Below are 137,151 nucleotides of genomic sequence, written 5' to 3' on the forward strand. Positions count from 1 at the left end.
CCTCTTGATAATTAACGCTTTGGTCTCAGGGTGGATCTTAGGCATGTTGTCAGAGGTCAAGTTGCAGTTGATGTGAAGGTCTGGTGTGCTGGGCTTCTTTTTATACACACCCACTAACTGATTGATCAGTAACTGATCACAGGTGAGGCTGTAATCTAGGATTGGGTGCATCATATGACAAGGCCACAAGACTTTTGTCTTGCCAAAATCTGACCTTTCTGTGTTCATTAAATGATCAATCTTTCTTCAGTGAAGCAAATTTATTTTAGTATATTGAGCATAATTTGGGAGGGTTTTAGCTTCATATGAGACATTTCTAAAACCAATCGATTAATTTAAAGTCAGATTATAAGCTTTTGTTTCTACAAAATGGATAAGCGACAAGACTTTTGTCAGGGACTGTAAGGGTGAGTTGTACAGTTGTAGGGAGTATTATCTGTTCCATAAGGGTGAGTTGTTGTACAGTTGTAGGGAGCATTATCTGTTACATAAGAGTGACTTGTTGTACAGTTGTAGGGAGTATTATCTGTTCCATAAGGGTGAGTTGTTATACAGTTGTAGGGAGTATTATCTGTTACATAAGAGTGAGTTGTTGTACAGTTGTAGGGAGTATTATCTGTTACATAAGAGTGACTTGTTTGTACAGTTGTAGGGAGTATTATCTGTCCCTGTTACAGTGTCTGTAGTCCTCCTGTCCTGTGTGTATTGTCTCCGTCTGTAGTCCTCCTGTCCCTCAGTGTGACAAATGTCTCCAGTTCACAGTTGATCATGTGACTTTACAGCTTTATGGATCAGTTTGTCAATCAGCCCCTTATCTCTTTTACATGACTGAAGAAAACTAACCACTCCTAAATGAGCGCTCACTCTGTCTTCTGTCATGTACATAAAAGGTAAAAGAGACAGTCTTTTGAACGATCACGTGCCTTTACACCTTAATGGATCAGTTTGTCGCTCCGCCCAATGTCTCTTTCACACAAAAACAAATACTACTACTATTAAATGAGCACTCACTCTGTCTCCTGTCATGTACATAAAAGGTAAAAGAGACAGTCTTTTGAACGTCTCTTTGAAATGGACCAATGGTTAAGCTGTAACTCCTTTACCTGGGAGGTGCCGCCAAGTCAAAAAGCCTGTGCCTAGTTTTTAAACCGTGAGTCATGTGTATGTGTTCATTTGCATTTGAGCCCCGCCCCCTTGGCCCTATCCACCTTTGTGATCCTGCACTGCCGCACACAAATATGAGCTTCTGTGCTTAGCTGGCTCTCTTGATTGTGCAATCTACTGTCAAGGATAATGCCAGCGAGTTATGTTCCCATGACAGAAATGGCATCCCTGTCAGTTTCTCTATTCCATAATGTCTTTTAAGCCCTATTTGCATTTGGATAAGTACAACCTGGGGACATGTGGTAATTTGTAAATTACCGCCCCACATCTGTGTTACTTGCAGCGCATTTACACGGGATAAACGAAGTCCGTAAATTACTCTGTTTTACTGATATTACGACCGGATATGTCCTAACATCAGCTCTAAAAATAGGAAGGGCAGTTAGTATAAAGACGACTGGACCAGGACTAGACCAGGACTGGACCAGGACTAGACCACCAGGACTGGATCAGGACTAGACCAGTACTAGGCCAAGACAGAACCAGGATTAAACCAGGTCTAAACCAGGACTGGATCAGGACTGGACCAGGACTTGACCAGGACTGGATCAGGACTGGACCAAGACTAGACCAAGACTGGATCAGGACTGGACCAGTACTAGACCAGGACTGAACCAGGACTAAACCAGGACCGGATCAGGACTGGACCAGAACTAGACCAGGACCGGAGCAGGACTGGACCAGGACTAGACCAGGACTAGATCATGACTGGACCAGGACTAGACCAGGACTGGATCAGGACTGGACCAGTACTAGACCAGGACTGAACCAGGACTAAACCAGGACTGGATCAGGACTGGACCAGAACTAGACCAGGATTGGTACAGGACTGGACCAGGACTAATCCAGGACTGGTATGGAACTGAATCGAGACTAAACCAGGACTTAACCAGAACTAAACCAGTGTCGATCTAGTGGCCAAGTTGCGTGGATCGTCCCCGCCCCTCAATATGGAGGATACAGTCCAGATAGTTCTATTATTTCAAATGTTCCTTACCGCTTGCTGCTCCACATGTCATCCAGACCATCATCCTTCGAGAACTGGCTCTCTTCTTGGACCTCTTCCCGTTTCTGCAGATCGGTTTACATATAGTGCGATACGAGGCCTTATTAGAATTTGCCCCTAAAAAGCTCAAAACTACTAATCAAAATTTCTACCGCACCCTCCTTATTCAAGCCGGAAAGAGATAGAAAAGTCGCAATTACCACAAGAAACACGGAGATGTAGATTCGCACGAGACTAGAATTATCACCGGACGTCTGTGTTTGGTGAAATATAGTCAGTCATTTGCGGCGTAATTTTTTTCACAAATTACAGACATGGACCATTCTCGGAAATCCTCTGCAATTATTACAATTCACCAAAGGTCCACGGGTTATACTAATCCCGTGCGAATAGGGCTTTAGTCACATTTTCTTCCCCAGTTATCAGCATTTACAATCCCGCTGGACTGTTGTGGTGAAGAGGGAGCTGAACCGAAAGGCAAAGCTCTCAATTTATCTTCAATCTACGCTCCTCCCCTCACCTATGGTCATGAGCTTTGAGTAATGATTGAAAGGACGAGATCACAGATACAAGCGGTCGAAATGAGGGTGGCTGGGCGCTCCCTTAGAGATAGGGTGAGGAGCTCATTCACACTGGAGGAGCTCGGAGTAGAGTCGCTGCTCCTTTACGTGGAGAGGAGCCAGTTGTCGCTGGTGCCTCCTCGGCGACTCCCTGGGCATGTCCCACTAGAAAGGAGGCCCCAGGGGAGACCCAGGACACGCTGGAGGGACTATGGCTACGTTCAGACTGCAGGGCTTAATGCTCAATTCCAATTTTTTGTGAAACTTGTGAAAGTTTTTGCAAGGCCGTTCACATTTCCAATTAAATGCAACTTGTATGTGATCTCCAGTGTGAACATTAAACGGCCCGAAAGTGTCCCGCATGTGCACTGGAGACACGATGACGTCAACCGCAGTGAGCGTGCTCTGTGTTTACAGAAGTTGTCCCAACATGGACGCGAGCATTGAGCACCTGGAGATTTTAAAGTTCCTCTCGTACCGGAGCCAGAACATGAACAACTTACTTGTTTTAAAGAGGAGAATAAGAAGGAGAAGGGCGAGGTTTTTGGTCGTGGTGTTTTGTGGAGCAGTGGCAGCGACGTCCGTTGAAAGGAACGTGCGGATGCAGAGACGGAGCCAAGAGTGGTGAGTGGTGATGTGCTTCACTTCAGTGACACAGAGTTCATTAACAATTTTCGCCTACTTCAGTGCAGAATAGTGACGTTTGTGGCTGGTTGATAACGTGTAGGTCGGATGAATGCACTTTGGCCGTTCACACTGAAGTCACATGTCAAAAGATCAGATATGTATCGGTTTCAGGACCACATATCCAAGTGTCCTGGGTCACATTTGAAAAAATCTGATCTGTTTTATTCAGACTGACATTAAAAGATCAGATACAGGTCACATAGAAGCCAAAAAATTGGATTTGGGTCACTTCAGGCTGCAGTGTGAACGTAGCCTATGTCTCTGGGCTGGCCTGGGAACACCTCGGGGTCCCCCTGGAGGAGCTGGAGGACGTGTCCGGGGTGAAGGAAGTCTGGAAGTCCCTGCTTAGACTACTGCCCCGGATAAACGGAAGAAAATGGATGGAGCGGACAAAATACATAAAATCGAATGCAATGTGTATGTATGAAAAAGAAAACTAGGTTGTTGTGTATAAAAGTGAAGATTTCTGTTTGCAGTTGATTAATAATTGAGCCTAAGCTGATTTGAAATGTTTAGTAACTATCAGCGTTGATGTTTTGTCTTGAAAAGGGAAAGGGGGGCAGATAACATAAGATTTCTCTTCTTTCTGCTCCTTTTCATTCATTTCTTGTGTGTCTAATGTTGTGACACGATGTCTTTTTACAATTTATGAATGAAATAAATAAACAAATACAAAAAATAATAATAAATGGATGGGTTATCAGCATTTACAATACATTATTTAAAGGGCATGTTTGTTAACCAGAAGAAATTACAATCTGGTGCAGTCCATTTAAACTTATCTCCATGGAGACATGCAGGGGGCGCTCTCAGAGGAAACCCCGCTCACACTTAATAAATGCAAAATAGACGATTTAAATGTCAGATCGTGGAACATTCCAGGCATAAGCAACAGTGACTAACATGTTTATGGAGCGAGAGGCCAACCCCCACCATAAAAGTTACACAATGCATCTGTAAAAGCCCTTTATATTGCACTAGCTCTGTCGTTTCCTCATCACAAACGTACATGGAGTTGTGTTTTCTTCAGTCACACATGTTCAACACACACACACTCTGTCATGTGGTGATACAGGAAGTGCTCCATTGTGTCTTTTAAACTACGTACACCTTCACTAGAATCATCTGGATAAATTCAACCCTGGAATGTCTGTAATACAGGACCTTTAATAATAACCTTGCATATGTTTCTCTGCTTATATCAACATTCAGTGGTAGAAGAACCACTTGAAGTATCACATGAGAAAATCTACTTAAGTAAAAGTATTAAAGTACCTGAAGAGTCAAAAGTAAACTTAGTTAGTAGGGATGTAACAATATCTAGTTTTAACAAAATTGTGAATATGCTACTTTTCTCTCGTCATAATCCAAATAATTAAGATGCTTAATAATCATTATTTCAACATGTAGATTGGACTGAAACAGCGCAAAGGATCATGGTCTATGTAGTTTCCTCAGTTTTTTTTTGCTATTGCTGCACCATAACAATGAATTTAAGCAAATAAACTTGTGATTCGAGATATTGTGATGGCCCACGATATTCCTGTGAGACTTTTGATGATACAATATCATGATATTTCGGTTACTGTTACTGCCCTAGTACTTAGGTCAGACGTTGAGGTCTAATAAAGCTTTGTCCTAGTTTGTCTTTGTGTAAATGAATGTGACCAGACCGGTTTTTAACAAGTGTAAACATGTGCGGCGCTCATACAACTCTCAGGAAACTGTGTTATGCCTTGGCTGTCCTTGAATTGGAAGTTAGTTGGAAGTTGAAAAGTACAAGTCTGTGAAACAAAAGTCACTCAGCTTTGATATGTTTTTAACTTGTATTTGTGTATAAATACTCAGAGCTCAGATGCTCTGAGGGGATGCTCTGGGGGAGATGCTCTAGGGCAGGGGTCACCAAACTTTTTTCTCTGGAGGCCACATTATGGCTCTTGACTGTGATGGGGTCGGGGTCAGGTCGGCCGTATAACAGAACTGTATGACCCTGACGACACAGATAATATTCTTAGAAAACCGCCACATTTTCTTTACACATCAGACAAACTGCACGCTCCTCACACTGAACAAAAACATAATCGATCGTCCACTGTTCTTTGAAAACTCGACACTGTCAACTTTTACTACTTTAACACGAGACATTTTGTTATCCTTAACTGCACTACAGTACTCTGCACTACAGTACTCTGTACTACAGTACTCTGCACTACAGTACTCTGCACTACAGTACTCTGTACTACAGTACTCTGCACTACAGTACTCTGCACTACAGTACTCTGTACTACAGTACTCTGTACTACAGTACTTTGCACCACAATACACTACACTACAGTACACTGCACTACAGTACACTGCACTACAGTACACTGTACTACAGTACTTTTTTTTTTTTACCATACTTTTGCAGTACAGTACTTTGCACTACAGTACTTTGCTTTGTCAGGTGATGAAAAGTTAGTGGCAAATGTAAATACATCATATAATGATTTAAATATAAATATAAATACTTGATATAAATATATATTTTAAATTGAAAAAAATCAACAAAATACCAGATGCAGACATGTTATTATTTACCAAAAAGTAACTTGAAAAAATAGGTCATGACAACTTTTGAGGATTGAGGATGGAGTGTCCAGCAGCAGCACAGTGTCTAGACTTCAACCCCATGGAGCTGGTTTGGGATGAACTGGACAGAAGAGTGAAGCAACCTACAAGTGCCACACATTTATGGAAACTTCTGCAACAGACTTGGGAAGAACTTTCTGAACAATATTTGTTATATTTGCCAAAGGTGGACACTTTAGAGTTTAGAATACGTTTTGGTCAACAGTAAACAGTAAACAGCAAAAAACTGGAAAAAGTGTGGTGTTCTAAAACTTTGGACCGGTAGTGTATAGTATCCCTTTACGTACAGTACTTTACTACTATTACTTAGTTACCTTCCACCGCTGTCGGCATTGCACAATCAAAAAACAGGTTTGATAATAATGCTCTTCTCTTTGTGACTCATCCTCTTTGCAGTTTCACACTGTCAACTGCATTACCATATATGGGTATACTTTTCTAAGCCCACGCCTTATCAGGTGAGAGGAGGTAACCTGCACCGGCACTCCCCTATGCAAACCACCACACCTACCAGCGCACCAAGGAGATTTACCGAAGCACTGTGAACGCACCGTGAATGCACTGTGAACGCACCGCCACAGCCAATTTCTTTAAGTACTTTGCATACAAGGAGCGTGTGAATGGACTCCTGGCGACTTTAAAGCTCCTATATTACACAAAACTGACTCTTTTGAGCTTTAAAACATGTTATAATGTTGTTACCTCATCAAAAACAGACCTGGAGTTGTGTTTAGTTTCATTCACACATATTTGAGTAAGCCTTTATTATTAGTCTGAGTACATCTCCAAAGCTCAGAATGCTCTCTTGCACCTTATGATGTCACAAAGCTGTAGTTTTGCTCCAGCTCCTTTTACCTTCAGTTCAGTAGAGATTGGAAATTGCGGGGCTGAAATAATCCAAATTATTCTAGTGAGAAGTTTGTGAGAAGAATACAGCCTTAAAACGCAGGGTTTGTGTGTGAAAAAAGACGTAATTTTCTTCACTGTAAATTCAAAACACCATCTCCCATTTCAGTATTAAAACTAAAACTACAAATTGCAGTGTGGGATTCATTTTATTTTTATAGAACCAACAAAGAGGCACCTTCAAGGCACTCGAAGCACTTTAAATCAAGGAACCGCTCGTGTATTCTCTTTCACACACACTCACAGACAGTATGCAGACACGGGGGCGAGGTGGGTGAAGTGTCTTGCCCAAGGACGCAACGACAGCATTCATTCATCCTCAGCGCTGACTGAGAGAATATTAAAACAATCATTCTTGAAAAAATCATTCCGCACTGCAAGATGTCTGTTTTATACTGATACAAGAGACGACTTAGTTACATCAAAATCACTTTTCCAGCAACTTGAGTGATGTTTTCTTCAAAGTAACAGTACTTCTACTTGAGTAAAAGCTTCCTCGTCCCACTGTGAGTAAGTTTAGGTTAGGTTTGGTTGGTTTATTTGTACCCGTAGGTAAATTTGCTCCACATTTCACATTTCATTCATCCACAAAACACGTATAAAAACACAATTACAAAATAAAGTGTTACAGTGCTCCCGTGCAGAATGGTTTGTTCCATAAACAATTAGTTAAATTCATCCATCATGCTTGGCTCAAATCACAATAAATATTAAATACAGATAGATAGATATAGATAAATAGATTATAATTTATTCATAAGTATGATAGCAGCCGTAACAAAGCTAATTTTAAAACAATTTGTTCTAGATCTTGGGACTAAAAGCCAAGTAATGACAGTTTTATGTTGACAAAATGACAAAATTAAAAGATTCTGTGCTCTATTTTATGTTGTGTACTTCAAATAACATTCTGTAGTAGTTTTCACACACCCTTTTTACTTTTACTTGAGTCATTTCTTCAACAATTACTTTGTACTTCTACTTGAGTAATATTATTTTGTCCAAGTGATTCAATTAATGGATCAATATTGTTTGTCTGAGTCTAAGTTGAAGTAATTTTACTCTTATTTGAGTACAGTTTTTGGCTACTCTACCACCTCTGACTGTTACGTTTGCACATCTAGTTGTGACATTAAAGGTGCATTGTGTAACTTTTCTGGTAGAGGGCCCGTCACTTGCTTGTATGTTTCTATGGAGATGTCATTGGAAAGTTCCACAGTGTGACATTAAACAGCTCTACTTTACATTTACTCAGTCACAAGTGGTTTTATAGCTCAAAAATACCAAAAACACATGCGTTCTGACTGTGAGCGGGGTCGCCTCTCCGCAGATCTGACCCCTAACTTGATTTGGACCCTTCACTAGAAAAGTTACACCGTGGAACTTTCCATTGACATCTCCATAGAAACAAACAAGCAAGTGATGGGCCCTCTACCAGAAAAGTTACACAATGCACCTTTAATGTCACAACAAGATGTGCAAACGTAACAGTCAGAGGTGGTAGAGTAGCCAAAAACTGTACTCAAATAAGAGTAAAATTACTTCAACTTTGACAAACTTTATTGATCCATTAATTGAATCACTTGCTTGTTTGTTTCTATGGAGATGTCATTGGAAAGTTCCACAGTGTGACATTAAACAGCTCTACTTTACATTTACTCAGTCACAAGTGGTTTTATAGCTCAAAAATACCAAAAACACATGCGTTCTGACTGTGAGCGGGGTCGCCTCTCCGCAGATCTGACCTCTAACTTGATTTGGACCCTTCACCAGAAAAGTTACGCAATGCACCTTTAAACTAGAGACTAAAGACTTTGCAGCCAATAGGGTTCACTTTGCGTCCAGTTTGTCCAAAAATAAGCACCTAGAAACGGTTGGTGAAGGAGAGGGCGTGGTCATGCACTCGCACTCCCACACAAGTCTCACCATGTCTGGGCATTTTTCGTAAGAACCTGGTTACCCAAGAGCAGCAGTGATATGCGTCATCCATTTACATCACATTTGAATGGGACGGGCCTGAGGCATCTCCTCTGCAGAGCGCCCAGAACAAAAAAATAATAATAATAATTATAGAATCAAGAGAGTAATGTTACTTCAAAATACTTTCACTCAAGTACAAGTAGTAGTAATATGAATCAGAAAATAGCCTAATATGGGCCTTTTAAATATGCATTGTGTAATTTTTCTGGTGGAGGCTCCGTCACCTGCTTGTTTCCTTGGAGATGTCATTGCTCTGTCTGAAATGTTCCACAGTGTGACATTAAACAGCTATACTTTACGTTTATTCAATCACAGGTGGTTTTATAGCTCAAAAATACCAAAAAAACAAAAAAAAACAACAACAAAACAGTGGCCTCCCCACAGATCTGACCTGTATCTTGGTCAGGTTTGGTCTCCGTGGAGATAGACAGGTTTAAAGCCACACTGTGAAACATTCAACACGTTTGACAGATCCTCCACAATGCACCTTTAAGTTAAGGGACGCTGGAAATATTGAAATGATTTTAAAAGCATGCTAGAAAAGTGCTTTGGTATTAAAGCCACAGTATGGAACATTTTAGCCAAAGAAAATTTGTCAAATCAAAGTATGTATTTTTCAATTTTAGTTTTTTCAACAGGTACACTGCAAAAAACTAAATCTAAATCAAGTCAAATCATCTCCCAGTGGATCAAATTTTTTGTACTTAAAATATGAAAATGCTACTTTTTACAATTAAAATAAGAAAAACAACAAGGGCCCTTTAAATATGCATTGTGTAACTTTTTTCTGGTGGAGGCACCGTCACCTGCATGTTTCCGTGGAGATGTCATTGCTCTGCCTGGAATGTTCCACAGTGTGACATTAAACAGCTCTACTTTACATTTGTTCAATCACAGGTGGTTTTATAACTCAAAATACCAAAAAAAAAAACAGTCGCCTCCCCACAGATCTGACCTGTAACTTGGTCTGGTTTGGTCTCCATGACGTTAGAAAGGTTTAAAGCCATACTGTGAAACATTCCAGAGGAAGCAATAACATCTCCACATTTGACAGATCCTCCACAATGCACCTTTAAGTTAACGGGGTGCTGGAAATATTGAAATTGAAATGAAATGATTTTAAAAGTGTGTTAGAAAAGTGCTTTGGTATTAAAGCTGCAGTACGGAACATTTTAGCCAAAGAAAATTAGTCAAATCAAAGCATGTTTTTTTAATTTGGTTGTGTTTTTAAACAGGTACACTGCAAGAAACAAAGTTGACTTGAATTAAGAAAGTTTGGATCAAACTTTTTGTATTTAATATATGAAAATACAACTTGCTACACTTAAAATAAGACAAACAACAACTTTTTGCACTTAAAATAAGAAACAAAAACGAATGTTACTTGATTTAAGATAAACACACTTATTCCATCGGTAGATACTTGGACTTGTCAACTTGAATCTTAGATAAATATTGTTTATTTTCCATTTTAACATGACTTAAAGCTCATAAGAGTCAATTTTGCATAACCAGTGCTGGAGAATAACAGATTTACCGGCGTGACGTAATCAGAGTACAAATTATGAGTAACTGTATTCGGTTACACCCCATTCCCTATTGTGCTACATCCCTTTTTTTTTTTTTTTTTTTTTTTTTTTTTAAATTTGGGTAATTCCATTCATTGCCCTAAACCCACACAGAACGTGCACAGTAAGAGCGACGTAAACATCTTGTTAAAGTTGGTGGCATCAGTCACACAACGGACGAGGTCAAGGAGCAGTGCACGGGCAAAAACGCAGTCGTGTCTTGGAAATTCTTCTCCCGACGTGAGATATAAATGAAAATAACAAATATAAAATCGCCTACAATTTAAATGTCAAACTGGAGCTACTGGCACTGGTGAAAACAACCTGCATAAGCTCATATCTGCAGTACTGTATCTATAGTGACCTGCCACATGAGGGAACGCGCACACAAACACACACAAACACACACACAAACACACAAACACAAACACACAAACACACACAAACACACAAACACACACAAACACCCACAAACACACACAAGCACACATCTTCATCATCGTCATCAACCTGAGAACGTGTGGACCATGTCTCCTCCCGTTCACCGTGTGTGGACTGTGTTTTCTTGCGTACGCTGCTTAAACCGCGCTTCCTCCTGTGAGCCTCTAAACAAGAACTAACACCAAGACTAAAACCAGGACTAAACTAGGACTAAACCAGGACTAAACCAGGACTAAACCAGGTCCAAACCAGGACTAAACCAGGACTAAAACCAGGACTAAACCAGGTCTAAACCAGGACTAAAACCAGGACTAAAACCAGGACTAAACTAGGACTAAACCAGGTCTAAACCAGGACTAAACCAGGACTAAACCAGGTCTAAACCAGGACTAAAACCAGGACTAAAACCAGGACTAAACCAGGACTAAACCAGGTCTAAACCAGGACTAAACCAGGACTAAAACCAGGACTAAAACCAGGACTAAAACCAGGACTAAAACCAGGTCTAAACCAGATCTAAACCAGGACTAAACAAGGACTAAACCAGGACTAAAACCAGGACTAAACTAGGACTAAACCAGGTCTAAACCAGGATTAAACCAAGACTAAACAAGGTCTAAACCAGGTCTAAACCAGGACTAAACCAGGACTAAAACCAGGACTAAAACAAGGTCTAAACCAGATCTAAACCAAGACTAAACAAGGTCTAAACCAGGTCTAAACCAGGACTAAAACCAGGACTAAAACCAGGTCTAAACCAGGTCTAAACCAGGTCTAAACCAGGTCTAAACCAGGTCTAAACCAGGACTAAACAAGGTTTAAACAGGTCTAAACCAGGACTGAACCAGGACTAAAACTAGGACTAAACCAGGTCTAAACCAGGACTAAACCAGGATTAAACCAAGATTGAACCAGGACTAAACCAGGTCTAAACAATATGACACTAATAGTAGGTGGACATAATTTAAGGCAGCAGTTACCTCATATAAAAAGCATTTCTTTATCAATAATATTTTTAATATGGTTAAGGAAAGAATGGACTTTTTATTTTCTTTAAGCAGATAAAACTTCTTATGTTCACATTTCCTCGTCTTTGTTTCTCTACAGTAAAACAAAAGTCTGTTCATGGAGACTTGGGCTCAACAGACAATTTGAAGAAAACAAACAAGAATTTTCAGGATGTGGTTGTTACATTCATGTCGTTTTAAAAAGCATGACAATATCAAGTAATCCAAGTAATTTAATGGATTCCGTTACAAACTACATTTTGGGTATGTAATCTGTAATCTGTAGGGGATTACATTTTAAAAGTCACCTTCCCAACACTGTGTAAGACTTTAAAATGAAATAAACGCACCACTGGAGCTGTACAGAACTGCACAGGGTGTGACAGGAGCCATCCGGGCAGTCTGACAAGCAAATCATTTCCGCTAATCTCCTGCCACGTTGAATTGTTTCAGAATTGACTGTCAGCGCTTTGAAAAAAAAAAAAAAAAAAACAGTGTGAATTTTTACTTTAATCATGTCAAGCTCTGGCTGTTCTTTATTGTTATTCTCATATTGCGTTTGTAATTTCTTAGCACTGACCCTTAATTATTAGTAAAACATTATTACTATTAGTCTGTCTCCAAAGTGTAAAATGTTCCACCTGACTCCACCTTGTGATGTCACGAAGTGGTAGTTTTCAAGTGAACGGCTACCGTTTCATTTTAGTTCAGTACAGACGGCCAGTTCCAGGGTTGAAAGTATGCAGATGATTCTAGTGAAGGATAATGGTGCACTTCCTATATTACCCCATTCTGTTTGAGAAAAGAACTCAGCCTAAATGTGCAGGGTTTGTATGAATGAACCAAAACACAAATTCAGGTCTTGATACGTCAGACGAAGAAAAAGAGGTAGAGCACTTTACTGGGTCATAAAAGAGTAAAAAATAAATAAATAAATAAAATTAGTACAGGTGCTCCACGAGGGTTGAAACAGTAGTCTTTAAACAGAAAGTTACTCTTACTGGAAAATGTAAAAGTGGGCAAGGTACAAACCCGAGGCACTCTGACTGAATATATTAAAGGTCCTTTATTGCATGAGGGGACGCCAATGCGTTTCGATCAGCAAGATTGTCTTCGTCAGGGCAAAGTGGTAAAAACAAGACACGCCAGTGTTTCTTGTTTTTACTACTTTGCCTTGATGAACTTAGGGTAACTTTTTGTTTAAAGACAACTCCAGGTCTGTTTGGGATGAGGAAACTACAGAATAGACAAACATAGATCTAAAAATAGAGGACATGTATTCACACAGGCACAATAAAATATAACTAAAAAAACATAAAATAAAATATATACATGCCACATTGGTCAGTACTAAAGACTTGAAATGTGTCGAAAATCAAATACTAATCAATACTAAAACAAGCATCAAAACTAGACTCATTTGAGCAGATATCGATACTAATAAAAGTCACATTCACAGGACAGAAATAAACCTTTCCTGAACAGTTTTAGAATGATCTTGAGCTGTATCAGAACAAGTATAAAAGCACATACACTAAAATACACTACAGATGTAACAATAACCGAAATATCATGATATCGTATCGTCAAAGTTCTCACAATAATATCGTTGACCATTACAATATATTGAATTACAAGTCTCAAGAGTTCTGGTGCAGCAATAGCTAAAAAAAAGACAGAGGAACTACATAGACCATGATCCTTTGCTCCATTTCAGTGCAGACTACAAGAAGAAATAAGAGTTCTAAGCGATTTCAAGTCTTAGTTCTTTGGTTTAAGTCTTGACAAGGTGTTTTAAGAGGAGAAAGTAGCATGTTAACAGTTTTTCTGTCACGCTCCTGCCTGAGACCTGAGTCTTAGGCTACGTTCAGACTGCAGGGCTTAATGCTCAATTCCGATTTTTTTGTGAAACTTGTGAAAGTTTTTGCAAGGCCGTTCACATTTCCAATTAAATGTGACTTGTCTGTGATCTCCAGTGTGAACATTAAACGGTCCAAAAGTGTCCCACATGTGACACTGGAGACACGATGTCGTCAACCGCAGTGAGCGTGCTCTGTGTTTACGGAAGGTGTCCAAACATGGACGCAGCATCGAGCACCTGGAGATTTTAAAGTTCCTCTCGTACCGGAGCCAGAACATGAACAACTTACTTGTTTTAAAGAGGAGAATAAGAAGGAGAAGGACGAGGTTTTTGGTCGTGGTGTTTTGTGGGACAGCGGCAGCGACGTCCATTGAAATGAACATGTGGATGTGGAGACGTAGCCAAGAGTGGTGAGTGGTGATGTGCTTCGCTTCAGTGACACTGAGTTCATTAACAACTTTCACCTACTTCAGCGCAGAACAGTGACGTTTGTGTCTTGTTGATAACGTGTAGGTGGATGAATGCACTTTGGCCGTTCAGACTGAAGTCACATGTCAAAAGATCAGATATGTATTGGTTTTAGGAGCACATATCCAAGTGGTCTGGGTCACATTTGAAAAAATCGGATCTGTGTTGTTCAGACTGTCATTAAAAGATCAGATACAGGAACATAGGGGCCAAAAAATTGGATTTGGGTCACTTCAGGCTGCAGTCTGAACGTAGCCTTAGTTCTGTGTGTGGATGTGGGCGGAGTCTGTTGGGAGCACCTGCACCCCATCTACAATTAAGCCTGCTACAAAGGCCCGGCTCTCCTGCCAGACTCTGACAGACTGTTTCGTCTGCCTGACGGTGATTTCTCAGTCGGCTCAGCTTTTGATTCTACTTCGCTTTCAGTATACTTACCTGCATTTTTGTATTCCTAATTCCCGCTGTTGAAGACTCCTGCATTCCGGCTGCTGGCTCCTCATTCCTCCACCGCCTATCCTCCCTGGTCAATAAACAGTGTTGGGGAGTAACAGATTACATGTACCGCTGTTACGTAATCAGAGTACAAATTATGAGTAACTGTATTCAGTTACAGTTACTGTTTGAATGAGTGGTAATTGGATTATAGTTACTTTGCTGAAATAATTGGATTACAAGGTGGTATTTTCCTGTTTTCACATTTTGTGCTACCTCCCATTTACAGAACGCGCGCAGTAAGAGCGATGTAAACGTCATGTTAACGTTGGCGGCGTCAGTCACACAACGGATGAGGTCAAAGTGCCAGTAGAACAGAGCCAGCAGCGCTCAGGTAAAAACACATTCGTGTCTTGGAAATTCTTCTCCCAACGTGAGATATAAAAGAAAATAACAAATATATTTACAAGTTAAATGTCAAACTGGAGCTACTGGCACTGGTGAAAACAACCTGCATAGACTCATATCTGCAGTACTGTATCTATAGTGACCTGAGACATGAGGGAACGCGCACACAAACACACACAAACACACAAACACACACAAACACACACAAACACACACACAAAAACACACACAAACACACACAAACACACACAAACACACACACAAACACACAAACACACACAAACAAACACACACCTTCATCATCGTCATCAACCTGAGAATGTGACCACGTCTCCTTCTGTAGTTACTGAGCGGACACCGACGTGCTCCCGTGCACTGCGTGTGGGCCGTGTTTTCTGGCGTACGCTGTGTAAACCACGCTTCCTCCTGTGAGCCTCTAAACCAGAACTAACACCAAGACTAAAACCAGGACTAAACTAGGACTGAACCAGGACTGAACCAGGACTAAAACCAAGACTAAACCAGGACTAAAACCAGGTCTAAACAATATGACACCTATCAGTAGGTTGGACATAATTTAAGGTGATCTCATATAAAAATAATTTCTATATCAATGATTTTAATATGGTTAAGGAAAGAGTGATCTTGTTATTGCCTTTTAGCAAACAAAACACCTCATGTTAAGATCCTGGTCTTTGTTTCTCTACAGTAAACAGTTGCTTATTCATGGAGACTTGGGCTCAACAGACAATTTGAAGAGAACAAACAAGAATTTTCAGGATGTGGTTGGTACATTCATGTAGTTTTAAAAAACATGACAATATCAAGTAATCTAAAGTATTCAGATTACGTTACTCACTTTAAGTAATTTAATGGATTATGTTACAAACTACATTTTGGGGTATGTAATCTGTAATCTGTAGGGGAATATATTTTAAAAGTAACCTTCCCAACACTGCCAATAAACCTTTTGTTACTTTTGCATTTTTTGTCCTCGTTTTGAGTCTTTTTTGGGGTCCACTCCTTTGGTGCGTAACATTTTATTCCACAAAATATCGCAATAAATATCATATCGTGAGATGAATGTTGTGAAAATATTGTACAGAGAGATTTGGGTATTGTTACATCCTTAATCGTGAGCCTCCCCATCATATCGTGCGCTTTCCCATGATATCACAATAAATATCGTACCGTGAGGTTCATACTGTGATGATATCGTATCGTGAGACTTGGATATCTTTACACCCCTCATATATGCCCATGGATCACTGTGGAACTTACCTGGACTAGAGGTCTGCGCGGGACAGATTTTTCAGTCCCGCTCCCGCACTGTGCAGTCCCACTCTCGCAAAGAATTGTAATTTTCAGTCCCGCTCCCGCACTGTGCAGTCCCACTCTCGCAAAGAATTGTAATTTTCAGTCCCGCTCCCTCCCGCATCTGCGATATTTTGTCCCGCGTTCGCCCTCAAGTCCCCCAGGATGAGAACCTTTGCTTTCTTAAGCTCTATCAAACACGGAGAAGCGAAAGGAATTGGGCTGTGTATGGGATGAGGCGCGGTGGGCGGTCCAGCGGCATGGTCCTGTCCTGTTTTAGTCCTGTTTTAGTCTTGGTTTTAGTCCTGTTTTTGGACCTGGTTTAATCCTGGTTTTAGACCTGGTTTAGTCCTGATTTTAGGCCTGGTTTAGACCTGGTTTAGTTCTGGTTTAGTCTTGGTTTAGTGGCACAGCCCGCTTGACATACAGGACATGGGACGGTCTGCTGCTTAAAATGTTTTTGTTAATGCCAAATAAAATATCCAGCACAAATGATGCATGATATGTTTACATTCATCATTTGTATATTTTACTTTACACTCATATTTAGTTTGTGGGACTGAAGTTTATCATCCCACCCGCCTGCTCCCGTGTTGTGCAATCTCGCTTCTATGGCAAGCCAAACTGTTCATTTACGCATATATTTAACTCCTTTAACACCTTATTTGACGCGTATTACAAGCTTATTTGACACCTTAAGTTCTTATTTAACGTGTCAAATTGTTGTTATTTGATGTGTCAAATTATTCTACATATGATAATGATCCTCCCATTGTTTTTCCCAGTCAATGACTTGAAAGTGCTTTCAGCCAATCACTGACCAAGACAAAGAGTCCAAGCACCAGCAGGCTGAGTTTGTGTGTTTCATATTGTCCTCCTTTGACAATTGTATACAGACAATTAAATAATCAGTTACTTAATGAGGGACACACTGAAAAGAGAAATATGTTGAGGTGCACATCAACCATTTTAAATTTGATAGATGACAATTTACACAGTGTAAGGTTTATTTTTTAAGAGTAAAGATTGTGTAGAGACACAGCAAGTATCTCAGACTTCTGGTCATCGCGCAATTCATACTAGGAAGGATTTTCCCAAAAAGTGAGCATCAAACTGCCATGTTTGTTTTCCCAGTGGGATGTGTCTATTGACAAAGTCGATCTTTTCTAGTCTTTTGAACCATATCACTTTTGTTTCTGGTTCTGATATTGTCATATTTTAGTTTTGGGATTCAGACATTGTAATTGTGTGGTTGTTGGATCCTAACAACGGAAAACGGCTCCAGAAATTGGTTTGCAAACTCCATAAATGCAAAAGGGAATCAGATGTGTGTGACTGCAAACCTCCGTTCAAACTGTTTCCCTTCCCAATGGAATTGAAAAATAGTGAAAGGCAAAGGCGATGGGCAGTATTGATCCACAGGAAGGACCAAAAAGGAAACCTTTGACTGCCTAAATCATCCCGAGTTTACAGTGAACATTTTGTATGTGGAGCTCCATCAAAGCAGAATCCCGATCTCTCACTCAACCTCGGTTACGAATTTAAAAAGTCAACGCCAAAGTGAAAGGCTCCAGTTGTTCACCAAGAAACACCTTTCACTGCAAAGAGACCAAGACGTGATGTTGCTGTAAAACCACAAGAACAAGAAAGTGCAGCTCAGTCTGTTTGTCTTCTGCTCCTCTCCATTAACAAATGGGATCCTAGTTTGATGGCGTTCCACAAAGGGCCATGTCACCTAGGGCCCCCAAATTGCTAACTCCGCCACTGGGAATCGGTATTGAGTATCGAGTGTGTTCCTTCGTACTGAAATCGAGTCAGCACACAGCCCTGGAGCAAACTGTGTGCCCGGACATGTTTGGGTTTCAGGCACTTTTCCAGACATGAACCAACAGAGCAAATCCAAGGACTCCAACCCCTCAAGGAGTTCCTTTATAATGGGTGGTCTCAAAATAAGAATATAGGGCAGATCGTTTGATTGAGGAGGAGGACCACGCCCTGACCGCCCTCTCCTCCTCACCAGCCAATCACAAATCACTTCGACCACACCTCTAATTTCCCAGAAGCCTATTTGTAGCGGCCTTTCCCATCATCCCAGTTTGTCTCGGCGAATTAGAACCCACCCCCCTGCCTCCTATTTTGTTTGTCTTTCAGCCATAACCACTGTTGGGCAAGTTACAACAAAAATTTGTTATTTATGTAATGTGTTATTTATGACTTGTTACTGTCATTTCAAAGTAATTTGTTACATTACAATATTACTGTATTTAAAATGTAAGACATTACATGACTATTGCATTACTCTCACCAAGATGCCGTATATGGACTGAACCAGGACTAAACCAGAACTGAACCCAGGACTGAACCAGGAGGACTAAACCAGGAGGACTGAACCAGGACTGAACCAGGACTAAACCAGGACTGAACCAGGACTGAACCCAGGACTGAACCAGTACTGAACCAGGACTGAACCCAGGACTGAACCAGGACTGAACCCAGGACTGAACCCAGGAAGACTAAACCAGGACTGAACCAGGACTGAACCAGGACTGAACCCAGGACTGAACCAGGACTGAACCCAGGAAGACTAAACCAGAACTGAACCCAGGACTGAACCCAGGACTGAACCAGGACTGAACCCAGGAAGACTAAACCAGGACTGAACCAGGACTGAACCAGGACTAAACCAGGACTGAACCAGGACTGAACCAGGACTGAACCAGGACTGAACCAGGACTGAACCCAGGAAGACTAAACCAGGACTGAACCAGGACTGAACCCAGGAAGACTAAACCAGGACTGAACCAGGACTGAACCAGGAGGACTAAACCAGGACTGAACCCAGGACTGAACCAGGAGGACTAAACCAGGACTGAACCCAAGACTGCACCCAGGACTGCACCCTACACGCCACAACTGAACAAAGCCCAGAGTCACCGCGAACGCACCATTCAAAGTCCCACTGAACCATCCAACTGTTGTGTTTCCTTTAAAGTCCAGTGTGGTTTATTTGTGAGAAAAGTTCGAAAATAGACCATTTAATGACAGTGCGCCTTATAATCCAGAGCGCCTAATAGTGCGGAAAATATGGTAATTTGTGCTGGATATTTTATTTGGCATTAATAAAAACATTTTAAGCAGCCTAAACTTGCGGATATGGTCTAATCTTGCACACATTTTAGACAATTCCTTTCCACTTCTCCATGTTTGAAAGAGTTTAAGAAAGCAAACGTGCCCATCTTGCGGGACTTGCAGGCTGGAGCGAAACAAAATATTGCAGATGCGGGCGGGAGCGGACTGAAAATTCTGTCCCGCGCAGACCTCTAATTTGTATTTGCAGAGGTCACTGGTGCTAGACTAGTGCATGTCAGTGGCCATAGTTCTCCTGCCACTAAAAACAGTCTTACCCACTCCACAAAACACCCGAAACAAATCTATTATTACACCAGACTGTCCATGTGAATGTCTGTGTTGACAGAATAATGTTTGAAATAAAACTAACCTTGCATCGCATGAATTGTCGCATGTTGAGGGACTATTTTCTCATATATCAGTCCGCCGCTGCCAAGCTTTTTATCAGGAAGTACAACTCACTGTTTTTGCTCACACATAAATCCTTCAAATACAATGTTGGTTTTATTTCAAACATTATTCTATCGACACAGACATTTACATGGACAGTCTGGTAAGTAACTGTAATCCAATTACCACTCATAATTTGTACTCTGATTACATAACTCTGGTACATGTAATCTGTTACTCCCCAACACTGGTAATACAATAAGTGCTCTACTGTGTTTTTAAACTCCATACACCTTCACTAGAATCATTTGGATCATTTCAGCTCTGGAATTGACGATCTTTACTGAGGGTAAAAAGTACATGACAGTACGTGACATCACAGGGTGGGGCAGAGCGTCTTGAGCTTTGAAGATGTAGACAGACTAATAATGCAGGATTACTTAAAAATGTGAATGAAACAAAACACGACTCCAGGTGTGTTTGTGATGAGGTGACAACGTGGGAACATTGCTTAAACATAGTAAAAATATTATTGATAGAGAAATTATTTTTTTATGAGATCACTGCTACTTTAAGTTATGTCCACCTACTGTTAGCTATCATACTGTTTAGACCTGGTTAAGTCCTGATTTAAGTCCTGGTTTAGTCCTAATTTAGACCTGGTTTTAGTCCTGGTTTAGTCCTGGTTTTAGTCCTAGTTTAGACCTGGTTTTAGTCCTGGTTTAGTCCTGGTTTTAGTCCTGGTTTAGTCCTGGTTTAGACCTGGTTTTAGTCCTGGTTTAGTCTTGGTTTTAGTCCTGGTTTAGTCTTGGTTTAGTCCTGGTTTAGACCTGGTTTAGTCCTGGTTTTAGTCCTGGTTTAGACCTGGTTTTAGTCCTGGTTTAGTCTTGGTTTTAGTCCTGGTTTAGACCTGGTTTTAGTCCTGGTTTAGTCCTGGTTTAGACCTGGTTTTAGTCCTGGTTTAGTCTTGGTTTTAGTCCTGGTTTAGTCTTGGTTTTAGTCCTGGTTTAGACCTGGTTTTAGACCTGGTTTAAGTCCTGGTTTTAGTCCTGGTTTTAGTCCTGGTTTAGCCCAAAATGTGAAAAGAGGAAAATCCCGCCATGTAATCCACTTATTTCAACAAAGTAACTGTAATCCAATTACCACTCATTGAAACAGTAACTGTAACTGAATATTGTATTAGTACTCTGATTACGTAACGCTAGTACATGTACATCTGTTACTCTCCAACACTGCCAGTTGACAAGGTGGAACAGAGTGTTTTCTGTTTGAGAGAAGAACTCATCTTAAATCTGCAGGTCTGTGTGTTAAATTTGTGTGAATGAAACAAAACACAACTCCAGGTCTGTTTGTGATGAGAAAACAACATTAGAACATAGAAAATAAGATAAAATGGGCCCTTTAAATCACAACATTCATCTTAAACAACTTAATAAAAAGAAACAAGCCTGCTTACTTCTGCGTTAGAAAACTGTGGTGTCCGCTGGGAGCTGACATTGTCGTAACGTCATCGCAACAAAGCGCTGCATGGTGTTGGTTTGTACTAAAATCCTCCTCGTAAAACCGATTAAGAAAATAAAACTGGAGAACAAAGACGTGAGCGTGTAACAGAGGTGGGACCAAGTCGTTGTTTTGCAAGTCTCAAGTAAGTCTCAAGTCTTTGACCTCGAGTCCGAGACAAGTCCCAAGTCAAATACAGGCAAGTCCAAATCGATTCTCAAGTCATTAGCGTTTAAGTCCAAGTCAAGCCCAAATCAAGTCCAAATCAAGTCCAAATCAAGTCCAAGTCAAGTCCAAATCAAGTCCAAATCAAGTCCAAGTCAAGTCCAAGTCAAGTCAAGTCAAGTCAAGTCAAGTCAAGTCAATCAAGTCCAAGTCAAGTCCAAATCAAGTCCAAGTCAAGTCCAAGTCAAGTCCAAGTCAAGTCCAAGTCAAGTCCAAGTCAAGTCAAGTCTAAGTCAAGTCTAAGTCAAGTCCAAGTCAAGTCCAAATCAAGTCCAAATCAAGTCCAAGTCAAGTCCAAATCAAGTCAAGTCAAGTCAAGTCAAGTCAAGTCTAAGTCAAGTCCAAGTCAGGTCCAAATCAAGTCCAAATCAAGTCCAAAGCAAGTCCAAAACAAGTCCAAGTCAAGTCCAAGTCATCTGCTCTGAGCTTCAAGTCATTTCAAGTCTTTAAACCAAAGTACCAAATACAGCTTATCAATTTATATGACTCAGACAAATTGTACTTTATAAAGTCATGGTATATTTATATATGAGTATTTATATAAGAGTTGTAGAAATGCAAATATTTCCTTTTTAAATGTCTTGACAAGATCTTAGTGTGAATCATTACGGTGAGAAAAGAACAAATTCTGATTTAAAAATGCTTCTCACGTCTTCTCAAATCACAGGCCTCAAGTCAGAGTCAACTCCAAATCATCAGCCTTCAAGTCCAAGTCGAGTCCCAAGTCTTAGTCCATTTTATCAAGTTAAATCTCAAGTCCTAAAAACAGTGACTCAAGTCTGACTCGAGTCCAAGTCGCGACTTCCAAGCCCCAACCTCTGGCGTACTGATGGGAGTGAAAACGGGGGTTAATCTGCAAAAAAAACCATCTTGAAAATAAGAGAGTAAAGATGGTGCGAACATAAATCACAAGTCACTCCAAATACAACTCTGAGAGGGTGAACGAGAAGAAAACACTGCACAAAAACTTTCAGCAGTAAGAACATTATTTGAACGGGCCACACTCATCACAGACCGACAGGGAGGAAGAGGAGAGACACATCATACAAACACTCAAACAATGTCAATATCCCAGCTGGGCCATAAACAAAGGCAGACAACAAGTTATCAATAAAACCAACAAACCCCGGAAAAAAACACAACAATCCAACACAGGGCAGCAGGACCACAAGAACATAATCACACTACCGAACATCAGAGGAATAACCGAACCCATCCAGAGCCATGAAAAAACACAACATAAGCACTGGAGTAAAACCAGACACAAAACTCCACCAACAGCTCGTACATCCCAAGGACAAAATCCCACAAGAACAAAAATGCAACACCATCTACGAAATTCAATGCAAATCATGCAATAAATCATACATAGGGAAAACGAGCCGGACATTTCACCACCAAAAATAATGCGAGAAGGAAACATCAGGGAGACTCATCAGAACACAAAAAGACAAAGCAGAACAGGAAAACCTAAAATCCACCATATCAGACACTGTAAAAGGAACAACCACATTATGGATCGGGACGGGGCTCAGGTCATTGGATCGGAAAACAACAAGTTCAAACGCTGGATCAAGGAGGACATTGAAATCAGGAAACGAGGCACGGACAGCATTAACCCTGATGACGGCGCGTTCCTCCTTTCACACACCTGGGACACCCTCCTCCAGAGAACACCGGGTGACTAGAGGCGTGGTCAGTCTGAGCGACCTGCAGGTCCATCAGGCTGACCACGCCTACAGGAAGTAACAACAGCTGATATACGACACGTCACCACCAACACCGAGACAGTTCTGAAGATGGCTTGCAGCTAGCAGCCGAAACATGTCAACAAGGTAAACACACTTTACTGCATTGTCTTTAAAAAGAACCTAAGAAGTTAGAGAAGGAAACAGCTAGAACATGTTTGAAAGCTCTGAGAAGTCCATTTTGCAGAATAGGTCCGCTTTAACGTTCCACAATAGTTACGATTAGACAAATAAAAAACAGACGACAACAGCACACAGGTCAGTAGAGGGATTCTGTTTTAAAACTCAGCACTACTTGTATTTTTGTACTTTTCTTCACTGGTGTAAAACTATGATAAATAGTCACCACAGGTACTCCACCAAACCCAGTCAGAATTACAAAAACTACAGTGTCATTATTGTCATCGGGTGTGATATTGTGATATTAGAGGTGCTTTAATGACCTGATTCGTCTATGAACTATAAAACTAAAGGTGAACTGTGTACCTTTTCGGGTTTGAGAGTCCGCTACCTGCTCCTATCCATGGAGATGTGACTGCTTTGCCCGTAAGTCATCACATTTACAGTATAAGCATGAGGCCAAGTTACATATGGGTCTGGTCAAGTGGTAACGGAGGGAAACGGGCAGATTTTTGACATTCAAATGTCTCTTATTCAGAAACTAGAGGAACTATTGAAATAAGTAAAGTATCAGAATGTAGGAAAGAGTTACACTCCAACAGGGTAAAGTTAAACCTGTGATATTCTTTTAAGTTGTTGACAAAAAATTAAAAACTCATGTCGGTAACGGAGGGAATGAAATATGCAGCACTTTTTGGGCAATAAATACAAACAGTGATAACTAGTGGTTCTCACTTACATATCCTTAACAAACTGGTTTGAATATTTGCTTCATATAGTTTTCTACCATATGGTACAAGATTAGGTTGAAAAACCTCTTACTTTTTGACTCATGAGATTTTTTATTAAGAAAGGTCATGGTAACGGAGGGAAAAATAACGGAGGGAAAATTGTGTGAGCAAGTAGAAGGTGCAGGATTTTGCATCATTTGTCAACTTTTTTCTTCTGAATACTTTAATATTACTTCAAAATGAAAGGAAACTATTTCTATAAAATATGTCATTTTTTTTAATACTTTTTTTTTATTCATGTACCTTCATCAACAGTTCAAAGGTGGAATAACACAAGATATGATGAAATACATCCATTTATTGACATGATTTGCAGGTCTTTGAAATTTGGGAAATAATGTTTGTTCCATGTTTCATTCATGGTCTGTTTAAAACGTATGGAACTTTAGAACCAAAAATGGTACAGAAAAAAGGTGAACAGTTTCATAAACTAGAGTACATATGTATCTGTTCAATACATTTTTATATCAGATGCATGAACTTGAATTTTTGGCCTTGCTGTTTACTTCTGCTTGACCGGGCCCAAATCCGATCTGTGGAGGTGGTGCCCCTCACAATAAAAATGCCCGTTTTTGAAGGTAATGCCATATTGAGCAAAACAAACACTTGTAATTAAATAAATGAAATATAGGTTTAATGCCATACTGTGGGACATTTCAGAAGCAATAAGAGCTCAGTGGAGACAAGGTGACGGGCATCCACCAGAAGTTCTAGCACCTTGAAATGACCTATAGCAGTGAGAGTTTCAAATCATTTTTTTTTTTTTTGCCAAATGAGAGGATTGTTACTATTACTATAACTGTGTGATATATGTTAGGGAGTATTATCTGTTACATAAGAGGGAGTTGTACAGTTGTAGGGAGTATTACCTGTTACATAAGGGTGAGTTGTTGTACAGTTGTAGGGAGTATTATCTGTTAAATAAGGGTGAATTGTTATACAGTTGTAGGGAGTATTATCTGTCCCTCTATAGTCTGGTGCAGTGGGTGAGTTGTTGTACGGTTGTAGGGAGTATTATCTGTTACGGGTAGTTGTAGGAGTATTATCTGTGCCTCTATAGTCTGGTGCAGTGGGTGAGTTGTTGTACAGTTGTAGGGAGTATTATCTGTTACATAAGGGTGAGTTGTTGTACAGTTGTAGGGAGTATTATCTGTGCCTCTACAGTCTGGTGCAGTGGGTGAGTTGTTGTACGGTTGTAGGGAGTATTATCTGTGCCTCTACAGTCTGGTGCAGTGGGTGAGTTGTTGTACGGTTGTAGGGAGTATTATCTGTTACATAAGGGTGAGTTGTTGTACAGTTGTAGGGAGTATTATCTGTTACATAAGGGTGAGTTGTTGTACAGTTGTAGGGAGTATTATCTGTTACATAAGGGTGAGTTGTTGTACAGTTGTAGGGAGTATTATCTGTGCCTCTACAGTCTGGTGCAGTGGGGGGCAGGAGTGTCCATGATGGAGAGCAGTTTGTCCAGTGTCCTCGTGTCCCTCGCTGTGACAAATGTCTCCAGCTCACAGTCGATCACATGAGCAGATTTAAGGATCAGTTTGTCGATCTGCCCGATGTCCCTTTTCCTGGAGCTGCTCCTCCAGCAGAACACAGACAAGTCCAGGACGCTGCCTCCACAGACTGCGAGAACATCTCCAGGAACTTGCTGCACACAGTGAGAGTTAAGGGTAAGTTAAGGGTAAGTTGTCACACTGCATTTTTTTTCAAGGAGTTTGGTGTATTTTTTGGGTCTTCACCTCCTGAATTTGAACTAATTTAATCTTTGTTAGCCTGATTCATCAGCCGGTTTCACATCGTGGAAACCGTTTGACCTCGCAGCATTAGGATTCGTTCGCTCTACAGTAGGCAGGTACTTTTTTATCATTTAACCAATCGCTGCAATTTGGTCGTGTCGTACAGTCCCTGAGAAAAGTCTTGTCGCTTATCCATTTTGTAGAAACAAAAGCTTATAACCTGACTTTAAATTAATCAATTGGTTTTAGAAATGTCTCATATGAAAGCTAAAACCCTCCAAAATTATGCTCAATATACTAAAAGAAATTTGCTTCACTGAAATGGCCTCCATGGTCGAATCAGTGCACAGAAACCAGCACTAAACAAAAGGCAATTAAAAAACTGTGTGGCATTTGCCAAGGCCCACAGCCTGCTAAAAGGATGGACACTGGAAAAGTGGCAGAAGGTGGATTTCTCAGATGAATCCTCGGTTGAATTACATCACAGCCACTGCAAATATTGCAGGAGACCTACTGGAGCCGCATGGATCCAAGATTCACCCAGAAAACACTTAAGTTTGGTGGCGGAAAAATCCTGGTCTGGGGTTCCATCCAGTCTGGGGGTGTGTGAGACATTTGCAAGGTGGAAGGCAAATATCAATAACCTAAAATATCAAGAAGTATTAGCTCCTCTTACATTCCCAACCATAAAAGGGTCAAATTTTGCAGCAGGATGGTGCTCCATCACATACTTCTATCTCTACATCAGAGTTTGTCAAGGTGAAGAAGATCAAGGTGGTCCAGGACTGGCCAGCCCAGTCACCAGACATGAACATCATTGAGCATGTCTGGGTTAGAATGAAAGAGGAAGCATGGAAGACAAAACCAAAGAATCTTGATGAACTCTGGGAGGCATGTAAGACGCTTTCTTTGCTATTCCTGATGACTTCATCAACAAATTGTATGAATCATTGTTGAACTGCATGGATGCGTCCTTCAAGCTCATGGAAGTCATACAAGATATTAAATATGGATCTCACAGCACCACTACTTCATTCACTGACGTTATGCAACATATTTTTGTATTTGAAGTAAATTATTTGTTCAATTTTCTGTAGGCGACAAAACTTTTGTCTTGCCAAAATCTGACCTTTCTGTGTTCATTAAATGATCAATCTTTCTTCAGTGAAGCAAATTTCTTTTAGTATATTGAGCATAATTTGGGAGGGTTTTAGCTTTCATATGAGACATTTCTAAAACCAATCGATTAATTTAAAGTCAGGTTATAAGCTTTTGTTTCTACAAAATGGATAAGTGACAAGACTTTTGTCATTGACTGTATGTAATGTGCCAAATCCCGTAGGAAGAAGGACAATAACGTCTTTCCCCTTGATCAGATTCATCAAACATTCTCTTTGTTCTGACTTTAAATCCTCAATCTCTGAAATTGTTGCCAACACAGAATGTATGACTCTTCGCTGATTGGCTGGTGCCCGAACTCGCACTTCCGGAATTCTTGCAAACCGTCTGGTGTATTCCAATTTCTGACTTAGTCGCTGGAGAGAAATGAAATTGAGCGGAGGCACTAGGTGGCGCCAGCCTGACTACCTGAAACGCCCTTTAAAAACAAAACAAAACCTCACCAAATCAGTGATAATGATGAATGTTCCCATGTGGATAAGGAGATTTCTCTAGTGTCATTGAGTTCATTTGACACCAGTTCGAGCTCTATAACTCAATTCACATGGTTTGGTCAAAATGGTTCTTTAGTCGCTCTGACCCAAATCAGAGGCAAAACGTTAGAACCTCCTCGTCACACTGTGCACTCAGTACTTGCATGAATTGTGCTTGTTCACAATTACTATGTACACCAAAGCTAAAAATGCAATCATTGTAAATAATAACATTCATTTTACTTTGAAAATGACTGATAAAGATGAGTGTGACAGCCCCCTGACCTTGTGTTTGATCTTTTATAATTCTTGGTGTGTACAAGACAGAGACAGAGTGACAGGACCAAAAATAGCTGACATGTTACACTTTCATTTGGTTTTCATTTAACATTTCAGTTTCAGAGACAGAGACAGGAATGAAAAAGGTGTGACAGACTACACACCCAAGTTGGTTTTAGCCAAATCAAGCCGAAAACATACAATTATGACAAATCAAAAGCATTTGTGTATGAAGGAGTAGACAGCTAAGTTGCCTTAGTGTTATAATTCCAAAAAAGCATCTGCTAATTCATTTTCCTATATGAACCATACGTGTCCATCACTCCCCGCGCCTGTCTCACCATTATCTGCATCCGCCACGCCCACCGGAGCCGTCTGGACCAATCCGAGCGCGCCCTGGCCAAAGTTTACCTTATATGGAGAGGGGTTGCAGGACGAGCCGGTACTAAAGCCGTGCGCCCGTCTGTCTGCCATCACTGTCCCTCTCAGACACAGAAGTCCCGCTGGACTGTAGCCTCCTCAGTTCTCCTACACCTCAAACCCACCACAGAGGTAAGGCTCCACACGGACACGGCTCGGGACGGGGATGTGCGCGCGTGAAATGGCGTTAGCTTTTGGATATTTGGAGGATGAGATGGTGTTACCGGTTTGCTAAGTTGTGGCGTTACTTCTGAGGCTGGATCACTTGTAGGGCGTCATTCATTCCCTTTAATCAATGAAAAGTTCTGCAGATGTCACTAAATGTAGTGTTTATTTGAATGGTTCTATTTTAATAGACTTTACACTCCTCGGTAACTTTAACTGATCTGGAGCTGCATATTCTAAGTATAATCTAAAGTAGCCTACTCTCCCAGTCCCTTAGAAATGGGGCTGTGCTGGTGACCTGCTCTGTGAGGCGTAGAGCAGACAGCGGCTCTCGTGTCGTCGCTTCATTAGTGTAATCCGTCTGCGTTAAAAAGCCTGACCTTCCAGGTTACAGCCGCGCTCTGGCAGCGCACCGGGAGCGACTTACGCATGGATAACAGCTCAGGGTGTGAAGTAATGAGACACTGCTGGGAGATGACTCATTTATGAGCGGAGAAGCTTCGTGAGAGCCGGCCTCAGTGCTGCCGTGGCCGCTGGAGGAGCTCTGATGCTCGGGTGAAGGGAGTGGCTGTGCGCGCTGTCATTGGAGGCTGAGTTGTTCCCGGAGCGGGCTGTCGCGGAGGCTCAGCCCTGCTCACTTTTGCCTTATATGGCCATGGCCAGAGCCAGGCAGAAAAGTCTTTTGTCTCCTTGGCCTGGCATGTAACTGGAAACTGCGCCACTGCGACATCCAGCGTCCGAACTTGTGTATAACAGGGATTCGACCCAGCTGAAGATGATTTAGTTAAACTTTTCTTTTGTTTCCTAGAAAATGTCTGATGGAGACGATATCGCCGCCCTCGTCGTTGACAATGGGTCTGGAATGTGCAAAGCTGGCTTTGCCGGAGACGACGCTCCACGCGCTGTGTTCCCCTCCATTGTGGGGCGGCCCAGGCATCAGGTACAGTGCATTGTGCTTACATCTACTGAACTGTTTACCCTGAGAGGTATAAAATAACTTTCCTGTAATTATATGAACTTGTCATATGTTCAAACTATTGCTACTTGCTATTGATAAGTCTCCTCAGACTGCTATGGTTAAATATTTGCCACGTCAGCCCTCCGTATTTCCTCATAGCCAATGTGGTATTTTGACACTTGTTCCCCTGTTGAACCGTCCCTAAAATCTCCCCCTCTGCGCAGGGTGTGATGGTGGGTATGGGACAGAAGGACAGCTACGTGGGAGACGAGGCCCAGAGCAAGAGGGGTATCCTGACCCTCAAGTACCCCATCGAGCACGGCATTGTCACCAACTGGGACGACATGGAGAAGATCTGGCACCACACCTTCTACAACGAGCTCAGGGTGGCCCCTGAAGAACACCCTGTCCTGCTCACAGAGGCTCCCCTCAACCCCAAGGCCAACAGAGAGAAGATGACCCAGGTAACTAGGCTTGCCCACACATTCCTTTACTGCAGAGACTAGAATTTCTGCATTCTGTACATTCCTAAATCTAGACTCGTGTGCATTCTAAATTTCAAAAGTGAAGTGGAACGTCACTCTTTCAACTAAGACATCAGAGCCAGTTTAGAAGATTTAAAGAATCTAAGTTTACTCAACAAAATGCTTAAATGTTGACATTTTACAATGGTGTTTCATTGCATACATGTAGACAAACTACCACACATTCTAGTATGCTAAAATACAATTTTGGTCATCTTGAAATTCCAGTTTGTTGCAAATTATGTAAAATAATCTGAAATGTAGTCTGCTCCACTTCACACTGCCTCCATTCTGTCTGTATAAGCTGATGTTCTCACCAGCGCAGTTGAATGCCTCCTAGTGTTTTACAGCCATTCGAAAACCCAACTCATCTGATTGAACCAGATATTTAGTTTTCCCAGCGTGCGTGTAAACTCTGTGCCCGTCTTTTCTTCTGCCCCTCTCAGCCTGTCTCTCCTGCCCCTTGACCTCCAGGTTTCCTTTCTGAGATCATCTTTCACCTCCTGGGGGCACTCAGGTTCCTGGATTTTGTGTGCATGTGTGTTTGGCATGGAGCAGTCAGTGTGAACTTGGCAACCGTGACTTAATTACCCTAACTGCATGAGGAGCAGTGTCAGATTTTAACAAGGAGTCTTCTTACAATACTTGTGTGAGGACTGCATGTTTTTGTAGCGAAGGTAGTGTAGTTTGGTACGCTAAATGTGGTGTACCTGATTTTTGCAGTTTTTAAAAACGTGAAACAGGATTTGACTCATTCAACTTTTGCAGTGGTCCAGTTATTCCGAGCATCCCAGTTACTCACAGCTAAGAGTTCAGAAGTGCTTTTCGCAAACTTTTCTGATGCAGTAAACTCAGGTAGCATGCTAACAATGCACTTCCTGATGGCGAGATGATAAAACACTTTCCACTTGAATGCGCACGGACTAGTTTTGACCTCCAGAGCTGCAATAGCTGCTGTACTCATTCATGCAAATCCATTAACTTTAAAATGACTTGAGCAGTTTTAATAAGTACGGTATATTTCCTGGCTGGAGGGTGACATGTTTTAGCTTAGAATGTTCCACAGTATAGCATTAAACTTGTCTGCCTTGCATTGGTCAGTTTCCCTTTTCACAGCTGACAAAATTACCAAGTTACATAAAGTTTTGAGAATACTTGCTCAGTATCGGCAGTTACCGGGGCTGAGCTGAGACACTCTAAGCTGCAGTGGCGGTTGGAGTCCTTTAGGCGGCGCTGTCATGAACTACTAACAGTATCGATGCAGTTTTAAAATTGTGTGGATGGATGACCTTTTGAGTTCCAATTCAAACCTTTTGGCTTGTCTAATGTTCGGTGTGTAACTGCTGTACCAATCTAATCCTAGAACTTTTCTGATGAATCCGCCACCTGTTAGTCTCAATAGAAATGTTGCCACCTTAATGGAAAGTTCCACAGTATGGCATTATCTGTAGCCCCTCAGTCATCCAGGGAGGTTCCAAAGCGGTTCATGGTCTTATACTTGTTCTGATTTGGCTAAAGTTATTAAAGTATAGACGCCAAGCTACATTCAAAAGGACTAATGAGTTTCCATACTTTGACCAACCCACTTTAGACCTACTGTAAATGGACTATTCCAAATCTGGTCCTTTTTTAACTTGATGCCATACTGTGGAACATTCCAACATGCAGGCGTCGGATCCTTCACCAGAAAAGTTCCTTGGTAAAGCTTTTGTTTTCCACATTGACTCATCCTTTTTCGTCTTCCTTGGCAGATCATGTTTGAGACCTTCAACACCCCGGCCATGTACGTCGCCATCCAGGCCGTGCTGTCCCTGTACGCCTCCGGTCGTACCACGGGTATCGTCATGGACTCCGGCGACGGTGTCACCCACACTGTGCCCATCTATGAGGGCTACGCTCTGCCCCACGCCATCCTCCGTCTGGACCTGGCTGGCAGGGACCTCACAGACTACCTCATGAAGATCCTGACTGAGAGGGGTTACAGCTTCACCACCACAGGTACGCGGGGCACAGGGCTGGGGGAGTGGTGGTGGGACTTATTGGAATGAGTGAGCTTTAAAGTGGAACTAAACCCTGCTCAACTAGAACTACGTAGTGTTCTGAATCAGTTTCTGCTAGGGGTGGAGCATAAGGTGTGGATACCTGCTAACAATGTTCATTTATAGCTCCAGACCCCGCCCCTCCATTCACACTCCTAGTCTCAAACAATTTACCTGTGTGCACCAATTTTATTCAACTGTACTTCAAAGTACTAGATTAGAAATGCAAATAAGTGATCCAAGAAATGACTCTAGTAAGATTATTCTTGGGCTGTAGTCTTTCCAAATGCTGTCAGGAAATAACATCTTATTTATAATTTAAGACTAAATGAGGCCCCCAATCTGAGTTTTCAAAAGATCAACACAAATGAGAAACTAAATCATATCTGAAGAGTTGCTGCAAGAAACATGAATGTTCAAATTTCATTGTAAACGAAGCTCTTGCAGATTTTAAATAAGTTTGGTTTTCTTACTCAAGTAAATAAGTACTCCCCACCTCATGGGTTTACTTTAGATGTTTGGAGCCTAACCTGTGAACATGTCTCTTCCAGCCGAGCGTGAGATCGTGCGTGACATTAAGGAGAAACTCTGTTACGTGGCTCTGGACTTCGAGCAGGAGATGACCACAGCTGCTTCCTCTTCCTCCCTGGAGAAGAGCTACGAGCTGCCCGACGGTCAGGTCATCACCATCGGCAACGAGAGGTTCAGGTGCCCGGAGGCCCTGTTCCAGCCCTCCTTCCTCGGTAAGGACTTGTTGGATTCTCTCAAATAGTTCTGAGACTTATTTCATTAGTGATTCACATTGGTCCAACATTTCACAACTAACCATTTTGGCAGGAATATCACAAGTTTAAAGATGAACAAATCCAGCTTTTAATCACGTGGTCAATTAGAAGTGTTGGAAGCAACTGGGAATGTGTTTTGAACATTAATTTAGAATACCTGTATTCCAGTAGTTTCATTTGGTGTTCTTCAGAATAGTTGCTTAAATTAAGAGCACAATACACGTAATTTTGTTTGTACTGAAAGCTATTAATGAGGAAAGACTGTGGCCTCAATTACACAACAAAAAAATATGTCCTGTCTTGCACGAATATAATGCAATTGCATGTGGGGGGAACAAAAAAAAACTTCCAAGTATTCAGGATATAATGCCCTTATTGGACAATGTAACAAAATGATTTGCAAAATTAAATGTATTTCATTAAAGAATACAAAGGTTTCTTCCATCACTGTTTTTAAATTAGTTTTTGCAAGTGACTTTTTCCCCAAGAGTGTAGGCTTTTTGCATAGAGGTTCTTTGGATGTGTTATGATACTCAATTATGAAGTTGAATTCATCACAGTTGAATAATTTTTGATCCTGAGGCTTAATCTAAAATGCCAAAAAGTGTAAAACTGGCCATAACTTTATACATTTAGAGTTAAAATGCCTACAATGACTCGGAAATGAAGAAATACACGAACTTAAACCAGAGCCTAACAAACTCCTCGTGCTTATAGGTATGGAGTCCTGCGGCATCCACGAGACCACCTTCAACAGCATCATGAAGTGCGACGTGGACATCCGTAAAGACCTGTACGCCAACACAGTCCTGTCCGGAGGTACCACCATGTACCCGGGCATCGCTGACCGCATGCAGAAGGAGATCACTGCCCTGGCCCCCACCACCATGAAGATCAAGGTGAGCCTCAGGACCATGACTGCAACGCTGCATTTTGAAGTTGACTTTATGTCGATAGAGGATGATTCTTTAATGTAAATGATGCTTGGGTATTTAGGGAAACGTTTAAGTAAATTCTATGATGTATCTGGCAGTTTCTAGCCAAAAAATATGATTTCTGTGATCTTTTAGCCATGTTAGAATGTTTTGACCACCACCAAAACATACCTGGAGTAGTTTTTCCATTCTTATTCGTGTCTACACCTCCAAAGCTCAATGCTGTTCCACCTTCTGATTTTTCAAGTTCACAGACCTTTAACAATTTCAGTGCATTGGCAACTTCAGCCCTGGAGTTTATCCAGATGATTCTAGTGAAGGTGTATGGTTTAAAAACAGGAGCAGTTCCTGTCTTGCCAAATGACATCACAAGGTGGAACGGGTTTCCATTTGAGACAAGAATTTGGTGTAAATATGGAGGCTTTTTAACTAAAATTGTTCAAATTAAACTAAAATTTCATCTCCTCTTTCCAGATCATCGCTCCCCCAGAAAGAAAGTACTCCGTGTGGATCGGCGGTTCCATCCTGGCCTCCCTGTCCACCTTCCAGCAGATGTGGATCTCCAAGCAGGAATACGACGAATCCGGCCCCAGCATTGTGCACAGGAAATGCTTCTAAACTGACTGTCACCCCCTCAAACACCCACCCACTCTCCTCTCCCCCTTTAAGGACCACCTTCACACACTATGAACCGGAACTACCGGCCCCCCACCACCGGCCCCTGTGTCCCGGGGGGGCAGGCGGGTGAGATGCTCCCAAATCCGTGCGGGGAGCAACCATGATTGTCGTTCACGGTCATTCCAGATGTTTCGTTCACCATCTTATTTGCCTCTATGAAGGTCTTGTCCTCTGGGTCCCAAAAGCTCTGTAGTATTTCCTATTAATATGTAAATTATGTAATCTGAATTGTTTTTGTACTTTCAGCCTTAACGATACTTGGTCCGTGTGTTTGTTTAAAAGTGTCTGCCTTGTCTACAAAGGTGGACGGAGGTTTGTGTAGAAGACGCCATGCAGATATCAGTCCAATAAAGCGCACATGTCTGAGTTCAAATGGTTGTGATTTTGTTTTGTTTTTTAATTTGGGTGATTCAGAAGTGAGTAGCAAAAAATTGGGACAGTTACTATAGCAATTAACAAAACTAATGTCTTTTGATAAAGTCCTCCAAATGGCAACTATGACAAGCTGAAATCCATAAGTATTACACTAAATTTACTCTTGTGAGCTGAAAGTGCTGTAATGTTCATCAAAAACATAGCTGGAGTTGTTCTTTCACATTAGTCTCTACATCTCAAGCTCTAGTCCACCTTGTGACATCATATGGTGGTCTTCAAGTTAACAGCTACATTTTAGTTCAGTGAACATGGGCAGTTCCAACATTAATTACCCAATGATTCCAGTGAAGGTGTAAGAAGTTTGAAAACTGTGGAAGACTTCATGTTTATTACCATATGACATCACAAAGTGGAACAGTGTTTTCAGTTTGAGAGCCTAAATATGCAGAATTCATTTGTTAAACAGGAGTGAAAGAAATGAAACACAACTCCAGGTACATTTTTTAAACAAAAAATGGTGTAAAATGATCAATTTAAACACAAGGCACTTTTTTTTTTTTTTTTTTTTTTAGCATTTTCAACCTGAATACTAGTGAAAAAACTAACATTACTTTCACTGTTGGGGAGTAATGGATTACATGTACCGGAGTTACGTAATCGGTACAAATTATGAGTAACTATTTGGTTACAGTTACTGTTTTAATGAGTTTAATGAGACTGGTTGAAATAAATGGATTACAGTTTTCTGGTAATTTCACTCATTGCTGGAAACTAAACCAGGGCTAAACTACATCTAAACCAGGTCTAAAACCAGGACCAAACCAGGTCTAAACAAGGACTAAACCAGGACTAAAACAGGATTTAACAGGACTGAATCAGGCTGCGTGGACGTGTCTCTTTATCAATATTTTTAATACGGTTAAGTAAAGTCTGGACTTTTTTATTGGCTTTTATCAGACAAAACATCTTATGTCATGATGTCTGAGTCTTTGCTTCTCTACAGCAAATCAAGTAATCTAAAGTATTTGTAGCCCATCTATATAATATGTTTTGATGGCATGTAAAATTATGTAGTATTTATCAATTACAGTATATGCACTGTTAATTTATTAAATTTGAATGTAATTAATACACTGTAGCATCGAGAGCAGCCAGGAAATGGGTGGTGCCAATAGTTGGGGGTCCAGCTATAAAAGTAGGTCAGACACGCCCATCCAGGTGTTGTGAGTGTGGACTGCGCTCAGGTGTTGTAGCCCTGCGTGCCTCGCATGTAATGAACCGCTTTGATAAAATAAACGTTGCAAAACGGAACTATTCGCCTGGATTATTTAAGAGTGCAACATATTCAGATTACGTTACTCGCCTTCAGTAATTTAATGGATTCTGTTACAAACTACATTTTGGGATATGTAATCTGTAATCTGTAGGGGAATACATTTTAAAAGTAACCTTCCCAACACTGATTACTTTAAAATATTACTCAAGAAGTACAAAGTAGTGGTCTGTGGTGGAAATTCTTTAAAGAGTAGAAAAAATTGAGGCACTCAAAAAGTACAAAATGAAAAGCCTTTAATGGCAGGTAAAGTTAAAACCACGCCAATACGTTTTGGCTCTTTAGCTTCATCAGGTCAAACTTGAGACAGATGTCACAGTGCACATTTAATGTCATAGGTGTAGGTCACATGTTCACAGTGTTGGGAAGGTGACTTTTAAAATGTATTCCCCTACAGATTACAGATTACATACCCCAAAATGTAGTTTGTAACGGAATCAATTAAATTACTTAAAGTGAGCAACGTGATCTGAATACTTTGGATTACTTGATTTGCTGTAGAGAAGCAAAGACGAGGAAATCGTAACAGAAGAAATTTTGTCTGCTAAAAGAAAATAAAAAGCCCAGACTTTACTGAACCAAATTAAAAATAGAATTGATAGAAGAGGAGGAAACATGGTGCATGCAGCATGATTTAGTCCTGTTAAATCCTGAGTTAGACCTGGTTTAATCCTGATTTAGTCCTGGTTTAGATCTGGTTTAGTCCTGGTTTAGACCTGGTTTGGACCTGGTTTAGACCTGGTTTTAATCCTGGTTTAATCCTGGTTAGGCCTGGTTTAGTCCTGGTTTAGACCTGGTTTAGACCTGGTTTTAGTCCTGGTTTAGACCTGGTTTGGACCTGGTTTAGACCTGGTTTTAATCCTGGTTTAATCCTGGTTTCGACCTGGTTTAGACCTGGGTTTAGACCTGGGTTTCGACCAGGTTTAGAGTCTGGCAATAAGTGCAATTACCACTAAGCAGAAACTAACAAACACAAGAGGAAAAGGTAAGTTTCTTCAACATTAACAACACTTAAATACTTTGAGGTCCAAGCCCTTCCCCAAGAACAATTTGCATTTAGGTCAGTCTGTTTGGCCATTAAAAGTATCGCCTTCACATTAACATCTGAGTACAGGTAGAACGATTAGACACTTAACATGTGAAACAAACTGCAGACATGTAAATGAAAAACCCAAAGGTCCATAGAGCCTCCCCGGGAGAGAGAGGATTAGACAAAGAATAGTGTGGCTTTAACACTTCTTATAGTGTACAACAACACACAATGACAATGAAAAGAACAACACCCAATACTCAAATTTCCACCACAGGTCTAAGAAATTGTGTAGAAGTAAAATGTATTTGGGGGAATCTGATTTATAATTTGATGTTGATGTAACTGGAAGAACAGTAGAGTATTTAGTTTAGTATTAAAGGGACAGTGCGGAATTTTGGACATAGGACCTAATTTCCTAGTGAGCCAGAGTAGTACAGTAGAAGTTTCAAAGTTTTATTTAAGTTTGTTAGAAATATTAATTTGAACAGGATTGAATTCATTATTTTGCTTTAGTTATTATTTGATCGCTGTTGTTGTTAGTATTACTTATTTACCTATATATTTATTTAATTTTATTCTTTGTTAATAGTAAGTCGCATTTAAGTTCACACTCCTTATCGGTTGGTGGCGCTAATGCATCAGTAGTTATTTGCCAAACGCCAATAAAACTCCACTGAAAATAGAGCTAAAATCTCAAATTAAACAGATTAAAAAATAAATAAAATAGCAAAAAGAATGGAATATCAAGAGGAGACGTCGTTGGTACCATAAAAAAAAAAAAAAAAAAAAAAAAAAAAAAAAAAAAACAGAAACATGAAAACAGACATGCTCATTTCGATGTTAAGAATTGGACATTTAGGATTAAACTATACTCTACATAAAATAGAACAAGCGTTGATGGAGTTTAGAAAATATACAGAGGAAAGAAATTCAATGAAGAAAGGGATCAAGGACCTAAAAATTAAATTTGATTTGGTGGAATTGCTGTAGCAGCACCCGGGGAATAGTAGTTTCAAAGTTTTATTTAAGTTCCTCAGGGGTATTACATTGATTAACAGGATTTAATTCATTATTTTGCTTTAGTTATCATTTGATCACTGTTGTTATTCTTTTAATTTAAGTTAATTTTTGTTATTATCAGTAAGTCGCATTTAAGTTCACACTCCTTATCGGTTGGTGGCGCTAATGCATCAGTAGTTCTTTGCCAAACGCCAATAAAACTCCACTGAAAATGGAGCTAAAATCTCAAATTAAACAGAAGATAAAGGAAAAATAGCAAAAAGAATGAAATATCGAGAGGAGAGGTCGTTGGTATCGTAAAATTCAGAAAAAAGTGGGAGCAATGAGGAATTTTGTGATATTAAATTGATTAACAGGATTTAATTCATTATTTTGCTTTAGTTATTATTTGATCACTGTTGTTATTCTTTTTATCTTATTTATTTATTTTTTTTATTTTATTTTTTTTTATTTTATTTTTTTATTTTATTTTACTTTACTTTTGTTATTTGTTATCAGTAAGTCGCCTTTAAGTTCAGACTCCTTATCGGTTGGTGGCGCTAATGCATCAGTAGTTGTTTGCCAAACGCCAATAAAAGCCCACAAGGGGAAGAAGCAAACACAGAAAATAAAAGAGGGAGAAGTACAGCGTGGAGACCAGATCCATGCAGAAGGCTCCGTGCGTAAATCTCACTTTTTGCGCATTGTTTTTGTGTGGTAATTATGGCGAAACGGGCAGAAAAGAGGAGACTTTCGGTAACTTCCATGAATGTTGCCGATATCTATACTCTCCGCCTCAGTGACACCTCGGATCAGGAGCTATCAGAAGCAGAAAGTGAAGTGTCCTCGGTGGACTCGGTGGAAGAAGAAATGTTTTTAGATGGAATGGATGTTGTTCTTGATCGGTAAGTGTTTTTTTTTTTTTTTTTTCTTCTATCGATGTTATTGTACTTAAATATAAAATGCGTTTTTGCTTCGGATCTCTAATTACTGTATTTCCAGGCGTGTAGGCCCAGAGTTAAACGAGTATACAGATAATACATGGTGGAACAATAAGCTTATAAGGCATTTATAATGGAAAATAAACACTATTCTTTGTTTTACAGGTATAATGACTCTGACCCTGATTGGGAACTAGATCCTGAAATTTTGGCAAAGGTCCATATGGAAATGGATATCCCTGAGTAAGTGATTTTATTTGATCAATAAATACTATGTATTTTAAGTGCATTTGTTACTGTATAAGACTACATTAGGGGTATACAATGCTGGAATGAAGTTAGTTGCAAGATGGGAATGTGGTGTGAATGTTTCCAACTTGTGGGGGAGTGAGGCAAGTAGTGTTGAATACTATCAGGAATACAAACATGTCTGTGCAGTAATCTGTATACTAGCACTTACTGTTTACAAATAAGTTATAGTATTATAATATGCTTTTATTGTTTTCATTTTAGACTGACTTCAGTGCCTGCAGTTAAATGTGAACCAAGTTCTCCCCCCATAAAGATTCCTCGGATTGAGAGAACAGAAAAAAGAGGCAAGGGAAGGGGGAGGGGCAGCGGCAGAGAAAGAGGAAGGGATCATGGTGCAAGACACCAGTCTTCACCTTCAAAGAGCAGTTGGAATTCTACTAAGGTTGCTGATATCACACCTACCTCCTTCCCCTTTTGTCCTACACGTACTCCCGGACCCCAACTTATTCGCACTAAAGACTACACTTGTCTGGATCTATTCTATCTGTTTTTTACTGGGACTGTGTTAACAACACTAATAAGAAACACAAATGCACATGGCCGATCAGCATACAAAGCATGGACGAACATTACACTTCAAGACATTCAGTCATTTTTGGCACTTGTTCTATACATGGGAATCACAAAAGAACCTTCACTTGCTGATTATTGGAGAAGTTGTACAGCCTACCGTTCCCAAAATCAGTTATGACTGGAAAGAAATTTCTCTCTATCATCCGTGCTCTCCACTTGAGTAGTCCAGAAGATGATGCCAAAAATGAAAGAAAAAGAGGCACTGAAGAGTTTGATCGCTTGTGCAAGATCAAGCCATTGTACACCGAGATGAGAGAAGCATGCCGCCGGAATTACCAGCCTCGTCAGCATATTGCTATTGATGAGAGGATGGTGGCTTCAAAGGCAAGAGAATACTTGAAAAACAAACCTGTACGATGGGGCTTCAAGTTGTTTGTTCTAGCAGATTCAAAATCAGGCTATACATGGGACTTTTTTGTTTCTGAGGGCAAAAACTCTCAACCAAGCAAGAATGGGTTGAGTTATGACTCAGTTATGAACCTTTTGGACACTTCCTTACTGGGCACAGGCTATAAGCTCTACGTAGATAATTTTTATACAAGCCCCATTCTATTTCGTGATCTTATGCAGAAAAAAGTGTCAGCCTGTGGCACCATCAGAACAAACAGACAAGGATTCCCCAAGACTACAGAAAATATGCTGGACTCCAGAGCTCCCCGTGGCAGTATAAGGTGGATTCGGGAAAACCCCTTGCTCTTTGTGCAGTGGAGAGATACTCGTGATGTGTTCATCTGCTCCACCATGCACACCGCCCATGGAGACGACAGAGTGGTGCGCAGAGTGAAGGATGATGCAGGCCGATGGACTATGAAAGATGTGTCCATTCCACCAGCCATTAAGGACTATAACAAGTATGTATATGATATATTATTGCTTCATCCCCTCTGAGTTTTGTACTTGCTTTTTGCTAATGTATTTGTGTTTTTCCTTAGGCACATGGGTGGTGTTGACCTGTCAGATGCACTCATCGGATATTTTGAGGTTTTGCATAAAACAAAGAAATGGTACAAGACATTTTTTTACCATTATGTGGACATTGCCGTAGTAAATGCCTTCATTCTTTATAAAGAAAATTGCACATCAAAGGGAGAAATCCCAATGGCACAAAAGGCATTTAGAGAAACTCTTGTCTTGGAGCTGGCGAAGGCAGGAGCCATCAAACCACAGCAGGATGATGAGAGTCAGGTGGAGAGGCATCATCGTCTTGTGCACATCATCCCAAGTGGTGACAAGACACAAGGCAGGCTGAAATGCAGGAAGTGTCATTCTAAAACACCTGTAAAATGCTTTACCTGTGATGTGCCCCTGTGCTTCCAGCCACAAAGAGACTGCTATAATGATTGGCACACAGAACAAAAACGATAGAAGAAACCGAAGTGTTTTTACAGTTTGCCGTTTGTGTTTGTTTAAATTTTGTTATGACTATAGTTTATATAGATTTGGATAAAGCAGAAGTCTCTGTAAAACACCTGGATAATAAAAGTAATCTCAAATTCTCATTTTTATAGATACTCTAATCAAATTTGAAATGTGAGAGGTCAACATTGTTTTCAATTGAAATACAGGGTTTTTCAGTCTCCAGCTACCTACAGCTTTCTACACCTTAATTTTAATTAAAAAAAATTTAGGCGAGGGTGAGAAAAATCATATTTTATGTGTGTTCAAAAGTGTATAAAAACCCCAAACTTGTGTATATGCAAACCAGGATTCAATAATGGCTATCATTTTAGTTTAGAGAGGTCAGAGCAAAAGCAATTTCACAAAGATGGCCTGAAATGGTAAGGGGGACCCATATTACACAAAGGACCCATATTACACTATTTTCTGATCTATGTTATATTTCCTCATCAAAAACATACCTGGAGTTGAGCTTTGTTCATTCACACATGTTTAACACACAAACACTCTGTTCTACCTTGTGATCTCGTGGTAATACAGGAAGTGCTCCGATGTGTTTTGAAACTCCACACACCTTCACTATTTGGATAATTTCAACCATGGAATTACCAACCTCTACTGAACTAAAACTAACACTACATGACATCACAAGGAGCATTTTGAGCTTTGGAGATGTAGACAGACTAATCAAAGGATATCTCAGAAGTTTGTGAATGCAACAAAAAAAACAAAACAAAGCGTAACAGCATTATAACAGGGCTTAAAGCTCACAAGAGTCACATTTGCATATTATAGGACCTGTATTGCAATCAACTGTAGCTAGTACTTTAGAGTCTATGTACTATGTAGCGCGGCAGTACTAGTGTATATTTTTACCATATAATTGTACTCAACCCTTTCCTCCACTACATGAAATTATTTTTGATTTGAAATAGGCCATGTCTTAATGCAGTACCTTAAAATTCAAGCATTCTAGAAGCGCGTAAGGACAGGTCTAATAGACTCACCAACCATTTACATTCACACAACCGTGCACCGTAGCCACTGACAGCGAGACAGGTAAGAAGTGTTCTGCCCAATGACACAACAGCACTTGTGGGAGCTGGAATACAACTGCTGACCTTTGAATCATCATCCTCTGTCTTCTCTTATGTTTACACTTAACAAAACCAATGGTAACGTGAAAGTCCTAACTATTGGAAATATCTGTAGACTGTGTACCAAACAATACTCTGGTCACTTGAGGACACTTGAATGGATTTGAGGAGCTTTAATGTCTGTAGTGACTATTTGTCAAATAAAAGCAACAAACAAAAGCGTGGCCAACCTCAGAACCAAACTCAAATAATCTCCTTTGGGCACCATGGGTATGTGGTTTACGCAGTACAAATCAATGTCCATGACTAGAGATGATTTTCCAAGATTTATTTTCCAGTTTTTTGGCAAGCAACAAGGAATACATGTTTAAGGCCTACTCCTGCTGCCTCTCCTCACAGGCCCACCCAGGTGCACTCTGCTCCATGTGTACCACCCTCCTTTATCCCCTAGGTGACCCAAATTAAATCAAAAACAAAAAAGAGGTGCTAACGTAAATAATACCAACTTAGACTAAGAAATTAGCAAGAATAATATTAACATAGCAAAAATATATTATACAAATTAACAAAACTAAATTAGTAAGCTAACTAAACAAACAAAAAAAAACGAATTTTAGGATCAATAAAATAAGCAAATAGCTCCTACAATGTCCTTTCCTGTATCTTTCTGTCTATCCTTTCATCTGGTAATCTCTTTCATAGATGGGTCCAGTCAAGTGGTAACGGAGGGAAACGGGCATATTTTTTTTACATTCAAATGTCTCTTATTCAGAAACTAGAGGGACTATTGAAATAAGTAAAGTATCAGAATGTAGGAAAGAGTTAACACTCCAACAGGGTAAAGTTAAACCTGTGATATTCTTTCAAGTTGTTGACAAAAAATTTAAAAACTCATGTCAGTAACAGAGGGAATGAAATATGCAGCACTTTTTGGGCAATAAATTCAAACAGTGATAACTAGCGGTTCTCACTTACATATCCTTAACAAACTGGTTTAAATATTTGCTTCATATAGTTTTCTACCATATGATACAAGATTAGGTTGAAAAATCTCTTACTTTTTGAGTAATGAGATTTTTTTTATTAAGTAACGGAGGGAAAATTGTGTGAGCAAGTTGAAGGTGCATGATTTTGCATAATTTGTCAGCATTTTTCTTCCGAATACTTTAATATTACTTCAAAATGAAAGGTAACTATTTCTATAAAATATGTCAGTCCTTCCAAGCAAATTTTTATCATTTTAAATAGATTTATTTTGAAAAATCATGTACCTTCATCAGCAGTTCAAAGATCAAATAACACAGATATGATGAAATACATCAATTTATTAACATGATTTGCAGGTCTTTGAAATTTGGGAAATAATTTTTGTTCCATGTTTCATACATGGTCTGTTTAAAACGTATATAACTTTAGAACCAAAAATGGTACATATGTATCTGTTCAATACAGTTTTATATCAGATGCATTAACTTGAATTTTTGGCCTTGCTGTTTACTTCTGCTTGACTTAAATAAGTAACATTAGGTAATGAACTGAATTACAGCAGTTAAGCCAGAAGTAACAGCATAACCCTGAACCCTGAGCTGCTAATGAATTTACTAGAATTTATAACAATAACTTTATTAGTAGTTTTCATTTGAGTTCAGTTCAAATTTCAAATTATAGAATGTAATGATGTTATACTTCCACATGGGGGCAAAAACAGGATTACGCTGTATTTTGCCATGAAATATCCACAGGGTAAATGCACGAATGTTGAATTATTTCTGTTATTGACTAGATCCAACAACTCGCTGTATTACCACAAAATTTGCATTTTAGCAATATTTAGTTGTGTGTCCTCCTAAATATGAATATATATATAATAATAGAATAGCAAATAAGCAAACTAAACGTATAGTGTAGAAGTACAATTTCTTAAAAAATAAATAAAATAAAATAAAGTCAAAAAAAGATAGGTGCATTGTGTCCGTAACCCTCGACACAAGCACGAACAACAATAAACTGAAAGCACATTCTGACACACTTTTTAATTATTTTTATTTTTATTATTATTATTAGATTTTTCGTCATGGTAATTATATATACATATAATTATTTGTATTATTTATTAATATTAGTATTATTTTTTTTACATCGAGACACACGGAAGACCCTGCGCCATTTCCGGTGCGAGTTCGGGCTCCGCGCGCGAAACATTCCTCCTGTTTACTTGAATTCGACTGAAGATTTGTAGCTTTAGAGGTAAGAAAACTTCATTATAGAGACAATCTAGTGTTCTTTTTACAAAGTTTAGCAAGTCGTAATGATTTTGCGCGACATGTCATTGTGTTTAACACATGTCATTGTGTTTAACAATGACATGTCGCGCAAAATCATCGAGTTTTAAAGACAGGAAGATGCCTTTTAAAACTTTGGGCTGTGTGTAATAGCGTTCATTTTGCTTTTTATGAAGTTGTCATACGTTTTAAGTAGCTGGTGTTACTGATTTACTGCTCAGCGAAGAACACAGCACCAAATGAGAGTTAAATCAATCCTGGATGGGCTAAAACTAGACCAGATTTAAACCAGGGTGAACCAATCAAACACTGAATTAGTTGCCATCTGTGTATTTCGTTTTATCATTTTATTTTATTTTGAAATATGGACGTGAAAATCCCACAATGTCATACACTCTTTTTGCAGGTGTAGTAGCCTGTCTATACAGAAAATTTAAAGGTGAGAAGTCCATCATTAGTGGATATTCCGCAGTATGGCATTAAATTTATGTATCATCCTTTTACTGTATTTAATTACAGGTGTTTTTATTGTTCAAAATACCATGAAAAAACACAAAACATTCTTTTACAGTGAGTGGGAGCACCTCTCCACAGATCTGACTTGTGACCTGACAGGCTTGATTGAGTTAAAGGGCCCATATTTTGCAGTTTTATATTTTATAATCAGAGTTGGGGAGTAATGGATTACATGTACCAGAGTTACGTAATCGGAGTACAAATTATGAGTAACTTTATTCAGTTACAGTTACTGTTTAAGTAAGTGGTATTTTCCTGTTTTCACATTTTGGGCTATGTCCTTTTTTATTACCTCTGCCAAGGAGGTTATGTTTTTGCCGGCGTTTGTCTGTTTGTTTGTTTGTTTGTCTGTTAGCAACATAACTCAAAAAGTTATGGACCGATTTTGATGAAATTTTCAGGATTTGTTGGAAATGTGAAAAGGAAGAACTGATTTCATTTTGGGGGTGATCCGGAAGAAATCCTGGATTCTGGATCACTTTGAAATTTTAGTTAACATTGTGGTAAATGGGACCAAAAATGTTGTTTCCCAATATCTCGGTTAATTATTGACCAAACCCCATGAAATTTGACTCAGGGATGGACAATGGGATCCTCTTTCATATTCCAAAGGCTGATCCGGATCTGATCCAGAAGACTGATTTTATCGCAATTTATATAAAAAATGGGGGTAGTCCTTGGCGGAGGTCTGCGCTCTCTGAGTGCTTTTCTAGTTTTGTTTGTTTTGTTTTTTTCGGTAATTCATTGCCGGACTCTAAACCAGGTCTAAACCAGGTCTAAAGTATGTCTGAACTAGGACTAAATCAGAACTAAACCAGGATTAAACCAGGACTAAACCAGGTCTAAAACAGGTCTAAAACCAGGTTTAAACCAGGTCTAAACTAGGTTTAAACTAGGACTAAATCAGGACTAACCCAGGTCCAAACCAGGTCTAACCCAGGTTTAAACCAGGACTAAACCAGGACTAAACCAGGACTAAACCAGGACTAAACCAGGACTAAACCAGGACTAAACCAGGTCTCAAACAGGATTTAACAGGACTAAACCCTGCCACACTGACTGTGTCTCCTCCTCTTCAGTCAGTCTATTTGTAATTTGGTTAAGTAAAAACTGGACTTTTCATTGTGTTTTAGCAGACAAACATCTTATGTTACGATATCCTAGTCTTTGCTACTCTACAGAAAATCAAGTAATCCAAAGTATTTAGATTACGTTACTCACTTTAAGTAATTTAATGGATTACGTTACAAACTACATTTTGGGGTATGTAATCTGTAATTTGTAGGGAAATACATTTTAAAAGTAACCTTCCCAACACTGTTTATAATGTTGTTTCCTTATCACAAACAGACCTGGAGTTGTGTTTTGTTTCATTCACACATGTTTAACAAACAAACCCTGCAGATTTAGTTTTTCTCTCAAACTATAATGAGAAGTTCAGGGAAATTCATAATTAAAGCTTCCCATCCCTATGTGGTTGTAATGCTTTTTCTGTTTCTCTTGAAGCAGACGTGTGATGTGCACCGCAATGGACAGTGTGGAGGTCATTATCGTATCGAGTGATGAAGATGAGCCAAAGGAAGAAGAGGTGTCTGTGCTGTTTGTGGAGGCAGAGCCTGTTCACAAGAATGGTAAAGATCTGTGTGACCTACTCCTGTGGAAGTTTGATGTCATTATGTAAGGTTAAATAGGTCTTCAGGATTAATCAGAATGAGATTGAAATTATCATTTGAATAATCACGATTAGCAAACTGATCATTTAAAAAGCCCACATTACACTATTTTCTGATCTATGTTTTAATGTAGTTTCCTTATCACAAACAGACCTGGAGTTGTATTTTGTTTCCATCACACATGTTTAACACACAAACCCTGCATAATTAGGTTGAGTTAGTCTTATCTCAAATGGAAAACACTCTGTTCCACCTTGTGATGTCATTTGGTAATACAGGAAGTGTTCCCCTGTGTTTTTAAATTTTACTTCACCTTCACATGAAACATTTTGAGAATTTCAGTCCTGGAATTGCAAATCTGTACTGAACTAAAGGTAAAAGGAAGCTGTTAACTTGAAAGCTACCACCACATGACATCCATGACATCACAAGGTGGAGCAAAATATTTAGTACTTTAAGACAAACTAATAACGGGTTACTCCAACATGTGTAAATGAAACAAAACACAGCCCCAGGTCTGTTTTTGAGGATGTAATGGCATTATAATATGACTAAAAGCTCAAAAGAGTAAAATTGTACATAATATAGAACCTTTCAAAGTGCATATGTCAAGTTACACTTTGCAAAAGAAATCTTGCCTTGCTTGCTTTTTGTAGTTGAACAATTTTGTTGAATTTTACTTGAATAGCAGATGTGACATACTAAGTGCTGACATGAAACAGAAAACGCACACCAAAGTTCTTGTGCAAATCCAAGGAACAGCAATTTAAAAGTGAAAAAACTGCATAGCGCACTCAGATGGCCGATGTCCAAAAGGTTTTTCTAATTTTTAAATTACGTTTCAGTAAAAAGCCTTCATCAGATCATTTTCCTTGCTTTGGACCACAGTATACAAAATAGTTACCAGCCCAGGTGCTCATGAGTGTGCTATGCATGTAAGTGTTCCCTTGCACCTATACTGCAGACGATGGCCACAGCTTGTCTAATTCATACAATAGTCACTACTGTATTTGATATGACAACACCTTTATTTTGTCAAATGAGTGTTTTAACAGACAAGATTTTTATTTATTTATTTTTTTTACCACAGACACTATCCCACCAAACCAAGTCAGAATTAGAAAACTATAAAAATCTGTCCTTGGCATCTCTACAAACTAGTGTTGTCATAAAATAAATGTCCAGATACTAATCAATAGGGCTTCACGATATGAAAAAAACACACAATATTTGTATTTTTTGTATTGTGATAATGACATTTTTGTGATATTTTGACATTAAAGAGGGAATATTATGCAAAATCGATCATCATGTTATAACGTTGTTTCCTCATCAAAAAATGTCTGAAGTGTTTTTTTATGTCATCCATATGCAGGTTTCAATATTTTCACGATTGCTCCCTGGCCCTGTTAGAGGCCTCCTACGTCACCCATGCTCCCACACGGCAATTCTCCATAAATATACAAAGACATGATACAAAACTGTACAATACACTTGATAAACCTGATGGGATGTGTAGTAGCTTCATTTTGAACACACCCTGATTGTGTGATAGCTCTCTGGGGTACACAGAGCACCAAAAACAAAACTAAAACCTATAAGACATTTGAATACTTAGTTTTTGGTGAATATAGCTTTTTCAAAACAATAAACAGTAACATGGTGATCTAAATATGTTATGTGTTAGCAGGTAATACCCCATAGAAGTCTAAAATACCACCTATTTAAATAAAAACAATTTACTTTCCTTTATTTAGTAGTCAAACAGTGTCAAAAAAAAACAAAAAACCTTAACACTGGGGTGAAGGAAGTCTGGGAGTCCCTGCTTAGACTGCTGCCCCCGCGACCCGACCCCGGATGAGCGGAAGAAAATGGATGGATGGAAAAACTTAACACTGACTAAACCAAGATCAAACAAAGAAAACCATGATTAAAATCTTCCTTTTTCTCCATTTTACGTTTAAAAGCAATTAGGGGTGTCAAATTATCGCGTTAATTGCGATTAATTAATTACAGTCATATTTAGCGCGTTATGTTTTTTAATCGCGTTAATCTCATTTTTAATCTCTAACTTTAGTGTTTCTGTATGTGAGTTGCTTTATTATAAAACCTGTTTTTATGTGTTGTTGGGACAACAACACATTTGTGTCTTGGAAATTATTCTCCCGACATAAAATATAAAAGAAAATAACAAATATAATATTGCCTACAACTTAAATGTTACTGGTGAAAACAACCTGCATAGACTCATGATGTCTGCACTACTGTCCTATAGTGACCTGCCACATGAGGGGACACGCACACAAACACACACAAACACACACAAACACACACAAACACAAACACACACAAACACACATCTTCATCATCGTCATCAACCTGAGAACGCACGGACCACGTTTCCTTCCGTAGTTACTGCGCGGACACCGACGTGCTCCCGTGAGCCGCGTGTGGATCGTGTTTTCTGGCGTACGCTGCGTAAACCGCGCTTCCTCCTGTGCACCTCTAAACCAGAACTAACACCAAGACTAAAACCAGGACTAATCCAGTCCAGGACTAACACCAGGACTAACACCAGGACTAACACCAGGACTAACACCAGGACTAACACCAGGACTAACACCAGGACTAACACCAGGACTAACACCAGGACTAACACCAGGACTAACACCAGGACTAACACCAGGACTAACACCAGGACTAAAACCAGGATTAATCCATTCCAGGACTAAAGTAGGACTAAAGTAGGACTAAAGCAGGTCTAAACCAGGTCTAAACCAGGACTAAATCCAGTGATCTCATATATAAAGTATTTCTCTATCAATAATATTTTTAATATAGTTAAGGAAAGACTGGACTTTTTATTGTCTTTAAGTAGACAAAAGTTATTATGTTCAGATTTCCTCGTCTTTGCTACTTTACAGCAAACAGTTTCTTATTCATGGAGACTTGGGCTCAACAGCCAATTTGGAGACATTTGTTAAACAATAAATGACTTTATAAAGTCACTTTTTTTTCTTCTATATTAGTCTTTTGATCTGCCACCATAATGTAATAATTAATTTAAATGAAAATACCTCAAATTGAAGGTTTTTCTCAGCAATTTTTAGGTGAGATTAAAATGAGATTAATTAGATTAATTAATTACAGATCATAATGAATTAATCTCTCAATTTTTTTAATCGCATGACAGCACTAAAAGCAATACTTTTCTGTAAAATGGAGAACACTGGGTTGTTAGGATAATTAATATTCTTGTGACTAACTTTTTAAAGAAATTATACTTTTTAGAATACCTTTATTTCTACTTGAATAATATTGTAATTGAAGTAACTGTATTCTTGAGTAGAAGTTGTGGTCACTCTTCCCACTCTAAGTCTACAAGTGACAAAAGCTTTATTTTGACAATATAAAATGATTTGAACATTTGTGTTTTTTTGCAGCTTTCCTTCAGATTTTGTTTGTCTAATTTTTGTGTCTGTCCTTTGACAATACCAGATTTTCAGCACTAACGTTTCAGTAGGGGGTCCGCCACCTGCTTGTTTCTATGGTTATGTCATTGCTCTGCCTGGAACGTTCCACAGTATGACTTTAAACAGCTCTACCGTCAATTACAAATGGTTTTATAAAATAGAAAAACAGGCATTCTGACTGTGAACGGGGACTCCTCTCCACAGATCTGACCTGTAACTTGGTCTAGAATAGTCTCCATGAAGATAGAAAGGTTTAATGCCATACCTTGAAACATTCCAGACAAAGCAATTTCCATGGAGACAAACATGTGACGGACCCTCCACTAGAATGTTTCACAAGGTACCTTTAAATAAGAATGACGTTACTTCAAAATAATATTACACAAGTACAATTTTTGGCTACTCTACCCTCTCCGAAGAACCCTCAAACTCCTCATTTCCTTTATTTCAGACTTGATATTATGCAGCAGTGGCGTGGAGGAGGACTTGGTGGTGACGTTCTCTCGGCGCGCTGACATACTGCCCCACGCTCGCTACGACTGCCCCATCCAGCCCTTTATGTACGCACGCACTGTTCTGATGCAGCTCTAGATCATTTTAAACTATTCGGGAAAGGTTCATTTCTGTCCTGTTAAAGGTTGTATGGAGGATTTTTTTTTTTTTTTTGCTTCAAATTGTCAATGAAAGTTTAAAATATCATTACAGAGATGCAACAGCCTTGTAATTATGATGACCAAAAAAAAAAAGAATGAAAGTCTATCAACTGTGGATGTAGTGATTCCAGATAAACATCAGCCAATAGATAACAAGGCTCCCTCTTTATCTATTGGCTGTTAGGTTGTCAATCAAACCTCCTATGTTTCTAGTGTAAGTGACTCGCTAGCGCGCAGGGATTATGTGGTTTATGCAGCGGTTCTTAGAGGCTTTTTCAAACTGTAGCTTCCTCGCAATTCGCACAAAGTTTGTTGCGATGGCGGACAAGAATCCACCACCAGTTCGCTGCCAAAGAAAGTCCGTTTTTGAGGTCACTGAAAGAAGAAGAGGAGGGGAAAAGGAGCGATGACACACTGTGGTGATTCTTGGAGATTTCTTTCAGCGATTGCGTGACTGAAGCAGACAAAGCATCTAAAAACTGAGGTGTCAGTCGCTAAATTATTTCTAGACAGGTCACTTCAACAGTAATTCTGAACATGTACTGGCTGTAAACAAGCGTTATTTCTAGAGGAGATGTTTCTACTGGGGGAGCTGTGGAGGAGGAAGGTAGTGTCACGCATGCACAACATTTGAAAAAGGACTGTCGTATTTCTCTTCCCTTAACAAATCCTTTATACAACCTTTAATTAGAGATGCACCGATCTAACTGATTTGTCATTTAAAGTAATCACAGAATGGGTTTGTTAAAATACAAGATATTTGGTCAACATTGGGCAGTAAATCATCTTTATTACATTAATGATCAAAATGAGATATCCCCAGAACTGATATCTTGGAACCGATATCTGATCCACCAAAATTTTCAGTATCAGCGCAGTTATCCAATATCAGTATTGTATCGGTGCATTACTATTGTGATTATGACTTTTTTTAGTATCGATACTTGCTCAAATGAGTATCTAGATTTGATGGTAGTTTTAGTATTGATTAGTACCTGATTTTTGATACTTTTGACAACCCTACTGTATATAAATCTAACCATATGTTTGGCTGTGGTGTTCAGGGCCACAGAGTGTGAGATCAGCGCTCCAGTGCACAACAACCAGCTCATGTGTGAACAGTGTTTCTGCTACATCTGCGACAAGCTAGCCTCACAGGTGGGTCTGTTTAGCACAAAACAAGTTGTGTTCTGAAGTCTTGAAGATATTTTATAATTCAAATATTCTCTGAGTTGGTACTTGGTTTAAAATGTGTGAGGGCTACGAGTTAAACAGGTTTATGAAAAAAACAAAAAAAACTCAGGAGTATATCATGTTTGTGTATGTAAACTGTAGCTGTTCAGTGTTTTTTATTGACAATTGACTTGGAGTTGGTAATGTTGACCAAATTTAATATCTTGATTGCGTGTGCGTGTTTGCGTGCGCTGTGGGTGGTGCAGCCTTGTAGTTTACTGAAGTCGTGCTGGGACACCCGAGTGGCTTTGTGTATGGGGCGCTCTGGATTGTGGGGCGCGCAGTTGTTTTTTGATGGGGTTGGAAGCTTAAGAACACGCCCTATGGTGCGGAAAATACGCTAAGTGTGGAGGGCCCAAACTGTAGTTTTTCAAGCTCCATAAGTACATCAAGAACAAGGCCTGACAGATCAGAGAATGTCTCCAATGAGAAAAGTCCCCCAACTGGTGATGGGATTGTCTGCTGTTGAGTCGGGTCATTTTGCGACAATGCCCGAAATGAACGACTCAACAGCGCTCCCTAGAAGTGGACCCCTATGAGAGTGGAGACAAGCAAAGTTTGGTGTAGGCAAACGAAAAGGAACACTGATAGATAATAACATCAATAAGATAATTAAGATAATATCCATTATTCAATACCTCCCACCTGTACAACCGACATATTTGGAGTGTAAGTGTAAAGTAAAGTGCTTATGTGTCTCAGTGTAAGGAGTGGAGCTCCAGTGGAGTGTGTCACTGCAACAGCCACAAGAAGAGCACCTTCTGGAACAACCAGAGGAACAGCAGCCTGCTCGGAGGTCTGCAGACCTTTAACCTGACATTGTGTGAGATCGACTCGCACCTCAGGCATGCAGGTACCACCTCATACACACAGGTCCCACCTCATACACACAGGTACCACACAGGTACCACCTCATACACGCAGGTACCACCTCATATACACAGGTACCACACAGGTCCCACCTCATACACACAGGTACCACACAGGTCCCACCTCATACACACAGGTACCACACAGGTCCCACCTCATACACACAGGTACCACACAGGTCCCACCTCATACACACAGGTACCACACAGGTCCCACCTCATACACACAGGTACCACCTCATACACACAGGTACCACCTCATACACACAGGTACCACACAGGTCCCACCTCATACACACAGGTACCACCTCATACACACAGGTACCACACAGGTACCACCTCATACACACAGGTACCACACAGGTACCACCTCATACACACAGGTACCACCTCATACACACAGGTACCACACACAGGTCCACACCATACACACAGGTACCACACAGGTACCACCTCATACACACAGGTACCACCTCATACACACAGGTACCACCTCATACACACAGGTACCACCTCATACACACAGGTACCACACAGGTACCACCTCATACACACAGGTACCACCTCATACACACAGGTACCACACACAGGTACCACCACCTCATACACACAGGTACCACACAGGTCCACACCTCATACACACAGGTACCACACAGGTCCCACCTCATACACACAGGTACCACCTACACACACAGGTACCCACACAGGTCCACCTCATACACACAGGTACCACACCAGGTACCACACAGGTACCACCTCATACACACAGGTACCACCTCATACACACAGGTACCACACAGGTCCCACCTCATACACACAGGTACCACCTCATACACACAGGTACCACACAGGTACCACACAGGTCCCACCTCATACACACAGGTACCACCTCATACACACAGGTACCACCTCATACACACAGGTACCACACAGGTACACACAGGTACCACCTCATACACACAGGTACCACACAGGTACCACCTCATACACACAGGTACCACCTCATACACACAGGTACCACCTCATACACACAGGTACCACACAGGTACCACCTCATACACACAGGTACCACACAGGTACCACACAGGTACCACCTCATACACACAGGTACCCACCTCATACACACAGGTACCACCTCATACACACAGGTACCACCTCATACACACAGGTACCTCCTCATACACACAGGTACCACCTCATACACACAGGTACCACACAGGTCCCACCTCATACACACAGGTACCACAGGTACCTCCTCATACACACAGGTACCTCCTCATACACACAGGTACCTCCTCATACACACAGGTCCCATACACACAGGTACCACACAGGTCCCACCTCACACACAGGTACCACACACCTATACACACAGGTACCACCTACACACAGGTACCACACAGGTCCCACCTCACACAGGTACACACACACAGGTACCACCTCATACACACAGGTACCACCTCATACACACAGGTACCTCCTCATACACACAGGTACCTCCTCATACACACAGGTACCACACAGGTCCACACAGGTCCATACACACACACAGGTACCACACAGGTCCCACCTCATACACACAGGTACCACCTCATACACACAGGTACCACACAGGTCCCACCTCATACACACAGGTACCACCTCATACACACAGGTCCCACCTCATACACACACAGGTACACACAGGTACACACAGGTACCACACAGGTCCCACCTCATACACACAGGTACCACCTCATACACACAGGTACCACCTCATACACACAGGTACCACCTCATACACACAGGTACCACCTCATACACACAGGTCCCACCTCATACACACAGGTACCACACAGGTCCCACCTCATACACACAGGTACCTCCTCATACACACAGGTACCTCCTCATACACACAGGTACCTCCTCATACACACAGGTACCTCCTCATACACACAGGTACCTCCTCATACACACAGGTACCACCTCATACACACAGGTACCTCATACACACAGGTACCACCTCATACACACAGGTACCACCTCATACACACAGGTACCTCCTCATACACACAGGTACCACCGCAGGCACACCCACAGGCATGCAGATACCATCTCAGGAACACAGATAGGCTACCAGGTTTGTGTTGAGTTAATTACTTCAAACCTATGGAACTCTCTGAAAGAAGACCTCTGGCCCAGACTACCCGTCTGTGTAAAGTATTAGAAAAACATGCATTTGCATGCAACTACACTCTTGCATATTTGACTTGATTATAATAGTTTTATTTTCAGAAATGTTGCTGCAGAGATTCAAAGAAGAGCTATCTGTCAGATTCTCTACATATTTGAGAGGGAAACCAGCAGAAGAATACTGCTCCACAGGACAAGGCAGGGTCCATGAGTAAGTATCAGTGCCATGTTATAAAGCACATACAGTATCTCAGTAACATTCAGTTGTACAGCCCTGTATGTGAGTGTGTGGTTGCCTTACAGTTACACCCCGGTCTATGAGTGTGTTGGCTCTTTCCTGGACCTGGCAGAGAGACAGGACAGCAGAGCGGGGGCCATCATGCTTCTGGGGGCTGCAGAGGCCTTTGTGAGGCACTACCCTGTGTCTAGGTACAGCTCTCTCTATAAACAACAAGTCAAAGTTTGGACACATCTTTTCATTCAGTGTTTGTGTGTTTGTGTGAATGCTGGTGCAAGACATATGGAATTATGTAGCAAAGTAAAACATTTAAAAAACTGTTTGTTTTTATATTCAGATCCTCAGAGTATCCACCCTTTCCTTTGTTGACAGTGCAGAAAATGATAAATTTGTGTCCAGACTTTTGCCTGGTAGTGGAGATTCTCACAGACTGTTGTAGCTTTGATAAGTGACTCTTAACATAGTTTTGTCCTGTCCACAGCGCGGTCACACTACAGACTCCAATGTCTAACGCTGCTGAAGCAAGAACACAACTAATAAACAGGTATGTGCTTATTCTCATTAGATTCTGAATGCAGTGGTGTTGTCACGATTCTAAAAGTTCTCAATGTCAGTACTAAGGAGTAGACTCGATAGCCAATGTCAATAGCACTTTTTAGACAACAGAATGTGATTTTCAGCTTTAACTAACAGTACTTTAGGTTTCATAATGTATCCATGTGTGGGTCCATGTGTATATACAAGTCTATGTGCTATTATATTTCTTCTGATACAGCTCAAGATCATTCAAAAGACATTCAGGAAAGGTCCATTTTGATACCTGCCCAAATGAGTATCTAGTTTTGTATTGATTAGTATCTGATTTGAGAGACTTTTGACAACCCCACTCTGCTGCCTGATCCTCTACTGGCATTGCTTACTGTTGTGTGTGTGTGTGTGTACAGAGGTGGAATCGATGTTGAAAAATGAATTATATTTATTTTCAAAAACAATCTCAGATATTTAATACATGTATAAAAAGAGCTTATTTAAAGGTGAGTTGTTTAACTCTTCTGGTGGAGGGTCTGTCAAATGTTATTGTCCATGGAGATGTTATTGCTTTGTCTGGAATGTTTCACAGAATGGATAAACCTTTCTGTATTCACGGAGACCAAACCACACCAAGTTGCAGGTCAGATCTGTGGAGAGGTGGCTCCGCTCACAGTCAGAATGTCTGTTTTTTTCGTTGTATTTTCGAGCTGTAAAATCACAAAACATCTCCATAGAAACAAGAAGGTGACAAACCCCCAACCAAAAAAGTTACACGGTGCAAAGAAGACATATTGTGCTTCTGTCTGCTATATACCGTATTTTCCAGGCTGTTAGACGCGCTCTTAAGCCTCCAACCCTATCAAAAAAACGACTGCGCACCCCACAATCCAGAGCGCCCTATACACGAATCCACTCGGGTGTCCCAACATGACTCCAGTAAACTATAAAGCCGCAGAACACGCAAACACACACAGAGCAGACAGCGACCGTGCAGCGAAACACAGCCGCAGCCACACTCATCACTCCACGCCGACAAGGAACGGAACAGAGGAACGAACCGAAAAAACGAGTGCAATATGCCACTGTAAACACGCCAACAATCCAGCGGTACCAGACAGCACCCTCCCTACACGCCACAACTGAACAAAGCCCATAGTCACCGTGAACGCCACAAACAAAGTCCCACTGACTCACTGAACTGTTGTTTAATTTAAAGTCCGGTGCAGTTTGTTTGGGAAAAAAGTTTGAAAATAGACCATTTAATGACAGTGCGCCTTATAATCCAGAGCTCCTAATAGCCCGGAAAATACGGTAGGATGAGATGACCAGAGGACAAACATTTCAATGTGAGAAGGTGATGACTCCTGAGGTGTGGCCAGTCGTGTTTCCATTGGCCTTCCTGAGCAGGACTCCTGAGGTGTGGCCAGTCGTGTTTCCATTGGCCTTCCTGAGCAGGATGTCACACGTGGAGTTAAAACAATAGGAGAGACAGAGGTCTCACAACTGATCAACTGAGTCACTGCAACACGCCAACAATCCAGCGGTCCCAGACAGCACCCTCCCGCCAAACAAAGTCCAACTGATCCATCTAACTCTTGTGTTTCGTTTAAAGTCCGTTGCGGTTTATTTGTGAAAAAAGTTTGAAAATAGACCATTCTGTGACAGTGCGCTTTATAATCCAAAGCGCCTAATAGCCTGGAAAATACGGTAGTTATAATCTATCACACCCATGGAACATTTTGTTATAACATGCTGCATTTCTCTTTCCTTGGAAAATTTTCTATACAACCTTTTAAGCTTTAAAAAACATGTACCATATTTTCTGCACCATAGAGCGTGCTCAAAAGCCTCCAACCCCATCAAAAAACGACTGCGCGCCCCACAATCCAGAACGCCCTGTACACAAATCCACTCAGGTGTCCCAGCACGACTTCAGTAAACTACAAAGCCACCACCCGCAGCGCACGCAAACACACACGGAGCAGACAGCGATCACACACGGCGAAACACACCCACAGCCACAATCATCACTCCATGCCGACAAGAAACAGAACGAAGGAACGAACCCGAAAAAAACGAGTGTAATATGCCACTGCAAACATGCCAACAATCCAGCAGTCCCAGACAGCACCCTCCCTACACGCCACAACTGAACAAAGCCCAGAGTCACCGTGAACGCCACAAACAAACAAAACCACTCACCCATCACACTGTTGTGTTTCCTTTAAAGTCCAGAGCAGTTTATTTGTGAAAAAAGTTTGAAAATAGACCTTTCTATGACAGTGCGCCTTATAATCCAGAGCGGCCAATAGTGCGGAAAATACAGTATCTGAAGTATTGCACCACATTTCACAATCCATATCCTGCTGCAGGCTTTCCGATCTGAAATTTTAAGTCTCATAAAATTCTCCTCGTGTCTGTGGTGTGCGCTTTTTGTTGCACGTTTAAAAATCGTTGAAGACTGAAAAATCCTGTAGTGTGTGGCGGCCATGAGTCTAAAATGATGATGGATTCATGTCATTGGTTCAAGCCCTCCAAACGTCGACATCTGCATTCAGTAGCGCTTGTGTTGGTCTAAACTTGAGCTCTTGTTATTTCAGAGTGATCTCGTGGTTACAAAGACAAATGGTGATGGGCGAGTTCACCGCAGAATTCACCCAAAAACTGCAAGAGTTCTACAAGAAGCTCTCTCTGCCCGCTCAGCTCAAGGGCCTCAAGAACAGGTGAGTGTGGGCCACGTCCTGCTCCAGCGTGTCTGTACTCTGACTGAACCACTCCTCTCTCCGCTCTCATCTTTCTCTTCTTTATCCTGTCTCTCTTTTTTATATCTTGTTTCTTTTCTTTTATATATCCTCTCTCTCCTCTATATCTCCACTGTCTCTCTCCTTTCTCTTCTGTCTCTCTTCTTTCTCTTCTGCCTCTTCTCTTTCTCTTCTCTCTCTCCTCTATATCTCCTTTCTCCTTTATATCTCTTCTCTCTTCTCTATATCTCCTCTTTCTCTTCTTTCTTCTCTCTCTTCTTTATATCTTCTTTGTCGCTCTTCTCTGTCCTCTCTCTCTCTGCTCTCTCCTCTCTTTCATCACCACTCTTTTCTTTCTGTCCTCTCTTGTCTCACATCTTCTCTCCTCCACATCTCTCTCTTTTCTTTCATTCCTCTCTTTCCCTCTCTCCTCCTCTCCCTCCTCTCTCCTCTTCTCCTCAATCCTCTCTCCTCCTCTCTCCTCTTCTCCTCAATCCTCTCTCCTCCTCTCTCTTCCTCTCCCTCCTCTTTCCACCTCTCTCCTCTTCTCCTCAATCCTCTGACTCCTCCTCTCTCCTTTTCTCTCCTCTTCTCCTCCTCAATCCTCTGACTCCTCCTCTCCCTCCTCGCTCCTCTTCTCTCCTCTGTCCTCTGAGTCCTCTCCCTCCTCTCTCCTCCTCTCTCCTCCTCTCCTCTTCTCTCCTCTTCTCCTCAATCCTCTGACTCCTCCTCTCTCCTCCTGTCTCCTCCTCTCCCTCCTCTCCCTCCTCTCTCCTCTTCTCTCTTCTTATCCTCAATCCTCTGACTCCTCCTCTGACTCCTCCTCTGACTCCTCCTCTGACTCCTCCTCTCCTCCTCTCTCCTCCTCTCTCCTCCTCTCTCCTCAGTCTGTGTGTGCGTCCGTGGGATGACGTGCTGCTGGGCTCGGTGCTGCGGGGACAGAACGTGTGTGGCTATCGTAAAGAGCGAAATGGCAAAAAGGACGTCCTACTGGAGCACATCTCTGTGGTGCAGCTGAGGACGGAGAAACTGCAGCACCAGGGCAGGTAGGAGCCCGCCAACAATACATGCTTTGCAGTGACATTACGACGCTGGGGGTGTTCTACATATATCTCTGTGGTGGAACGTTCGGCAGTTACCGTGGAGGCACAACGCACACATTACACTGCCAAAAAAGGTTTTGAGATTACAAAATGGATTTAAACAACACATATTCAGGAGCCAGTGATCAATACAAGTGTTCATGTCCTATTTAGGAGTTTGATTTTCACCACAAAGGTGAGAGAGACTCATTGAAAAACTGTTGCCTGATTTCACAATTTGTGCAAGAGACTCGTTTAATTTTACAAATCCGCTCACCTGTTTTATTTCCATCTAAGTCAGTTCTTTCTAGTCAGATTAAGTTAAAACAAAAATCAGTTTAAGTGTCGAGTGGCACTGAGGCAAAACTATGGACACCACAACAGACAAAATGTGTGCGTTTCTTTGCTTTATTACTTTTATTTATTGGCAACACATTTAGACCACCAAGAATTTAGTCAAATTCAGCCGCTCAAGTCATAAGGATTTCAGAACATGTTTACAGAGTCTAAAGTTGGCCTGGGCAATTTATCTAAAGTATTCATTAATTTGTGTTTATAATAATCCAGATTTTGAAAAACTGCTAAATCATGAAATCAAGGATTATTATGAAAAAAGTTTACACCTGACTTTCTTACTTGCAAAGCAGGGTTATTGTGTGATTGAACATTTGTCATTGTAAAAAAGTCTCATTCTAATTGAAACTATTCAAATCCATAGAAATGTAATTGAAAGTTTACAATGTCTTAAATGAGAGCATATGATCAGAATGAATATGTAAAGAGCTGTCCATGTTGGAAAGACGAGCAGTCCCTGCTCTGACTTTGGTTCAAATTGATTAAAATCATAATTGCGTGATTTTATTTTTTGGCCATATCCCTCAGCCCTAGTACTCAGCCCCTACGTACGGGTTAGACCACATGGAGACATTCAGTTGTCTGCAGTGGACTATGTGTTACCTAAATAATTGCTTTCATCCTCTTGTCTGTGTAGGTACAAAGAGCTGTGTCGCTACCTCCGAGTGGTCCAGACTGATGACCCCAAAATGTAGGTTTTCTACAAATATACAGTCATGCATACAACAGTCCTCTTAGTTTGACACTATGTTGTGTCTGATTTGTAGACAGAGGGTAGTTACCATTATTACATTTTACTTAGGATTCTTTTCTTTATTTATTACCTTACAATGTATAATTTTTCTGCTTATTGAGGTTGATTTGACTGCCACAGGATTAGCAGATCATTGTAATATATTGATTTGATTACAATAATCAAATGATTGAACAATAATTTTGAAGTACTGCTGAAGTAAATCTAGACAATAAACAATAATACTGAAAGTAATTTGACAGCATTAAAAAAGGCAGGAGCACATTTTAACAAACCATTCTAAATCTACAATATTGATTAAAAAAATCATGAGCTGCAATAAATAAAGTATACTTTAAGGTAAGGCTTATCATATACTCAAAAAATAGCCAGTAGTGCAAAGAAAATGTACAAAAGACAAATATTGACACAAAAATATTGTTCCATCTTTAATTTACTGAACAAGAAGTTGACAGTAATTATGGCCCACTCACAATGATTACCAAAGCTATTACATATCATGTCCTGCATTAAAAGATTATTTTGTATCTATCACATTTTCAAAGAATAAAGCAAAGAGGCAGGTCCAAGTTCTCCAAAATGGTCTGAGTGTGTGAAAGGCCATCCTGCTCTCATGTTGGTCACTCCTTCACTCTCCCTCCAGTGTGTGCTTTACCTGCAGGTGTGTGTGTCCTGTGTCCAGTTTCCACCAGGTGCTGGACCTGACTCCCTTCTTCCTGTGTCTTGACGGACAGCTCAGTGCCGCCCTTCAGAACCTCCTGACCTCCCAGAGCTCCCGCCTCTCGCCCCACCTCTTTCTGTCCTACCTGCACATCTTTAAAACAGCCACAGCTCCAGTGCAGATCCTGCATGTGCACTCTGACCTCTGCTCCCCCAGTGCTGCCTGGAAGCCTATCCCAGGTCATAAAGAGCCCTATATATTACACAGAATTTACTTTTGTGAGCTTTAAGCCATGTTAGAACGCAGTTACCTCATCAAAAACAGACCTGGAGTTGTGTTTTATTTCATTCACACGTGTTTGAGTGATCTTTCATTAGTCTGTCTACATCTCCAAAACTCAAAATACTATTTCAAAATCCACCTTGTTTTTAGTTTTATTTATTTAAAAGGGACAATGCATATTCATGAACATACACTTGTAAATATGCCAGAATTAGCCTGAAGGTACTGTTCATCTGTAGTCCCTGGCAGGTCAGAGAGACAGAGACATAAAACATAAGAACATAAGAACATAAAACCCATCACAAAAGACAAACACACAAGCATGACATACAACACTGACATTTACATAGGAGCAGAACATTAGTGGTTACAGATCTGGTTTCTCTTAAGCCATCGTTTCAGATTAGTTTTAAATGAACTGAATGTGGTGGAGTCTCTTATAGCAGCTGGGATGTTGTTCCAGATTTCTGTTTCCTTGACTGATCACATCTACTGACTGAAAGTTGTGCGTCTATAGGGTTTTGCACAGTCGCCTCTTGTAGAAGCTCTTGTTTCCCGACCACTAGTGCTGGACTTGGGCTTAATGAACTCATCCAGAGCTGGTGGAGCGAGTCCATTTAAGACTTTGTATACTAAACAGGCGAGTTTAAATTTTTGAAAATTTCCAAAACTTATGATATTATACTTCTGTAGTATGAGACAATGATGAAAAGATAAAGATTTCCTATCAAATATCTTTAACGCTTTTTAAAAAGTGATTCTATTATTTTTAAGGTTGTCACGCTTGTCAGTGACCAGTTAGTAATGCAGTATTCAATGTGAGAGAAAATCCTGCTGTGGAGAAACATTTTAGCTGCATTTTATGGCAATGATGATCTAATTTGCCTAAAATCGTGAATATTAAAATTTACAATTTTGATATGTTTTTTACATGTTTTTTAAAAGTTAAAGTGGAGTCCAAGGTAACACCAAGATAAATTCATTTACAAACTGGAGTCCCTGACCATTCAGCAACACATTTAAACAAGACTTTGATGGACGTTTCGAAAAAAGCATGCAAACAGTTGTGATGTCATGAAGCAGTACAGCTACCTTTTACCTTTAGTTCAGGAGAGATCGACAATTCCAGGGTTGATATCATCCAAATTAAGTGAAGTGTAGTGAAGGAGTGTAGAGTTTAAAAACAGTATTTTTCTGTTTGGGATAAAAACTCAGCATAAAAATTGATTGGTTTTTGTGTTAAACGTGTGAATGAAACAAAACCCAACTGCAGGTGTGTTTTTGATGAAGAAGCAACATTATAACACATCAGAAAACAGCCCAATATGGTGTCTTTTACAGTGAGCTGGAGGGCAGGGTTCTGTGGTAAATGCAGACGTTTCAACATTGGTTATGGTTAAATGCCTGTACCTTATTTTCACATCTTAAAATGTGAAAAAGAGAAGTAGTTCATTTTAAACGCTTTGCAGTGGTCCGTAGTTATTCCTCAGTTACCTTATGCTTTCAGATCACTAACACTGATTCAGGATTGGTTGTAGGTGTTGGGGTTTAGCTCATGGCCATTCAGATCAGACAGAGGCATTTTAGTTTTAAATCAACTGGAGTTTAGTACTGAAACTGGCAACCCAAATGAGCGTCTCATGTGAGGCTCATTCTGATTTCTTATTGGATAATCATCATGAAAACCAAAACACTAAATTATAACACAAACAGCTTTGCCATCATGTCCATTGTTTTTGTAATGAAGGTTAAATCCATATTACAATATCAGTAAAAGCTGTATTTCATTTGAACATTAACCTCATATCTGTTAGGATACAGTTAGGTCATGTTTATGGAATTTAAAACGTAAATATACATTCACATGAAATAATTGAGAGAAAAATCAGATTTTTTGATATTTAACTCATTATTGGACCTATGAACAAAATGTGTTTAAAAAAAAAAAGATAAAATTGACCATTTTATAAATAAAAAATGTATAATATTTGATACATTGGGCCTATATGGCCATTTTATAGAACCCAACCATGTTTATTTTAGGACCAAACTAAATTCTCTTTGATACATTTAGAACTCAGAAAAACCTTTCACAACATTTATTTTTATGTTTTTAAATGTCTGAACAGGATGATTTTTATTTTGCCATGTGGTAGGTGAGAAAACAGTTTTGGTCCTTGTTCAAGCACAGATGTACGTTACATTTCCATCGTACACGTGTGTGAAATGATTATAAATATATGTCAGTAGTAAATGAGTGAATCCTTTATATCCACTGAGTCAGTAAAATATAGATTATTAGTTGTTTTGTGTGTGAAAATTGAAGCGACAGGACAGTTATTACCAAATAGACCATTGCACCTTTTATTTATGCACAAGTCATGTAAAGATCAAAATTCCACAATTATGCAACAATACTAATAATAATAACAACTGAAAATATATTTTTAAGGTGAAATCTTAGTTATGAAATACTAACAATTGTGTGATGTTAAATTTGCATGGAATTTCGTGAATTCTGCAGATTGCATCATAAATTGCATTATAGTGATGGATGAGGAACAGAATCACAAAGACCTGCTGTATCAAATGTGATACAATATTAACACAATTTTTCTACAAAATGAAAATTAAAATATGAAGACTTCATAGATTAATCTAAGAAAGTAAATGTTCATATTGAAGAATCACTAACAGTATTTAGGCAGTTCTTACACTAACCTTTTCAAAATTTACAAAGTTGTTCCTCCAAAAAGAGAGAAAGTCACGTCCACCAATGTGGCCATTTTGAAAATGTCTCCACTGAGCCTGTTATTTACTGAAGACCATGAACAGTCCACTAGGGGGCAGCTGACAAGTATTTAATTGTATACAACAGGTTTTTCAGGATGGCTACAAATGGCTTTATATCCTCCTCCACCCCCAGTTTGAGGAATCCTTCATTTAACATGTAATCACTACTGCTTTTCCAAATCCAATTCCATACAAGAATCCAGTCTGCTGCCCCTGAAGTAGAACCAAGTGTGTATGTACTTCCTCTGCTTAGACTCTTGTCACTAAACTGTGTGTTGTTGACGTGCAGGTGCCGTGCCTCTGAAGCGTGTGGACTTGGTGAAGTTTGCTCTCAGAGCTCAGGCCTTCTGCTCTGACATTGTCAATGATGTAAGCCCACTACATACTTATCACACTTAAAGGTCCTGTATTGCACAAATTTGACCCTTTGTTAGCTTTACCTCATGTTACAATGTTGTTGCCTCCTTAAAAATGCACCTCGGGTTTTGTTTTATTCATTCACCAATGATTGAGTAACTCTTTATTATTATCAGTCTGTCTACATCTCCAAAGCTCAAAATGCTCTGTTCTACGTTGTGATGTCATGTAGTGGTAAAAACGCAGTGGAGCATTACTTATATTACCACATGACCTCACAAGATGGAACGGAGTGTTTTCTGGTTGAGAGAAGAACTCAGTCTAAACATACAGCGTGTGTGTTAAACATGTGTGACTGAAACAAAAGTCAACTCCAGGTCTGTTTATGATGAGGAAACAATATTATAACATATCAGAAAATAGCGTAATATGGGCCCTTTAAAGAACCCATATCATGCCATACTGATGTTTTATAACCTTGCTCGCTCATCAAACTCGTACCTGGAGTTGTTTTTTGCTTCATTCACACTTGTTTAATGAATCTTTTGCCATAAGTCTAAGCCATCACAGAACACTTTAGTATTACTCCCAGTATTGTCATGTCAGAGGTAGCAACCCTGCACAGTTTTTTAAATCCATAAATCATTGCTGGATTTCTGCCTTCATTACTATTGTGTGCCGAGGCATTTTTATTATTAGCTATAATGGTCCCCATGGTAATTCCCTCTGCAAACATTGCCGAGAACCCTACGACAGATTTGTGTATGTGGAGCGCCCAAGAGCAAAATTAAAGTCTTGTTCCTTACAAAACCATTATTTAAAGAGAGGGCATTACACTTCTAACTGCTAACACATCATGTTTAGCTCACCGTGTTACCGTTCATTGTTGAAAATTGCCTAAAATAACCTAAAATAATAATGTTTGACTCCTCTCCTTGCTCCTTGCACTAAGTCACTCCCCCTTCAAGAGGGCTATCACAGTCAGATTGCATTTCACTACTGCACATCTCATCAGATTTGTGAAGCTGTAATGTGTTGTTTAGTATCATACGTTTGTATATAAGCCAGGGTTACGTAGGCCTATGGGTCTTGTGCAGGCTTGCACTGCTAACCGTCAAGTGGGTTCAAATAATCTTTAACCACGTTTTTGAAGGTACAACATTATACAGGGCAGCTGCAGGGTCTTAAAAAGGTCTTAAATTTCATGTTCCTAAATTAAGGCCTTAAAAAGTCTTAAATTATGTTGTCCAAGTCTTATTTTTTTCACAAAGGTCTTAAATTTCATTAGCCTATTTTTTTGTAAACTCAACCAGGCTGTAATGCAATGTTAAATGGAGGGAGAGAAAAAAAACAACGTAAAATCTTGTAATGTGAATGAACGTCTAATTTGGAGTATGTGCAAACAATACTTTGGGTTCTGGAGCCGGCAGCAATGAGTAAACAATCAGTAGAGTGGAGGAAGATGTTGGATGGATCATGGGGAAGTGTAGGTTTTATCCACAGTGGCTCTTAGATTTTACATATAGTGCTGTAATTGGTTGGTCATTATTAGAATTGGATCTGTGCATAATAGGTGCGATGTTAGTCTTATTTTTCATTTGAGTGGTCTTAAAAAGGTCTTTAAAAAGTCTTAAATTTGGGGTAGTCAATCCTGGGGACACCCTGTTTTAACATGATTGAGTTGTGCTTCATACTCCCTGTTTAAGTTCATATGTGTTTTAAAACATTGTAGCTCACCCATAGCATCGTATTGGCAGTTTGTCATTTTGATCATAGATCACCAGAACGAGAACACAGCCTGTGAAGTGTTGTCTGATCTGTCTCCCTTTGTGTGTGTCAGTGTCGGTGCTGGATCAGCGTACTCTCATTGGTCAGCTCTCCTGCTAGACAGTTGGGTGGCCTTCTGGAGCCCAGTGCAGAGTATCTTGAAGTACGTACCACCATGAGGGTTCTCTTTCTATCCTGATCCTCTGAGTCTTGGTCCTCACTATGCTTCATGTTCATGCAGGAGTCCAAAGACTTGGTCAAGTCTCTCGTGCTACAGAGCAAGAACACATGCAGCTTCCTTATCCCTCGCCACGTCCTGAAGGTGAGCGTGCCTCCTCCTAAGCACTAACTAGAGCAAATTTTAATCTATATACAAAATATACAAAAATATAATATATAGTGTTCAGCTCCAAAATTCTGGAGCTCTGCACCCCCAGTGAGCCAAAGTAAAGCATAGTCATCTTTAAGTGGAGTATGTGGAGTATGTGCTGTAAAGATTGTGCAAGACCAAGACCATCAAGGCTGTGCCGCTGTAGTGCCTCAGTAGAGGGTAGTGTACCTGCTTAGGAGGAGGGCGGAGGGGTAGGGGTAAGGCCATGCTTTCTGGATCTCACAGCTCTACACTGCCCTCCTGTGGACAGGTGTACCCAGACCAGGCTCTACTGCTGCTACTTACTGAGGCTCTGGTTCAGAGGATCCAGGCCCGCCCCTTCCACCCCGTGCTCCCTGTGCTCCTCTGCTTTCAGGTACTACACTGCACTCACAATTCAGTTAAAATTATATATGGGATATTTGATTTTCAAACACAAAGAGTGAAAAGAATAAGATGAGAATGAGCTGATGCAACACTCTCGCTCTCATCCCAAAGCATCTTTCTGTTTATTGCTTACATAAAACCAGGGTAGGTCATAGCAAATAAAATGAAACGAATACACAAAAGGGTTTAGTGGTACATTTATAAGACAAAAGTTCATTCAACTTTAATCAATAAAACAAAACTTGAAGGGCACATATCACACTGTTTTCTGATCTCTGTTATAATGTTGTTTCAGCATTTTGAACTTTGGAGATGCAGACAAACTAAGAAAGCAGGATTACTCAAACGTGTGAATGACACAAACCACAACTTCAGTGATGCTTTGACGAGGCATCAACATTATAATATGAATTAAAGCTCACAAGAGTCCATTTTGCGTAATATAGGACCTTTATTTTAAAAACTGTCCAGATGGCAAACGTTTTCCACCTTTTAATCAGTAATAAATAAATAAACAAATAATTTAGATAATAATAAAGATTTATTCAGGTTACTATATGAACGTAAGAACTAAAGTCTAACAATTGTAACCATTTTAGAAGCAAAATTAAGCAGTTTGAACCCTTAAAAAGTGCAGCTAAATGTAAGCGTTTGCAAACTGTTCTTGGTACGTAATATCGTAAATAAACATAACATTTTCCTCAATTTTTTTTTCACAATAATCATAACAAAACAAAAAAGACATCCCAAGTTATAGTTAGGACCCAGAGCAGTTTAATTACATAAAGGCACCTCCAACCAAGCCCAGACATTGCAGATTTACTCCTTGTTGTACAGTATATTTATATTTATAGATTTTGTGTATGCAAGCTTATAACCTGACTTTAAATTAATCGATTGGTTTTAGAAATGTCTCATATGAAAGCTAAAACCCTCCCAAATTATGCTCAATATACTAAAAGAAATTTGCTTCACTGAAGAAAGATTGATCATTTAATGAACACAGAAAGGTCAGATTTTGGCAAGACAAAAGTTTTGTCGCCTACAGAAAATTGAACAAATAATTTACTTCAAATACAAAAATATGTTGCATAATGTCAGTGAATGAAGTAGTGGTGCTGTGAGATCCAGATTTAATATCTTGTATGACTTCCATGAGCTTGAAGGACACATCCATGCGGTTCAACAATGATTCATACAATTTGTTGATGAAGTCATCAGGAATAGCAAAGAAAGCGTCTTACATGCCTCCCAGAGTTCATCAAGATTCTTTGGTTTTGTCTTCCATGCTTCCTCTTTCATTCTACCCCAGACATGCTCAATGATGTTCATGTCTGGTGACTGGGCTGGCCAGTCCTGGACCACCTTGATCTTCTTCACCTTGAGAAACTCTGATGTAGAGATAGAAGTATGTGATGGAGCACCATCCTGCTGCAAAATTTGACCCTTTTTATGGTTGGGAATGTAAGAGGAGCTAATACTTCTTGATATTTTAGGTTATTGATATTTGCCTTCCACCCTGCAAATGTCTCACACACCCCCAGACTGGATGGAACCCCAGAACATGATTTTTCCACCACCAAACTTAACTGTTTTCTGGGTGAATCTTGGATCCATGCGGCTCCAGTAGGTCTCCTGCAATATTTGTGGCGGCTGTGATGTAATTCAACTGAGGATTCATCTGAGAAATCCACCTTCTGCCACTTTTCCAGTGTTCATCCTTTTAGCAGGCTGTGGGCCATGGTTTTTTAATTTCCTTTTGTTTAGTGCTGGTTTCTGTGCACTGATTCGACCATGGAGGCCATTTCGAGACAGAATTCTACAAACTGTTATGGTTGACACAGGGACTTGAGGTGACCAGGCCTGGTGGAGTCTGCTGCAGTGGAAAAGGGGCTGGCCTTGGATTTTTGAATCAACAAACCGTCCTCCTGAGCAGTTGTCTTGCGGGGTCTGCCGGACCTGAGCTTGTCAAAAACATCTCCAGTCATTTCAGATCTTTTTCTTATTCTTTGTACTTGACGCTGAGACACATTGAAGGTGTCACCACCTCAGCAGTGGATCTGGTCTTCAGCCTCTTGATAATTAACGCTTTGGTCTCAGGGTGGATCTTAGGCATGTTGTCAGAGGTCAAGTTGCAGTTGATGTGAAGGTCTGGTGTGCTGGGCTTCTTTTTATACACACCCACTAACTGATTGATCAGTAACTGATCACAGGTGAGGCTGTAATCTAGGATTGGGTGCATCATATGACAAGGCCACAAGACTTTTGTCTTGCCACAATCTGACCTTTCTGTGTTCATTAAATGATCAATCTTTCTTCAGTGAAGCAAATTTATTTTAGTATATTGAGCATAATTTGGGAGGGTTTTATCTTTCATATGAGACATTTCTAAAATCAATCGATTAATTTAAAGTCAGATTACAAGATTTTGTTTCTACAAAATGGATAAGCGACAAGACTTTTGTCAGTGACTGTATATATTGTTTTACTTTGAGTGTTTTACTGTGTCCAGAACAACGTGTGGGCTTTGCGCTGGCTCTGGGACAGTCTGTCGTCCTCCGAGCGTTTAAGCTACTTCATCACAGAGGTCACCCAGGAGCTGGACCAGAGCACAGGTCAGAGGTCAGGGGGGACGGGGGGCAGGGCTTATGAGCTGTTCATGTTTTTCTGATTAATACTTTATTTTGTGGGGGGGGAACTGTGGTAAATATTAGTGATGGGCGAATGGAGCCTCGTGAAGCATTGACACCTCAGTCGCAATATATCTCAAATGGTTGGACGTGTCTGAGGCCTCGGAGAAACACTGACCTCTAGTGGACAAATTTAACCATTGTCACGCAGGTGTCTCAGCATCGATGAAGTGTTGTTAGTGTAAGACAATAGTTGTGTGCAGAGCGACACTGTACCTAACAACAATAATAATAATGATGATTTAAAATAATATGTAAAGAGCAACATAAATAGCAGCTGTAAATAAGAAAATAGGTGTTACCTTGTTAGGTGGAATTAGATCAAAGTGATCCCAAACCATGGATCACTTTTTTCCACTTGTAGATGCCATCGAAAATGAAACAAATGCCAAAAGTCGCCAAAAGTCACCAAAATCACCACTAACGTCACACAGTACTCATCATTACGCAACATTTTTAAGAAATATTGGTGCATCTTTTATACTGTAGCAGTTTAGCGCTCGTCAAACCAGAGAAGTGCTCTGAACACTCTGAACACTCTGAACCAATCACAGAGCGGAACATTTGCTGAGCCAATTGAAACGCTTCGATACACTGAAGCGATTGACACGCAGAGCGAAGCAGTAGGGCAGGCATGTCCAAACTATGGCCAGGGGGCAAAATGCGGCCCTCAGACAAATTTTTCTTGGCCCTCAGGCTTCCAAGTGAATTGACCCAAATTACCTTGCGTCAATTAAAAAAATATTTTTTACTGCAAGTTTTTTGAGAATCTACCTGGATAAAGCCAATATTTCATATTTTAGTGTGTGGTTTTAAGGATCTTAGCATGAATAAAGACTGTTGGCTCATTCTAACATGATAAACATGCACATATTTAAATTATTCCCTGTACTGAGCATCAGGCTACGGCCCTCCTGTGTTTACATATGTGGCCCTTGATGAAAAAAGTTTGGACACTCCTGCAGTAGGGGGATGGACCGACACTTCCACACTTTGGTCACGTGAGCGGCTGCTGCGAGACGAGCTCTGAGGCAGAGCTTCGGAGCAATTTGTTTCAGAAAGAACGAGACGTTTTGCCCGTCACTAGTAAATATTTATCAGTTTACCATCAAATGAATGCTAGTTTGTTAAATAAGTAATACATTAAGTGAAGAGTGGCTCGATCCATTTCAGTACACAAATGTCCATCAAAAATGCAAGAATAATTTTAGCCAAAGAGTTGAAAATGGAACTACCGTAAATTCCGGACAATAAGCAGCCACTTTATTCTCACACTTTGAACCCTGCGGCTAATAAAACAATGCAGCGAATGTATGGATGGATTCTTTGTTTGGCACATTGTCCATTCATATATACAGTCTATGGTTTGGCAACACAGCAGATACACACAGCCTGAGTGCAGAAAACACCACTGTCTGTGCAGTTACACATGGATCTAGTGTTAAAGGTTGTATGGAGGATTTTCTTTCAAATTGTCGATGAAAGTTCAAAACAGAATTATAGAAATGCAGCGGCTTTGTAATTATGATGACCAAAAAAAAAGAATGAAAATCCATCAACTGTGGACGTGGTATCTACTTGGCTTTTGGGTTGTGGAAAAAGACTCTCTTTGTAGACACTGATGAGTGTTGAAGCAAAGATGCAGAGTTTATTTCTTGCAAGAAATAGGTCAGACAGAACAACAAGCAGCATGTCCCCTCGACGTCAGACCCCGAATGATACAAGCACCAAGTTTATATACCGTATTTTCCGGGCTATTGGGCGCGCTCAAACCCTATCAAAAAACGACTGCACACCCCACAAGCCAGAGCGCCCTATACACGAATCCACTCAGGTGTCCCAGCACGACTTCAGTAAACTACAAAGTTGCACCACCCGCAGAACACACAAACACATGGAGCAGACAGCGACCGCACAGCAAAACACACCCACAGACACACTCATCAGTCCACGCCGACGAGGAACAGAACGGAGGAACGAACCGAAAAAGCGAGTGCAATGTGCCGTTTCTAGACACAACTGAACAACTGAGTCACTGTGAACACGTCGACAATCCGTTGGTCCCAGACAGCACCTCCCTACACGCCACAACTGAACAAAGCCCAGAGTCACTGTGAACACCACAAACAAACAAAACCACTCACCCATCACACTGTTGTGTTTCCTTTAAAGTCCGGTGCGGTTTATTTGTGAAAAAAGTTTGAAAAAAGACCTTTTAATGACAGTGTGTCTTATAATCCAGAGTGCCTAATAGTGCAGTGTTGGGGAGTAACAGATTACATGTAGCGGTGTTACATAATCAAAGTACAAATTATGAGTAACTGTATTCAGTTACAGTTACTGTTTCAATGTGAGATAATTGGATTACAGTTACTTTGTTGAAATACATTACATGGCAGTATTTTCCTGTTTTCACATTTTGGGCTAAACCAGAACTAAAAGCAGGACTAAACCAGGGGTAAAACCAGGTCTAAACAGTATGACACTAACAGTAGGTGGACATAATTTAAGGCAGCAGTGATCTCATAAAGAAATCATTCATATTTATCAATAATATTAATATGTTTAAGTAAAGACTGGGCTTTTTATTGTCTTTAAGCAGACAAAACATCTCATGTTAAAATTTCCTAGTCTTTGCTTCTCTACAGTAAACAAAAGTCTGTTCATGGAGACTTGGGCTCAACAGACAATTTGAAGAGAACAAACAAGAATTTTTAGGATGTGGTTGGTACATTCATGTAGTTTTAAAAAACATGACAATATCAAGTAATCCAAAGTATTCAGATTATGTTACTCACTTTAACTTCAATTTAATGGATTCCGTTACAAACTACACTTTGGGGTATGTAATCTGTAATCTGTAGGGGAATACATTTTAAAAAGAACCTTCCCAACACTGATAGTGTGGAAAATACGGTATTCAGGAAAGGTTCATTTCTGTCCTGTGAATGGGATTTTTTCCTTTTTTAGTTCTGATACCTGCTCAGATCTAGTTTAATGTCTGTATTAGTGTCTGTTTTTCAACAACTCTCCTCTCTCCTCGTTGCAGACAAGTCGCTGGACTTCCTCCGCATGTTGATACCTCCCTCCAGACACTTAGATCAGTGAGTACACAGGAAACTTGGCTAATCCTTTCTTCTCTTATACACAGTGTGGCCCAAAAAAAGTGCCCTCTGTGGATTGCCAGTGCATGTGTAAAGGGTCTGTATTATGCAAAATGTTAAATCATCAAAAACACACCTGGAGTTGTGTTTTGTTGCATTGACACATGTTTGAGTAATCCTTTATTATGAGTCTGTCTACATCTCTAAAGCTCAAAATGCTCTGTTTCTTCTGTCATGTCATGAAGTGGTAGTTTAAGTTAAGAGCTACAGTTTATTCAGTAGAGATTGGATTCCAGAACCGAAATTATCCAAATGATTTTAATGAAGGTGTATAGCGTTTCAAAACACAGTGGAGCACTTGGAGAACTGAGCCTAAATATCCAGGTATGTTTTTAATGAGGAAACAACATTATAACATAGATCAGAAAATAGGGTAATTATTAAAACTAGGATTCTCTTCAAAAGTTTGGGTACTCTTCTATTCATTTTTGCTTTTTAATTATCGGAGTTTTCGGATTATAAGTTGCTCTGAGTATAAGTCACACCAGCCAAAAAAAGCATAATGAAGAAGAAAAAACATAAGTCACACTGGACTATGAGTCACAGTTTTTGGAAGAAATTTATTTTATAAAATTACAGACCAGGAACCGACATTTTATTTTGAAAGGCAAGTTCTAGTTGTAACAATAGAGAACAACAGACTGTTAACGTCACATATGAACAGTTCTTCAGAAAATTATAGCATAAACAACAGAACATAAGTTTACCAATCTCTCCATTTCACTCCAAATCACTAATCCATGGAATTCTTCATCCTCTGTTAGGGATGGGCATTCGATTCAATTTTCTTAATCGATCGTCGAGAGAATTAACAATCGATTATCGATTAATCATTAAGGTTTTTATATTAAAATGATCATTATTATTATTGTCTGCACTACTAGTCTGCATAAATAAATTCAACTTTACGACATATAAACCGTAACGACTCTAGAGCCACAACAGCCCGTTTGACATTATAATGTGTTTAATTCAGTTTTGTGCAAGTAGAAACAAAACTTAAAACCGCACGACTAATTTGCATAAACTAAGCGAAGATAAAAAAACAATTCTTGTGTCGCTGATGTGGTTCAGCTTCTGTTGGATTAAAAGACATGACTCAGTGGAATACAGGTTAATGTGACCAGATTTGTGTTTGTCAAACCCAGGACACCGTACGGGGGGAGGGAGGTGGGGACTCGTCATCGACATTGCGCGACTCTCACCTGGCAAAACTTTTTCCCACTGGACACTGAAACATATGTGCTGCTTTGTACACTGTGCACATGGACTCACACTTGTCCCGACTGGAACGGAAAGCGTGGAATTTCTTGTAGCAATTAGAGCCCGACCGATATATCGGTTGGCCGATATTATCGACCGATATGGGCACCTGGAGGCTATAGGCCGATATGCTTGCTGATAGGGGCCGATATTTCACGTGGGCATGCGATACGTCGTTAAAAATCTTAGACTCTCTACATTCTGTTCATTTAATCCAATTTACAGACAGATAAATGTCCTAATATGTGGCTCCACATCAGTATTTATCTACGGAGTCATTTGTCTGTGTGTGTGTCCGTACTGTCCCTGAACACACCACAGAGTCGCGTCACTCATGTGTGTTTGTTTACACCTGCAGACACAGATCCAAACACTTAGATTATATTCTTTTTACGGACAATCGGTTTGAGTCTGGATTAAAAAGACATTTATTAGTGCAGACTTGTGATGTGAGGAGGAGCCTGTGTGAGGCTGAGTGTTGGAAATATGTCGACTCTGAAGCTAGTTTTTGTCATTTGTTATGGGTTAGCTGCTGTAGCTCCCGCACATAAACAGACTGTTTTCTATTGGCCTATTGTAAAGTGACTATATTGGCCGTATATTTGTTACTGGACCTGCACTGATATGTAAATGAGCGGTGAACAGACGTGTGAATGATCCACATTTATGCATATCATTAATTACCGCGGCGCGCACGTATTTACGGCTAAAGGCTAATAGCGCTAGTTTCTTTACTAGTTATGGGTCGGTCGCGAACGAAATGGTTCTTAGAGCCGACTCTTTGAAGCGAACGACGGGAGCCTGATCCTTATTGGGAGTCGTGTTTTCACTTTCTCTCACTTTTTTCTCTTCACGCCGCGTGCAGACTCGTGGTAGTTTGACAGCGGCAGCGGCTGACAACGAAACTTTGAGAAATTTGCGTGTACATAGGATAAAAAAACAAAAAAAACAAGCATATTTGACTGTAGTTTAGCATAAAATAAATAAGTCCCGGTTTAGTCCTTTCTCAGTCCTGGTTTAGACCTGGTTCAGTCCTGATTCAGTCCTGCTTTAGACGTGCTTTAGTCCTGCTTGCAACAAAACAATCTGAAGAGCCACTTGGGAGCCAAAAGAACCAGCAGCTTTTAGTGAGCCGAGCCAAAAGAGCCGGTTCTCTAAAAAAAACTGGAATACCCATCACTAGTGTCTAGAATGTGATGCAAAAATGCCATTAGGCCAACCTACTGTCTGTAAATATGATGTAAAGAGGCAGAATAACAATAATGTTGCCTAAATAAACCCAATTTAAAATCCACCAGAGCCAAACCTATGTTTTTTAAACAATTCAACATTTACAGTGAATTTTTACATCACTAAATATATCAGCGATTATATCGACTATCGCCAGCACTTTCTTTCTGCTGCTCAATTATCATTTTCTGCTGAATATTTCACTACTTGCAGCAGGACAGAGGCTTTTTCTACAGAAGACATGCAGAAAACTGATAAACAAGACTAGAGCCTCTCGCGGCTGTCAGTCTGAAGATTTGAATATGTAAGTGACACCAGAGTATAAGTCACAGGAAACACCCAAACCATGAAAAAAGTGCAACTTATAGTCCGAAAAATACTGGGATTTTCATAACGTTATTAGTACACTGTTCTCAATAAAATCATCATATCTACGAAATATAGTAAAAATAAACTTTTATAAAATACTGTTTACCTTTTACTTTGATCACTGCTTTACACTTTTGGCATTTCTTGACCCTGACAAGGCACAGTATTTCAGAATACTGCAATTCATTAAGAAAAAATTTAAATAAAAAAAATAGTTATTTCATTTTTTTTTTATACATCTTTCTACATCATTCAATATATCTTGCTTCAAATATTTGATGTCTTCCATATGTATCTAAAATGTAGAAAGTAAAAAAACAAAAAAACATTGAATTAGAGGGGGTGTCCAAACTTTTGACAGAGATTGCATATCAGAGTCTAATCACAAAAGAAAGAAATCCCCCAAAAGAGTGCAGATTTAGCAGACAGTGTTTAGTGTTTGGCAGTGTTTGTCCCCACACTGGGGCGGAGCTCTCGTGCCTGACTATGTAACACTCTCTTACATGTCCTAACCTGGTGGTGAACAGCACATATTGCAAGTCAGTAGTCATACTTGGTGAGTTTTCCATGACATTTTAAACATGTCTCATTTGTGCTCGTCTCAGGCTTGTAGGCAGAAGTGGACTGTGTCGCAAATGAACGCTCACCACGGTGAGTGACACTTGATATTTGTTTTGGAGAGAAGAATGAAATTAGTTTTTGGTTTTGCTGTGAAAACTGTTCATTTGTTTTCTGTGTGCTAGCTTAAAAGGTGAGTATTGATTTAAAGGAACTGTATTTCAGAGTTAGATTTTAAATTCCATAAGCATGACCCAACTGTGTCCTCAGATAAGACATGGCTGTAATTTGTTCTTAATTACAAAAACATTAGACATGATGGCCAAGTAGTTCAAAAGTTCAGTTTGCTGAAATTTGGAGTTTTGCTTGACAAGGCAATTATCTAGTCAGAAAGCAGAATGAGCCTCATGAGTCTCTCATTTGGGTTGCCAGTTTCACTGCTGAATTCCAGTGAGTTTAAACCTAAAATGTTTCTCTGATCTGAATGGTCACTACCTAAATCCCAGAAACTACAGACAATCATGAGTCAGTGTTAGTGCAGCCTCTGCAGCTCAGGGAGGGAATTCTGGAGGTTCTGAGCTTCACATGAGTCCTGAACAAGAACTGAGAATGAGACAAACTTCAACCATTTCAATCATTAAGAGCACAGACTACATACAGCCCCTTTAATTAAAACGGGCAAGATTTAAAGGATTTAAAGAAACCAGTTTCAGTGCTGGAGTTCAGCATTCCAACTGATACCATACAATTTTATTTATAAAGCACTTTTAAAACTTTACAGCTGGCCAAAGTGCTGTACACAAACACTGGACTGTCAACTGATAGCCAAGTAAATTGGACATAACTATTCTAATGCCGATTTATTCTTAATTACAAAAGTTATCAATAACAGTTCTTTGTTTTGAACCTGTATACCTCATACATGGGGCACAGGCCATTCTTCTGCAATATAAAATGCAAACTCATACATAAAGATCCTTTATGTCAGTGTCTAAAATCTGTCATAGTAGTAATGTTTCTCACTAAAACTGAACCAAATGAGACGAGATTTCATTTCAGTCACTTTATTTATCCCCGAGTGGGGCCATTAAAACTTAGAGGAGCAGAGTCAATCATTTTTTGACTTCATTTTAAATACAGTTTGCAGTTAAGTTCACAATCTTGGCATAGTGTTTGAGTATTTTTGCTGTCATACGTACAGTGCATAGCTTTTTTAACTAAAACTTCTCAAAGGATATTGCTCACCAGCTCTTAGCCCTTTTTATCTCAACAGATTTCCTTTCAAGTATTTTTTATATTTTTTTTGCCTATTGTTGTACATGAATAATGATAAACCTGAAATATAACCTTTTGGCATATTTGTGTACACCTACTTTATTCAGATTATTGACATAAATGATGTCTGCTTTGCCCACAGATGTCCAGCAGTGGTCTCCAGAGAGGAGGCCTGCTCACCTCTAGCCCTGCTGCTATAGGACTTCCTGTTCCTGTTTGAGTCACTTTAATCAGTTCTGCTAAACACCCAAAGTGGGTCAGTGTAATGTTATCTTAAGTTTATTTTTATTTGGTTAAGTTTATTTTTATTTGGTTGGAGAGTTTGTTTGCTGACCGTTTGTTTGCTGACCGTTTGAAGGCTTGTGATGCAACACTTAAATAAAAAGTGTGTTCTCTAAAAAAAAAAAAGGTGCAAAGTGTATTATTGAACAGCATTTTGAAGTAGTTTGATGACGAGCCTGCAGCAGTAGAGTGAGACTGGCTCCTGTCTGCACAACATCTCGCTGGTGCATAATCACATCTTAAAACACTGAGTAAAAACCTACATCTACAGTCACTAGAAGTCAGTGTGAGTTAGTTTTGCTAAACCCTGAGAATGTTTCAGGGTCAAATGTTTCTTACGTGCAACAGAACACAATAAACCCTCAGATCAGAGGGATTAAAGGACACAATCTGACTTCACACTGAGTGGCTCATCTTGAGTCTCTGAGCTGTTGAAGTGAAGATGGTCAGTTTAAAAACATTTGAGCAGTGCAGAATAAACCCTGTCGTTGCTGTGAGATTCACTCATCACACCAAGTGAACCTTTAGACTTTAATGAACACATATATATTATCACATTTAAAAGGTGTAAAATCGGGCTCTAGGGGGCAGCAGTGTTCCTGTGCAGCTGAGTGGAGCAGTAGCTGAAGGCCAACACAGGGGGGCCACGGGCGGCATGGTGCTGGGCCATGAGGTCAGACAGGAAGTGCAGTACTCTGCGGTCACAGTCTGTCAGGAGGGGGCGCTGTCTGTAGGGAGGACAGAAGGCGTAGAGCAGAGCCTTGTTCTGGAGTGCGCTCAGTTCACTCTCCAGGTGCATCAGGTACGTCAGACCTTTACTGAAGCCACACTGTGGTTCTGCCAGGCGGCCAATCAGAGCGCCCGAATAGGCCGGGGCCCTCAGGCTCCTCTGGTCCAGGTCCATGACTGACAGGTAACGACTGTAGTGGCTCAGAGACGCCAGCACCCCAGCACAGGCACTGCCCGATGTCCTACACACACACACACACACACACACACACACACACACACAGAGAGAGAGAGAGAGCACACAGGTTACTATGGGAGCATCATCACACTATTGTACAGTACTTTTACTTAAGTTCTGGTATTATAGTTAAAGGTGAACTGTGTTGCCTCTGGGGTTTTTTCTGACTTTAACATCTGTCCATGGGCAGCAGATGAAAACGAGCCATTTAACCCAACTCTGGTGCATTTATAGAAAGTCTGTTTATTAATGTACATTATCTTTGTTAAATAAAATAATACATTTTTTAAATCAGACTTGCTTGTCTCCATGTTATTACTTTGCCTGAAAGGTTCCAATGCATGTCACGACAAGCACATGACACAACCAGGCCAATTACAGCTCAGATCTGTGAAGAAGGTGACCCCGTTTAATCAGGGCCATTTGAATACAGAGATTCACCGGTGACCAGACACATCTTTGTAAAGTAATGAAGAGTGTGTATTCTGGATCCCAGGCAAGAAGAATGCATGTCATTTATTTAAGTAAAATACAGAAAAGCTGCTTAAAAATGAAGTAAATGTGACTATACAGACTCAGCGAGTGAATAAGAGTTTTCTTTAGGTACACACTCGTTTCACAGTGTTATTATTACCAACCGCCCCAAACTGAAAGTGTCCTAGTTTTTGATTTTGAAATTCTAGTCACCCTGCATTACATGCGATGGGTGCTACTGGCTTTGAGTGATGTTGTGGGTGCTACCTGTGTATGCCGATGAGCCTCCGGGTGAGCAGGTCGGTGAGCTGCAGAGGGCTGGTCAGACTGGGCAGGATGGCGCACTCGTCCGGACCGGGCGCGGGCACAAACAGCTTCAAGCCGTCCACCACCTTTCTCACCAGGGCCTCCTCTCCCCCCAGCACCACCAGGGGGCGCCCCGACAGCAGGCAGTAGAGCGTGTGTTGGCAGAAGGAGTGCTGTTTGAGGAAGCGCAGCGCCCGCAGACCCGCCTTCCTGCGCCTCCTCAGCCTCCTCCTCAGGCCCTGCGCGGAGGACAGCCCGGGGGGAGGGGGGTCAGAGGAGCCTGTGGCGCTGGTGCAGTCCGAGCGCTCGTCGAGGCTGAGCAGCCGGGCCGGAGTGGCGCTCTGGGACCAGCGGGAGACCACCGACAGGGAGGGGACATGGAGGGACTGCACCAGGGACAGAGCACCGGGGACAGGCCAGTCTGAGGGGTCCAGAGGAGGATCTGCTGTGGGACAGACACAGACGGGGGATTGATACAGGCTTTCAGAGGAGGTTAGGGAATTAGATTTGCCTTTAGAGAAGAGGTAGAAATGAAATAAAAGAACTCCAGGTATGTTTGTGCTGAGGAAACAACGTGATGGACATGAATCAAGAAAAAAGGGCCCATCTCATGCAAAATGCACTTTTCAGAGCTTTCTACCTTCTAAGAGTGATGTGTGGGCCTTGTATTTGTCGCCGAATTGGATTTTAGATTGATTCGGCATTTTTTTTTAACAAATTGTAGTGTATTTCTGCCACCCTCCCACGTGACAACGAACTAAAGCTGCTACAACGATGACGCGGTAGCTCCAATTATGACACGTTTGACGTAACAGAAAGCTTGTTATACCTGTTTTAGGCTGAACGCGCTGTATCTCCATGATGAATAAAAGTTTATTCCTACCGCTATCAGGGTGCACGTCTGTCTCCCCATCCCTCACTGAGATGGGCGGAGGAAGGGCGGCTCACTCGTCGCCTACGTCATGTTTGGAGGGCGGAGCCTGTGCTTTCTCAGGACGGGTGGGGGGAGAAGCAATAGTCGGTCTTTCATAGTTCCTGGTCTGTGACTGTCTCCAAAAAATCAGTAAGATTTCAGAACTATTGTGTAAAGGATGTTCCAAAACCCAAATTGTGCTTGTGTATGTGCAGAAGATACAATGTGTAAAGAGTTATTTTACATGAGATGGGCCCTTTAAACAGTACCCACTTGTTGCTGTCCCATGCTCCTCCTGCACAGGGGTGTTCTTTAGCCGGACCACAGGCTGTTCTGGCGGCTCTGACAGGGGCTCTGACAGGGGCTCTGACAGGGGCTCTGACAGGGGCTCAGGGAGTACCCCACAGAGCAGCTCTCCATTGGGCAGAGGGGAATGCTCGGCCTCCTCGGTGATGGCACTCAGGTCCTCGGGGATGATGGAGTCTGTGATGCTCAGGACCTCGATGCTGTCCTCGCTGTTGGCTCTGCGGGCGTACGCTCTGACCCGCCTCACGGCTGCGTCTACAGGAATGCGCTTGGATGAGGGCTCCCACATCAGGCCTGGAGGCTCTGTGCGCAGAAGGAAGACGACATAAAGGAAGAGGTTAGAGATATTTTGCTGTCATAAATTGCAGTGAATTCCTGTGAAGTAACAATTTCATTGACCAAACCCCCTTTTCATTTCCAGTGTAAGTGATATTTGGCAGATAATTAGTAGCATAACCATGATTAAGTGATAAAATATTATAACATGGCATAAACAATCATTTTGAATCATCATGATTATTACTCAGTGTATTCAGAATAAGCAGAACCATGTCTTTCATGGTGACAACAATTCAAAATAAATATATGTAAACTGCATCAGTCTCCTGCCTCAAGTTTGTACCTTTATATAATGCAGTACATCAGTAGTACTGCTTATGTTTTTGGTCAAGGTCCAGGTAACTTTATATAAATTGTATGTAACCTGCACCTCTACCTTTAAAAAGGTAGAGGTCACAACTGAACCTGTGTGTCCAGAGTCTTAATCTGCAGACAGAGACACGTCCAAGTTAGTCTCTTTCTCAGTTTATGTTCATGTCTCATGTGAAGCTCAGAACCTCCAGGATTCCCTCCCTGAGCAGCAGAAGCTGCACTAGCACTGACTCATGATGGTGGGGGTTTAAGTAGTGAATGTTCAGATTCGAGACAGTCCTTTTAGGTTTAAACACACTGGATTTCAACATAGAAATCAGCCCAAAATGACAGACACATGTGAAGTTCATTCTGCTTTCTGATTGGATGACATAAATAAATGACACCATGTCTAATGTTTTTGTAATTACAAATAAATCAACATTATAGTTGTTATCAGACAACGTTATATTTGATATGAACATGTTTAACTCATATCTGGGACACAGATAAGTCATGTAAATTCAATTTTAAATCTGAATCTTACACACAGTTTCCTTTAACACTAGAACTGCCACAGTGGTCAAAATGACCGCAAGCCTATTCAATATGCTCATGAGTAATATTAAAACAAAACACCAGACACTGACCCTTTCTGACTTTTGTTACATATGTTTTCTGTACTGTCAGGCATGTTTGACTTATCCATCCTGTACTGTCCTGCACCTGAGGTCTGAGCACCCCCATCCCCAAACCCTGTACTTCATTAGGATTCTTTAAAAATATCCTTTAATATTATAGAATGTCCCAGCGGCCTGAGAAGCACAGGTCAAGTTTGCTGAACAGACCTTAAAGCAGTGCTGTCTTTTCCTTAGTGTCAAAACAGTTTTGAAATGTGAGAGCATGAGTTCGAAAGCCAGTTCAAATGAAAGAAAATGTTTTTTAGTAAATGGTACCTTTGCCTTCACAGCTGTTGATGCTCTGCTGTGTACGGAAGGATCTCTCTGTCCCCAGCACCTCGATGCTGTCGCTACTGCTCACGCTCCCGGCCATCTCCATGGAAACAGCGGGGTCAGGGGTCAGCGTGCGTCTATTCTCAACCTCCATCTTTATGGGGATCTCCTCCACGCAGGAGAAGAAGGACTCCAGGCTGAGAGGGTCTGTGTCAGGGGCCTCGGAGCTGAACCGAGCTGCTCACAGTCACCACAGGGGGGCAGACATCAGTCGCAAACATTTTCATTTTGAGTTCACTTTATTATACATTTTACTAACATGTGACCAACACTCACGCACACACCACATTCACACTAAACACAAAGCGGGCGAAGTGTCTTGCCTAGTGATGGGCAAATGAGTCGGAGCTCTGGAGCACGTCTCGTTCTTTCTGAAACAAATTGCTCTGAAGCTCTGCCTCGGAGCTCGTCTCGCAGCAGCCGCTCACGTGACCAGTGTGGAAGTGTCGGTCCCTCCCCTGACTGCTTCACTCTGCGTGTCAGTCGCTTCAGTGTATCGAAGCGTTTCATTGGCTCAGTGAATGTTCCGCTCTGTGATTGGTTCAGAGTGTTCAGAGCACTTCTGTGGTTTGACGAGTGCTAAACTGCTACAGTATAAAAGATGCACCAATATTTCTTAAAAATGTTGGGTAGTGATGAGGATTGTGTGACATTAGTGGTGATTTTGGTGACTTTTGGCGACTTTTGGCATTTGTTTCATTTTCGATGGCATCTACAAGCGGGCCCGGTCAAGCAGAAGTAAACAGCAAGGCCAAAAATTCAAGTTAATGCATCTGATATAAAACTGTATTCAACAGATACATATGTACTCTAGTTTATCAAACTGTTGACCTTTTTTCTGTACCATTTTTGGTTCTAAAGTTCCATATGTTTTAAACAGACCATGTATGAAACATGGAACAGAAATTATTTCCCAAATTTCAAAGACCTGCAAATCATGTTAATAAATGGATGTATTTCATCATATCTTGTGTTATTCCATCTCTGAACTGTTGATGAAGGTACAGGATTTAAAAAAAAAAAAAGTATTTAAAATGATAAAAATTAGCTTGGAAGGACTGACATATTTTATAGAAATAGTTTCCTTTCATTTTGAAGTAATATTAAAGTATTCAGAAGAGAAAAGCGACAAATTATGTAAAATCATGCACCTTCTACTTGCTTGCACAATTTTCCCTCCGTTACCGTGACCTTTCTTAATAAAAAATTTCATGAGTCATAAAGTAAGAGGTTTTTCAACCTAATCTTGTACCATATGGTAGAAAACTATATGAAGCAAATATTCAAACCAGTTTGTTAAGGATATGTAAGTGAGAACCAAGAGTTATCACTGTTTGGATTTATTGCCCAAAAAGTGCTGCATATTTCATTCTCTACGTTACCGACATGAGTTTTTAAATTTTTTGTCAACAAACTTGAAAGAATATCACAGGTTTAACTTTACCCTGTTGGAGTGTTAACTCTTTCCTACATTCTGATACTTTACTTATTTCAATAGTCCCTCGAGTTTCTGAAGAAGAGACATTTGAATGTCAAAAATCTGCCCCTGTTTCCCTCCGTTACCACTTGATCGGACCCAAGTGGAAAAAAGCGATCCATGGTTTGGGATCACTTTGATCTAATTCCACCTAACAAGGTAACACCTATTTTCTTATTTACAGCATGTTATTTATGTTGCTCTTTACATATTATTTTAAATCATCATTATTATTGTTGTTGTTCGGTACGGTGTCGTTCTGCACACAAGTATTGTTTTACACTAACAATACTTCATCGATGCTGAGACACCTTCGGCCAGTGGTTAAATTTGTCCACTAGAGGTCAGTGTTTCTCCAAGACCTCAGACACGTCCCACCATTAGAGACAATATTGCGACTGAGGTGTCAATGCTTCATTCCATTCGCCCATCACTAGTCTTGCCTAAGGATGCAACAACAATTTCCGCTTACGGATCCATCAAAAATGAAACCGTTCCATTTTCTCCACCCACCTGTGGCATTGCTCTTCTCCTCCCCCTCCTCCTCGTCGTCCTCCGCGTCCTCGCTCACCCACAGCTCAAACAGGAAGTGGGTGAGCGCCAGTCCCCTGGAGAGCGAGCCAATGACAGACGAGGTCCTGAGCGCGCCCCGGTCCCCGCGCAGCCTCGTCTCCGTGTCCGCCAGCCGCTCAGCTCCAGGAAGTTCAGCTCCGGGAGGGTCTTGAGCTGCTGCTGTGGACGCGTAGGGGTGGGCTGCTTCCGGGAGGGTCTGGACGCGGCGGAGGGCGAGTCAGAGGTCGGGGGTCAGGGTCCGGGGAGGAGGTCGCGGGGTCGTCGGCAGGGGTCCAGGAAGTCGGGGTGCTTGAGCTTCCTGTTGGGGTAGGAGGTGACCTGGCGGAGGAGCTCGCGGTGGGTGTGGATGGACAGCTCCACGGCCTCCAGCTCCGTGGGTTCCCCGGTGGGATGGTTCCCCGCGGGGCCCGGGGACAGCGCCACCTCCTGCTTCAGAGAGACGCTGTGAACCTGCGAGGGCAGAGGGTTATGTATTTTTGTACTTATTTATTTACTAGAACTTTTTTTAAGGGTGCATTGTGTAACTTTTCCAATGGAGGGTCTGGTGTTGTGCCTTTGTTTTGTAAAGAAGCTCTTTTTAAACCCCTGTTGAAAACTTAAAAAACATGTTTGTGTTTTGTAACCTGGTCCCTAACCATGTTGTGTCTGTCTTGAGTGTGTGTATGTCTAAGGTTTGACTGTCCTGTGTATTGTGTGTGTGTGTGTCTGTGTTTCTGTGTGTGTTCTGTGTGTATGTCTGTGTATGTCTGTGTGTGTGTGTGTGTTATGTCTGTGTGTATGTCTGTGTGTCTGTGTCTATGTCTGTGTGTGTGTGTGTGTCTGTGTGTATGTCTGTGTCTATGTCTGTGTGTGTGTGTGTGTCATGTCTGTGTCTGTGTCTATGTCTGTGTCTGTCTGTGTGTATGTCTGTGTCTGTATGTCTGTGTCTGTCTGTGTCTGTGTGTGTCTGTCTGTGTCTGTCTGTGTGTGTCTGTGTCTGTGTGTATGTCTGTGTCTGTGTGTGTGTGTATTAGAGATGCGCGGATGGGCTATTTTTTCATCCGCCCGCTGTCCATTTTGCACCGAAGGTTTTCAAAACCGCACCCGCCCGCCATCCGCCGATTGATTTTAGATTTTAGAACAATCATACAGCAAACAAACTAAGGAGCCTCGATAAAAATGCAAACTCTATAGCTCATTCATTCCAAAATTGGCTCAGCGTGTATGTTCACATTCTTAATTGTCCGTAACAACCCCAAACTTACCTGGTTTTCTTGCGCAGCTAATTAACTGACAACGTTTTCCGACTAGGCTGTTTTTGAACCTTCTTGCCTTCGTGTTGGATGTTGTTACATTCTGAACATTCTGCCATCGCCCGATGTTATTTCAAAGTCATAGCCTCACTCCATCGGTCTTTCTTTAAGATTTAAATCCCCCGAGTGGAAGTCTACTCTATAACGTCTGCGTGTTTTAAAATATATCTGATATTGAAACTAAAAAAAAATGCATAACTAAATAAATATGGCCCTATAGCCACTTATGTGTTGGCAAACAGCTGAAATAAATTAGAAATAATAAAATAAACTGCATATAATATGTGCCTCGTAAACCTTAGGCATCAATAACCCGACACAACCTGAACCTTCAGAACATAAAAACGAGGTCAAATGGGCTAATTAAGGACATTTTTTTTTAGTAGTTAAACCGCCACCCGCCAGAATTTAATTAAAATATAATTTTTCGTCACGTCATCTGCCCGACCCGCGGATTAACCGCGGATACCGCGGTTGTAACCGCAATCCGCGCATCTCTAGTGTGTATGTCTGTGTCTGTGTCTGTATGTCTGTGTCTGTCTGTGTGTGTGTGTGTCTGTGTGTGTGTCTGTCCACCAGTGATATTTCTGCCATTTATGGACCGACTGTCACCAAATTTGATCCGAGGTCATTTGAGGTCACACGGGGTCACGCCATTATAAAGGATCGGTAATTTTGGCAATTTTGGCAATTTCTGAACCATCTGCGGGGTAAAATATTCACCCAATCATCACACAAGTTGGCACACACATAACCGGGGCACACTGGATGTTACAGGTTGAAAAGGTCAAGGTCACCTGAAGGTCAAATATGTGTTTTTGGTCATAACTCTGCCAAGGATGGAGCTCGAACAACAGGAGTGTCTCAAAATCTCAGAAAAAATATTATTTATTTATAATTCTATGCATTTGTATAGTAAAATATTCAGTTTTTTTAGAAAATCACAAATTATTAGAACAGTTCCTTTCTCTTTCAGTGTAGCCGTTAAAATTCTAATTGGAACAAAAATAATTTCCATTTCTTGTTTTTCTGGTGATACACAACACACTGATCTACAGTCACACAACTAACATACACACAACTCATGAAAAATGACATTTTGGTTCCACACTAGTAAACACAGACATTGTTATGTGTGACCAATATCACACAAATGTTCATGGGCCTGTACACATACACACATTACATTGTGGATATAATGATCATGTGATATGGGCTGGACTCCTCATAAACTGTTTGTGCTGATGAACTGACCCACCGACGCCTCATGGACCAGGTTGATATTTCTGATTGTGCTCGTTTTGTTTGATTTTGAGACCTCCTTTATCATGTGAATAAATATCATGAAAAATACTGAATATTTGTTTTATGAGCCAAAAATACGTTTTCGTGCAAACACAAAATGGTAAATGTATCTATAGTGCTTTTCCACCTTCAAGGCACTCAAAGTGCTTTACCACAAGGAACCACTCACCCATTCACACACACATTCACACACCAGTGTACACAGACACTGTGGGCAAGGTGGGCTAAGTGTCTTGCCCAAGGACACAATGACAGCATTCATCTGTGGGCATCACAGGGAATCACTGGAATCACACCACTGGAATCACAAACCTTCAGATCAGTGGGCAAATGCTCTATCAACTGAGCTACTGCTGCTACAAAAGGCAGAAACTGTATGTTTTGTTTGTGATTTAGTCCATAAATATATTTTATTGTAAAAATCCAACCTCTTGCCTACTTCTTTTTGTTGCGGCCCTGAACAGTAAATAGATATGAAATTTTACTTCAATGATCTTTAATGTGAAAGTATTTCATGTATTTATTCATACTGTACACACTATACTAAGTCACGTGTCTAAGTGTGTAAGTGTCTCCGCACGATCCTGATCAGCACTAAACAGGAAATCCAAAACTCTTCTAGATCATTTCAAACAAACACATGACTGGAGCTTGGTGATGTGTTTTTATAACGGATGGAAGTCTGGGCAAAATTAAGTAAATAATGATCATGTCAGTTTCCCCCTTTTGCCTTTTTACCTTTACTCCTTATTTTTGTCTCATGATACAAAGGCAGAGAACAGGAACTGACAAACAAAAGGTCAAAGGTCAATTTTGAGCTCAATATTTTTCACATACAAATATTTCTTCATTACAGCAATGAGTCAAATTTTGGACAAAACAGAAGTCATTTCTCTCAGTTTCACACTCTGGTGAGTTAAGCTCTTTTGCTCTTTAGTAGGGCAGTGTAGGCCTACATCTAAACTCCCTTTTATGGCTGAGATCCTGGAGAAGTGTTTCCTCCTGCAGCTCCAGTCATTTCTACAAGCACGTGGCATTTTTTCTTCCACTCAGGCTATAAGGCTTTACACTAGGGGTGGCACGGTATGTGTATTCATATTGAACCGTCACGGTACAGGGGTTACGGTTCGGTACGAGCATTTTCACGTAGAATACACGGTACAAAATAAAGTTTGATTAAAGAAGATACTGAGATACCGAAACAAACGCGGAACTGTTGTGTCGCGTGAGAGTTCCTTCAGGACGCATTTGCATCTGAAAACTTTGGTCTAGCTTTTCGAACTCCGCCTTCCAATACAACCTCTGCATGGTAGTTTGTTTTGAGGCTCTCTGGTTATGAGTGAGCTAATTTTGAGAATGGTGAGTGGCGGCACACAGGAGTTAGAAGACCTGCATCACACTAGTAGAGTAAAACAATTACTGAAGCAATTGGGATTTATATTGCATCCTTCTACTCCGTTGTAGAAGAGGAAGGCTTCAAATATTTATTACATGTGCTCAAACCTGGCTACAGCGTGCCGTCCCGCAGTCACGTGAAACAAACTGTAGTCCCCGGCATTTACAACAGAACCAGACAGGCAGTGGAGCAGGAGTTGTCAGCTGCACATTCAATCGCTCTCACAACGGATTCGTGGAGTTCTCGAGCTACCAAAAGCTTCCTTACAGTAACAGCGCATTTTATCAGCTCTGCGTGGGAGATGAGAAGGGTAGTCCTACAAATGCACCCCTTAAATGAGCAGCACACTAGCAGTCACCTTGCTGAGAAAAGTAAAGCTACCAAAGAGGCCATTTGGCAAAACTGCACTGATGCACCTACCAGTAGAGCTGGTCTTCTATGTGGTGCTTGTTCACTTATTGTTTCAATTGTTTCAGGATGTTGCAGGTACCTCAGATCTGAACAATAAAAACAGCCTTTAAGGATAGCCTTTTTGGTTATGTTTTTTTTTTTTTCACCCTGCACTGTACTGAAAATGTACCCAACCGTAGGGTCTGAACTAGGGCTGGGCGATATGGATCAAAAAATATATCTCGATATATTTTGCTATATCTCGATATACGATATATATGTCGATATCTGTACAGGAAAAAATAACCCCTTAAAACGGAAAACTGCAAAAACAAATCTGCCAAATTCCACAAGGTCCTTTTTTTAAAAATTAAACACTTTAAAAAGTGTAAGAGGTCAGCAGTTCATATAGGAACATTTAAGATTACAAAAAACCCTAATTACATAAATAATAATTTAACTGTTAAATAAAATAAATAAAACATATTTCCTTTGTTTCATTCATAAATAAAACAACTCAACACAAGCTCATCTTTGCATTAACTCTGTTATCCAAACCATAACCATGAGCTCCTTTAGCAGAAGAAGCTCAGGATGTTCCTTATTTCAATAGATTAATGTTCCTATAAGGAGCTCTGAGGTTTCCCACAATCCACTGCAGATCAAACCCAACGTTTCCAAACACTTTTGTACAAGTGACACTGCAACAGATTATTAATTAAAATCTTCTGCATAAATAGAATTTACATTACTAAACTTTACAAGATATAGAGCATAACGACTCAAGAGCCACATCAGCCCGTTTGAGATTATAGTGTTAATTTTTTATTTTTTATTTTTTTGCAGCTTTGCGCAGACTTGTTTACGTTTTACAGAAACTAAACTTAAAAAGAGCATGGCTAATTTGCATAAACAACGCACTCCACGTGCCGCTCTTGCGGTTCAACTTCTTTTGGACTAAAGGACGTGACTCGGTGGAATATGAGGATGTGCTGCTGATGGTTTTGTCTGTAAATGGTGGAAAAGGTTCGTGGTGCTTGAAGCTTTTCACTGGCACCAACTTTCGGCGTTCACGGCGATAGTGAGGAGTGAATGAGACACGAGTGAACAAAATCAGGGAGGCGGGGGCACGCGGGCGACGACAGAGAAGACAAACAAGCGAAGCGGCGAAATAAAAATTTAATATAAGCATTATATCGATATGTCAGAATTCATATCGAGTTTTTTAAAAATCTCAATATTTTAAAAATATCGAGATATTGCCCACCCCTAGTCTGAACCGAAGTATGTACCGAACTGTGACTTTTGTGTACTGTGCCACCCCTACTTTACACAGTACTGAGTCTGCACTTTTAAAGGTTTTTAATGACCTGTTTTTTGTGACTGATTCTGGTGATTCTGTCATTTTAATGCTTTTAAACTTGATGGCTGCTTTTGATACAGCTGACCGTGCAGCTCTTTTAAATAGTTTTTAAAACTGTTGTTGTTAGGGGGACCTCCCTGCTCTGCTCTGTCAGACTGGGGGACTCCATTTCGTCCACTGCCCCTTTAACTGTGGAGTTATCCAGGGTTCAATTCTTGCGCCTGTTCTTTTCCTGTTCACCTCCTCCCACTGAGTAAAATCTTTAAAAAACATGGCATTCAATATCACTTCTACACAGATCACCGCCAAATTTACCTGCCACTTAAAAAACTTGCCTCTGCCCAAGACATCTCTTCTTCTGTGTCTTAGTGAGGTCAAGGATTGGTTGGCTCACAACGTTTTAAGTCTTGATGAGGTCAAAACTGAGGTCATTGTGTTTGGCAATGCTGACCCCTCACTGACCTGGGCCACTGAAACAGCAGCTGAAACCGTCTGTCACCAACCCCAGCGTCACTACTGACAGTGATGGCAAACAAGTGAATGCTGTTGTAAAATCTGGCTTATTTCAGTTGCGGCTTTGATCTAAATTAAACAGTTTTTATCTTTTAAATCATTTGAACAGGTCCCACTTTTATCTCCTCTTGTTTAGATGACTGTAATGCACTTTTCTCTGGGGATTTTTGAGCTGTAAAACTCTGCTCCAGAGTTGTTACTTCTTCCACGCTACACACCCTATATTGACACGACAACCAAGGTACATGTGCATGTGCAACAAGCTCATCACTGGAAAGAGTTGTCACAGCAGCAGGAAATATTATAACTCCGGGGGATGGGGGGTGGGGGAGGGGGTGCGATATCATGTTGAGCCGCAATACCACACCGCAGGAGAAATTCCCTAACTGCGACAGCCCAGAACAGTGTGACTGGGTATTCACACAAACACCTGGCTGTAGTCAGTGCTGTCCTGTGTGATGTCACATAGTACTTGAAGCAGCAGCGGCCACAAGAGGCAGCACACGAGTTTTGTTTTCACTGTTTTTGAACACAAGGCTGCAAATAGAGCTAGTTTGCAATGACTAGAAACAGTAGAGAATGTTATTATTAAAACACCACATACAGTTTAGGAGCAAAAAAAGGTTAGATTCAGTGTTAAAGAGCTCATATTATACCATTTTCTGATCTGTTCTAATGTTGTTTCCTCATCACAAACAGACCTCGAGTTGTGTTTTGTTTCATTCACATGTTTAACATACAATCCCTGCAGATTTAGTTCTTCTTTCAAACTGAAAACACTCTTGTGATGTCATGTGGTAATACAGGAAGTGCCTCACAGTGTTTCTAAACTCCACACACTTCCACAAGAAACATTTGGATCATTTCAACTTTGCAGCTGAACAAAAGTTAAAAAGGTAACTGTTAACTTGAAAAGTACAGCTTCATGACATCACAAGGTGGAATTTGAGCTTTGGAGATGTAGAAGGGATAATGGGCTCTATTCAAGTTTACATCACAAAAGTGGAAGATGTTTGGAAACATGCAGCAGATGACGACTTCTTTTGGGTTCTGTCGGCGATAGTAACTCTGACAAAATCTGAGGACAAAAACTGAGAAAATGGCCGGGATTATTTCATCTATATGTCACTGTATTCTTTTTTTTCCCTTTCCTTTTGCCTCTTAACATACATATTATAATAATTTGTCTGACATTATGTATATGTATATATTTTTAAGGATGTAATGATATTATCACAATATGCATCTCACGATATGATTTATTGTGATATAATTGTAGATGGGACAGTTTTTTGCTTTTAAAATACCTTGACAAGATTTTGGTGTGAATTATTTCCGTCATAATCCCCCCCAAAAAAACATAACTTCATGTTGTCTGCGCTGAAATGAATCATGGAATATGTAGTTCTTATGGGTGTAACAATATCCAAATCTCTCGGTATGATATTTTCACGATATACATCTCACGGTACGATATTTATTGCGATATTTTGTGGAGACGAACAAAACTGTTAAAATGCAACTTTTTCCTCTTAAAATGTCCTTGACAAGACTTAATCCAAAGAACTAAGACTTAAAAGTGCTTAGAACTGTTATTTCTTCTTGTCTACACTGAAATGGAGCAAAGGATCATGGTCTATGTAGTTCTCTGTCTTTTTTTAACAATTGCTGCCCAGAACTCTTCATTTAAGCAAAGAGACTTGTAATTTGATATATTGTGATGGTCCACGATATTATAGTGAGAACTTTGGCGATATGATATCAATATGGAAAGCTTTGGCACATTGTGATGATTTCTGCTGCTGAATCTACGCTTTTATCACATGCCCAGTACATAGACTGTATAAATAAATATTCTTCATACAGTCTATCTTCCAGTATCGGTAACTACACCTGAAGTCGTCATCCACATGTTTTCAAATGTGTTCCGGTAAGTGTGAACAGAGCCCAAAATGCAGGATTACTCAAATATGTGTGAAGAAAACAAAACAAAATAACAACATTCTATCATGACTTAAAGCTCACAAGAGTCAGTTTTCTGTAATTATAGGACCTTTAAAGGGACAGATCAGAATTTTGGACATAAAGCCTCATTAGAATAATGTTTAAATAAAACTAATCTTGTATCGCATGAATTGTCACATGCTGAGGGACTATTTTCTCCTATATCAGTCCGCCGCTGCCGAGCTTTCTATCAGGAAGTACAACTCACTGCTGCTGCTCACACATAAATCCTTCAAATGTAAGTTTGGTTTTACTTCTAAAATTATTCTATCAACACAGACATTCACATGGACAGTGTGGTGTAACAATAGATTTGCTTCGGGTGTTTTGTGGAGTGGGTAAGACTGTTTTTAGTCTTAGGCTAACTATGGCCATTGACATGCACTAGCCTAGCACCAGCGACCTCTGCAAATACAAGCACTGGATGGAATATTTTAAAAAGTGTCTCCACACGTCTCCAACACTCTGGCTCACTAGGAAATATGTCCAAAATTCTGAACTGTTCCTTTAAGTTCCACTTTGAGCTGTACTTACTCGAGGTCCTGGAGTTTCCTTTGCAGCTCCATGGAGAAGGCCTGTCTGTTGCCCGTCTTCAGACTGTCCGAGGCCCTGGAGAAGGCGCTGGACAGCTCGGAGAAGTTGTCCATGAGCTTGGACTGGTCCGAGCACACATAGGCCATGCAGAAGGGCCTCACCATCCCCCGCGCCTCCAGGTCCAGCAGGGTCACGTGGTGGACGTAGGCGTAGGCGTCCTCGGCCGAGTCCCCCAGCACCACGCGGGAGTCCTCGCTGAAGTTTAGCCTGGGGCCGGGACCCGAGGGCAGGGCCGGAGCGGGGCCGGACGCTTGGTAGTCCACGGACATGATGCGCACAGAGAAGTGGTTCAGGTCAAAAGAGCCCATGACGCTGGGGTCGTCCGGGATGGTGAGCACAGGAGACGGGCCAACCTGGGAATGAGGATTAAGAGACTCCATGGAACATTTTCTTATGCCATCTTTAAATAGAATACTTCCATTGAATTCATTGAAGGGTCCACCTTAAGCTTCTTTCTGATGTCTGTTGTAATGTTTCCTCATCACAAACACACCTGGAGTTTTTGTTTCATTCACACATGTTTAACACACAGAGTTCTTCTCTCAAAATGAAAATACTCTGTTCCACCTTGTGATGTCATGTGGTAATACAGGAAGTGCTCCACTGTGTTTTAAAACTCTATACACATTCACTAGACTCATTTGGATCATTTTAGCCCTGAAAACTCAGCTAATCTAATGATAAAAGCTCTTACTACCACTTCATGACATCACAAGGTGGAACAGAGCATTTGGAGATTTGGAGATGTAGACAGACTAATAATAAAAAGTTACTGTGAATAACACAAAACACAACTCCAGATCTGTTTTTTGAGGAGAGAACATCATCATCACATGACTTACAGATCACAAGAGTCAGTTTTGTGTAATCTTGGACCCAAAACACAAAACATGCAAAGTGGCTGGATATTATGGTTCAAACTCTCTCACAAGGACAGAAGCACCAGCTCTTCATTTATATAACACTGTTTTGTGGTGGGGGGCCTACTATCTGCTTGTCACCATGAAAGTGCCATTGCCTGGAATGTTCCTCAGTATGGCATTATACTGTGTATTATTATAAATATTGTATTCAAATACATATTTTATTACAGGATGAAAGAGGAGATCTGAGGCACCCCCATGTGCTTTGCTATTATTTTATTTTATTTTATTTCAAACACCAACACGTTTCGACTTGTATCTTCATCAGGGCACATAAAATTGACTAGTGTGTAAGGATGGTATTTAAATGTACGAGTCACATGACCACACCGTCATGACCACACTGTCATGTGACACATAATGTACATACGTACATTATAAGGGACAAAGTGCATCACATTATCTGTATGAGCATGTACCAATCTGGAGACAGATCACCTGTGACCTCTGGCCTGAGGACAGTGGTGCATGTTCATATACAGAAAATCCAGCAGGACAAGTAAAATTATACACAAGTAAATATCAAATAGACAATGGCAGAAACAGCAAATATGAAAACAGATAATCCAGATGTTACAGATAAGGTGAGAGGTCCGATTCCTTATTTAATCCTGGATTTAATTTATTTTAAATCCTATTTTTTATAACTCAAAAGTATTTTTGAGAAACTGTGACTGGACTCAACTCTCCACAGATCTGCCCTGTAACTTGACCTGGTGACATCTCCTGCCATCTCCATGGAGATAGAATGTTCCACTGTACAACATTAAATGTGTCTAAGCAACATCTCCAGGAACATTTCTCCAGAAAAGTTTCAGTCACACTCTCCACAAAGAGGAACTGGAGTGTGAAAGTTTAAAACAAGGAAGCACACATCTGCTTCATGTTTTCACGAGGTCTTCCATTTCATCTCAAATATGTTCATTGAAAACATGATGTTTTGCTGCCTCTAATGATTATTTTATTAGGCAAAATGTGATATGAAAATTCCAACGCATGACTGATGTTGTCCAGCTTCTCCATTTTCTTTACAAACTTTTTTTGACTTGGCTTTCCAAACCCCACTAGATCTAAACCAGGTCTATAACAGAACTAAACTAGGTTTAATCTTGGACTAAACCAGGTCTAAAAGTGGACTACATCATTTCCACTGCAGTTCTAAACAAGAAATGATCTAAAGGAGGAAAAAAAGTGGATAAAATTAAATGTAAATGAGGCAAACCCACAAACTGAAGAGCTGTCCATGCACCACAGTCTGAGTAACACTGTCCTACATAGATTCAGTTTAATGGTGTACTGTGTGTCTACAGTATCACCAGGGAGAAGCAATTGCTCTGCCCAGCACCTTAATTGAATAATGCAGTATAAATAAGTTTAATGCCATACAGTGGAACATTCTGAGCAGGAGGTCTGTCACGATAAATTCTGAAATGCGAAATATAGACAATAAACAATAATACTGAAACTAATTTATGCAACTGACATAATAACCCAGATTAAACCACAAAAACTATTGTAAATGTACAATGTTGTTCAAAAATCATGAGCTGCAACAAATAACCAGCAGAATGAAACACTTTAGTGCTTCGTTTGCATCTGTAATGAGTCAGAGAAGTTATTCATTCAACCTTCTAGAGCTCAAATCTTTTTGTAGAGCCAAAAATTAACAACAAATTTCCCAATAGTGGAAAGAAATGATAAGTCAGTATAATTATTGTGAAAGGCCAACTAACCAAAGCAAAATATCTCCATGAGAAAAGCAAATGGAGACATGTGTAGTCTTTACAGTGACCTTGTCCTTCCTGATGACATTATCTTACCATCAGCGACTAAAGATTCCACACATATATTCATTCATTTTTCAGATCTTATTGTGTTAAGCTGTATCAGATGCAGTGTTGGGTAGGTTACTTTTAAAATGTATTCCCCTACAGATTACAGATTAAATACCCCAAAATGTAGTTTCTAATGTAATCCATTAAATTACTTAAAGTGAGTAACGTAATCTGAATACTTTGGATTACTTGATTTGCTGTAGAGAAGCAAAGACGAGGAAATCTTCACATAAGATGTTTTTTCTGCTAAAAGACAATGAAAAATCCCAGACGTTCCTTAACGGTATTAAAAATATTATTGATAGAAGAGGATAAAACATGGTCCATGCAGCATGAGTTAGTCCTGTTAAATCCTGTTTTAGACCTGGTTTAGACCTGATTTAGTCCTGGATTAGTCCTGGTTTAGACCGGGTTTAGTCCTCGTTTAGACCTGGTGTAGTCCTGCTTTAGACCTGGTTTAGACCTGGTTTTAGACTTGGTTTTAGTCCTGGTTTAAACCTGGTTTTAGTCCTGGTTTTAGACTTGGTTTTAGACCTGGTTTAGACCTGGTTTAGACCTGGTTTAGACCTGGTTTAGACCTGGTTTTAGACCTGGTTTTAGACCTGGTTTAGACCTGGTTTTGGACCTGGTTTTGGACCTGGTTTTAGACCTGGTTTTAGACCTGGTTTTAGACCTGGTTTTAGACCTGGTTTAGTGTCCGACAATGAGTGGAATTTCCAAACAAAACAAAAAAAAAAAAAAGGGAATAGCCCAAAATGTGAAAACATGAAAATACCGTAATACCATAATTTGTACTAATTACGTAACTCCAGTACATGTAATCTGTTACTCTCCAACACTGATCAGATGGATAGGCCTGCGTGTCAATGAATAGGCCGTTTCTGTGCCTTGTTCCTCTTGAAATGGGCATGCTCATGATGGAAACGCTCTGACACATGATTGCGCAATTTTACAACAGTACAAAGTGACAGTGACATTGTTTCTTAGTTAAGGATTTGTAAAGTGTCTTTCATCAAATACCTGAGGAGTGTGCCGCCTTTACTTCATCTTTATTCTTATTAAAGGTAAACCTTTACCATTTAAAGAAACAACAAAAACAAAAAATAGTTTTATAAATGAAGTGCTGTTTCTTTCTAAATTTCTTCTCTCAATCCACACACTTTTTGAGCTTTTAACCATAAATGTTCCATTAAAAATATCTATCATCATCTTTTGGTTTCATTACATTTCTCTGGGATCGGTATTCAAATCTTGAGAGCTCAAAACATGTCTGTTTTCACTTACCACCTATCCCCGCCCACTGCTGTTTTACTTACGTTTCTTGAAGTGATTTAAACTTCTCATTTATCTATTTTTAAACAGAAATTAGTGGACCTGTTTGTATTGTGAATTTGTTTTAAATTAATATTACATTCCTCCATCCATCCATTTTCTTCCGGGCCCGGGTCACAGGGGCAGCAGTCCAAGCAGGGACTCCTAGAATTCCTTCACCCCGGACACTTCCTCCAGCTCCTCCGGGGGACCCCAATGTGTTCCCAAGCCAGCTGAGAGACAGAGTCCCTCCAGAGTGTCCTGGGTCTTCCCCGGGGGCCTCCTTCCAGTGGGACGTGACCAGAACACCTCCTGAAGGAGGCTCCCAAGAGGCATCCAAAGCAGATGCCCGAGCCACCTCAGCTGCTCCTCTTGACGTGGAGGAGCAGTGGCTCTACTCCGAGCTCCTCCTGTGTGACTGAACTTCTCACTCTATCTCTAAGGGAGCACCCAGCCACCCTCTCAACTCATTTCGAGCGCTTGTATCTGCGATCTCGTCCTTTCTCGTCATTACCCAGAGCTCATGATCTTAGGTGAGAGGAGGAACATAGATTTACAGGTCAATCGAGAGCTTTGCCTTTCAGCTCAGCTCCCTCTTCACCACAACAGTCTGATACAGCGACTGCATCACTGCATAATAATCATGTGGTGATTAATATTACAAATTACCAAAAATATACAGTAAGGATCATACAATCCAGTGTCATCTTTGAGGGAACTGTTATGTTGTGGCCATACCCGTTTGTCAAAGCCTGATCATGTCAGATCTCAGAAACTAAGCAGGACAGGGTCTGCATTATTAGACATTGTGTTAATCAGTGTGTATAAACATTTCATTTATTTGCTAGTGTGTATAGTAATAGTAATCAAGGTGATGTATAATGATTTGGGATCTTGTTAAAATAGACAGGGCTGATCAATTGAGTAGTTAAATAGAGGAAATGAGAAAATCTAATAACACAACATGACTAAATTCAAGGTCATTATCTTTACAAAGCATTGCCTAAACTGACATTATGATTAAGGATTATCTGAACATAGCAAACTAAAAACCATAACAATGTAAAATACAATATAAAAAGTTACAAGATTGTTATGTATATGCAATTTTAACAATACGTTACATTTACACAAAATACCAAGTCGTTCTCCATCAAAACATTCCTTAAAATACCTTAAAAGAAAGTGAACATGTAGCAATATATAATAAAAGTAAATGACATGAGAAATAATGAGCAGATAAGTAACATACTAAAGAAAAAAGTAAGAGGAGTCAAAATCCTATAGGGGGGTCACTTTACTATAGTGGTATGTTGACCCCGGGGTCAATATACTATGGGGGTCAAAATACTACCTCACACCAGAAGTGCAGCGATATTAATATAAGTTAATATAACCTCCAGCTTTTCTGTTCCAAAATATCTGTGAAAATGTCTCACATATTTTCCAGCAGCTTCATAAATCTGCCCCATCACCAAATCATTTTCCAACAAGGTCCACAAAGGATAAACATGAAGAACCAGGAAGAATTTATCCACAACTATAAAGGGAAGGAAAGACGGAAAAATAAAGGCCTGAGCAAAACTAATGTTATGGTCATTTTGACATTCCAACTTTGTTCATTTGTTTCGAGGGTTTGTGTTTGTATTTTTTCCACATGTAAATTTGTCTCAGTGCTTGTACAAATGTTTCGTGTTTTGTAAATTTGTTTTATGAAACTTCGAATTTGTTTTCAAGATGTTAATGTGTATTTTAATTGTTATTTTGTTTTCAGACTTGTTAATGTGTTGGAGCAGAGCATTTGAGTTTCAGAGATGTAAACAGACCAGCATATGTGAAGAAAACAAAACACAACTCCAGGAGTTTTTGAGGAGGTAACAACAGTTTAACATCACTAGAGTCAATTTTGAGTGATTTGGGACCTTTATTCTAGAACAGGGGTGTCAAACATACGGCCCAGGGGCCAGATCCGGCCCTCCAAGAGCTTTAATCTGGCCCTCAGCTGATTTTCTACTAAAATATTTTAATTATATTTTCTATTAAAATATTGGTAATTTTCTGTGATGTTTATCATAGCAGCATCTCCAGCGTCTCTGTACGTGGCCCCTCCCACCAGAGCAGCACAAATGAAGACTTGTCTCTTTCCAAACGCTCTTAAAGGACGATCGTTTTGACTGTTGACCGTGACACCCTCATCAGAAAAATGTCACAAATGAGAAAAGTGGAGCCGAGTGCAGGATTTTCCAAGAAAAATGTACTTTGCCTGTTTACAAGTTCATGTTAAAACATTGTGTTGAAATTGTATTTTTCTTAAAGTTTCAGGTTGTTCATAATATTATAGTATTTTGTAAAAGAAAGAGTTCATCAATTAAAAAAGATTTCTGTAATAGATTTGTGTTTCTCTGCACAAATATTTGAACTTATTGTTATTTTTGGGGTTTATTATGACATGAGTTTTCTGATCCGGACACTTTGGGATCAAAGTAGGTTGGATACGGCCCCCGGACCAAAATGAGTTTGACACCCCTGATCTAAAACAAGCTTTGAGTTATTTTGAGTTTATGTTTTGTTTATTATGTTACTATATGTGTCATTCATAGATTTGATGCCTTCAGTGAGAATCTACAATGGAAATAATCATCATAAACATTTTAGATAACTGTGTAATATCATTTATCAATACTACATTATTATTATTATTATTATACTACAGCTTCCATCCTCCAACCACTCAGTGTGATCTAGAACAGTGTTTATTCTCCTCTGTCCCTTCAGAACTCACCACTGTGTGATGTTCCTCCAACTGTCCTGCTCACTCTGTCCTCCCGACGTCAACTTCACTGCTTATTATTTCTCTTTAAATGCTTCATCTCAGTTCTCCTGAATATCTCAAACAGTATTTAATTCCATTCAGATCCTCTTACAGTTTACGTCATGCAGATCGGATATTTTTTTGTTGTCCCAAGAGTCAAAAAACAAATAGGAAAACACTCATTCTTCATCTCCATCTTCCCTCATCGATTCTTGCATTAACTTCTGTCTCTTCATTTAAAAATGCTCTGGTTGAATATTTATAAAACTTGTGTAAATGTTTTGATCATTTTGTTGAATTTTGTTGTTCATCTTGATGTATTTTGTGATTATCTTTGAACTCTGTTTTAGTTTTTGGCTCAAATTTGATTTATTATGTGTCAAAGAGTCAAGTGTGAGTGTGTGTGTGTTTGTGGTTGTGTTGATTTTGTTTTTCTGATGTTTATTTGAATTTATGTATCCTACTGTCTGTCCTACTGTATCTGTCTTTCGTTGTTGTAGCTGTGATGACCCCCTCGAAAACGAGATGCCGAGACATCTCAAGGGACTTATCCTCCAAACAAATAAATTCAAATTCATAGTTTTGATGCCTTCAGTGAGAATCTACAGTGGAAATAATCAGGGACATAAAGAAGAAACATAATGCCAGTGTGTCCAAACTTCTGGTAGCTACACCAGGGGTAAGCCAAATTATGCTCCAGTTGTCTTCAGGTGGAAGGACTTCAGAAGCCAAAACAAAGCACTACATCGAGAACAGGATGATCTCGGTTGAAAGCGTGGAGGAGCTCCAGGGTTGTCCGGGCGATCAGAAGACATAGAAGACATAAAGAAAAAATCATACCAGTGCTAGTCAAACTTCTTATCCTCCAAACAAATAAATTCAAATTCATAGTTTTGATGCCTTCAGTGAGAATCTACAGTGGAAATAATCAGGGACATAAAGAAGAAACATAATGCCAGTGTGTCCAAACTTCTGGTAGCTACACCAGGGGTAAGCCAAATTATGCTCCAGTTGTCTTCCAGGTGGAGAGGACTTCAGAAGCCAAAACAAAAGCACTACACACCTGCTCGGAGAACTCGGCCACCAGGATGAAGTCTCGGTTGAAGCGTGCGCAGGAGCTCCAGGGGTTGTCCGGGCCGATCAGCGGGACAGACAGCTCCTCGGGCAGACTCGCAGCCTCCAGGTCCTCCTCCGAACCCTCCGCGAAGCCCTCTGCCCCGGAGAAGGCCAGCAAGTCCGGGGAGCCGATCATGGTCCGGCGGGATAGTGCGGCAGGGGCATCAGCGGAGACGCGTGCGGTGCATTCTACGTCCGAGTGTGCGTCAACGCTTTAATGTGAAAATAAACTACCCAAAACAAATTCAGTGTTGGTTGACATGTAAAAAATAGCGATGCAGTGTTAAATTTAATACATACGTTTAAAAAAAAGACGCGCAGATCAACTTTGGAACGTCAAACTAGGACGTAAACAGGCGGCGTAAAGAAAAGAGAAGCGAAACTATTTTACATAAAGAGTAAATTTCGGTTGTTCAGTAAATAGCAGCAACGTTGTGCTACTTTCTAAAAATATTAACAGTGTTTTGCGTAGATTACAACATCAAACTGCGCGGTAAACAAGCGGCATACCGAAGTAGCGGGGAAGCGAAACTAGTCCCCACGGGCGCGCGGCAGTCACACGGTTCGCCGCTGCTAAACCTCTGTCCCGGGAGTTGTGGAGTTCCTTTTTTGGGGGAGATAAGTGAAGCGTTAGTCCGAGCGCGACCCCTCGTCCTCGTGTTCGTGGTCATGTGTTCGGCCGGTGGCGCGCTGAAGCTCCGCGGGGGTGTCCAGGACGCGCAGTGCCGCTCTGCAAACGGGAGACCGCGGCTCCGGACATCTGACACCGGGTCAAGCCGCGCCTTTGATCTCTGCGAGGTTAGGCCACATCCGGTGAGCCTTTTCACAATAAAATACGACTTACGTAAACAACTCTAATAAGATAAAGTCGTTGTTTTGCGAGTCTCAAGTACGTCTCAAGTCTTTGACCTCAAGTCCGAGTGAAATACAGCCCTAGAATTAGAAGGCAGTTGTTAACTTGAAAACTACAGCTTCATGTTTTAGACTTTATTGATCCATAAGAGAAATGACTTGGACACTGGAGCTCACACATCACATTATATTACAATAACACAGAGAAAAAAATAATAATAATAATAATTAAAATAGGTAATAAACTTCTAAATAAGTAGCATAAAAACATAAATTACATAAATGTATATACAGTAAGTAAAAAAAACAAAAAACAAATATTGTAATTATAAATACAGTGTATCACACTTAGAAACAAGAGTTCATGACATCACAAGGTGGGACAGAGCATTTTGACTTTTGGTTTAGTGCTGGTTTATTTTTCTGGGGTCCCATATTTGATTTATTTCAAGTCAATAGACATTTGACATTTGAGCATTATTGAACATGAATGAGGATATTTATTGTTGACTGAGTGATCGTGTCTCTCTGACAGAGATGGGACGTGTAAGTCATGACTTGGACTCAGGTCAGACTTGAGTCACTATTTTTAGGACTTGAGACTTGACTTGATAAAACGGTCACAGTCAGTGACTTGGGACTTAATTAATTAATTAATTCATTCATTCATTCATTCATTCATCATTGCATTTATATAGGGCCTTTCAAGATACTCAAAGCACTTTACAGATCATTATTCATTCTCTCCACACCTAGTGGTGGTAAACTAATACTGTAGCCACAGCTGCCCTGGCTCACACTGATGGAAGTGAGGCTGCCAATCTGCGCCCCTACGACCACCACCAACACTCATGCACACACCGCTTTCATACTAGGCAATGTGGGTGAAGTGTCTTGCCTAAGGACACAACAACAGTTTTTGTGACTGGTGCCCCCCTCTGGCACCTGATTTTCCCATCCATGAACTAACCAGTCCTCTGAGCTTCTGAGATCTGACAGGATCAGGCTTTGACAAGCTGGTCTGGCCTCTTGGCCACGGTATGGACGATATGGACTTGACTTGGACTTGAGGCCTGTGACTTCCGCAGACTTGAGAAGCACTTTTAAATCTGAATTCTTCCTGTTCTGACTGTAATGATTCACACTAAGATCTTTGCAAGACATTTAAAAAGGAAAAAATAGCATTTCTACAAGTTTTATATACTCTATAAATACTCATATATGAGCATACTATGATTTCATAAGTACAATTTATCTTAAAATTCATATAAATTGCAAAAATCTAAGATGTATTTGGTACTTTGGTTTAAAGACTTGAAATGACTTGAGGCTCAAAGCAGACGACTTGGACTTGACTTGGACTTATGGGCCAGTGACTCAAGACTCGACTTGGACTTGCCTGTATTTGACTTGGGACTTGACTTGGACTTGAGGTCAAAGACTTGAGACTTACTTGAGACTTGCAAAACAACGACTTGGTTCCACTTCTGGTCTCTGAACAATTAGTATTACTCAAGTTTTAAACAATGAAAAACAGTCACTGAAGCAGCAATAAAAGGATCCAGAAGTCGCTTTGGACATTAAATGTAGAACATTTCTTTTTCTTTTCAACATTCAACTGAACCAGCAATACTAGAACAAAATAGTCAATAAAATAATGACAAAAATATTAGAAATGATACAAAACATGTCTTAACATTTGAACATTTCTAATGAGATACATGGACCTGTCTGTGTTTTTATAGAGTGGTTCAGTCCGGGTGCAGGAGGAGACGCAGCAGCAGATCAAGTGCATAGTCAGAACTCTTAACTGACTGATTATATTTAATTGACTCCATTATCTCAGCTATTCTTCTTGGAGACTGATGTAGAATGTTTTGGGTTGTGTATGTTGCAGATCTACATGCAGATCGTGATAAGGCGACCCACCTGGCAACCTACCTGAGGGTTGTGACCCAGTCTTTGGGAAACAATGATTTGGATGATTTCAGCCATGGAATTAGAGGGCAGTTGTTACCTTGAAACCTACAGCTTCATGTTTTAGACCAGGGGTGCTCAATATGTCGATCCCGATCTACCAGTCAATCGCCAAGGTCGTGTGGGTAGATCGTCGTGTCTTGTCTCGGACTCACGTTTGGACTCGGTCTTGTCTCTCACTCGAGGTCTGACACTCAACAAATGCGATCATATTTCATTCCGGCCGCTGCTGTTGGTAATAAACTTGTAGCGGGTGCAGGAGCGTGTGGGGCGTCTCAGTGCAGCCTGTGCGCTCATTTGAAACCCGCGGAGACTCTAGGGCACATCACAAACACACACGCTCCCTATGCACGGCTCGTCTGCAACAGCGTGTGCCCTCGTGTACCAGCGTGCATCACAGGGCAGGTTCAACTTCCTAAACATCCTACCTGTCCATCTGCCTCACGTCAGCACGCCGCCCCTCGCCTTTTCACGCTCTCGCTCCTTCCTGCGTACAGCGAACACAAGCCCCTCCCACAGTGCGGCTGATTAGAAGAACAAGACCAAACGTGAAGCAAAAACCAGTCTAAATTTGTGTTCCAGTGTTGGCACAAAGCAGGTCTACAGCATAGAGCGGATCTACAGAACAGACCTACTGCCACATTTGGCTGAAGTTTGTCTAACAAAAGTGCACAAATGCGTCTGTGTTTGTCACGATGTGCGTTTGGTTTGGTAAACGTGCAGAGGCTGGTAAATATCACTGCAAAACCAGAAAAGAATGTAACTCCAGTTTGGAACTTTAAAAAACAGGTTTAAAAATCTTACCTACTTCCTTCACTTTTTTCACAGTTTTGTGTAAAGTGCCAGAGGAAGTTCTCTTAAAGAAGAGGTTCTCAAACTGTGGGTGAGGGTCCAAAAAAGGGGCACAGAGTGTTTCAGTGCAGTTTGTTTGGCTTTGGATTAGGTAGATCATTTTGACTTGGTGATTTTGTAAGTAGCTCGCATGATGAAAAAGTGTGAGCACATCTGTTTTAGACTTTATTGATCCACAAGGGAAATGACTCAGACACAAGAGCTCACACATCACATTATATTATTCAATTCAATTCAATCTTTATTAAGAACACGTGATATCTGGTTCATAGTATTAAAAAGAAAATAGTAAGAATAAAAAGTTAAATACAGTGCATGTTATAATGTTTACAGACAAGAGCGCCAGTGTCTCCACAGCTCAGAGGTGAATCTGACAGAGCTCCTCACAGGACACACTAGAGCTTCAGTGATTTGATTACTCAAAATCATTGCTCTACACATAAATGAATAAATACAACACCTGATTATGACAGCACAGTTTCTCACATCACAATTTACAAACATTTCACTGACGCTACAAAACCCCGGCACTTTCAGTCATATTCTCAAAGAGTCGTTATACGCCACTGTCAAACTCTGCAAACTCTTTGTCTTGTAGTTGCGCCAAAGATGTGCAGTGTACAAGGGTAAGCAAAAACAATTAAAAAGTGCAATTTTGACATCACTGGAGCACATGGAGAACATGCGGACAAACATATTGGTCTGACCATAAAGCTCACACTGCTGCCTGTACATGTCTCTATCATCTGAGAGGTCACTGGTGACATAATGCCCAAGATATTTGACCTCATCTGTGAGTTGGAGGGCACTCCCACATAGAGAGAAAACAGGAAAGGATAGCTTTTTGTCCTCTTTTGTTTTAACAATCATAATGTCACTTTTCAGAGCATTGTCCTTAATATTATATTCAAAGACAAATTGAGAACAGATATTTAAAAGCTGCTGCAGACCTGCACTGTAAGGGCACAACAGTACTAGATCATCTGCATACATTAACCCTCTCAGGCTCAAATAAAATTTTAGTATCAGGAAAAATCTGATATTTGGGGAAAATGATCATATGGGGCAGTAATATACAATCCTGACTTTTTTTTGAGAGACCTTCACATCCAATGTGTTCTGGGATGTTGCAGATTTGCAGCATTGGTCTGGTGTGGTAAATTAACACTGAAGACTGAAAATGATATGAATGCTAACTTTATGTGTAAACCACTTTTCATAACAATGAAAACAAAAAGCACAGAGTAACAGCTTTACAGTGGCAGAACAACATCACTTTTTCACGTGGTTCTCCAAGAAACAATTTTAATCCTTTGTAAACAACAAAAGTACTTTGCACTTCTGGCAGGTCGTTTGTGTGTAGCCATTCTTACACAGTCTGTATCATCCATGTTTATCAGCACGGATGGGAAACAAGGCTCCTGAGTTAAAAAAAAGCTAATAAAATATGGATTTGGAGTAAGTAGGTAACTGGCATTTAGCTGTTGCAAATCTGCAACGCCTGCCTGGAGAGGGTTAAATAGTTATACAGCTAATCACCAGCAAAACATCCAGTTTTACATTCATTCAGCTGCACAGACAGGTCATCAACATAGATATTAAACAGAAGGGGAGACAGGATTCCACCCACTATTACAATAACACAGAGAAAAAAATAAATACAAAATTGGTAATAAACTTCTAAATAAGTAGCATGAAAACATAAATTACATAAACATATATACAATAAGTAAAAAAACAAATATTGTAATGTAAATACAGTATATCACAGTTAGAAACAAGAGCTCATGACATCACAAGGTGGGACAGAGCATTTTGACTTTTGGAGATGTAGACAGACTAATACTGCAGGATTATTCCAACATGTGAATGAAACAAAACACAACTCTAGACGTGTTTTTGATGAGGTAACAGCATTATAACATGACTTAAAGCTCACAGGAGTAAGTTTTACGTAATATAGGACCTTTAAATAAATAGATCCTTTAAGAAGATTACACTTTTTTTCTAAGTATACAGACTACATAGACCAGTATTTTACATGTTCATTGTAAATGGCAATACTGATTTAAAACAACTTAAAATGGAACCAAACTGTGTATATGGTGTTTTTATCACATTATCCACTGTCTCTTGTTATTTTTGGACAAACTTATTTTAGTGCAAACTTAACCTGATTCATCAGCCGGTTTCACTTAGTGGAAACCGTCTGACCGCGCAGCGTTAGGATCCAATCTTTCGACGGTAGGCGGGTACTTTTAACCTACAGACAGAGGTGGGACAAAGTGGTTGTTTTGCAAGTCTCAAGTAAGTCTCGACCTCAAGTCCGAGTCAAGTCCAAGTCGAGTCTCGAGTCGCTGGTCCATAAATTCAAATCAATTCCAAGTCGTCTGATTTGAGCTTCAAGTCATTTCAAGTCTTTAAACTAAAGTACCAAATATAGCTTAGATGTTTTGCAATTTTTATGAATTTAAACTAAATTGTAATGAAAATGTAGGGGTGAAACGATATCCAAGTCTCACGATACGATATTGTCACGGTATGAACCTCACAGTAGGATATTTATTGATATCGTGGGAAAGCTCATGATATGATGTGGAGGCTCAAGATTAGGAATGTAACAATATCCAAATCTCTCGGTACGATATTTTTACGATTTATATCTCACTGTACGATACCACACAGTTTAATTTAATTCCTTGATTTAGATTTAGATTCTAATTTGAGTGCACACATTTTAGTTAATATACGTTTGATTTACTTACACTTGTTGTTTTTGTTTTTTGAGCACCGGACGGAGGACCCTTGGGAGAGACCGTCAAGGACTCAACAAGTATAATATTTTCCGTATTATAATTATTTGCCTTTTTGTTACTTTGATTAAGTTAGTAGCAGTGTTGCCATAGTGACTTTGAAATAGTAATCTGACTACTGACTACTTGCTTTTAGAAGTAACTAACTTAGATTACAAGTTACTTTATTAGTTACTTTCAGGAGCGGCTGATCCCCCACCTTTTGAGGCTGTTTGTATTTCCAGCTGCAAAAGTCGTACCTCTCTCCCTCCATTGTTTACATCTGACTCGTGGCGGAGTGGAGACGACGTAACATCATAGGAAACGTGTCACCAGAGACGATTTATACGATCTTCGGAGTCACATAATCCACGTCGCCAAAAAATAAAAATAAATAAAATAACCCACGTCACCCTGAAACGCAAGAATAGTAACGCACAGTGTGTTAGATAAGTAACTACGGGTTTGGAAATAGCACTGCGTTAGATGACTCGTTAGTGAAAAAAGTAGTCAGACTACAGTAATGCGTTATATGTAAGTTCACACTGCAGGGCTTAATGCTTAATTCCGAATTTTTTGTGAAATCCAATGTTTTTGCGAGGTCGTTCACATTTCCAATTAAATGTGACTTGTATGTGACTCCAGTGTGAACATTAAATGGCCCAAAAGTGTCCCGCATGTGACTGGAGACACGACGACGTCAACCACAGCGAGCGTGATCTGTGTTTACAGTTGTCCAAACATGGAGGCAGCATTGAGCACCTGGAGATTTTAAAGTTCCTCTCGTACCGGAGCCAGAACATGAACAACTTACTTGTTTTAAGGAGGAGATTGAGAAGGAGAAGGACGAAGTTTTTGGCCGTGGTGTTTTGTGGGGCAGCGGCAGCGACGTCCGTTGAAATGAACATGTGGATGTGGAGACGGAGCCAAGAGTGGTGAGTGGTGATGTGCTTCACTTCAGTGACATGGAGTTCATTAACAATTTTCACCTACTTCAGTGCAGAATAGTGACGTTTGTGGCTTGTTGATAACGTGTAGGTGGATGAATGCGCTGAGGCCACAGGTGTCAAACATAAGGCCCGGGGGCCAGATCCGGCCCTCCAAGACCTTTAATCTGGCCCTCGGCTGACTTTTCTACTAAAATATTTTTATTGTATTTTCTATTAAAATATTGGTAATTTTCTGTGGTGCTTATCATAGCAGCATCTCCAGCGCCTCTGTGCGTGGCCCCTCCCACCAGAGCAGCACAAATGAAGACTTGGCTCTTTCCAAACGCTCTTAAAGGACGATCGTTTTGACTGTTGATCGTAACACCCTCATCAGAAAAATGTCAAAAATGAGAAAAGTGGAGCCGAGTGCAGGATTTTACAAGAAAAACTGACTTATTCCTATTTACATACAAGTTATTTTTAAAACATTGTGTTGAAATTGCATTTTTCTTAAAGTTTCATGTTGTTCATAATATTATAATATTTTGTAAAAAAAAAAAAAAAAAAGAGTTCATCAATTAAAAAAGATTTCTGTAATAGATTTGTGTTTCTCTTCAGAAATATTTGAACGTATTTTAGTTTTCTGATCCGGCTCCTTTGGGATCAAAGTAAGTTGGATACGGCCCCCGGACCAAAATGAGTTTGACATCTCTGGCTTAGGCCATTCAGAATGAAGTCACATGTCAAAAGATCAGATATGTATCAGTTTCAGGAGCACATATCCAAGTGGCCTGGGTCGCATTTGAAAAAATTGGATCTGTGTCATTCAGACTGTCATTAAAACATCAGATACAGGAACATAGGGGCCAAAAAATCAGATTTGGGTCACTTCAGGCTGCAGTGTGAACATAGCAGCGCGTTAGTGTTCAGTGTAATTCCTCCCTCTTGTGTTCAGCTTTAGTTGGTTCTCATGTATTTAAACACCTCTGTTCCTTTGTCTGGTTGGGTTTGTTTTGTTCTGTTCAGTTTGATTTTGAGTTACCCCAGTTGGGCCCGGCTTTTTTTGTTAATAATTTGCCTAATTTGAGCATTTCTTATATTATATCTTTTTTGACTTTATTAAATTAAACTTATTTTTATACCTTGTCTTTGCCTTTCTGTTTGGTCCACTACACTGGTTATGGTTCACTGTATATAACAATATTTATCTATGAATTCAGTTACTGTTAATAATTCACAGTTTTTATTGTAAATGTTATGATGTGGAAGTTATTGGTCACATTACCCCACAGTCTCACACCAGAGCGTGCCTAACTCCAACTTCTTCAAATCTAACCTGCTCACTCAGCACACCTATGGGGAGACGCTGCAACCAGACTGTGTCTGTGTCTGTGCTGCATTATTGGGGACGTGTATCGATATTACCCTAACTGTGTTTTAATTTGCTCCGTTAAACTTCAATCCAAAAATGATTCTATCTACCTACTCTACAACTGTGAAGAGTGCTAAAGAAATTCTATTTAAATAAAGAGTTTGAAAATGATAAGAGTGACAAATGTAAAATATAAATCCATAGTCATGATGTAAAGACACAGCCAACAGATCTGAGAGCCTCCTACTGCTAAAACTGTTGTCAGAGAATTGTTCATAAATGTATCAGAACCTCCACATTTCAGGATAATCATATTTTTGTCTTTTTATTGCAATCACAGCAGAACATTCCACATAATCTACATGCACTGGTGAGTACAACATAAAATACACTTGACTTTTATTACATGAAGCACATTTTAGGAACATAAAGTAAAATCCACAAATCAAAATAAAATCCAACATCATTACCTAACACTGATGGTGCATCATTTACATTACTAGTGGTGAATTTTAAATTTGACATGAACACAAAATAAACTAAAAAATACTTGATTACTGAATAAAACCATTGGATTATGATTAAAATGTATTCACATATTTCCAACACCTTTCCAAATGTCTCAGAGTAACATACTGCTTTTTCTCTGCATTTAAAGCTGCACTATGGAACTTTTCTGGTGGTTAAAATAAGCACATCATTGACTGCATTATTCTTTTTAAATGTAGAAAGAGTTAAAAGATTCTTCCCACATCTCAAACTAATATTACATTTTCAATGATTTTCATTTTTATACAAAGAGTCAAAACATCACACTTTACACAAAACACTTGAGAAATAGAGTTTTGTATAGTTTCACATGGAGAATGGAACCTCATTGGTATTATTAATTGCATGAGTGGAGTGGGGATGGGTTATATTAATCTGTTTCATTGATTAAAAAAGTAAAAAATGCAAATTTCAATGGCAAGAACCACGCGACAATAATGATATACGATAAGTTGATGTTGTATAGATGTGATGGCTGGGAGGACAGGGGCGGACTGATTGTTTGATTGATTGTTTGATTGATATAAATAGGGCTTCTGAATGAATTTAAGGTGTGGTTGAGCTGTAGTTTGCTGGAGAGCAGCAGGGGGAGGCTGAGGCCTGGTCCTGTGCCTGAATCTCAATCAGATTAACTACACTAAAAGATCTGTATGTATATGTGGATATTCTGGAGAATATCTCACTGTGGCCACCCTGGAGTTCTTGCATTTTCATTATAGTCTTCAATCATAAACCGCGCTTGGAGTCCTGGAGAAACTACTGTACCAGTGCAGTACTCAAAAGTCTTATACTCATCAGAATCAGAGCCTTGTTTAAAGTTCTTCACCCACTGCCACTGCTTGCTATAGTAATTATCTGTGTCATCTCTATCAGACTCATACAGTGCTACCCATGAGTTAGGAAACCTGGACTTCCACTCATCACAATCATCTATATACAGACGGAAACAGCTGTAGCCATTTCTAACAAAGAGCTGCAGTTTGGCAAAGTTGTAGTTTTGAATTGGAACTGCGTGTGGACTTTGAAAATCTTTCCCTCTGCAGATCTCACCCTTCACTGTTGAATAGAACCAACCAGATTCATATTTGTGCAACCTCAAATGAAGCCCCTCATCCAGTGATACATCAGTTGCATAACTGCCCTCAGTGCTTCTAAGTTTTATGTATACTTTTCTTTCCTGTTTCATCTGGTTGTTGATGAGCAGTAGAAGGGCACCTTCATCTATGTAGTGTTGAGGAACATTTCTCCACACAACATTGGCATATCCATTGTATCCAGTCACCACATCAACATAAATCTGTTGTAACTCACAGGTTTGCCACTCAGATCTGGAAAACGCAGTGCCATAACTGCGGTTACTCCTTTTAAAATGTTTGATCAATAACATAAGCAGCCCTAGAGGAGCTTGCTCTCTCCCCCATCTTCTTATAATCTCATCTAACTGCCTGTTATCTATGTTCTGGTTGTACTGGTCCCTCAGCCTCTGCAGTGCCGCCACATCGTCGCTGAATGAAAACTGTTTGAGTTCTCTGAGCAGCTCAGGGTTTATTTCAAAGGTGCGAGCTGGGTCATACGCAGTATTTCTTGGAGTGAACCTGTCCCATTCATAATGTTGGGTGAGATAAGTTTGTTGGATGCGCGAGTTATATTGGTTTAGGCAAAGGAGAATACGAGCTCTGTTCGTGTTGTGGGTGTTCAAACCTTTGGGTTTGCAGACATATGAAGGAACTTTCTTGGAGCTGCTGCATGTGTTAGGCCTATTATTATTATTATTATTAAACATAAAATTACCTATAGTGTAGTACCTGCAACCTATAGGCAGAAGGTCCAGCAAATCTTCTTTGTTTCTGTAATAATGGGAACCATAATCCGTAGTTGGGTCAAAATCTGGATCTGGATAGACATTGTTGTTATTGTCGATAGAAACGTGGTTCGCGAGCAGGTGAAGTAGAAGGATGTTGTGCTCAGGAATAGGGTTCAGATCATCAGTAGAATTGAGCTTTGGAAACGTCTTTGCACCAAAGACACAGCTCAGTGCTGCCAGAGTGAGGAGCCAGACGAGGATGGCTCTGCATCTCTTCATTGTTCTGTTCACAAAAGAAAACAGGAAAAAACGTCATTTAAAAAGTACCAGCTTCCAGTTCCAACTAACTGTGACAAACTCCAACTGAACACTCCTCATGTGTGCTCTCTGTTCTGTAGGTACTGAAGCTTTAACTGTTCTCAGTCTTGGACTGGTAATCTGCACTACGGGTGACTGGGCTGGTCCACCTCAGACCACAATTGAATAAATGTGATAAATCAGTTACACACCTCATATCTGCCCACATAGTTAGGTCGTGTTTATGCTATTTAAAATCCAAATCTTACACAGTTCCTTTAATAAAATACCAGTTTCTCAGAGATCTTGTACATTTGTTAAAATAGCTTCAGGTGACAGTCTGTAAACATGAAGAGGTGCTCACCGTCGGAAGTGAAGATGTTGTTTGGAGACAGATGTTCAGACTGCAGCAGATTCCACACAGACAGGAGCCACTCGACAAAGTCCAGGTCCTCAATGTGCTGTGGTCCAACTCCAACCAGATGAGACGAGGACAGTCACAGGACACACTAGTCTGTGCATGTGTGACCACTGCAGGAGAGTACAGTCTGTGAAGCTGTCACCAACGCATTTATAAGGCCCAACAAGTGACTGTGGATAGAGGAGGAGACTTGGAGGAAAGATTTCTTAGAAATCCTGAATATGAGGTACAGTGAAGAAGTTTTTAAAAGAACAGAAATGTGTACAGAAGTGAGAGTTGATCATCAGCATTTTAGCAGCTCATCCTGAAACCAAAGAAAGAGGAACAGAAGAAACACTGGCTTGGAGTTTTCTATGTTTGAGAAATGTATTTTTATAAACCCAAAAATCACAACAGAAGTTCAAGCAGTTGAAGACTCACAGGATAAATGAGTTAACATCATATCATGAGATTTGAACAAACTGAAGTGCAGCATGAGCGGTCCGTCCTCCGCACACTTGGTTCTTCTCAGGAGAAAGTGCTTCTCAGGCCGAGGCTCCTAACACCTCTTCCCGCTCCAACTCATCTGAGCCCAGACTCCTGAACCAGAGCAGTTCCCCGCTGGTTCAGGAGTCTGGGTTCAGATCTAGTCTGACTGTAGCATTTCTCACACTAGGCTAAATGCAGGTCATTTTATGAGATGAATCAATTGAATAGACTATTGTCATATTAGGCTAATTAATACCCTAAAATAACAAATGTTAGAAGTTTAGATTGTGATATTGCTGAAAAACACAATTTCTGGCATTAAAAAGGAAAGATTGAGAGAGATTGTCTAATATCACAGAGAAGCCCATGGAAAGAAGTTTGGCGTCTCTCTCCCCAGTTTGTGCGGACAGACGAACAGCAGCACCAGGGAACACAGACACACACCCAGAGCAGGCTAAGGTGCTGGCTATGGACTTGTGAGATGCTACGGGCTTTTTACACCAAATGTGTCAAAAAATGTGGCAGAGGACAACAACATCTTCCAGAGGAAATGTCCCATTTCATCACCAGCTGAAACACCAGTGCAGAGTAAAAATTGAGAGCTTTCCTGTTGTGTTCACCTGGTTCCCTCTGGACACTGCTGTGACGCTGCAGGACACAGACCACAGACACTTTTGGCTCTTCCTCTCTTGTTACTGCAGCAAAACTTAAACTTCTCTAGAGATAAACAAAGTCTCTCTCTTCTGAAACAATTGACAGGGAACAACTTGTAGCAATGAACAGACTCCAGGTGAACTGAATAGTTTATGCTGTTGACAGGGAAAGTAAGTGAAAGGAGTTAACAGAATACTCCCCAGCATCAGTAGAGTAAGGAGGAGCATGGTCTGGGGTTTGTTGCTTTTTTTTTTTTTCTCCACCTCCTGCTTTCCTTATGTTATACTGTATTATTTTTCTTAAAGGTGCACCTGAGATGGCTGCAAGACCTGCATGTCCCTTTTATGGGGGATCAATAAAGTATTTATCTGTCTGTCTGTCTATCAGACTCCTAAGGCAGCTTAGCTCAGATTGTGGTTTTTATTTCTGTTTCTCAGTGGCCTGGTCATTTCAAAGAGCATCGTTTTAAGCCTGGTCTTTTGTTGGGTTTGGATCACACAAGAATGATCTGGTCTAAATAGACTTAAAAATGTTCACTTTTGTGGTACAGTCCACAAGACAGAGGTACAGAGATGAGTCTTGACTTGATAAAACAAACTAAGACTTGGGACTTGAGGCCTGTGACTTGAGAAGACTTGATGCTTCTCCTAAAAATAAATATGTTTTTAGAAAACATTTTTCTCTGTTCAGTTGATGCATGCAGCGCTTAATTTTACAGGAACAAACTGGAACATGTCCCTCCCACTTCTCTATTTGTTACTTTGGATGTAACTGAAGTACTGTGATACTCAAAAGTACTACAGTAATAAACAGTACAATACAGTAAAACAAAGAGAGTTACATAGAACATAATCCTTCCATTTCAGTGAAGACTACATGACAAATTAACTGTTATTTAACACTTTTAAATCTGAATTCTTTCTATTCTGACTGTAATGATTCACATTGAGATCGTGTCAAGACATTTAAAAAGGAAAAAAAAAAAAGCTTTTTATAAATACTCATATATAAATATACCATGACTTTTTAAGTACAATTTAGTTTAAAATTCATATAAATTGCAGAAATCCAAGCTTATATTTGGTCCTTTGGTTTAAAGACTTGAAATGACTTGAAGCTCAAAGCAGACGACTTGGACTTGACTTATGGATCAGTGACTCGAGACTCGACTTGGACTTGCCTGTATTTGACTTGGGACTTGACTCAGACTTTAGGTCAAAGACTTGAGACTTAATTGAGACTTGCAAAACAACAACTTGGTCCCACCTCTGCCAAAAGAGCTCAGGTCAGTGCAGCCATGGCACAGTAAAGGGAAGAGCCCACTGCATTCACACCTCAATTCAACACGATACAACTCTGTACAAGTTAGTCTGCAGTACATTATCTATGTACAACCAATTTTTTAGCCTGGTCATCTAGATAAAATTTTTTATACAATTGAACAGACATACAATTTATAGGACTTTTAAGCATAGACAGACGTTATTTTGGGGTAAATAATTGTCGAGGCACAGAGGCAGAAGGCCCTAAAAATACAAATAGACTACAATCTCGCTCGCCGGCATTTGTAACCATAAATGTTGTTTAACAAGTCCACCCCGGAGGGAACAGGGAACTTATAACTAAAGGCAATGCAGCTAAGTATAAAGGGACAGGACATGAAATAGAAAAAAGTACAGTTTTATTAAGATAATGACAGTATTTATTGACAGTAAAAAAAAGCAGCTTCAATACACACAACAGCCTGAATTAAAAAAACAACAACTTTGATTCACAGTTTGAGCCCTTAAAATGTTTGTTTGGATTTGTTTGGCAAATGAACAAGTAAGAATCACATAATACTCACGAGTGGAACACGCAACACAAGGCACAGTCACCAGGCTTTAGGCCCAAGAGACGTGATTTAGAGCAAAATTAAGACTTGGGGCCCGATCTTGCCCCTGATCTTAGCACTAGCACTAGCATTAAGGAGTGGGCATGTCCGGGTGGGGCTGGACTTTGCTGCTGGAGGCTGGAGTGGGATGGTACAAATATGTGAGGACATCTGAACCAATCTGTGACCGCTGTGGTGTTTAAAAGCGCTGCCCGTGTGGGTAAAGTCTGTAATCTTTGCGTCATTATCAGACAGCAAAGAGGAGTGTGGCAAAAAGTTATAAATGTGACAATAAAACTGCTCCGAAGACCCACGATGCAAGTACACACCAGCAGAGGCATCGGGAATATAGAATTTTGGAAAGACTGTGACAGAACTGGTGGCACACATCAACCTTCTATAGTTTTCTGTGCGTTTGTTTTCTTCCCGGTGCCGCTACCACCAACTCGCCTCAGGTACAAGTGTCCACCACCACTGCTCCTGCTGACCACTCACACTCTCATCTCTCGAGTCCACTGCCTTTGGTCCCACACAGGTGGAAGTCTCATGGATTATAGAATACGTTTATTGTCATATAAATGTTTCTGACGTTACTGGTTTGTGCTTAGACATAGATTAAACCAGGGTTGCTCAATACATCGATCCCGATCTACCAGTCGATCGCCAAAGTCGTGTGGGTTGATCGGCGTGTCTTAGTACTCTTCTCAGACTCGATCACGTTTGGACTCGGTCTTGTCTCTCACTCAAGGTCTGACACTCAACAAGTGTGATCATATTTCATTCCGGCCGCTGCTGTTGGTAATAAACTTGTAGCGGGTGCAGGAGCGTGTGGGGCGTCTCAGTGCAGCCTGTGTGCTCATTTGAAACCCGCGGAGACTCTACGGCGCATCACAAACACACACGCTCCCTATGCACGACTCGTCTGCAACAGCGTGTGCCCTCGTGTACCAGCGTGCATCACAGGACAGGTTCAACTTCCTAAACATCCTACCTGTCCATCTGCCTCACGTCAGCACGCCGCCCCTCGCCTTTTCACGCTCTCGCTCCTTCCTGCGTACAGCGAACACAAGCCCCTCCCACAGTGCGGCTGATTAGAAGAACAAGACCAAACGTGAAGCAAAAACCAGTCTAAATTTATGTTCCAGTGTTGGCACAAAGCAGGTCTACAGCATAGAGCGGATCTACAGAACAGACCTACTGCCACATTTGGCTGAAGTTTGTCTAACAAAAGTTCACAAATGCATCTGTGTTTGTCACAATGTGCGTTTGGTTTGGTAAACGTGCAGAGGCTGGTAAATATCACTGCAAAACCAGAAAAGAATGCAACTCCAGTTTGGAACTTTAAAAAACAGGTTTAAAAATCTTCCTTCCCTTTTTTCACAGTTTTGTGTAAAGTGCCAGAGGAAGTTCTCTTAAAGAAGAGGTTCTCAAACTGTGGATGAGGGTCCAAAAAAGGGGCACAGAGTGTTTCAGTGCAGTTTGCTTGGCTTTGGATTAGATAGATCATTTTGACTTGGTGATTTTGTAAGTAGCGCTGAAAAAAGTGTGAGCATCCCTGACCTAGACTATTCCCTATCAGAAATACATTTCTTAGATTTAAATATTTATAAGGACCTTGATGGGGATTTACATAGCACAATTTTCTTTGAAAATAAATGCCCAAGATATGAGTTGTAGATTCAAAAACAGAGGTTACACAGATAGCATTGTGTCCTCAGCCCATAATTGAGCCAAAAATCTTAATAGAGAAGAACTACTGGCTCAGAAACCAAAGAAAAATGTGCATCCTAACCAAGTGTACTTTGTAACTGAATATGGCACTGAAGCAAACCGAATCAAACAAAATAATCAAACAGAACTGGAGTATATTAAGAAGTGACAGTATCCTAAGAGACGCTCTCCCAGAGACCCCCACCATCAGCTTTAGAAAAGCCCCAACGCTCAGTGATAGACTGGTGAACAGTTATCTCCCTCCATCCAAACAAAAGACATGACTGGACACTAAGGCTGGTTGCTACAGATGTGGTAACTGTACTTATTGTGAACATGTACAACAGACTAACTCCTTCATGGACATTCACTCAGGTCAAAGTTTTGATATTAGGACATTCATTAATTGAATACACTTACGTAGTGTACAGAGTTGAATGCCCATGTGGTCATTTTTACATAGGCCCAACAAAACGCAAACTGAAAAACAGACTGGCTGAACACAAACAGGCTGTAAGGACCTGGAACCCTCTGTATCCTATGGCTGTGCATTACAAAGAAGCCAACCATGACAGCTGTAAAAGCCTGAAAGTCTGTGCTATTGAACATATTAAAGAAACGATAAGAGGAGGAGATAGACTGAAAAAACTATTACAGAGAGAGTCCTACTGGATCTACACTCTCAAGGCCACCCAGTGTCCAGGACTCAATGGAGAGTTAGATTTCTCCCCTTTCCTTTAAAACCACAAACTTTAAATGATTAATCAATTTCTGTTTTACATCTCTGACCCCATGAAACTGTTTAAGACTAGCCCTTTAATATATATATATATATATATATATATATATATATATATATATATATATATATATATATATATATATATATATATATATATATATATATATATATATATATATATATATATGTTCCTTTGTCTGGTTGGGTTTGTTTTGTTCTGTTCAGTTTGATTTTGAGTTACCCCAGTTGGGCCCGGCTTTTTTTGTTAATACTTTGCCTAATTTGAGCATTTCTTATATTATATCTTTTTTGACTTTATTAAATTAAACTTATTTTTATACCTTGTCTTTGCCTTTCTGTTTGGTCCACTACACTGGTTATGGTTCACTGTATATAACAATATTTATCTATGAATTCAGTTACTGTTAATAATTCACAGTTTTTATTGTAAATGTTATGATGTGGAAGTTATTGGTCACATTACCCCCCACAGTCTCACACCAGAGCGTGCCTAACTCCAACTTCTTCAAATCTAACCTGCTCACTCAGCACACCTATGGGGAGACGCTGCAACTAGACTGTGTCTGTGTCTGTGCTGCATTATTGGGGACGTGTATCGATATTACCCTAACTGTGTTTTAATTTGCTCCGTTAAACTTCAATCCAAAAATGATTCTATCTACCTACTCTACAACTGTGAAGAGTGACAAATGTAAAATATAAATCCATAGTCATGATGTAAAGACACAGCCAACAGATCTGAGAGCCTCCTACTGCTAAAACTGTTGTCAGAGAATTGTTCATAAATGTATCAGAACCTCCACATTTCAGGATAATCATATTTTTGTCTTTTTATTGCAATCACAGCAGAACATTCCACATAATCTACATGCACTGGTGAGTACAACATAAAATACACTTGACTTTTATTACATGAAGCACATTTTAGGAACATAAAGTAAAATCCACAAATCAAAATAAAATCCAACATCATTACCTAACACTGATGGTGCATCATTTACATTACTAGTGGTGAATTTTAAATTTGACATGAACACAAAATAAACTAAAAAATACTTGATTACTGAATAAAACCATTGGATTATGATTAAAATGTATTCACATATTTCCAACACCTTTCCAAATGTCTCAGAGTAACATACTGCTTTTTCTCTGCATTTAAAGCTGCACTATGGAACTTTTCTGGTGGTTAAAATAAGCACATCATTGACTGCATTATTCTTTTTAAATGTAGAAAGAGTTAAAAGATTCTTCCCACATCTCAAACTAATATTACATTTTCAATGATTTTCATTTTTATACAAAGAGTCAAAACATCACACTTTACACAAAACACTTGAGAAATAGAGTTTTGTATAGTTTCACATGGAGAATGGAACCTCATTGGTATTATTAATTGCATGAGTGGAGTGGGGATGGGTTATATTAATCTGTTTCATTGATTAAATAAGTAAAAAATGCAAATTTCAATGGCAAGGACCACGCGACAATAATGATATACGATAAGTTGATGTTGTATAGATGTGATGGCTGGGAGGACAGGGGTGGACTGATTGTTTGATTGATTGTTTGATTGATTGATTGATAAATAGGGCTTCTGATTGAATTTAAGGTGTGGTTGAGCTGTAGTTTGCTGGAGAGCAGCAGGGGGAGGCTGAGGCCTGGTCCTGTGCCTGAATCTCAATCAGATTAACTACACTAAAAGATCTGTATGTATATGTGGATATTCTGGAGAATATCTCACTGTGGCCACCCTGGAGTTCTTGCATTTTCATTATAGTCTTCAATCATAAACCGCGCTTGGAGTCCTGGAGAAACTACTGTACCAGTGCAGTACTCAAAAGTCTTATACTCATCAGAATCAGAGCCTTGTTTAAAGTAGGTCACATACTGCCACTGCTTGCTATAGTAATTATCTGTGTTCTCTCTATCAGACTCATACAGTGCTACCCATGAGTTAGGAAACCTGGACTTCCACTCATCACAATCATCTATATACAGACGGAAACAGCTGTAGCCATTTCTAACAAAGAGCTGCAGTTTGGCAAAGTTGTAGTTTTGAATTGGAACTGCGTGTGGACTTTGAAAATCTTTCCCTCTGCAGATCTCATCCTTCACTGTTAAAAGGAACCAACCAGATTCATATTTGTGCAACCTCACCTGAAGCCCCTCATCCAGTGATACATCAGTTGCATAACTGCCCTCAGTGCTTGTAAGTTCTATGTATTCTTTTATTTCCTGTTTCATCTGGTTGTTGATGAGCAGTAGAAGGGCACCTTCATCTATGTAGTGTTGAGGAACATTTCTCCACACAACATTGGCATATCCATTGTATCCAGTCACCACATCAACATAAATCTGTTGTAACTCACAGGTTTGCCACTCAGATGTGGAAAACGCAGTGCCATAACTGCGCTTCATCCTTCTAAAATGTTTGATCAGTGATATAAGCAGCCCTAGAGGAGCTTGCTCTCTCCCCCATGTCTTTATAATCTCATTTAACAGCCTGTTATCTATGTTCTGGTTGTACTGGTCCCTCAGCCTCTGCAGTGCCGCCACATCGTCGTTGAATGAAAACTGTTTGAGTTCTCTGAGCAGCTCGGGGTTTATTTCAAAGGTGCGAGCTGGGTCATACGCAGTATTTAGGGCAGTGCAGTTGTCCCATTCATAATGTTGGGTGAGATAAGTTTTTAGGATGTATTCATCGTTTCCATCTTGGTTTACACAAAGGAGAATGCGAGCTCTGTTCATGTTGGGAGTGTTCAGACCTTTGGGTTTGCAGACATATGAAGGAACTTTCTTGTTGTTTCTGCATGTGTTTGGCCTATTATTAAGCCAGTTAATTATATTTAAAATTACCCATAGTGTAGTAATTGCAACTTTCAGGGGCAGGGTCCAGCAAATTTTCTTTGTTTCTGTAATCATGGGAACCATAATCTTCAGTTGGGTCAAATTTTGGATAGACTTTGTTGTTATTGTCGATAAAAACTTGGTTGGCAAGCAGGTGAAGCAGAAGGATGTTGTGCTCAGGAATAGGGTTCAGATCATCAGTGGAATTGAGCTTTGGAAACTTCTTTGCACCAAAGACACAGCTCAGTGCTGCCAGAGTGAGGAGCCAGACGAGGATGGCTCTGGATCTCTTCATTGTTCTGTTCACAAAATAAAACAGGAAAAAACATCATTTAAAAAGTACCAGCTTCCAGTTCCAACTAACTGTGACAAACTCCAACTGAACACTCCTCATGTGTGCTCTCTGTTCTGTAGGAGCTGAAGCTTTAGCTGTTCTCAGTCTTGGACTGGTAATCTGCACTACGGGCGGCTGGGCTGGTCCACCTCAGACCACAATTGTGTATAGTCACACAAGTGCACTAAAAAAGTGTATTGTTGATGAGCTTTAAATAGTCTCTTAATGAGACAGAGAGGAAATTGAAGAGAAACGATGCCAAATGCTTTTTGCTTAACACTGTGTTAATATCTTTAATGTTAATTAATTAGAAATGTGGAATATAGAAAATAAAATCACAAAGTTAAATCAATAGTTTTCGTATATATTATATTTTCACTGTTTTATCAATTCCACATCATTTAAACTGTCAGTATCAGTAAACGTTATATGTACAGGGCTTTGTAATAAAGTCTATTTTTCACAAACATCTCCAGAGAAACTTTTTTGATGACATAAGAAGATGAAAAGTAAACCAGATGTCCAGAGATCACAGAGTTAAGGCAAAATCTACAAGTTCTATTTAAAATCTCAATTGTACCAGAGTCTAACCTGCACGGCACACATACACTACCAGTCAAAAGTTTAGATTTTACTCCTTTCCACAGTTTATCTCCACACACAAGACGTCAAATATATGAAGCAAGATTGAATAAGTCAGTCACACAGTTGTTATCAGTAAATGCTCTATTTGATTTGAACAGGTTTACCTCATATCTGCCCACATAGTTAGGTCGTGTTTATGCTATTTAAAATCCAAATCTTACACAGTTCCTTTAATAAAATACAAATTTCTCAGAGATCTTGTACATTTGTTAGAATAGCTTCAGGTGAAAGTCTGTAAACATGAAGAGGCGCTCACCGTCAGAAGTGAAGATGTTGTTTGGAGACAGATGTTCAGACTGCAGCAGATTCCACACAGACAGGAGCCACTCGAGGAAGTCCAGGTCCTCAATGTGCTGTGCCTCAATGTGCAGGAGAGTACAGTCTGTGAAGCTGTCACCGACACATTTATAAGGCCCAACAAGTGACTGTGGATAGAGGAGGAGACTTCGTGGAAAAATTTCTTAGAGATCCTGAATATGAGGTACAGTCAAAGGCCGAGGGTTAATAAAGGAATGTAAGGAAGTTAAAAAAAGAACAGAAATGACACAGAGATGCAGTGTGTACAGAAGTGAGAGTCGACCATCAGCTCATCCTGAAACCACGGAAAGAGGAACAGCAGCATCATCTGCTAGATCTGAGAAATCTTATTCAGTTTATTTTTGTAAACCCAAAAACCACAGCAGTTTAGTTTAGTTTAGTTTATTTAATGAGACAGGGACAGAACACAATCTACATTAACTTTAACAGGAGAGATGCTTTGTATCAGGTTATAGCACCAGTGATCATTTCCACCTGTCGTTCCTGGGCAGGTTGATGTTATAGTTCATAAAATCAAACATACAAAGAGAATGTCTTTATGATGACAGAAGCATCAGAACAATTCTTTATCATCATTCACTCCCGGTTCTCCCAGCATCTTAAAAACATCATCTTATCAAAAACATCTTTCAATTCATTCACTCCAAAACATCACACTCTTTCCAGACACTCATCAGTCCACATTATAGGTGCAGGTTTGGTTTGAAAGGAGCCACTGTTTCAGGCGTGAGAATGTGTCATAGTTTGTCCACGTGATCAGCTCAGTTGTAACATGTTCCACTGACAGACCGTGCATAAAAAGGCTGAGTTTCCAAATGCTGTCCTGCGTTTGGGGATCCTACACTCGCCGCACAGTGGATCGAGCGGCTCAGGAGATGGTTTCAGAGCAAAGTTTCACAAGCATATGACAGTGGTGAAAGAGACGACTTTTCTTGTCATGGGTCTTGCGAGCGCTTTAATATAATGATTCTAGTGGCCTCAGAGCTGATTTACAAGCCTGTGACCAACTTGTTATGCAGTAAAAAAGTGTGGCATTATCATTGCATTTAGAGGCACCTGAGGCTTCAGTGGTCACGGAGTTTCTAATATATCTGAAATTGGCCATGTTGAATTTTATGGCATTTGTTAACTTTTTAATGTGCTTTTTAAAACATAAATTTGGTTCCAGAATAATTCCTAGATATTTCACCTGATCAACATTATTAATCTTGTTGATAGTTTTGAAGTTTGTGACGATTTGTAAAAAACACAGAAACAGTTTTGTCAATATTTAAAGTGAGACAAGAGTTTTTAACCAAGCAGAAAGCTGAGTCATCTCTGAGAGTTTCTGAGCCACTTCGTACACAGTTTTACCACGAGTATATACCACAGTATCATCGGCATACATGATTATCTTAACATTACATACAGATTTGAGGTCATTAATATATAATGTGAAGAGCAGGGGGCCAAGTATAGAGCCTTGTGGCTCACCCCTGCTGCATGGTTTTAAGGGAGATTTAACATTATTTACTGCTACACACTGCTGCCTCCCACTGAGGTAAGATTTTATCCAGTTTGTTGTTTTCATATTGAGATGGAAATTTGATAGTTTGCTGATGAGTAAGTCATAGTTAACTGTATCAAAGGCAAGGCAAGGCAAGTTTATTTGTACAGCACAATTCGTACACAAAATAATTCAAAGTGCTTTACAGAATAAGAAATACATTAAAATCATAATAAAACAAATCAAAACATAAATAATCATGAAGATTAAAATTAAAAAAGAGAGACATAAATTGGAGAGAAGAGTGCGGAATGAAAACCTTTCAGTTATATGCACAGTTAAACAGAAATGTTTTGAGCCTGGATTTAAACAGTGTCACAGAAGAGTCTGTCTCACATGTTCAGACTGTTCCAGGTTTTAGCTGCATGAACCTGAAACGCTGACTCCCCTTGTTTAGTCCTGACTCTGGGCACCAGCAGGAGGCCGGTCCCTGAGGTCTTCAGAGTGCGAGATGGTTCATATGACACTAACATGTCACAGATGGACTTTGGTGCTCGGCCATGGAGAGACTTGTACAAGCAGAGCTGCTTTAAAGTCTATTCTCTGAGGCACAGGAGCCAGAGCAGAGACCTGAGCACAGGACTTATGTGCTCGTACTTCCTAGTTCGAGTAAGGACCCGAGCTGCAGCATTCTGGATGTTCTGCAGCTGTCTCACAGCTCGTTTGGAGAGACCAGTGAGCAGACCATTACAGTAGTCTAATCTACTGGAGACAAACGCATGGATAAGTTTCTCCAAGTCTACTTTAGACAGTAAACCTTTGATTTTTGCTATGTTTTTAGATGGTAAAAGGCTGCAGATGTTATTGATTTGATGTGGCTGTTAAAGTTCAAGTCTGAGTCCATTATTACCCCTAGATTTCTTGCCTGATTTGAAGGTTTTAGAGAGAGAGACTGGAGGTGACTGCTGACACTGTCCCTTTGTTTCTGTGGACCAAACACTATGATTTCAGTCTTGTCAGAGTTTAGCTGGAGAAAGTTGTTTTGCATCCACACACTGATCTGTTGGATGCAGTGACCAAGTGAGTCCACTGGTCCATAGTCTCCTGCTGCCAGAGAGACGTAGATCTGAGTGTCATCTGCATAATTGTGGTAGGACACGTTATTGCTGCTTATTAACTGGCCTAATGGCAGCATGTAGAGATTGAACAACAGGGGGCCCAGGATTGACCCCTGAGGCACCCCACAGGTCAGGGCCATGTCATCTGAGACACAGTTTCCAATTTCAACAAAATACTTCCTGTCTTCTAGATAGGACTTGAACCAGTTTAGTACAGTACCAGAGATGCCCACCCAGTCCTCTAGTCTCTGTAAGAGGATCCCATGATCGACAGTGTCAAAAGCAGCACTCAGATCTAACAGGATCAAGACTGAGACTTTGCCTGCATCAGTGTTCAGTTCAATTTGTGGAAAAGTCAGTAAACCATTTTTTTTTAATTTTTTTTTTTACATAATTTGAGGGTGCTGATTCAAAATATTTTGTTTATCAAGCTGGATTTTGAGTTCTGAGCCTTCTAATTTGCATATTAATAATATATATAATTTATGAATATATTATCCATCCATCCATCCATGTTCTTCCTCTTATTCCTCTACTCCTTCCACCGCCCAATGACATTTTTTTTTTCTTTTTCTAAATGGGATAAAGGTAACAAAGTAAATCCCATAAGAAAAAAAAATATTTTAATGAGTCTTAAACTGGAAATCAAACTAAGAATGGAAATGAATCAAATACAAATTTAAGAAGTTGCCTCTCCAGCTCTAGGAGACCATTAACCATTTTCCTTGGAGTCACTGCAAAAATCACAAAAAGTTACACATCAGGATTTTATGTTGTGTGTAATGTGTGAGATAAGGAGTTTAGAAAAAGAAGTGCTAGTTTACTTTAATTCTAGCTGTATTCTTAGTCCACACTGGCAGCATTCTGGCATGTCTGATCTGGAATACTTCGACATTTGTAGCCACTTACACAGAACAGACCTGCTCTGTGACAACTGCATTTGTTTGTCTTACAGTCGAACTTGTATCTGCAGGTAATCATCAAGTTGTAGGTTTTTGGGATTGCATCAGTTTGGGTTCCAGGTTTCCACTGATTACGTTCCATCCCATTTCCTCTACAGGTTGTAGAACTGGATTTGTTCTGTTCGACACTCGTATGCCGACGTTAGCTGACTGAAACTGAGAGGCGAACGTTCTTCCTCTCAGAATACAAATGACATGGGGGAATTTACTTAGCCTCATTTAAAAATGAATACTCTTGCTTTTGTTGGGTATGTTGGATAAACGCCTTATATCCATACACCAAACTGACGTTAGCATAAGCTAACCCTCCTGTTCTAAAGCACAGGCAACTCCTGTCCCGACACACAGTCACTCCAACAGACCCGCACCCTGTCATACCGACAACCCTCCACCCCGACATGCCCCCATTCCGACACCAACGAACCAGGACTAAACCAGGACTAATCTTGAACGAGAGAGAGAAAGAGACAGAACCGCCATCCTGTATTGGAGGGTATTTGTCGTGCTCCGTGCCATTAGAGCGCAGAGCTTTACGCACGCTGCTCTGTTGGCATGAGAGGAGGCCTCATACTCCTGACCTCCTGCAGGTGAGAGCACGTCGAGGTGCCAGGTTAATATCCAGATTCCTAAATCTTTGATCTTTTTAGTGCCTCTATCTGACTGCGAGCCCGGCACCGCTTCTCTCTCGTCACACACTGAGCTTCACAGCACGTTCTCGTGCGCCCTAGTCTTTGCCAACAGGTAATGAATGTCTCCTGCTCCTGTCCATTCACAAAAATGTCCAAACTGTCACACAATTCAGTTTTTCGTAGTTTCTATGCTTGGCCGTATCATTGCACCTTGAGCCAAATGCGCGTCACCGCGCACTTCCACCTGCAGTGTCAGGTAACGCCCCGTAACCTCTTCATTCATAAAAGTTCCAAATTCTTACACATCTGTCCCTTGTAGCCGCGCTGCTCGGCTGCACTCGCAGTACCAGGACCTTTACGCACAGTGGTGCGCCTTCAACAACAGGATTCTGCCACTTCGACCAAAGAACGTCAGTTTGGTGTATGGATATAAGGCGTTTATCCAACATACCCAACAAAAGCAAGAGTATTCATTTTTAAATGAGGCTAAGTAAATTCCCCCATGTCATTTGTATTCTGAGAGGAAGAACGTTCACCTCTCAGTTTCAGCCAGCTAACGTTGGCATACGAGTGTCTCTTTTGCTAGCACGTAAAGGAGTAAAAAGTCCGCTTTAACCAGGCTTTCTCGGTGCTTTGAGACGTTTCAGACTTCAGTGGACTTCACGATGCTATGAGAAAATTAAAAAGACAGCGAGAACACCTGTTTGAAGCAGACTTTTTTCCTCCTTTTTGTGTCTATCTGTGGAGCTTTAACTGGTCCCAGTAACTTCTTTTGCTAATTATAATGCTATTACAAAGTATTTACAAAGAATATGTATTGATCGTGTTGATTAATTCATTATTTGAAAAAAGCAGTGACATCTAGCCATTGTTTGAGCCATTGTTGTTATTGCGCCGGAAGTGGAACTGCACAAAGTAGATAAACCCCGCCCACAAAACCTGGAAGCGTGATAATAGTCTATTGTAGTCAAGGGAAATTCTATTTTAATTAATAATTTGAAAATGGTAAGAGTGATATATGTACAAGACACGGCCAACAGATTTGAGAAATGTTTACTGTTAAAACCGTTGTGAGTCTTTTTTAAATAAATGAATCACATTCAGACTAATCATGCTTTTGTCTTTTTATTATAATCAGAGTAGAACATTCCACATAATTATACATGCAATGTTGATTAGAGCATAAAATACACATCACTCTGAGATTTGATTTGATTTTTGATTTTGATTGGGATCCACGAGCTGATGTCAGTGACACCGGCTGCTCTTCCTGTTGTTCCCATACAACACACAACAACAACAAATGAAACACTTAGAAATAAAACACAAAACTGAAAATCATACAAATCATTTCTGATTGGAATACATTACTGATTACTTGCAAAGGGTTATAAAATAGTTTTTAAATTTATTATTAGCCAGTTAAAAGGTTCCATCTAACATAGGATGTCCAAACAATTCCAAAATCTCACCTCCCATGTATTAAAGTCATATTACATTAAATTTTTTTTTCCATATGAACAGTCAAAACTTCTTGACACTCAACACAAAACACTTGAGAAATAATGTTTTGTTTGTTTCACATGGTTAATGGGACGTCACTGGTGGAAGGGGCTTCTATTATTCATTGTTGGAGTTGTTGGTGGGTCATATTAAACATGTTTCATTGATCAAATAAGTACAAAATTTTCAATTTTGCAAAACATCTGCAGATATATGTTTACTAAACTGCTTAACTAGATTTTAAAAGTTCCGTAAAATATCTGAGATTAAACCCATATTGGAGTTGTTGCTCTTTCCTGGTAATCTCTGATCATAAACCGCGCTTGGAGTCCTTTATCAACTGCTGTACCAGTGCAGTACTCGTAAGTCTTATATTTACCAGAATCAGGGCCTTCAGCAAAGTAGGTCACCCACTGCCACTGCCCAGAGTTGTAGTTATCTGTGCTCTCTCTATAGGACTCATACAGCGCTACCCAGGCATCAGGAAACCACCGGTCCAGAGTATAATCTTTTTCAAAATACAGGCGGAAACAGCTGTAGCCATTTCTAACAAAGAGCTGCAGTTTGGCAATGTCATAACCTCTAATCGGAACTGGCTTTGGACTTTGAAATTCTGGACTTCTGCAGTACTCTCCTATTAACGATAACCTGAGCCCGAAATCGCCGTAATTTTTCAACCTCGCCTGAAGCCCGTCGTTCAGTGATACCGAAGTTTCATAACTGCCACTACTGCTTTCAAGTACTATGTATGTTTGTAGTTTATCGTTCGAATTGAAGAGTAATATAGCTGCTTGTTTATCTATCCAGCTCTGATAAACATCTCTCCACACAATAGTAGCATATCCATTGCTTCCAGTCACCACAGCAACATGCATCTGATCAAACTCTTCACATTGGCTTGGTATTGGGCCACCACAGCGTTTCATCCTTTTTCTGGATAGGTTCATGTGTAATATAAGCAGCCCTAGAGGAGCTTGCTCTCTCCCCCATGTGTTTATAATGCTGTTTAACTGGGAGTTGTCTATGTTCTGGTTGTACTGGTCCCTCAGCCTCTGCAGTGCCGCCACATCGTCGTTGAATGAAAACTCTTGGAGTTCTCGGAGCAGCTCGGGGCTTATTTCAAAGGTGCGAGCTGGGTCATGTGCAGTGCCCTGAGACCTGGATTCATAATGTTGGGTGAGATACACTTGGTGGATGCGCCACCTTTTTCCATTGTAGCTTAGGCAAAGGAGAATGCGAGCCCTGTTCATATTGGGCATGTTCAGACCTTTGGGATGACGCACATATGGAGGAATGGTCTTGGAGTCATTGAATTTCTTATTAACATTGCCTAAAGTGTAATATTTGCAGTCTCTGTCCAGCAAATTTTCAGGGTTTTCATAGGGGTCGGACCCATAATCTGTAGTTGGGTCAAAATCTGGATAGACATGGGTGTTACTGTCGATAGAAACGTGGTTGGCGAGCAGGTGGAGCAGAGGGAGGCTGTGCGCAGAAACAGGATTTTCTTTTTCTGCATAAATTCTTTTCAGATCCTGTGTGGAGTTGAGCTTTAGAAAAGTCTTAGCAGAGACACAGCTCAGTGCTGCCAGAGTGAGGAGCCAGACGAGGATGGCTCTGGATCTCTTCATTGTTCTGTTCACAAAATAAAACAGGAAAAAACGTTATTTAAAAAGTACCAGCTTCCAGTTCCAACTAACTGTGACAAAGTCCAACTGAACAGTCCTCATGTGTGCTCTCTGTTCTGTAGGAGCTGAAGCTTTAGCTGTTCTCACATGACAAAACTATAGGACCAAACACAAGGAACTGTATGTAGCTGTATGTAGTTTTAAAAAGGTGCTACAATCACAACTGAACCTCGAACCTGCCAGAGTCGAACCTTTGTAGATACAGTTCCTTTTAGTAAAATACAAATGTTATATGACAGTTTCTAGACATGAAGAGGTGCTCACCGTCAGATGTGAAAGAAGCTTGTTTGGAGATGTTCAGACTGCAGCAGATTCCACACAGACTCCAGGTCCTCAGTGTGCTGTGGTCCAACTCCAAGCAGATGAGACGAGTGTGACCACTGCAGAAGAACACACTCTGTCAGACTGTCACACACACATTTATGAAAGCAAAGTTCAGTGTAGTTTTGTGAAGTTCAAAATCTACAAGATCATTGATTTAACCAATAGAAAGTTAGAAAATCAAACAGTGAAAACACACACACACACACACACACACCATCTCTCACAAAGCTGAATATAAGGTGTATATTTAGTTAACCCAAAATAATGTCTGTGTTCCCTTCAAAGTCCAGATGTACAGAAAAGCTAAAAATAAGTTCTTTTACTGTGCCATGGCTGCACTGACCTGATGTCTTCTGGACTGTGAAAACACTACAGTCATTTCTGTTTAGATCAGATCCTTCTTGTGTGATCCAAACCCAACAAAAGGATTTGCAAGGAAAACCAGCCTTAATATTTCCTCTTTGAAATGGCCAGGCCAGTTAAGAACAGAAATAAAACCCAGAGTTTGAGCTCAGCTCAAAGTCTGCTGGGGAAGTATAGTAACTATGGGAAGGCACTATCTTCTGGATTCTTCTACTTTGCCTGTCAATAAATTTCACTGTTCAGTTCACCTGGAGTCTGTTCTTTGCTATTCATAAGTTGTTCCATGTCTCGTTCCCTGTCCTCCCACTGACTTCTCGGTGCTGACTGGACTCTAGTTACCTCTCCTGTGCCCTGATTCACTTCTGTGGACCTACATCCTCCTCTTCTCTCACCTGACTGGATGACCCTCCTCTGTCCTGGATGAGCCCCTCTCTGTGTCTCAGTCTTGAGTGGGCTCTGACCCTACACACTTGAACTCTATCTGCAGGAGGGATGCTCAATAGTCTTGGATTAGTCCTTTTGATTTTCTAACTTTCTGTTGTTTAAATCAACGATCTTGTTGATTTTGAATGTTACAAAATTCTCTCAGAGATCTTGTAGATGTTAGAATAGCTTCAGGTTACAGTCTGTAAACATGAAGAGGCGCTCACCGTCAGAAGTGAAGATGTTGTTTGGAGACAGATGTTCAGACTGCAGCAGATTCCACACAGACAGGAGCCACTCGAGGAAGTCCAGGTCCTCAATGTGCAGGAGAGTACAGTCTGTGAAGCTGTCATCGCCACATTTATAAGGCCCAACAAGTGACTGTGGATAGAGGAGGAGACTTCGAGGAAAAATTTCTTAGAGATCCCGAATATGAGGTCAAAGGTCAAGTGTTAAAGAAACATGAAGAAGTTAAAAAAAGAGCAGAAATGAGGGTGGAGATGCAGTGTGCACAGAAGTGAGAGTCGATTATCAGCATTTTAGCAGCTTTTCCTGAAACCACAGAAAGAGGAACAGAAGAAACACCTGCAGCTCTGAGAAATCATATTCAATTTAGTTTTGTAAACCCAAAATCACAGCAGCAGTTGGGTGATTCTCATGAATGATTTATCTTTGTTGAAAACTGATATGAGTACGAGTATAATCATTTGTGTACTTGCCGATACTGAGTACCGATACTGATATTTTCACCCCCATGAACATACACTGAGTGTGTTTAAACACGGTTATTCGTCATATCCTGGTTATGGCAGTATTCAGGATCTGCTGTTTTCATGTGCGCTGAGAAATCGGGATACTCACATCCCTATGATCAAATGGAGTATCCCGGGATACTCCTATCCCCATGTACATGATCAAATGGAATATTCCGGGATACTCCTATCCCCGTGTACATGATCAAATGGAATATTCCGGGATACTCCTATCCCCGTGTACATAATCAAATGAAGTATCTCGGAACACTCATCACTTTTTTTTTTGGTTTGTTTTTTTGTTTTTTCCACTTTCAAGGGTCTTTTTCTCATTACCGCAACAGATCCACAACTGAAATATTTTGGTTTGGAAGTGAATATTATTTGATCATATATATACACATATTATGGGCAGAAGCAACATAATCATCAAATTTCAAATCAAACATCATCGAATTTTCTCAAAACTTCAGGCTTCCATAGTCCTCCACTAAGTTGCTCCGACTCAGCGCACTCAAAGGTCAAACCCATGACTCAAGTAAAGTGAAATGAGCACATTTAAAATATGTCTATGCGGATACATGTTAAAATTTAAACAAAATATTAAACATATTATATATATATATATATATATATATATATATATATATATATATATATATATATATATATATATATATATTACAAAGCATGTCTTAACATTTCAACATTTCTAGTGAGATAGTTGGGCCTGTCTGTGTTTTTGTAGCATGTTCCAGTCCGGGTGCAGAAGGAGAGCGCAACAGCAGATCAGAGGCATAATCAGAACTGTACATAACAGACCTACATGCACCTGAGGGTCATGACCCAGTTTTTGGGAAACAATGTGTTAGTATGTCTCTTGCCTTTATGTTATAAGGTCATTATTGTGTACTACCGCAGTATTTGTACATCATGTAAAAAGTACTGACAATAGTCACATAAGATAATGTAGTGCAAAGATCACACCTTACACCTTACAACAACTGCATGGTTTACAGTTCATTTGATGGAATGGATGGATGGAGGATGGACTTTTCTTGTAAACTGCAGATGGATGTAAAAGAATAAGACGTCCCTGTGTTAATCTGCTCAAATGCTGATGCTGGACTTTCACTTCTGTACACAAAATATCTCACATCACTATTTCTGTGAATTCTTTGAGGCACTTCCCTTTAATACTTAATACTAATTCTGTAGGGGGAAAAAAGGCTTTATTGATCCACAAAGGAAATAAAGGAAGTAAAATATAAAATCACAGCTTTATACAAGAGGTCACAGGAAAACAGTACAACAATGATATGATGATTGACAGGACATAGGATTATCTATTTTATCAGGGTGAGTTGTTGTACAGTTGTAGGGAGTATTATCTGTGCCTCTACAGTCTGGTGCAGTGGGGGGGTTACCTGAACAGCCAGAACCACACGCTTTGACCAAACTTTACAAAGACAAGACAATCTGAAGCTGTATCTCCTTGATTCTAGAGGACGTGATTGACAAGTGGATTAACCAATCAGAGAGATGCATGATTCGTTTACGTCAAAAACAAACATGACTGCTTAGACATAAAAAGGAGAAAAGGTAAAGTATGTAAGGAGTGAGAAACAGCATGGATTTTCTATGAATGAACAATCAAAGCACAAACTCTAACTTATCTCAGGGTAAAGAAGTTCTCTGGTTTGTTCTGAATGATACAAGAGGAAATGTCTTCCTCATTTAAAAGTGCACTGCATAACATTTCTAGAAGTATCCATGGAAATATTATTGCTTTGTCTTGAACATTCCACAGCACAGATGAAACCTACACTACCTTTCACAAGAGCAACAAGCAGGTTACATTACAACATTACTACACTACATTACAATTCAGATCTGTGGAGAGTCGTCCCCAAATTAACAATACCTCAGGCAGACATGACAAGGGTCTGTTCATCTCAGGACTCCACCAGGACCAAACCAGTTTGAAGTTTGACCACACCCTAACAGCCGAGGAACCAAAAATGATTTCCATATGCATTTCACTAAACTCACAGATGAATGGGGCCCTCGTGAAGCAAAATTTTGAAATGATTATTTTTAGTTTTTTGTGATGCAATAATTGTTAAAGTGACCTTTGCTGCTAATGTTCATGTCTGCAGCAATCAGAAAGTCTGTCCCATAATAAAAAATGATGAGTCTGCCTGTGTGAAGTTTGCATGTGCCCCCTGTGTCTGTGAGAGTGTGTCTGTGTGTGTGAGAGAACTGGTCACAAAATTCAGAGACTAGTCCTCAGTCAACATAGCTGCAGACAGGTAACACCCACAGACTGTACAGTATATTAAAATGGACATAGCTAACGATATAGGAATATAATAGGTTCCCAGTGTCTTAGATTGGCAGAGAAAGTTCCATCCTACTTAAGGCTTTTGTAAAGTGAATTACCAAGCAGTTACACGCTATACATATTTGGGGTTGGATGATAGCATGGATCTGTTCAAATAACTGGAGGGTATTGCTGCTTGTAGCTGCCTCGAGTTGATGTAGTGACACTCACTGGTTCTACAGCGGAAAAAATCCCATGGGCCGAGACAATATTTTTCTCATAGAGGCAATGTAATCACAAACTGCTCGTGTTCGGCTGACAGGACACCTACAACTTTCAAAAATGTCAGATTTGTTGGTGATTTTTATGGAGTAAGAAAGCTTTCAAAAATATTCGTGAGCATAGAATAGAAATCCGTGCTTGCTTCCATGTTTATTTGGCTGTAGTTGTGCATAAAATAAATATTCATAAACTCTCAAATGAGTCCAGTCATACTTGCTGTGGCTGTAGCCATGAATGTTTTAATCTAAACATGCAGAAAACGCTGATATTTTCTAATTAGCCCTGTGATAACGTTAAGTCTGATGTTCGCCAACTGGCTCCACTGTGTTTCTACTAAGATCTAGGTGCAGTTTCCCGTTCAGAGGAGGTGTTTCTACACAATATCACACATCAGCGTTCGGTTCACAAATTCAATGTGGCAAGACAAGACATTTTTACAATATATTTGAATGAACCCACTTGTTGGTTGCTGTTGTAGCTCCTTCTTGTGCCATTACTCCAATTTCCCTCTACTACAAACTTAAACATGCACAGTCTTGATCTTGATCGATGTTTCTACTGCTCGATAAATGTCTGTGAAGTGATGACGTATTTTTGACAGTAAAGTCCCGTCTGTGAATTCGTATTCGTACTGATGAAAGTGTAATAGTAAATTTTCATTTCGTGATTGTAATTCTTGATGTTGTAACTTTTCAATTTGTATTCTGATGGATAAAATACACACAGTCTATTTTATGTACGACTGGACTCATTTGAGAGTTTACGAATATTTATTTTATGCGCAACTACAGCCAAATATGCACGGATTTCCCAGATACGCACGGATTTATATTCTATGTGCACGAATATTTTTGAAAACTTTCTTACTCCATAGATTTTTACCTATTTTTAGATCATAAACTTTTTCTAAGCTCAAAATCCTTCAGTTGCGTGTGTGCGCTCGCATGCATTCGTGTGTACCCGCAGGAGAAAAGACTCTACTGCACATGTTCGGTCGTCTCACAGCCACCGGAAGTACCTAGCAGGGCTCAAGGTTAATCTGGGATCGTGCGCCATAGAGCTCGGCCCATTGACTTGAATGGGCGGCCATTTTGAAACCCAGGGCTTGGATGATAGCTGTTTCTCCACGTCAATGTGGTGACGTGAATGCGGCGAGATAACTATCAATAACACAGTTTAGACGTAGACTTATTCACTCAAGGAATTATGGAAATTTTGAGTAACAGAAACACCCATAATGAATGAATGCTTGCTGGAAATGTACATACCACATACATATGCACATCCCATGGAACATTCCAGGTGAAGCAATGACATCGTCATGGAGACGAGCAGGTCAAACCAGAAAAATTGTGCAATGGACTCAGTGGTCAGGGAACTGGAGCATTTCAACAAAACAGTGGGCGGGTCCAAATAAATGGAATTTAACCCCGGTTACATTCACACCCAAAGTTATTTTCTATTCCAGCTCGCACCCTGAGTGCGACCACATCGTGTGTGTTCGTGTGTGTGTGCGTGTGCGTGCGCGTGCACGTGCGTGTGCGTGCGTGTGTGTGTGTGAGAGAGAGAGAGATGACAGAGGAGCTTTTGTGTTTAATGTTTCAACACTCTCAAACCTTTCTCAGGAAGTTTGTGGCCCAAAACTCTGCCAACTATAACACATGGTTAGCTTGTCACTTTGGTGTGCTGGCTTTCTCTGAGGCCACTGTAATTATCTTCAAGTTTTTACATATTTTCTAAC

At 40.3% G+C, this 137,151-nt stretch overlaps 7 protein-coding genes across 11 annotated transcripts; 3 read left to right on the forward strand and 4 right to left on the reverse strand.

The window, feature by feature from the left end:
* The first annotated feature begins 28,442 nt into the window (after positions 1 to 28,442).
* On the forward strand, positions 28,443 to 34,880 carry actb1 (actin, beta 1). Its single transcript, XM_020917427.2, has 7 exons — positions 28,443 to 28,555; positions 29,397 to 29,528; positions 29,771 to 30,010; positions 31,822 to 32,068; positions 32,661 to 32,852; positions 33,612 to 33,793; positions 34,304 to 34,880. The coding sequence occupies exons 2-7, from the start codon at positions 29,400 to 29,402 to the stop codon at positions 34,445 to 34,447; spliced, it is 1,134 nt and encodes a 377-aa protein (XP_020773086.1). The 5' UTR covers positions 28,443 to 28,555; positions 29,397 to 29,399; the 3' UTR covers positions 34,448 to 34,880.
* Positions 34,881 to 38,854: 3,974 nt separating this feature from the next.
* On the forward strand, positions 38,855 to 41,572 carry LOC110153529 (piggyBac transposable element-derived protein 4-like). Its single transcript, XM_055157773.1, has 4 exons — positions 38,855 to 39,152; positions 39,354 to 39,431; positions 39,702 to 40,924; positions 41,006 to 41,572. Exons 3-4 carry the CDS (start codon positions 40,188 to 40,190, stop codon positions 41,436 to 41,438), a joined length of 1,170 nt encoding a protein of 389 aa, XP_055013748.1. The 5' UTR covers positions 38,855 to 39,152; positions 39,354 to 39,431; positions 39,702 to 40,187; the 3' UTR covers positions 41,439 to 41,572.
* Positions 41,573 to 44,717: 3,145 nt separating this feature from the next.
* On the forward strand, positions 44,718 to 78,584 carry zgc:112980 (uncharacterized protein LOC503706 homolog). 2 transcript variants are annotated; one of them, XM_055157768.1, is made up of 20 exons: positions 44,718 to 44,815; positions 46,873 to 46,997; positions 50,964 to 51,072; positions 52,230 to 52,323; positions 53,101 to 53,251; positions 55,542 to 55,650; positions 55,743 to 55,868; positions 56,159 to 56,221; positions 58,809 to 58,931; positions 59,837 to 59,995; positions 61,023 to 61,076; positions 61,822 to 62,039; positions 65,165 to 65,244; positions 67,073 to 67,162; positions 67,241 to 67,321; positions 67,641 to 67,745; positions 70,269 to 70,371; positions 73,496 to 73,550; positions 77,078 to 77,123; positions 78,448 to 78,584. In XM_055157768.1, the coding sequence occupies exons 2-19, from the start codon at positions 46,883 to 46,885 to the stop codon at positions 77,109 to 77,111; spliced, it is 1,869 nt and encodes a 622-aa protein (XP_055013743.1). In that variant the 5' UTR covers positions 44,718 to 44,815; positions 46,873 to 46,882; the 3' UTR covers positions 77,112 to 77,123; positions 78,448 to 78,584. The 2 variants fall into 2 exon arrangements, with proteins under 2 accessions (XP_055013743.1, XP_020773093.2); XM_020917434.2 differs by having other exon boundaries at positions 44,727 to 44,815; positions 46,876 to 46,997.
* On the reverse strand, positions 77,738 to 102,897 carry smcr8b (Smith-Magenis syndrome chromosome region, candidate 8b). Its single transcript, XM_055157775.1, is given in 9 exon segments — positions 77,738 to 79,558; positions 80,296 to 80,779; positions 81,521 to 81,856; positions 83,140 to 83,373; positions 85,187 to 85,360; positions 85,363 to 85,675; positions 86,413 to 86,419; positions 94,044 to 94,456; positions 102,048 to 102,897. Coding segments are annotated over 9 exon segments (2,541 nt in total). The 5' UTR covers positions 102,237 to 102,897; the 3' UTR covers positions 77,738 to 79,167.
* An 8,284-nt stretch (positions 102,898 to 111,181) lies between these two features.
* LOC110153536 (uncharacterized) lies at positions 111,182 to 114,052 on the reverse strand. Its single transcript, XM_020917442.2, has 2 exons — positions 113,889 to 114,052; positions 111,182 to 113,510 (listed from the first exon to the last, which is right to left on the reverse strand). Exon 2 carries the CDS (start codon positions 113,504 to 113,506, stop codon positions 112,103 to 112,105), a length of 1,404 nt encoding a protein of 467 aa, XP_020773101.2. The 5' UTR covers positions 113,507 to 113,510; positions 113,889 to 114,052; the 3' UTR covers positions 111,182 to 112,102.
* A 6,174-nt stretch (positions 114,053 to 120,226) lies between these two features.
* On the reverse strand, positions 120,227 to 123,658 carry LOC110153527 (uncharacterized). The gene is made up of 2 exons (XM_055157772.1): positions 123,499 to 123,658; positions 120,227 to 122,562 (listed from the first exon to the last, which is right to left on the reverse strand). Exon 2 carries the CDS (start codon positions 122,345 to 122,347, stop codon positions 121,154 to 121,156), a length of 1,194 nt encoding a protein of 397 aa, XP_055013747.1. The 5' UTR covers positions 122,348 to 122,562; positions 123,499 to 123,658; the 3' UTR covers positions 120,227 to 121,153.
* A 5,339-nt stretch (positions 123,659 to 128,997) lies between these two features.
* On the reverse strand, positions 128,998 to 132,452 carry LOC129410255 (uncharacterized). Of its 4 annotated transcripts, none has more exons than XM_055157769.1 (2): positions 132,281 to 132,435; positions 128,998 to 130,890 (listed from the first exon to the last, which is right to left on the reverse strand). In XM_055157769.1, exon 2 carries the CDS (start codon positions 130,884 to 130,886, stop codon positions 129,525 to 129,527), a length of 1,362 nt encoding a protein of 453 aa, XP_055013744.1. In that variant the 5' UTR covers positions 130,887 to 130,890; positions 132,281 to 132,435; the 3' UTR covers positions 128,998 to 129,524. The 4 variants fall into 4 exon arrangements, 2 of the variants coding, with proteins under 2 accessions (XP_055013744.1, XP_055013745.1); XM_055157770.1 differs by lacking the exon at positions 132,281 to 132,435 and adding an exon at positions 131,208 to 131,220; XR_008632796.1 differs by lacking the exon at positions 128,998 to 130,890 and adding an exon at positions 131,220 to 131,323 and having other exon boundaries at positions 132,281 to 132,452.
* Between the last annotated feature and the right edge of the window lie 4,699 nt (positions 132,453 to 137,151).

Source organism: Boleophthalmus pectinirostris, unplaced genomic scaffold (assembly GCF_026225935.1).
Source record: "Boleophthalmus pectinirostris isolate CB_2022bp ecotype Guang Dong unplaced genomic scaffold, ASM2622593v1 HiC_scaffold_22, whole genome shotgun sequence".
Taxonomy (NCBI): Eukaryota; Metazoa; Chordata; class Actinopteri; order Gobiiformes; family Gobiidae; genus Boleophthalmus; species Boleophthalmus pectinirostris.

Coding starts and splice junctions, on each gene's coding strand:
- LOC110153527 (XM_055157772.1), bottom strand. CDS start 122,347: ATGGTTCCCATGATTACAGAAACAAAGAAAATTTGCTGGACCCTGCCC.
- LOC110153529 (XM_055157773.1), top strand. CDS start 40,188: ATGACTGGAAAGAAATTTCTCTCTATCATCCGTGCTCTCCACTTGAGT. Junction 40,925..41,005: donor GCCATTAAGGACTATAACAA/GTATGTATATGA, acceptor GTTTTTCCTTAG/GCACATGGGTGGTGTTGACC.
- LOC110153536 (XM_020917442.2), bottom strand. CDS start 113,506: ATGAAGAGATGCAGAGCCATCCTCGTCTGGCTCCTCACTCTGGCAGCA.
- LOC129410255 (XM_055157769.1), bottom strand. CDS start 130,886: ATGAAGAGATCCAGAGCCATCCTCGTCTGGCTCCTCACTCTGGCAGCA.
- actb1 (XM_020917427.2), top strand. CDS start 29,400: ATGTCTGATGGAGACGATATCGCCGCCCTCGTCGTTGACAATGGGTCT. Junction 32,853..33,611: donor GTTCCAGCCCTCCTTCCTCG/GTAAGGACTTGT, acceptor TCGTGCTTATAG/GTATGGAGTCCTGCGGCATC. Junction 33,794..34,303: donor CCACCACCATGAAGATCAAG/GTGAGCCTCAGG, acceptor TCCTCTTTCCAG/ATCATCGCTCCCCCAGAAAG.
- zgc:112980 (XM_055157768.1), top strand. CDS start 46,883: ATGTGCACCGCAATGGACAGTGTGGAGGTCATTATCGTATCGAGTGAT. Junction 59,996..61,022: donor AAACTGCAGCACCAGGGCAG/GTAGGAGCCCGC, acceptor TTGTCTGTGTAG/GTACAAAGAGCTGTGTCGCT. Junction 67,746..70,268: donor CTGTGCTCCTCTGCTTTCAG/GTACTACACTGC, acceptor TACTGTGTCCAG/AACAACGTGTGGGCTTTGCG.